This window comes from Phocoena phocoena, chromosome 15 (genome assembly GCF_963924675.1).
Source record: "Phocoena phocoena chromosome 15, mPhoPho1.1, whole genome shotgun sequence".
Lineage (NCBI taxonomy): Eukaryota > Metazoa > Chordata > Mammalia > Artiodactyla > Phocoenidae > Phocoena > Phocoena phocoena.
This window is the reverse complement of record NC_089233.1, coordinates 71,806,475-71,927,004: the sequence shown is the minus strand read 5'-3', so window position 1 is coordinate 71,927,004 and position 120,530 is coordinate 71,806,475. Positions and strand designations below refer to the sequence as shown.

General features: G+C 47.4%; 4 protein-coding genes across 7 annotated transcripts in view; 2 read left to right on the top strand and 2 right to left on the bottom strand.

The window, feature by feature from the left end:
- Positions 1–41,781: 41,781 nt before the first annotated feature.
- Positions 41,782–50,386, bottom strand: R3HDML (R3H domain containing like). The gene is made up of 5 exons (XM_065893524.1): positions 50,129–50,386; positions 47,054–47,172; positions 46,821–46,953; positions 45,558–45,673; positions 41,782–41,881 (listed from the first exon to the last, which is right to left on the bottom strand). Exons 1-5 carry the CDS (start codon positions 50,384–50,386, stop codon positions 41,782–41,784), a joined length of 726 nt encoding a protein of 241 aa, XP_065749596.1.
- A 17,476-nt stretch (positions 50,387–67,862) lies between these two features.
- FITM2 (fat storage inducing transmembrane protein 2) lies at positions 67,863–70,693 on the top strand. The gene is made up of 2 exons (XM_065893073.1): positions 67,863–68,038; positions 70,059–70,693. The coding sequence occupies exons 1-2, from the start codon at positions 67,866–67,868 to the stop codon at positions 70,672–70,674; spliced, it is 789 nt and encodes a 262-aa protein (XP_065749145.1). The 5' UTR covers positions 67,863–67,865; the 3' UTR covers positions 70,675–70,693.
- An 11,201-nt stretch (positions 70,694–81,894) lies between these two features.
- On the bottom strand, positions 81,895–102,543 carry GDAP1L1 (ganglioside induced differentiation associated protein 1 like 1). 4 transcript variants are annotated; one of them, XM_065892263.1, is made up of 6 exons: positions 102,296–102,543; positions 96,667–96,859; positions 95,460–95,633; positions 92,607–92,704; positions 91,686–91,800; positions 81,895–82,265 (listed from the first exon to the last, which is right to left on the bottom strand). In XM_065892263.1, the coding sequence occupies exons 1-6, from the start codon at positions 102,473–102,475 to the stop codon at positions 81,922–81,924; spliced, it is 1,104 nt and encodes a 367-aa protein (XP_065748335.1). In that variant the 5' UTR covers positions 102,476–102,543; the 3' UTR covers positions 81,895–81,921. The 4 variants fall into 4 exon arrangements, with proteins under 4 accessions (XP_065748335.1, XP_065748334.1, XP_065748336.1 ...); XM_065892262.1 differs by having other exon boundaries at positions 96,667–96,869; positions 102,297–102,475; XM_065892264.1 differs by lacking the exon at positions 95,460–95,633 and having other exon boundaries at positions 102,296–102,475.
- A 15,878-nt stretch (positions 102,544–118,421) lies between these two features.
- OSER1 (oxidative stress responsive serine rich 1) overlaps positions 118,422–120,530 on the top strand; it is a 10,488-nt gene continuing 8,379 nt past the window's right edge. Inside the window, exon 1 of the mRNA XM_065892742.1 lies at positions 118,422–118,551. The gene's annotated coding sequence lies outside the window, so the exon portion shown is untranslated. The remainder of the gene's footprint in view (positions 118,552–120,530) is intronic.

The window sequence follows — 120,530 nt, the reverse complement described above, 5'->3', positions numbered from 1 at the left end:
CTGGGAGCAGGAAGGACTGAGAGGCCCACACTGTTGTCTGGGTCCCCTGCCCTGCTCCCCAGGACCCCGCCCTGGCCACCACCAGCCCTCATAGGGGGCTGCTCAGTCTGTCACAGCTGCTCAGGCCCAGACAGACTCCATCTCCCAGGTCCCCGTCACCTCCTTCTGTCGCCCTTCCGCCGTGCCTCCCCCTCCCATTGGGGAACAGGCGGAGACAAGGCTTACAGCCCCACAGACCTGGATTAACATTCAGGCGCCTACCACCTACTAATCGTGACTTTGGGTAAATGATTCTCCTCTTTGAGCCTCAGTTTCCTCCTCTAGAAAATACACAATCAACTTCAAAGGGTGGTCTGAGTATTAAATGAGATGGCATTAGGAAAACACCAAGCGGTGCCCAGCAAGCGTCCATCCCCTCTCCTCCTGCCCCCCTTGGCCTCCCTTTCGTATCTCCTTTGTTTCTCTCCACCCACCTCCTCCCTCTAGAGTGGGCTTCACGGGTGAGCCACCTGAGCAGTGCACAGAGCTCCACTCTCAGGCTCCCGTGCTTGGTTTAATGCTCGGCTGTTCTGAACAAGGGGCCCTGCATTTTCGTTTGGGACCAGGCCCGCCTGCCTTCAACTCATGGCTTACTCTTTTCTTCTGCACCCTCCAGCCCACATTGCCCACCGCGCAGACACTTTCATGAGCTCCCAGACTACCTGGGGTGGTGGAGCTGGAAAGTGCAGGCCGACGTAGAAAGATCTGGGACTCTGGAGGCATGAGAACCTGTCCTCCTTTGCTGGCGGGAAGGGCCGGGCACAGGGATTTGGTAACAAGGGCGTGAGTGGGTGAACTAGTGAGAGAGTGCATGAATGAGTGAGTGGGTGGGTGAATTAATGAATGAGTGAATTAGAGAGTGGGTGAATTAGAGACAGGGTGAATTAATATGTGAGTGGGTGAATTACTGAAAGAGTGAAAGAATAAGTGAGTGAATGGGTGAATTAATGAGTGGGTGAATCAGTGGGGGAAGCAGCATGTACTTGAGGGGTGTGTGGAGGCACCCTGCTCGTATTCTTCCAACTATTAGAAGCCCTTTCTCTGCCCCGTGTAGCTGTGTTCTCCTCCCTCCATCTTCCCCCTGGAGCTGAGATAACTGGGGTGGGAGTTGGAGGGGCGGGCAATTGTTCTGGAGGAGAAGAGAAGCTGGATTTGGTGTCAGGAGACCTGGGTTTAGGAACTAGCTCTCTCACTATTTGGATAACTTTCCTTAAATCACATCTCTCTAAGGACTTCAACTTTCCCATCTGTAAAATGGGGTGAAGATACTGGCCCAGTTGTTTATTGATCAGGACAAGACTGCAAGGGAGGGAGGGAGGGAGAGAAATTCCATAAGGGCTGATGGAGAAGACTTCAACTCCTGGTGGGCTCCTCCCGTGCTCTGCCAGGACATCTGAGCCTGGCTCCAACAGCCTTGGGGCCAAGGCTGAGCCGGGCAGGAGACCCAACTAAGGCATAAACACAGAGGAGAAGGAGGGACAGCTCTGGGAGGGGACTTCAAGGGCCGACTCCGGGTCCTGCCACCTGTCTGGCACCTGTGACAGGCCACACACCGCTACTCCTCTCACAAGCCTAAACGTAAGGCATCTCATCGAGCCTAAGAGGCGCCGTTCCCTATTTCTAAAAGTGGGCTGGGATCGCTGGCATGTCAAAGTGTAACGGTAACAAAAATAACAATTTTCAACCTCTACAGATGGCATCTTAGATTGAATTGAATAAGGTCTATGATCAACTAAGGTCAACCATGCCACACACATGCCTGTTACGTGCAAGAACTATCAGGTGGGCAGCCTGCACATGACAGGCTACTCTGTACACAAACGGTGGCATACGTGCTTTACCAAACGCACGACACGGGTGACCCACTGCCTATGAGGCACATTCCAGAAACCTATTTCATACCCCATGTCCCACCAATCACAACCCACCCCATAAGTAAATCTACCCACCCATGAACTAGGACTTGCATAATCTGTTACATACACAAATCACCCCACCGTTAGCTGACCCCAAACAATACCTTCTAGATACACGTCCCTCATATAAATGACTGGCCACCTCTAAGATCTACTGGCTCTGTGGTCTCAGGCAAGTTATTATTTCAAAGCCTCAGTTTCCCCTTCTGTAAAATGGGCCTAACTTGAAGTTTGTTGTGAAGATGACACACATCCGCCCCCACCCCCACCCCCACCCCACCCTTAAAGGATAAACCATGGACCTTGAAATCAGAAAGACCTGGGTCAAAAGTCAGGCACTGCCAACTTCCCAAACTCTGTGACCTCAGGTTCCAGCTTTCTCAGCCCTCATTTTGGCATCAGACAGCTTGATAGCTTTTCCGCGGGGACAGTGCGAGCATTAGATGACCAGGCGTAAGCACAGGGTGCAACAGCAGTGATCACTGTCATCAGTGGCTGACTCCTTGACCTTGGCCACATAATCAGCTGGAATCGGGACCCCCTGCACAGGAGAACTCCAGGGACGGCTTGCCCAGGCCTGAACAAACCCTGGCCTCTACGCCATCAACTCAGCAGTCCTTCTTTATCTCTGGCCCGGCCCCTGGGGCAGTCAGACCCCAGCTCAACACGCCCCAGTTCCCAGGGGAAAACAGAGAGGTCTCAGAGCTCAGCTGGAGGTCCCACTCCTTTTCGTTGTAGCTGGAGAAACGGGGGCCTCAGGAAGGGAAGGAGGGGTGTTTTGAGACCACTGTCCTGGGCAGCCGGGGGTCGGGGAGGGGCGGCAGTGGGCAGGGTGCTGAGGCCCCTGGCGCGGATAGTGGTTAAGGGAGGCACCGCTCTGGACCACAATATTTTTCTTTTAAATGACAATAATGGCTAATGTTTCTGGAGAGAATCTGTGCTAGGCCCAGTGCTAAGAGCCTTCCACTCTTCTCTGTTTATCTGTCCCACTTTGTAGGTGACAAAACTGAGGCTCAAAGAGGGGAAGTCACTTGCCTAAGGCCATAATGATGTAACAGGAGGGGGTGTAATTGGAACCCGAGTCTGACTCCGGAGCTTGAGGGCTTTACCCACTCCACGCTGCCTCCCTCCTGGATCCCTGGAAAGCACCCTGGAATTCTGGAGCGCTGGTGGCTAGTGGTTCCATTGTCACGTTACTGCCAGGGAGCTCAGGGGTCTGAGAAGTGAAGGAGCTTGTCCCGGGGCACATGCAAGTGCAGAGGCATCCTCCAGACACCAGCCACCACGGGCCGCCTGGCGTCTTCATGTCCCCTGGGCGCTCAAGTCCCCACTATCTCCTGTCTCCCCTCCCCCGCCCACAACCCAGGGAGTGGTGCAGGGAACCCGGGACTTATCAAGACAGAGAACAAAAGTCGTGGGGGAAAGAAGCCAAGAGCCATCTCCACTCCTGGGTAGGGCCCTTCAGTTTTGCCCCTTTGAAATTTCAAATTCCAGTTTGTGGACAAAGTCCTAACTTTCTCACAATATAGGTCCCCAACAACTGACCAAACTCCAGTCCAGGCAGCCAGCAGGCCTAGGGCTGGTGTGGCCTTGCTGCTTCCTTTGGCAGCTCTCGAGGTCTAGGGGGAGGGGTCCTGGACCAACTGGGGTCTGTCAGGTCATCCCTGCAGCCACAGCCCACCCCACAGGGACCCCTGCCTTCCACCAGAGAGGACAGCCCTCTTCCTGGAGCTGGGATCTGACACTGGCTGGTGCCGACAGCACATACCAGGTAGGCCCCCTCCCTCCTCCGGGCATCTCTTCTCCCTCCTAGCACTCCTAAAACATGGCTCATCCCACCCTCCTTGTCCTGGGTACAGGCCATGTTGGCTTAATCCAACCACAGAACTTCAAGACTGGACAGGGTGTCTCAGCCAATCCACCCATTTGGCAGATGGGGACACCGAGGCCCCCAGGAGAGTGGCAGCCGGCTGTAGGCTGAACCTGGGACAGAGACCCAGGGCCCCTCATGGAGCCCTGAGGAGGGAGGACCCATGCTCCAGGCCATGCAGAGGCAGCAGGGGGAGCTTGGCCTTAACAAGAAGACCAGGAGCTTGGTGAGGTCCCCTTTGCTTCATCCCAGCCCTCAAGAGCCCTGGCAGTGCCTCCTACAGACCCCAGAGGGTGGAGTGTCTGTTCACTCAGTGACTGATGGCCATTCGCTGGGGTGCCACGGAAGTACTTCCAAGAGGAAGAGGAGGAAGCTCAGGGCTGAAGGCCAGGGTTTGGTAGGAAACATTTATGTGGTTAACTGATAACTAAGCCCCATCCTTGGGCCCCTGGAAGCCTCCTTCCTCCCTCTCCTCAGCACGATTAAGACGAACTTACCCGCCTGCTAATCATTGCTGAGCCTGTTGATTTTGCCTTAAAAAATTAACTGGGCATGAGTTTGCGGTTTGCCTCACCCCTAACCCTGCAAAGCAAAGGCCTGGGTGGGCAGGAGGCCGCCGGGTTATGCAAGAGGCCTTCAGCCACCCCATGCACAGCGAGTGCCTCCTCTGCTGCTCTCCAAAGGGTAGGTTTTGCTCAAGAGTCAACAGTCTGCTTGTTTCCCCTGCTCTGGGTCCTGAGCAAATTTGCTGTGTTACCAAAGAGAGATAAAAGCAGCTGGGGGGTAGGGGGGGCAGGGAGAGCTTTCCAAACAGGGATGCGAAGCGGCCGCTTTGAGCTGGGGATTCTAGAATCCTGCAGTGTCAGAGCCAAGAGGGCCCTCAGGAGGATGCGGCCTAAGGCCTTTCAAACTGGGTTCTCAGGTCCCAGGAGCCAAGGGAGTGTAGGCAGAGGCCCCACTTCACCCAGTGCCTGCCTCTTAGGGACACTGTCCCTCCATATTTCATTTGAGAGTGGAGCCAGCTGTTGTCAATGAGAATCAGAAAACTACTGGTCCAGCCTCATCCCCTCACTCATCGCACAGATGGGGAGACGGAGGCCAGAGCGGGGAAGTGACTCGTCCAGGGACAGAAGGTCACCCGGGTGTCCTGAGTCTCCAGCTACGCTGGGGCAGACAGGAGCTCTCTCTGGTACTCAGTGATGTATTCTGGATGGTAGTGAACAAGATGGCACTGAAAGGCCCTTCTTTGCTTTTTACCCTCCCTCCTGGGGCTGGCTGGAAGCAGAGTGGTGCCTGAGAGCCACCGGAAGCCCCAAGTCAGGGGGATCTCACCTGGCCCTGTGCCCTGCGGGCCCTCTGAGAAGCAGCCATGAGCTGCAAATCGGAGGCTCAGAGTTATAACCCATCTCAGCCACATCCTCTCTCTGGAGGCATCAGGCCACAGAAAAGGATGCAGAGCCCTGCCCTGATTCTCAAGACCTCTCTGAGTCTCAGTTTTCTCACCTGTAAATTGGGAATAATAATACCTAACTCATAGGGCTGTTGTGAGGATAAAATGGAGTGGGATATATGCAGTGATAACCATGGCCAATGTTTATAAAGCTGTTTTGAGGGTTTTCCATGTATTAACTCATTGATCCTCACAACCAGTCTGTGAAGGAAGGCGATGTTTTGATCACTGTCTTATAAACCTGGAGCACAGAGAGGTTGAGTCATATGCCGGAGCTCACACAGCTTCTAAGAAGCTGGGATTCCAACCTGAGCAGAATCTGTGCTCCAGAGTCTGTGCTCCTAACCTCCAGGCCACCCTGCCCTTCCAGGGCTGGCACATAGTAAGTAGTCAATGAAAAGTGGCCAGTATGATGATAAAATAAGCTCCATCCCAAGGCACAATTGGGCTGTGTGTATGGACTGTGAGGGCTGGAAGGTGGCAGAAAGAAGACATATCTCTGGGGTGGAGTGGTCAGGGAGGGTTTCCTGGAGGAGGTGGCATCCTGGGCAGAGGGAACATCCAGAAGTGGAGAACATGGTGAGTGAGGGTGAAAGGGCATGGAAGCTACTCTGGCTGGAAAGCAGGGTATTATGGGAGATGCTGACTGCAAGGCTCAATAGGTAGTGTAGAGAGTGTGGTCGAGAGAATGATCAGGAAGGAAGCCAGGAGGACTTGGGTCTGTGTGGGCGGGGCCTCCCCATAGGCTGCCTTCTGCCAGGTGGCTTGTGACTTCTGGGCTGAGGCTGTTGCTGTCCTCCTGTGTGTATGTTCCTCCCTCCTGGTTATGTTCCTGACTTTATCTGCTGGATGTGACTTTGGGAGTTAGATGGGGCCTTGCCCAGACCCTCTCGGGTCTGAAGGGTGCAGGCCCTGGTCTTCAGGTGAGGAATGAACCCACATCCCAGGAACTACCCTTGGGCTCCCCACATCCTTGTTCTGAAGGGTTCTAGGGATGTGCCTGGAGGTCACTGAGATGAAGTGTTTGGGATCCCGAGACTCAGGCCACGGTCACCTCGTACAGTTGTACAGGTTGCTCACTGCACAAAGGTTCTCTGGCTAAGGGGGCAAGTGGAGGTGGAAATCCAGCCTTTGTTCCACTTACCAAGCCAACTGCTCATGGAGATTTGCCCTCTCAGAGGGGGGCACCATTCACTTATTTTCACAAAGGCTCCATGTGAGCCCTGTTCCAGCTCTGCTTCCAGCCACTGTGTGACCTTGGGCAAGGTCATTTCCCTCCTGGGCCTTGGTTTCCCATCTGAAAAGTTGTCTAGCATAAAGCAGAAATTCAACCCTGATGGTGAATTAGAATCACCTGGGACCTTTAAAAACTACTGATGCCCAGGCCGCACCACAGTACAATGATCAAATCTTGGGGTGGGGGTGAGTGGGTGCTGGCTATGAGTATTTTTTAAAGTTCTCTGGTGATCCTGATATGCAACTAAGATTGAGACCTACCACAGGAGGGCTTAAAATTTTGGATCTGGAAAGGCCTAGATGTGCATCCAAGTTCTCCAACTTCCTAGTTGCAACTTCAATGAGGCTCCATTTCCCCATCTGTAGAATGGGAACATAATAGCTTCCTCATAAAGTCAGAATGCTAATTCAACGGGATGCTACTCAGACAGTGCTTGGCACTGTGGTGGGCATGTAGGGAGCTCCTGATTCTTGGTACCGATGACTATCATTTTGCTATTGGCAAAATGAAATCGGCTTAAAATAAAGGGCCCTTCTAGGTCAAGGATGCAGAGACTCGGGGCCAGGCTTTCTCGGTTCCTGAGTCAAGTCCTAGTACATGCACACCTGGCACATTATTGAGGTCTGAGTGATTATTCTGATGGTTTGATATTTTACCCAATCTATTAAAACACTTAAATTTCTTTTGGAATCGGTACTACGTGCACATGATTCAAAAGTCAAAACAATATAAAAGGTGCACTTTGAGAAGTCTGGCTTCCACCCCCAATTCCTGCCCACCAGTCCACTGCCCTCTTCACTGTAGCTAATCACTTCCCTTAACTTTCCCTGTACAGACCAGGCAGCGTATGAGATCGTACGATATCATCCCCCATCTCTTAAACTGTTCTGCATCTCACTTTGTTCATTTAATAGCCTAACCTGGAGATTTTTTCCATAGCAAATGAGAACAAGCTTTGAGGAAGGATGGGTTATTGCCCCCCTTCACAGGTGGGGAAACTGAGGCTCACACTGCTAAGTCAAGAGCATTTGAACTATCGCTACTTGGCTCCAGAGCCAGTGTTTGCTCCCCTGCCCCAGTGTGGCCTTCCAGGAAGCCTGACCCAGGAGTGCTTTGGAACTGGGCCTAAATCTCTCCAATGCAGGCCTGGCAGGAAGAGGTGGGGTGGGGATGGGTTCTCAGGGCCCCCACCATATCCAGGCCCTGAAGTCACAGAGGGGCTGAAGCGTGGAACAAAAAATGTCCAAAGTCATCCTGATAGTGACCCAGTGAGGGGATGTCCCCTGGATGGGACAGTTAGGGCCCGGTGGCCATGCCCTCCAGTGGACTGGAGCCTGCCAGGGACATTCTGGCAGGCTCAGACTATGCAGGTAGCAGGGGAGGGCAGGAGGAGGGGGAGAGGTGGGGAGGGAAGGGAAGCATGGCTGATGGGACAGGCCCAGGGGAGAGAAGGCTGAGGGGACCCCATTCTTGGAGATCAGGAAGGAGGATGTGGGATTCATGGCAGAGGGGGCAATGACATTTTAACCAAACATTTTCTGCTCAGGCAACCCCAGGGCTCCCTCTGGATTCCTGACCTGCTTCAGTTCACTGACTCACTGACTGGGGACAAGTCACTTTCCTGTTCCGTGCCTCAGTTTCCCCAAAGCAAAATGAAGCAGATTAGGAAGCTGGTCTTTAGGTAGCCTTGAAACACCCCTAAAAGACTCTGTGAGGCTCCCCTCGCCTTGTTGACAGAATCTGAATCTTGCCTTGATCAGAATGGGGTCCCGCCATCAAGACCCTGGGCCTTCCTGGGTTGGGGGCTGGGGTGACAACATCTCTACACTGATCCAAAATCTGGACTCCTCCCCTAGGTCCTGTGTCTCTCTCCCACCACCTCGTCCTCCTTTCCAGGTAGATGTGGAGTCAGGATCATACCTGGGGTGTCCCGGGGGAAGCCCTGGCCCCAGTCTGACATCCTCCTCCTGGTGTCATGGGGTCTCACACAGTGGGCAACCTCTTCATCCTTAAGGGAGCTCCCACAGCCACTCTGGCACCCAAGACCCTGCGAGGGCTGCCGGGCAGAGTTAATCTCTTAATACTAGTCACAATGAGATTTCAGGGATGGAGGGAGGCGGTCTCCATGGAAACTGCAGACCAGCCCAAGACCCATGCAAGGAATTAGCCTCAGGGCTCAGTAAGGGACTCCTAGAGACCCAACCCAAACGGGAACAGGAGACACAGCGGCCTGAACTCCTGTGTCCTGCTCCAGCCCTCCTGCTGTCTCTCTGGAGGGCCCGAGACAACCCATACCCCTCGTACTGCCTCAGTGCTCTCCTGTTAAACTGGACGGAGCCTCCTTCACAGGGAGAGCCCTGTCACCTTTCTGGGCCTCAGTTTCTTCATTCTCCAGTTGGGGGTTATAATCCTTAACCCAGAGCCTTTTCAGAAGAGCTCAGTCTTCAGAATCTGCTTCAGCTAGGCCTTTTCCGCTCAGACTGTCAACCTAGGCCAGGCATTTCACTTCTCCCAGCCTCAGTTTCCTCATCTATACAATGGGCACAATCACTGTAGCACCTGACTGGTGGGCACTGATGCTCAGCGACGGAGTCTCCTTCTCACCTCTTTCTGACTGCCCCATCCGCACTGTACATCTGCTCTCCGCCCCAACCACTTGCAGCTTTCAGAATCCCGTAGCCCCTGCCTTGTCTCTGGCCTTTGCACATGCCATACCTTCTGCCCAGAGCAGCTGTCACACCTCTCTCTTTGCCTCCTCATCCTCCAAGTCTCATCTTCATCTTCCTCCAGGCAGTCCTGCTGGCTTGGACAGGTCAGGGCTCCCCCTCAGTGCTCCCACAGCCCCTAATACTTTATATCATCAAAGTTAAATCACATGGTGGTTACTGGTTGTCTGCCTCTTCCATTGGACTATGTCTCATTTTACCCTTATAGCCCCACGACCCAGCTGGCAGGTAATATAACGGGTTGGATGAATAAATGAGCGAAGGAATGAAGGAATTTGCCCAGCCAGTCATTCGACATTTATTCAGCACATGCCATGCGCACTACTGTGGGTGCTGGAGATGAAGCAGTGAATAGGTAAGATCCCTCCCCAACAGGGTTGCTGTTTTAGCAAATAAAAACACAGGATGCCCAATTACATCTGAATTTCAGATAAACAATGAATAATTCTTTTAGTACAAGTATGTACCAAATAACACACGGGACATCACTTATATCTTTTAAAACTTCTGTTGTTTATCTCAAATTCAAATGTAACTGGGCATTCTGTATTGGATCTGGCCACCCTCTTCTCTCCCTCACAGAGCTTACATCCTGGTGGAGAGGTGCGGTGGTAACAGACAGGAGGAAGTAAATAAATAAAAAAGAAGAGAATTTCAAATAGTGGTTAAGTGCAGGGAAGACAATGAAACAGTACAATGTGATAGCGCCTTGGGATGGTAGGGGGTAACCGTGGATATGGTGATCTCCGAGCTAGTGACCTTGACCTTCATGAGACAATTCTAAGCTCCAGTGAGATGCTGCTTTGGAAGAGTTCTTTGAAAATCTTAAAGGGAGTGTAGGCTGTAAACACTGGCGGCTGTTAGTTGAGAGGAGGGCTACGAGGCGAGCAGAGGGCGCAGCCGGGGGTCGCTGCTGAGTCTCACCCGACAGACTCCACAATTTTGCAATTTGGATCTGGGCCTTCACAAACCTTCGCGAACCCGCAGCCGTCGGTCAGCCAATGCCCTCTGCGGGGGCTGAGAGCCAGAGGAAGGGGCCAAAAGGGCTGTGCAGAGAAGCGTGGCCACCCGGGCCGGAGCTGTGAGCTCTGACGCCGTCCCCCCACGCCCAACCGTCTCTCGGTGGCCCTAGGACGCAGGGGGAGGAAGCGGCCCAGATGCGCCCCAGCGACGTGTTTTGCGTGTCCTGGGCTCCGCCTAGTGGCCAAAGCAGGAACTGGCGTACAGAAACCTTTAAACAACCGAGCAGGCTTCACCAATCACAGCGGAGGTCGTATTACAATCCCACCAATCACAGGCCCAGACGGACTACGACTCTCCAAACTCAGCAGAAGACAGCTCGACATGTCTTCTGGGTTTAGCTACGGGGCATGCTAACTTTCCTCCTATCACACATCACTACGTGGTCACTGCACCAATCAGAACGCAATGTTTTAAAACTGGTTTCCTAAGGGGGGCACCGCGCTGCCATTACACCATCTAGGGAATTTATATTCTGAACTTTCGGTCCCAATGTACAATCGCCTTTAATGAGGGTCCCAGGTTTTGTGCGGGTTCTATGTGGAAGCCCATGGTTGCATTCAGGGGCATTCATATATCAATATTTAATGATATATCATTAAATATCCTCCCCCATTATGAAAATTAATGTGTGGGTCCAGGAGAGTGGGTAAAGCACGACCTTTGGAGTTGAACACAGCTGAATTGGAGTCCATTTACTAACTTTGTGAAGTAGGACAATTCACTTCCCCTTCCTCAGTTTTAAAAAAGAACGATAATAATACTTACGTTAATTGTCACAGTCCATCACCCCACCCCCAACTCAGTTATTCAGGCCAAAATCCTGGGAGTCATCTTTGTGTCCTTCCTCCCACCCCTGCCAGCTCTTCATAAAATCTAGTTCTTGGTACCTCCAACAGTATCTCAACTTTTCATCATCTTTTCATCTCCACCACAGCCAACCGTGTCCCCATCCCCCATCATCTCTCCAGGTCTGCAAAAGCTCTTTTCAATTCTCTTGTTTATCCGCTCTGGGTCTTCTACCACCCACTCTATACCCAGGGGCCAGGGATGATTTTCTACAAGCAGATTGGAACAGGTCCCTCCCTTAAACAGTTAAAACTTTTAATGTATTTATACTAAAACTCATAGAATTCAAAACTCCCATGAACTGTGAGGCCTGCATGACCTTGCTTCTATAGCCCTGCATTTATATGCCATTCAATCCCATCCCAGTGGCTGCAGCCACACTGGCCTGAAAAAAAAAAAGGTCTTTCAGATCCTGATTTAATTGTCACCTTGTCTGGGAGGGCTCTCCTACATATTTATGTAGGTTCTTCCCATCCTTCACCCTTTATTCTCTGTCCCTGTACCTGATTTTTCTTCATACCGCCTATCACAATTTGGAATTACACATATGTTGTGTTACTTGTATATCTATCTCTATCTCTTCCACCGCCGTGAAGGAGATGGACCTTGTCTGATGTGTTCCCCAGGGTACACCCCACATCTCGTACAGTTTAAAATTAAACGCATAATAAACACTTAATAGATATTTGTTGGATAAATGACTGAAAAGACTTGGGGGGGAGAAACTGATACAATGTACATGAAGTGCTTCGTACATAGCATGTATTCAATGAAAAGGATTCCATGTTTTCAGGGAAGTAAAATTTTAAAAAGAGATTAAAACTCATATGTGCTCGTATGTTTGGAAGGGTTTAAACTCTCGTTTACCAGAATTTCTTGACCTTAGCACTGCTGACATTTGGGGCTGGATGATTGTAATGGGTGGCTGTTCTACGTACTGTAGGATGCTTGGCAGCAACTCTGACCTCTACCCACCAGATACCAGTAGCACATGCCCCCCTCCCAACCTATGACAATGAAAAATATCTCCAGACATTGCCAAATGCCCCTTTGGGGGTCTCAAATCACCCCCAATTGAGAACCACTGTGTTAGGCCTCTAGACTTATAGTAAATTTTCTCCCTATAATTCAGTGTTTCTCAAATCTCAGTGTCCATAAGAATCATCTGGGGTCATTAACAAAAATTCAGATGACTCATGTCCCACCTCCAGGTTCCAGGGTCAACAGCTGGCCCAGGCATCGCATGTTTAATGAGTTTCCAGGTGCTTCTGATTCAGAGGTCCTGCAGGAAAACTCCTCCAGGAAGCCTCCCTGATAACCTGATAACCAAACACTGTGTGAGGCTCCCTATCCACTTGGACCCTGTCCTTGAATTCCTTTCCTTTCTGATTACACTTCCCTGGATATAGTTTCAAAGTAGTGACAGAACCAAATCCTAGCTCAGGCAAAGCCCAAACTGCCACATCTAACTTCAGGGAATAAACAAAAGCTGACCATAGGGTTCAGCGAAAACCGCTTACGAAAGGAAGGCACCCCCAACCAAAGGAATCGTGGGTCGCTGCTTGGGAGAAGTATCAGCGTAACAGAATGGTACTGTCAGACTGTCTTTTCCCTGGTGGACTCCCTTCTCTGAGAACAGGTGTTGAAGACCACTTGGTGGGGCTGGTCTTAGTGGTCTAAGACTGGTCATAACTCAGTCTGCCTTTCCAGAGCCATCTTTCAGGCTCCTTTACTCATAGCCTACCCGTGGGTTGACTATTCCACGTCCCTCTTCTGAGGCACGTGGCAAAATCACACTTTCTTGCTGCCTTTAAAGTTAGACGTGCCCACGTGACTGGTCTTAGCCAATGAAATGTGAGCAGAAACAATCTGCGTCACACCTGGGCGGGAGCTTTAAAGAGTCAGTGCTGTGGTTGTTCGGAAGTGAGTGTACGTATGGAGTCACCAGGACGAGGAGAGCGACCCGCCGGTTCATGGCAGGCAGTGCAGTAAGCGAGCGATAACTATCCATAGAGTTACGCCAGTGAGGCCTGAGGCTTTCTTTCTTTCATAATCGCAGCGTGACCTCATCTAACGTGACTGAGTGCGGTCTTTTCAAAGCTTCACTGATTTTCCTATGACCGTTATGATGTTTATCATATCTGAAAACCACCTATGCTATTACTTAACATTTGGCTTACATCAACTCACTTATTTTTACTTAGATTTATTTTAGAAGGAAACGTTATTACTTCCAAATCAAGCACCAATATCATAAGTAGAAAGCAATGGGAAAATAAGCAGAATAAAATAAACCATTATATTACGTCCTGAATTAATACTGTTGCCTTTCAAAGCCTCTGGGTCCCGGGTCTGTTCTCTCTTTGTTAAAAAAAAAAAAGACAGTCACTGTGTGTCAATCTTTTGGCCTCAAAAAGCTGGCTGAGAGGGACTTCCCTGGTGGCGCAGTGGTTGGGAATCTGCTTGCCAGTGCAGGCGACGCGGGTTCAAGCCCTGGTCTGGGAAGACCCCCACGTGCCGCGGAGCAATTGAACCCGTGTGCCACAGCTACTGGGCCTGTGCTCTAGAGCCTGTGCTCTGCAGCAAGGGAGGCCACCGCAGTGGGGGGCCCGCGCACAGCAAAGAGGAGTGGCCCCGGCTCTCTGCAACTAGAGAGGGCCCGTGCTCAGCAATGGGGACTGAACGCAGCCAAAAATAAATAAAATTTAAAAATTTAAAAAAAAAAAAAAAAAGCTGAGATTGTCAGATGTTTGGAGGAAGCCCATTATGGAGGCTGAGAGCACAAATTCTGTAGCCTGACTTTCTGGGCTTGAATTCTGGTTCTGCCCTGGACTAGCTGTGTGATCTTCGCTGAGCTCCTTAACTGTTCTGTGACTGTTTTCTCATTTGCAAAACAGGGGGGATAATGATGTGTGTGTCATTGGGTTGCTGTGGGGATTATTTGTGTTAATGTAGAGAAAAGGCTTAGAACTGTGCCTGGCACACAGTACTTACACAGGTGTTAGCCATAAAATAACGGCAGGCGCAAGGTCAGGTGGGTTTGGAGAAATGTTTGAACTCAAGGAAGAGGAAAGAAAAATCCTCCACACTGGCCAAAAATAAATCACCTGGACACTGTGGACGGGGGGGCGGGGGGGAAGCTGCCTTAACAGCTAGTGACCTTGACCTTCATGAGACAATTCTAAGCTCCAGTGAGACCTGACCAAGTTCTAGAGGTTTTACTTGGCAGCGGCTGCCCAAACCTCTAACCCCGGTCTCATGTGTCATTAGTGAAGATGTAGTGCTCGGGGACTTCCCTGGTGGTCCAGCCGGTAAGGCTCGGCGCTCCCAGTGCAGGGGGCCCGGGGTCGATGTAAGCTAAGTCTTGTATATAAAAGAATTAGCACAAAATGGGTTAAAGACCTAAGTGTAAGAGTTAAAACTATAAAACGTTTAGAAGAAAACATGAGGGAAATATTCATGATGCTGGATTTAGCAATGATTTCTTGGAGATGACACCCAAAGCACAGGTGACGAAAGAAAAAATAGATAAATTGGACTACATTGAAATGAAAAATTTTGTGCACCAAAGGACATTATTAACAGAGTGAAAAGGCAACCCGTGGAATGGGAGAAAATATTTGCAAATCACGTCTGATACGGGGTTAATATTCAGAATATATAAAGAATTCCTACAACGCAACAACAAAAACCCTGATTTTAAAATGGGCGATGGATTTGAATAGACATTACTCCAGAGAAGATATAGAAATGACCGAGAAACACATGAAAATATGCTCAACGTCAGTAATCAGTAGTGAAATGCAAATTAAGACCAGAATGAGATAACCACTTCACCCTATTAGGATGGATAATTAAAAAAAAAAAAAAAGATAATAAGCATCGGTAAGGATGTGGAGAAATTGGAACACTTTCTCACTGCTGGTGAGAATGTAAAATAATGCAGCCACTATGGAAAGCAGTATAACACTTCCTTAAAAAATTAAAAATAGAATTACCATATGATGCAGCGATACAACTTCTGGGTATATACCCAAAATAATTGAAAGCAGTCTGGAAGAGATATTTTTACACCATTTCATAGCAACATTATTCACGGTAGCCCAAAGGCAGAAGCAAGTGTCAATTAAGAGATGAACCGAAAAACAAAATGTTATGTATACATACAACAGAATAATATAAAAATGTTATGTATACATACAACAGCCCTAAAGATGAAGGAAATTCTGATACATGCTGCAACATGAATGAACCCCGAGGACTCTTTGCTAAGTGAAGTAAGCCAATCACAAAAGGACAAATGCTGTATAATCCCATTTATAGTGGTACTTTGAGTAGTCAAATTCGTAGAATAGAATGGCGGTTGCTGGGGGCTGGGGGCAGAGAAGCTTGGAGAGTTATTTTCTAATGGAAACAGATAAAAAATTTCAAGAGTTGGGAGGTGGTGGAGGTTGTATAACAATGTGAATGTACTTGATGCCTCTGAATAATACATTTTAAAATGGCTAAAATGGTAAATTTTATGTATATTTTACCACAATTTTTAAAAATTTCATCAATGTATAAAATATATGTATTTCATCCTGACAAATTTAGGTTTAATTCCAAGAATGCAAGGATGGTTTAACATTAGAATATTACTAAATCAGCAGACTAAAAGAGAAAAAAATGTGTTTATCTTAGTAGATGTACAAAAAGCAATTAAGACAATTCAACACTGTGATTAAAAAGCAAACAAGCAAAACTTCTAGCTTCCTTAGAAGAAACTTTTTAAAGCCCAGTAAAAGTCACCTACCAAAAACCTAAAGCAGATATCTTACTCAAAAAGGCCAAAGTCCCTTTAAAATCAAGAATAAAACAAGGTTGCCCACTGTGGCAGAGGCTGCAAGTTGTCTGTTCTGTATTATATAGTCTCCTTGTCTTCCTTTGTAATAGAACCTCCAGTTTTCACTTGAACTCATGAATGCCCCCTCAAAAAACTTATCTCAAGCATTCCTTAAAGCTAGGGGAGGCCATGTGAATATGTTCTGGCCAATGAAGTATAATCAGAAATGTAATGTGGCAGCTTCCAGGAACTTTTTAAAAAAGACAGCTGGAACATGACTTTTACTCCTTTTTCTTCTTTGTCTCTTGCTCCTTCTTTCTGCCTGTAACCTGGCTGTATGGTTGGAGCTCTGGCAGCCATCTTGGACCATAAGGATGAAGACCTCATGGGGATGAAAGGAACCTGGGTTCCTGAGGACTGTTATGGGGAAGAACCACCATACTAACCTTAGATTGCCTCCCTCTGGACTTCTATAATCTGAGGAGTTATCTTCTATTTTGTATAAACTACTGCTATTTTGTGTCTCAGCTACTCATAGACAAACAAAGCCCTATTTGAAATACCCATTATTACTGCTTCTCTTTGATATTTTACTAGAGACCCAAGCGATACAATAAGATAGGAAATTAAAAACAGATCTAGTAAGAGAATTTAACAAAATTGCTGGGTACATTTTCAGTATGTCAAAAGCAGTTGGTTTCTATACACTAATATCAACAAATGAGAAGATTCAATTAAAAAAATTATTTATGATAGCAATAGCGATTATTGCTAGGATTAATATAACAGAAGACCTTTATGTATTAAAATTATTGAACTTTATTTAAAAAACATAAAAGCAAACCTATATAAATGTATCATGGTCAGAAGGATTTTTGAAAATTATAAAGGGAAACCTCATTAAAACAAAGGCAGAAGGCCAGAAGGGGGAGCTCTCATGCACATACTACTTAATCTCAATACGGATCCCAACAGGAAGAGATGTACCTTACATCTCTGGAAGAAAGTGACACTACTTTACTACTGGCAGCAGGAGGAAGAAAGATTTTCTCCGGGCCTGGCAACAGCTCAGTCAATGAGAGACTGTCACAACTCAGCCAATGAAAAGCCACTATACTTCCAACTCCCAGTTTCCTCTAGAGGACTGTTTGTTTATACCAGCCCATCCCAACTTCGTCTTTTCCTCTGTAGAAGAGTTTCCTCTCCCTTAGTTTACCATACTTGCATATAGTTCACCATAGTTGCATGTCCCAAATTGCATTTCTTTGTTACTCCCAAATAAACCCATTTTGCTGGTAAAAATAGCTGGCTCCTTTATTTTCTTAGGTTAACAGCTTCATTATGCAAAGATGTCAATTCTTCCCAAATTAGTCAATAAATTCAATGTAATTTCAATTAGAAGCCCAACAGGACAAAGCTACTTAGCACGGTAGTTGGCAAATTGCAAGCACTCAAAATATGTTAGTTGCCTTTATTGAAATCCAGTGGAGACAAATAGGCTGTTGGTCTCCAAACTTTGTTCTGTCCTGTTTAGTCTCATCTTAAAATTTACGTGAATGAGCAAAGAGAATAAAGATAATTTTTAAAAAAAACAACTGTAGGGGCTTCCCTGGTGGCGCAGTGGTTGGGAGTCCGCCTGCCAATGCAGGGGACACGGGTTCGTGCCCCGGTCCGGGAAGATCCCACATGCCGCGGAGGGGCTGGGCCTGTGAGCCATGGCCGCTGAGCCTGCGCGTCCGGAGCCTGTGCTCCGCAATGGGAGAGGCCACAAGAGTGAGCGGCCCGCGTACCGCAAAAAAAAAAAAAAAAAAAAAACACTGTAATATGAAGAGGACATGCTCTATGATACATGAAGCTATAGTTTCACTCTCCAATATGGTAACCACTAGCCACATGTGGCCATTGAGCATTTGAAATGTGGCTAGTTCAAACTGAGATGTGCTGTAAGTGTAAAATACACATTGTATTTTGAAGCCCTAGTATATAAAAGAAGAAAAAAATCTCATTAATTATTTTTGATTGATTAAATGTTGAAATAATATTTTAGCTATTTTGGGTTGAATAAAATATTAAATAACTTTATTTCTTTTTTGAACTTAAAAAAATTAAATGTTTTATTTTTTTATAATTGTATCAATAGATTCACTTACCTGGGTTATTTTTTATTTCATTGTTTAAATGTGGCTACTAGAGATAAGTGGAACAGTACAGAGAGCCTAGAAACAGATCTACACATGTCTGAAAATGAGGGACAAAAGCAATGGCATTGCATATCAGTCAAGAAAGGACATCCTAGTCAATAATTGTCTGGGTCAATTGGTTATCCATATGAAGAAAAATATAATGGCATCTCTATTTCATATCGCACGCAAAAATCAATTCCTATGGAATAACGACCTATGTATGAGAAATAAAACTTTAAAATATAGAAAACGTTTAGCATAATATCTTAATGATTTCAGGGCACTGCAAAAAACAAAAAGCACACACCATAAAGGAAAAGATTATTAAATTTAATGATCTTATTTATAATTTAACCAAAACTTAACTACATTACAATTGTAAACTTCTGTACAACAGAAGGTACTCTAAAGAGAGCGAAAAGACGAGCTACAGACTGATTAAAGGTATTTTCCACTAATACAACTGAAAAAAGGATCTGTACTGAGAATAAATAATTCCTTCAAATTGTTAAGAAAAGATAAATAAGGCAATAGAAAAATGGGCAAAGGCTATGAACACACACACTCACAGAGGAAATTCAAATGGCAAAAGGGGCCTTTCCCTCTCTAGAAATATGGGAAATGCAAATTCTCATTTTACATTCATCATCTTTCAGAGTCAAGTGTGGAGGAAGGTGTGCAGCAACCAGAGCTCCTAGATGCTACTGACCAAAGTGACAGTTGGTGGACAAGATTGAGCAATTTGCCAACATCTCATCAAAGTGAAGATGCCCACCGCCTGAAATCCAGAAATCCCGCTCCTCCACATTATCCTCGAGAAACTCTCACCCACAGGTATAAGAATGTTCTTTGTAGCATTGTTTAAAATAGTGAAAAGCTGGAAACAACTCCATTGTCAAAAACTGGAATAAATATACTTTGGGATGTGCATTCACAGCATTTTCAATGAGTGCCCTAGTGCTACTTGTAGCTGCATGGGAAGATCCAAAAATAAAAGGAAGTTGCTGAAGGACACATACAACATTTGAATAAGTTTTCTAGATATGAAAAACAATGTTATATATAGTTTATGTAGCCATGTAGAGTGAAAGTATAAAAACATGTCTAGCAATGATGAACAGCAAATATTGACAGGGGTCACCTCTGAGAAGGGTGGCAAAGCAAGGGATTGAGGAGGAGTACAAGGTGGGGCTTCAAGTCTAAGTGGAATGTTTCATTTGTCATTAAAACAAACAAAACATGAATCAAATGAAAATATGGTCATGCATGTAGGGCTCGACAAAACTGAGTGATGGGTACATCAGTGTTCACAATATTGTTCTCTCTACTTTTCTGCAATATTAGGGAATAATTACAGATTTTTTAGAAAGGAGAAAGATAGTGAAAAAAATTGTCTTTCTACATACCAGCAGCAATCTGTAATGTAACTGTTAAATCATACTATTTAAAATATCTCTACAATTTTTTTTTCTTAAATCTAGGAATGTATTAAGCTAGAGAATTTCTCTGTTGGGGGGTAGGGAGAGCTTTCATGTGTGTTGTTTTCAAGGAGCTCTGTGATGAGCTAATGTGAACACACTGGAGGCTTCTCTTGGAGTGCCTGAGGCATTCATTGTCCTGTGTTAAGGTCTCTGAGAAGTTCTCTGATAATGAAATTTGTACAGCTTTCTTTAATCCAACATTTTTCAGACATCTCAGGATAGAATCCTCCTTGTCTGAGCGGTCTCACCTTGGGAAAGGCTGACCTAGTCACCTCCAAGTTTCCTTCCAATCCTCACCATCAGCGTTCTAGTTTTGGCTCTGCCACTAACGTGCCGTCTGACTTTGGCCAAATCATCTTTCTTCTTGGGGCCTCAGCTTATTAAGATATTAGACGGGTGTGTGAAATTTAGACTCTAAGATTCTCTTACCTGTTTCCAGCTCTGAAACCCCATGTTGGAGCCCAGCCTTAGGATGACATTTCCACTCCATTTTATTCCTCTTCACTCAACTAACTTTTTATGATTTAACTGAAGCAGGTTCATGGTAAAAGAATTACAAAAATGCACAGAAGTGAAATAAAAAAGAATTAAATTTACTCCACATGCCAGTGTATGCCTTTTTCGAAAGGTATGATGATTGCTAGCATTTACAGAATACTTATGTCCCAAGCACTGTGCTAGAATAGAACTATTTTTATCCTCATTTTATAGATGAGGAGACTGAGGGTCAGAGAGGTAAAGTCACCTGTCCAAGGTTATACAGCTTGCAAGGCTCTAACCCAAGTCTGCCTAACTCTGCACCACAAATTCTCAGCCACTACCATATAAGGCCTCCTCATCTGAAGGGGGTCTTCATCACTGTGAGATTCCTTTTCCTCCCAGCACCCTAAGTCCTTCAGGATTCTCTCATCTCAGAGGAGCTGTGGGTGGATACTACTACCTCCTCTGAAAACAAAGTCAGCACCTTCACTGTGGGAGGATCCGTGTCCCTCCCCCATACTCCGTCCACCTTATCTCTAGAAAAACTATGACTTGCCCTGGAGAAGGGGAAAAAAAATAATCCTCTCCCCTCCCCAACTCCACCCCCCAAATCACAGGATTTGGGGGTAAATTCACAGGCTGGAGACAGAAGAATGGGTGTGTAATTAAGATTCAGATTGACTATTGTTCTATGTGAATGTCTGATAAAGAGAAAACAATGGCAGCCATGGGGGCTGGGAGGTGAGATTTCCCAAGTGTAGAATTCTAGAAGACAAGCCTTGAGTTCTAGAGCCTGGGTCGTCACCCTGCCCCACCCCCACAAACCAGGGAAGCAACAAGGGTGAGGACACCAGAGAGAACTGTGGGCTGGGGAGAAGACCCAGCCAGGGATACCTGCCCAAGACATTTGGCTAGAACTGGTCTATTCAGAATGGGAAATGGAGACAGGATGAGTTAGCTGCTATAGAATCCTAGGTGCTAGAGCAGCTGTGTCCAACAGAAATATAACGTGGACCACATATATAATTTACAGTGTTCTAGTAGTCACATCAAAAAATAGTAAGTCTATGAAATAGGAAACTGCGCTCACAAATAATGAGCTTCCCCTTGGTCTTAGGAATCAGGGGACCGACACTCAAGTGCCCTCGGTGCCCAGATAGAGATATATGGAGCAGATAGAGTATAAGCAGGTTTCACACTTTCCTATAAGAAAACACAGCAAATATAATGGTTTACATTTATTAATATAACTTTAGTGTAGAGACACTAAGGAATGGTGGGGACTGTGGCAAATTAGAGAAAGCACGCCCAGCCTAAATAAGCTCCAGTGGGATTTTGTCTCATGGTTATGGGGAATCAGTGTTGCTACAGCAGCTTCCAGTTTTTTGAAAGAGGCTGGAAGTTGGGGTTTTGAAAGGTTAGAAGTCAATTGAAGTTTTATTTAAAAACAAAACTGGGTGGCCTGGATCTCAACCTCTCATGTCCTTTGAACCCTTGGTCATATTTTACAGAGGAGGAAACTGAGGTTCAGAGTGGTTAAATATTTTCCCCACTCACAGTAAAGGCAAAGAACTGGCCCTTCGGGTCATTTCTGCTGCTTCCGCTAATAACCAACATTGATTTTTCACTATTCTTATTGAGAATTTCCTAGGTCCCAGGTTCTGGGCTGAACATTTGACACCGTGAAGGAGGTACTGTTTACAATGCCAGATTTAGAGAGGGAAACCAAGGCTCAGAATGGTGGAGTCGATTACCTAAGATCCCACTGTGAGGCTTGAACCTGGGTCTAGTTTTAATTACAAGACTCTCGGTGAAGAACCTCGGAGACCAAGGAGCCTGGTGGTTTTCACCCTGGGGCTACTTTGAAGGGCCAGGGGCTACAGGGTGGGCAGCATCCTGCACCCCGACACTTCCTTTAACCCAGGTGCCTCCTTTGTATCATTCCCGCAAATTGGTTTCCGGTATGATTTTGTTTGAAGAAATAATGCCACTGCCATTTTTTTTTTTTTTTTTTAAGTTTGAAACCACTGACCAGCCCACGGTCTCTTGATTTACAGAAGAGGAAACTGAGGCCCAGAGGCGGCAAGTGTCTGAGGTCCCTCTGCAAGTCGGGACCAGAGCCAGGACCAGAACTGGGCACTGGAGGCCAGGCCCTGTCTGGGAAGCTGCCCACTGGGTGTGCTCCTCTGGGCTCTGCCCAGGGAAGGGCCAACGGCTCTCTCTGTGTCTCAGCACCTCCTCTGCCTTTCCTCATGCCTGTTTGGATAACTTTTTGACCTGTTCTTTCACAAGCTCTCCCTGAGGTGTGGCTGCCTCCGTTGCTTGTCCCAGGGAATCCTGGGGCCTTGGCTGTGTGACGGCCCAGGCTTGGCCAGTCCCGTGGCAGACAGTTGTTAAATAGTGGCTGTCTGGGCAGAGGGAGGACTATTTACCCAGGGCAGGGCCCAGGCAGAGGCTGCAGCTTCCTCCTCACGTCACCGGCCCATCCAGCCATTCAGCATACTGACTCAGCTGTCCCCTTCGGCATTTGCTCATTCCACAAATATTTATGGAGCGCCTACTGTGTGCCAAGCGCTGTTCTACATGCTGAGGATATAGCAAGACGGCCAGATTCCCCACTCTTATGGAACTGACATTGTAGTGGAGGAAACAGATGATAAACAGATCAGCGAATTCACAATTCCAGAGCTGTAGAGGATAAAGGGATTGATAGTGATGGCTGGAGGAGAGGCAGTCTTAGATGGGGTGGTCAAGGAAGGCCGCTCTGAGTGGGGACATTTGAGCTAAGAACCGAACTAGGAGAAGAAATCAGTTATGGGAAGATCTGGGTAAAGGGTGGTCCTGGCAAAAGGAACCCCAAGTACAAAGGCCCTGGGGCAGGAATGTGCTTGGTGTCATTGAAGGACAGTAGAAAGGCCCAAGTGGCTGAAGTGGAGTGAGCAAAAGGGAGAAAGACAGGAGAGGCCAACAGAAGGGCAGACAAGAGTCAGACCCCAGGGGTCCTTTTAGGTCAGGGAAAAGAGCTTAGCTTTTCTTTTCAGTGTGACACAAAGCAATTAGAAGGTATTCAGCAGGGATTTTAAATGCAATTGTATCTTGAATTTCTAACTTTAACTCCGCCCTTTCCCTTTGTGGCTTTCTGTCCCAGGACTCTAAGTACTGCTGAGGGTGTCTGAAGTAGTGTTTATTCCCTTTTCCTTTTTAATTTAAAAATTGTTTCAAAAATTTTATGAAAGCTCTATAGGTACACAATTGAAAAAATCAAATACTTCTACAAAGCTGATAATAAATTGCAGTAGGGCTTGCCTGGTGGCGCTGTGGTTGAGAATCCACCTGCCAATGCATGGGACACTGGTTTGAGCCCTGGTCTGGGAAGATCCCACATGCCGGGGAGCAACTAAGCCGGTGTGCCACGACTACTGAGTCTGTGCTCTAGAGCCCATGAGCCATAACTACTGAGCCCACGTGCTGCAACTACTGAAGCCTGCGTGCCTAGAGCCCATGCTCCACAACAAGAGAAGCCACCATGAGAAGCCCGAGCACCGCAACGAAGTGTAGCCCCCGCTCGCCACAACTAGAGAAAGTCCGTGCGCAGCAATGAAGACCCAACGCAGCCAAAAATAAATAAATAAAATAAACAAATACAAAATAAAATGAATAAATAAATTGCAGTAGTTGCCCACCCACTCTTTCTTTTTTTTTTAATTAATTTATTTTTTGGTGGTACATTACAATACCAGCTAGTATTGTCCTTTTATTTTTTTCCACCATCCTTATTATGGTATAATTGACAAATAAAATTGTAATGCACTTAAAGTGATGATTAGGTATATATGTGTATATATATATATATATATATATATATATATATATATATATAGAAATGATTCCTGCAACCAAGTTAATTAACACATCCATTGCCTCACATAGTTACTTTTTTTTTTTTTTTGGTGAGAATGCCTGCGATCTACTCTTAACGAATTTCAAGTATACAAGTATTATGAACCATAGTCACCATGCTGTACATTATATACTCAGAACTTCTTTAATCTTATAACTGAAAGTTTGTATCTTTTAACCAACATTTCCCCACTTCCCCCACCCCTAGCCCTGTCAACCACCATTCTACTGTCTGTTTTTTTGTTTTGTTTTTGTTAACATCTTTGTCCTTACTAATACAATGCCTGGGTTTGAATCCTAGCTCTGCCTCTTGTAGTCTGTGTGGGTAGGTTATTTGACCTCTCTGAGCCTTTGTTACCTCTACTGAGAAATGGGTATGGTGACAGTACCTACTCAATGGGCAGTTGTAAAGATTAAAAGAAGTAATTTTTTTAAATTGAAGTATAGTTGATTTACAATGTTGTGTTAGTTTCTGGTGTACAGCAAAGTGATTCGGAAATATATATATATATTCTTTTTCATTATAGGGTATTACAAGATATTGAATATAGTTCCCTGTGCTATACAGTAGGACCTTGTCATTCATCTATTTTATATATAGTAGTTTATATCCACTAATCCCAAACTCCTAATTTATCCCTCCTCCCTTTTCCCATTTGGTAACCATAAGTTTGTTTTCTGTGTCTTTGAGACTGCTTCTGTTTTGTATGTTCGTTTGTATCATAGTTTAGATTCCACATATAAGTGATATCTTTATGATATTTGTATTTGTCTGACTTCACTTAGTATGATTATCTCTAGGTCCATCCGTGTTGCTGCAAATAGCATTATTTCATTCTTTTTTATGGCTGAGTAGTATTTCATTGTATATATATACCACATCTTCTTTATCCATTCATCTGTTGATGGACATTTAGGTTACTCTAAAAGGAGGTAGTTTTTATGAAGTGTTTAAAACAGTGCCTGGCCCACTGTAAGTGCTATATAAGAGATAAAACAGGCTTCCCTCATGGCACAGTGGTTAAGAAACTGCCTGCCAATGCAGGGGACGTGGGTTTGAGCCCTGCTCCAGGAAGATCACACATGCCACGGAGCAACTAAGCCCGTGTGCCACAACTACTGAGCCTGCGCTCTAGAACCAACGAACCACAGCTACTGAGCCCGTGCACCACAACTGCTGAAGCCCACGTGCCTAGAGCCCGTGTTCCGCAACAAGAGAAGCCACTGCAATGAGAAGCTTGCGCACTGCAATGAAGAGTAGCCCCCGCTCACCGCAACTAGAGAAAGCCCGCGTGCAGCAACAAAGACCCAACGCAGCCAAAAATTAAATAAATAAATTTATTTTTTAAAAAAGAGATAAAATAATCAACCAGGACCTACTGTATAGCACAGGGAACTCTACTCAATACTCTGTGATAACCTAAAATGGAAAAGAATCTGAAAAAGAATAGATATATGTATAACTGGATCACTTTGCTGTACACCTGAAACTAACACGACATTGTAAATCAACTATACACATATAGCTGATTCACTTTGTTGTACAGGAGAAACTAACACAACATTGTGAAGCAATTATACTCCAATAAAGATATAAAAAAATAAATAAAAATAGTAAAAAAATAAATCAACCAACTATATTCCAATATAAAATAAAAAATTTTTTAAAGAGAGATAAAATAAACCAGAGCTAGGGAATGAATAGGCCAGGACCCAGATGTGGGCCTTCTGATGCCAAGTTCAGTATTTGCCCCCAAAGCCCCAGACATTTGCATTCCTCTTAATGATTTTAACCATATTTGCCCAGCACCTGTATTTTGTTTAGCTGTAATTATTTACTTGATAATTTTCTTTCTTTTGAGGACATACATTAATCTTTTAAAGGATATTTTATATTAGTGCTTCAATATGCTAGTTATAAATTTTTCTAACACAGAGTAAAATAAATTCAGTAAGATTTAAAAGTGTTTGTCGATGTACTACCGAAAATCAGCCCCTGTTCCCTGTGGGTACACTTAAGGAAAAGTATGCTATTTTTAGATCTATAAGGAACCTTTGGGAACATTCTGTCCAGTGACGTTTAAACCCTTTTGACTATGACCCTCAGTAAGTAACACATTTACATCCCATACTTTATATACAGTGGCAATAAAGGTGGTAGTCAAAACACAGACTCTGGAGCCTGACTGCCTGGGTTGGAACCTTAGCATCACCTCTTAAGGCATCTGTCACTTTCACTGAGTGACTCAACTTCTCTGTGGCTCCATTTCCTCATCTATAAAAGGGTAAAGTCAATTATAGCCCCTACCTCACAGGGTCATTGTGAAGGTAAGGAGTTACTATTTGTAAAGCCCTAGTATGTGATCTATAAATTGTTGGTATTATCACAACCCCACACACACATCCATAACCATATAGAAATGAACAAAATTTTCACACAAGAAATTTACTGTGACTACATGAGATGCACTAGGATGTTTTCTGTTCTATTTTACTTCCGTTTCAAAAAGTGGTCGTCTTTATAAAATTTCATTAATCTATTTGTGAGTTATGATTCATACTCTTTTATGTGTGAACAATATACCTCGATAAACGTATTTTTAAAATAGTACATTTTTATTCAAAGAAAACACAAGAAATGAAAATGAAAGAAATCAGTTGGTTATGTGAACAGCAGTGTGCTATTATTATTTTGTCCAGCACAGTGAGGGTACATGAACAGATTCGGGGTCCCTAACAGCTTGGAGACTGCTGATCCGTAATTTCTAATGAAAACTGTTGAATTGTACTCTAGGAATCACATATGTGCTTTAAAAAAAATATATTCAATATATTTTTCAGTTTGCAAGAGTCAGCAAATTACAACCTCTGAGCCAAATCTGGCCCAGTGCCTATATTTATAAATAAAGTTTTATTGGAACATGCCACACTCATTCATGTATTTATCGTTGATGGCTGCTTTTGTGCTACAAGAGCAGAGCTGAGTAGTTGCTACAGATCCCATCTGGCCTGCAAAAATATTTACTATCTGGCCTTTTACAGAAAAAGTTTGCCAACTCCTGTATTTTAGTTATAATTCAAAACCCTTAAGCCTAAATTAAATCTTACGCTATTTGCATTATATTTTATTCTGTTCATAAGTACAGCAAATTTTAACAATTACATGTCCCCTAACACTTAATTTGAACAATTTCAAACCTACAAAAGATTCAAAGAATAATACAGTGGGCACTAATGTATCCTTTACCTAGATTCGTCAACTGGTAGCATACTGTCACATTTGCTTTATCACTATCTATATATCTCTCTATGCTCTTATTTTATTAGAATGTTTAATGTAAAAAATTGTATATTCATATATGTTATACATATTTGACTGTGTGTGTTTGTGTGTGTATTTGTGAATGTGACCATGGTCCCATGGCAGAGGTGGTCAGCTGTGTACCAACAAATTCACTCCTTCTGTAGTTTAGAGCTATTCCTGGAGAAAAGCTGCCCATCTAGGGACCACATATCCCAGACTCCTTTGCATGTGGCCAAAGCCGGGTGACTAGTACTGACCAATAGAATGTGAATAGAAGTGATAAATGTCACTCTGAGCCAGGGTCACTTCTGGGGTCCCTGGATGACTATGTGACAGAAGTAAGTAAACTTCTAACTTACATTTTAGGTTTGTTTTTTTGTTCCAACAGGGAGCATTGCCGTAACTAATACAACCGATACATTGTATAACCCATTAATGGGTCAAGATTGCGGTTTGAAACACACTGGTCTGGTCCACGCATTTTTTAACCATGGAATCCTTTCATTAAACACTTCCATCAAAAGTCAAAATGCAGTGTCTCTGGTTAAACCAGAGGTTGTGGCGTGGGGGAACCTAAGAGCCTGGTCTGTTTGAACACCACCCCCAGACCCCCACTGGCCTCAAAGTGAACTCTGAGGCATCTTTCTTGACTCCTAGGGCTCCAGTGAATATTGTGTGATGACCACTGAGCCAGACACAGGGCTCCATTTCTCAGAAGAGGAGGCAGGGCACCAGTAGGAAAAGGACTCGAGTGAGGTCACAAACAGCTGCCTAGGCGCAGAGACATTTCTCAGGGCTGTGGCCAGGCCAGGTCTGTTCCCCCCATTTCCATGCCTTCAATTTGCTCTACACAGGCCCAGACTCACAAGCCAAGCCCCCGAGAGCCAACCTCAGGCCTCAGAGGGCATCTGAAGGCTCAGGACCGAGCTTTGTCCAGCCAAGGAACTGCAGCCCGGAACCAGTTACACAGCCCTCATTCATCTCTGTTTGTTCCACAGCAGCTAAAAGTTGTCTCGCACGTAAGAAGCATTCAGTCCCTCTCACATAGCAGGTATAATTATGACAACAACAATGCATAAAATTTACGTAGCCCTTTCTACATGCCAGACACTCGACGCTTTACAGGCATCAACCTCATTTAATTCTCACAACCCTACAAAGTAGATGCTGTTATTATCACACCATTTGACAGATCAAGAAACTGAGACACAGAAAATTAAGTAATTTACCCAAAGTCATATGGCTAGTAGGTGGCAATATGAACCCGGGCAGTCTGACTCCGGAGTCTGAGCCGCTAACCAAGGTGTTATGCAGCCTTTCAGATGCTATTATAAGAGGTAACAGCATAGCCGAAAGAATGAAGGTTTGACACCAGGCAGACTAGATCTCAATCCGTCACTGGGTGATACAGGGAAACTTACTTAAAAACACTGAATCTCAGTTTCCCTGTTTATGAAGTGGGAATAATATTTCCCACCTTGACAGGTATTACAAAGATTAAAAGGGAGAAAAACCTGTAAAGTAGCCGGCATCCTGCCCATTACATAGAAGGGGCTTATATGGAAATAAATTTCTTTCCTCTGCAGAGGTCCACCCTTATGCTAGAGGCATGTCAGTCAGAAAAAAAATGGAAGGCGTAGTTCCTGCCTTTAAGCATCTCATAATCTTCTTAGGGACAAGATAAATCCTTTATGGAACAATCAGAAAAGTCCCAAGATACTTTCAATTAAGGATGGAATTCACTGCAGTCAAATGTTAAATAAAATCAGTGCCTTTGCATCTGCTGGTCCCCCTCCCTCTCTCCTCCTGGCTGACTCCTGCTAAACCTTCAGGTTTCAGCTTAGATATCAGTTCACTCCTCCAGGGTCAAGAGGTCCCTGACCCCTTCCCCTCTTCCTAAGCCCCTTTGTCCTCCCACTGTGTCCTATTCACCCCTGTTATGGCACTCTGTCTTGATTACTGCTGGTTCATCTGTTTACCCCACCAGATTGGACGCTCTCCAAGATCTAAAGCCATACTTTATATTCTCCTACATTCCCCCAGAGCCTAGCAGAATGCTTTGCATACCATAAGCCCCCAGTGGTCATTTGTTGAAGAAATGAATGAGTGAACAATGAATTAACGAATGCAGGAGTTTTCCGGATGAGGACAGGATGCACTCTGGGTATCCACATCCTCCCTTTATAAAATGGGACAAAATAAGGCAATTGTTTCCAAACTCCAGCTGACCCAACACCCCAAATCACTTAAGGAACTTAATAAAAATTTAAAGATTCTTGGAACTCATCCCAGAAGATTCTGATTCAGGTCTGGAGTGGAGCCCCCAGAAGATGTCATCTTAAGAAAGTTCCCCATATGCAGCAAGATTCGTAAACCATTGAACCATAGAGGCTGAAATCAAATCGAGGTGTGATAGGAAGATAATATGGACAGGGAAGAAAGGCAGGAAGGGTGAGAGAGACTGTATTTTGAGAATGAACTGTGGGAACAGCCATGCCTGTTATCTGACATAGTCCCGTCGCTGGCCAGTATCTGGGACCCAATTTTGGGCTCATCAACCAACCATTCAGGGAGACAAAGCACTTTATAGTTTATGATACCTTTTCGCCTTCATGAGCTCATGGATCTTCACAACAACCAAGGTTCATTTAGTAGATGAAGAAATTGGTGATCAGAGAGCTAGGCAAAGTGTCCAGCCTCTCACAGCTTTAAGTGGGAGAGCCACTTAACTAAACCACCTCTGACGACCACTTCTGATCTGACCTAGTCAAAGGAACTAGTCCTATGTCCTCAGGAAAAATCCAGCTCATCTGACACTTAGATATACTGTCCTGAAGGAGGATTGTTGACCAGTGGCCAAGTCACCCCTTGTCTCTTTACTTGCATGTACTGATGTCCAAGACCAGCCCATCTTGTCCGTCCATCCATCCATCCATCCATGCATCTTTCCAGTTATTTATTCATCCGCTTGCCACATCCATTCACATATCTCTCCATCCATCCCATCCATCCATCATCCACCATACCCACTCGCCCATCCATCACATCTATTCATTATTCCATCCATCCATCTACCCACCTGCCCATATTCCCTGTTACTCATTCATTCATTCGTACCATTCGTTCATCTATCTCTCCATTTCATTCCCATCCATCCATCCATTCACCAGCCCATCACATTGATTCATCAAAGCAACTACCTATCTATCCACCCAGATATCCATTCATTCATTCATCCGTCTTCTCATTCATTCATTAAATAAACCTCCTTCAAGTTCTACGTGGGACCAGGTCCTACGGTAGCCCGGGGTATAACAAGAAGCATCAGACATGTACAGACCTTGCCCCCGAGGAGATTTGAGGTGCTTACAAAAATGGCAGAATGCTGAAGGGCAAAATAAATCATCATCAAGGGAAGCTTGCTAAAAGCAAAACAAGGGTGGGAAAATAACAAAGCCAGGAGTTAGGTTAGCACACAGATATGCACACCATAGCATCTTATCCTCACAGTTGCTAAGGACAGCCCCAAATCTGGCGCTGAGCTAGATGCTGGCTCCCAGAGCAAATACTGCAACATGAGTCACAGTACATGCACTGAGTTGTGGCAGATCCTACCCAGCAGCTATTCCTGCTTCCTTATAACACAGTGGTGTTTCGTGTGCCCAGGGCACATTTGGAAATGGCAGGAGACATTTTCGGTTGGCACGGCTGACAGGAGGTATGCTATAGCGTCTAGTGAGTCGAAGCCAGGAAAGTGCTAAACATCCTACAGTGCAGGATCCTACAGGCCAGTCCCTTTACAGCAAAGAATTATCCACACCAAAATATCAGTAGTGTCAGAGTTGAGAAACCCGTTAGAAGGGAACCCCAGTTTGGTTTGCAACAGCATTTTGCTCTACAAGAAAAGGCCATCATTGGTCTAAACCTTTGCTGTGTGTTCCCATTTCTTTCCATTAGACACTTCCCAGCTTTCCTCGAACTAAGGCAGTCTGCTGGGAGGTTTCTGGGAAATGTTTGCTTTGGGGGAAAAGAAACAAGTGCTTGGAGGAAAAACCCTTCCAGCTTCAGATACTTAACTGCAAACGTGATACCTGATACTGTGACAGCCACCTGGGGTCTGTAATGGGGCAAATCCAGAACCAAAAGCCAACACGGTGAGGATGGCAGGGAGGAAGGAAGGGAAGAGTACAGACCTGGTGGACATCGCTGACCATTGTCACAGGGCTGTTTCTTTAAAACTGACCTCAATTCATTCATCCAACAAATGCTTACTGAGCACTTATTCTGTGCCAGTCGCCATGTGAGACGTGCAAGGCTGAACAAAGCACTGAAGTCCATGGCCTCATGGAGTCTATAGTCTAGCGGGGGAGACAGATGCGACAAGACGCACAATTATTTATTTATTTTTTTTTGCTGTACGCGGGCCTCTCACTGTTGTGGCCCCTCCCGCTGCGGAGCACAGGCTCCGGACGCGCAGGCTCAGCGGCCATGGCTCACGGACCCAGCCGCCCCGCGGCATGTGGGATCTTCCCAGACCGGGGCACGAACCCGCGTCCCCTGCATCGGCAGGCGGACTCTCAACCAGTGCGCCACCAGGGAAGCCCCCCACACAATGATTTAATCAGAGCAGTGATGAGAACTCTAAAGCCGAATCCAGTGTGTAGTGGAGGCACTGCAAGACCAGGGAAAGGTCAAGTTTGCCCAGTACCACCACACCAAAGCTCATTAAAGACTATCCCACTAAGGTTCAAGAGCGTGAGACAGCAGTTGGGATTTATTTCGTGCTTGCTTTGTGTCAGGCACTGTTCTAAGCACGTGTGTGTATATATATATATATATATATATATTTTTTTTTGAAGTATAGTTGATTTACAATGTTGGGTTAATTTCTGCTGTACAGCAAAGTGACTCAGTTATACATACACATACTCTTTTTCATATTCTTTTCCATTATGGTTTACTGAATATAATTCCCTGTGCTCTGCACTAGGACCTTGCGGTTTATCCATCCTATATATAATAGTTTGCATCTTAAGCACTTGTACATTAATTCTTGAGATCCTAACCACAGCCTTGCCCTCCATTGCCTCTCCCAGGGCTCTGCCATGAACCATGTTCCTCACCCAGCAACTCACCTCTGTGATTGCAATCTTCAGAGGTTATTATTATCCTCAGCTGAGAATCCCAGAAAGGGTTTTACTCAAAGCACTTGTTTTTTTAATCAGAAAGTTCATCTTTCCAGAGCCTCCCAGCAGACTGCCCTAGTTTATTTTACAGATGAAACATCTGAGACTCAGAGAAGGGTAGGTTATACAGCTTTAAAAAAAAAAAAAAAGGCAGATCCAGAATGCTAACCCAGATTTATTTTATCTGAAAAGCAAGGTCTTTTAGCCAATGTCTCTCTCTCTCTCTCTCTCTCTCTCACATACACACACACACACACACACACACACACACACACACACACACACCAGCAAATACCCAGCTGTTCCAGGATGGCAATGTTCTCTTGTTGTTATTGATGCATGCTGCGAATCTGGGCGTGGGAGCCCTTCTTTCTCTCCTCAGCCATATCTGTAGCTGAGCCAAGAGGGTCAGCACAGATGGACAATGTCAGGTCTGGAGTCAGATGGGTTTTTTTTTAACAATCCTAAACTTTAGTTTTCTCTTCTATCCTTGGAGATGATAATGTTATTTATCTGAGACAACTATTTTGAGAATTAAATGCAGTAATAGGCATAGAACACCCATCCATCCATCCATCATCCATCCGTCCCTATCTGACCCATTGGGAGATGATGAGTATTCCTCTGGACACAGGGTCAGCCAAGTCTCACAATTGTGTTTTAACCTTGGATGAAGCCCCCCAGGCATGCCCAGCCCTTTAGCTATGCTATCTCCTCTAACCACCGCCCCCTGTGAGATAGGTCCTGTTGTTCTCTCCATTTTACAGATGAGGAAATAGATTTAAAGATGGGAAGTGACTTGCCCAAGGTCACACAGCTGGTGTGGGGGATAGGTCCCCAGGCTGTTTTTGGCTCCACAGCCTCTGCCATTTCCACTGCCTCACATACTCCTACTTGATGGTGAAAGAAAGAAGATCCCCTGGACCAGTCGAGAGACCAGCCCCTGATTCCTGGAGGCCATCCGCCCTTTGCTAATGATGATATCGAGTAATATTTACTGAGTCCTTACAACATGCCTGGTGCCGAGGGCTTACACCCTCGCTTTCCTTTAGTCCTGCCTGCAAGAAGCCCCTAAGACACCCTCTGTCCACTTCAGAGAGACGGCAACCAAGACCCAGAAGTGATGAGTAATTTATCTAAAGTCACAGAACAAGAGCCGAGATCTACTGGATTCCGGAGGCCAAGCTCTGCGCATGCATGTGACTGAAATCAGTTTATAAAACGCACCAAATTTTTGAAAATCCAAAATGTGCAAAAAAGTAAAACGAACATTCTCTTGAACTTCCCTCCTTAGAAACAAAGCTCTGTTACCGGTCTCTTTGTGTCCTTCCACTAATTTTCTATGCAAATACAAAGGTGTGTACATACATATGAATGTATCTGTTCTGTTATCAGAAATGTAATATGCTATACTCTCTTCAGATTACTTTTTTCCATAATTACTTGGAGGTCCTTTTCTCTATCTGCAAACAGATCTGCATTTTTTTTTCTTCAGCAACGGGATAGCATTCCATCCTAAAGAGGCATCATGCTTTATTTACCCATCCTCTATCGTTGGTCATTGGGGTTACTTCCAATTCTGGAGTTACCCCAAGCAGCAGAGCCCCAGTCCTTCACCGAAACACCCTCTTCCCTTACCCTGCATCGAAGTTACACACTTACAGCAAAGATCATTCTCATTTTCCAATGCCCCAGGCTGTGCGTTTCCTTCTACGGCTTCCCCTTGCTGAATTATCCAGAGCTGATGGTCCTTGTTGGAGGGGCTGGCTGGCTCTCCCCTTGGGTCCCATCCCACCTAGACCAGGAGCTAGTTCCGTGACCGAGACCCAGCAAGCTTCTCTGCAGGCTTCAAAAGGAGGATGGTGCTTCCGGTTCCACGCTCTGTGAAATTTCCTACAGACCCCCCGGGATGTATCTCCACAAAGGCTGTCTCTGTGGGCGGGCAAAGTGAGCCAAGCCCCTACCCTGGGGCTCCTGCAGCCCCTCCAAGTACTTCCCATATCGGCTCCACCAGGGCCTCAGTTTAGGAGTTTAGTGAAGCAAATCACATGCCTCCCTCGGGTTTCCTGCCATTCTAGAGAAGCCCTTAGAGGGTCTTTGGGGTGCTAGGAAACATGTAGAGGGCCATCCCATGGTCTCCCAAACTTAACGGTGGTCCCACCATGTCCAGTCTTCCCCCGAAGCCCAACTGCCGACCCCACTCACCATAGGGACTCTCCACCGGAGCCCCGAGGGGCGCGTTCACACTGACCATGGCCAAGCCCGCCCAGCCGGAGACCTGGGGGCATGGAGGAGCCTGGGGCTCACACACAACAGCGGGATCTAGTCCACCAGGAAGGCGGTGAGTGCAGCCAGCTGCCACTGCCCGGTTATCTTATTGATTCTTCTAATCACCCAAGGTGGGTGGATACGTTAAAGAGTAACCAGTCACTTAGGGAACCTGTGGCTGGGGACTGTCACTGTTACCATGGCAACGACAAGCTGGCCAGACCAGAGGTCCACTAGGGCCCCAGTCCTGCATTCTGGGGTTGGGGGCTCTTGGAGCCAGAATGTGGGGGACACCAGCCCCCTCACCCCTCACTTGAGGGAAAGGACTGGCCAGGAGATGATGAGGAGGTGAGAGTCCAACCTGGGTTGGGTTTTATGACTCCAAACAATGGGTGTGGCAGGAGGCAACAGGGAGAGGTAGAGGAGAAAAGGAGGAAGCTGGGGGATTGTATTTATTGAGCGCCTACTGGATGCTGGGAGTTGCAACAGGCATTGCCACGTTTAAATTAAAACTTGAGATGAGGAAATTGAGGCACAGAAAGAAGTTGCTTGCCTGGAGTCTCCCAGCTGCTACAAAGAGGAGTTAGAATTACAACCCACGATTTCCCTTTATCTAACGTATATTTATTGAGCACCTACTGTATACCAGGCTCTGTGCTAGACTCCAGTGATATAGAAATGAGCAAAGAGACATCATCTCTGCACCCATGGAATTGTGGACTAATGGAGGAGATGGGCATTCATTAGATAACATTAAAGATATTATTGCAAAGACATAATTACAGATGGTGAGTGCTTCGAGGAATGGAGAAACACAAGTATGCCTCCAGGCCCGTGGGTCAGAGGCACTCTACCTGCTCCCTCCACCGGTCCGTTGGTCTCCTTCGCCACACAAAACACAGCCTACTGCCGAAATCTGCATCCTGGCCTCGGAATGCAGAGCCATCTTGCACCTTAGCTGTCCTGCATACTGGGCTACCACCTGGCTTTGGGGGGAACAGTCCCATTTCTTTTATCCCAATGTTGGGTCTCACAGCCTGAGCTCAAGGTCTTCATCACGATGCGGAGGCTCAAATGAGAAGTAGGAAAACCTGGGACTCAGAAAAGCCAGAAAACCCCAGCTCCGCCATCATCTTGCTGTATAGTTTTGGGTACATTATTTCATTTTCCCATAGTAACACCTGCCTCACGTGTTGCTTCACTTCTAAACTAGCTAATTGATCTATTCCTCTCTGTCCACAGTCTCTTCTTCCCAGTGTGCTTGCCCAGCAGCCTCAAGGGGACCTCTCATCCCCTACTGATGGACACTGGGGTGTCTCCAGTCCTTTGTTCCTTCTGTTTCCTCCCTACCTGTTGCACCTTCCTGTCTTAGTTTCCTCCTGTCCAGTTTGAAGCCCACAGCCCATCATCTTAGTTTCTCTCTTGCTTCTGTCTCAGTTCCTTTCCTTCCAGCCACCTGACAAAAACCCAAGCCTGGAAGAGCCTAAGTATCTTGCTTTCTTCTTGCTTACAAACCAGCAGCCAATCACTGTTGAAAAAAAAAAAAAATCACTTAGCGAGACAGATGAGGGCCACCAGAGATTAATGATCAAGAATTTCGACAGGTCCCTCCACACTGCCTGGAACTTCTACTCTGTTTCTCTTCTCCTTGCTTTTCTATTTTCTGCCTCTATTTCAGATCTTTTCTCTCCTCAAAACTTTTCCATCTCATTCTCAGCAGGCTGAGAGTTTACCTTCTTCACAGAGGAAATAGAAGCCTTCAACCTGGACCAGCCTCAACTCCCCACAAAAATTCCCCTGCAGCTGCACCTTGTTCACCTCCTTCCCTCCAGATCCACGTGGGGCCACACCCTCCCTCCTCCCACTGCTCAGGAGCCCCACGTGACCATGTGTGAGTTCTCCTATATATTCAACCTCTCCCTCTTTAAACTTTAAAAATCAACTTTACTGAGGTATAATATACATATAATAAAATGTACCCTTTTTTTGGTGTATAGTTTTATGACTTTTGGCAAATGTATACACCTATGTAACTATAACCTTAAGATACAGAACATTTCCATTGCCCCCAGAAGTTTCCTTTATTCCTCCGCAATTAATCCCCCCAGCACCTCCCACTCCAGGTGACTGCTGATCTGCTGCTTGTCACGCTAGAGTAGATTTGTCTTTTCTAGAATGTCATAGAATCAGACAGGATTTACTCTTGTGTCTGGCTTTTTTGTTCGGCACATTCGTGAGTCTCACCTGTGTTAGTGTCCTTTTTTCTTGCTGAGTATTATTCCATTGAATGGATGTACTGCAACTTGTTCAGCCATTCACCTTGTAACGGACATTGATTGGGGTTATCTCCAGTGTGGGACAATTATGAATTAAGCAGCGATGTACATTCATGGACAAGTCTTCTTGCAGGCATATGTTTTCATTTCCCTTGGTTAAATTTCTAGGAAAGGAATTGATGGCTGATATGGTATGTATATGTTTAATTTATAAGAAACTCCAAAACTATTGTCCAAAGTGGCCGTACCATTTTGCATCCCCACCAGCAAGGTAAGGGAGCTCCTATTTACCCCACATCCTTATCACTGTTTGTTGCTGTCAGTCTTTTTAACTTTAACCATGCGATGTGATCTTTCCTTTTGCTCCCATTTAATTTAAACTAGTTTTATAAATGAAGCCAGTAGTAAGTTCATGTGTTAAAAATGAAAATTGTACTAACAGCATAAAATGGAAAATAAGACTTTCTCCTACTTTAGTTCCCACATCTCACTCTATTGAACTTTTAAACAAATTCTTGTACGTATTTCCAGAAATTACACACCTATACACTGCTATGGACTGAACTGCATCCTCCCAAAATTATTATGTTGAAGATCTAACTCCCAACGTGGTTGTATTTGAAGACAGGGCCTTTATGGAACTAAATAAGATTAAATTAGGTCATAAGGGTGGCGTCCTGGTCCAATAGGATTAGTGCCCTTATAGGAAGAGACATGAGAGCGCCCTCTCTCTCTCTCTCCTGCCCCCACCATATGCAGACATAGTAAGAAGTAGTTGTCTGCAAGCCAGGAAGGGAGATCGCACGAGAACCCAACTATACTGGTACCTTGAGCTCAGACTTTCAGCCTGCAGGATGGGAAAAAATTTTCTCTTGGTTAAGCCACCCATCTATGGTATTTTATTATGGCAGCCCAAGCTGACTCAGACATACACACATGTAAATACATATAAATACACGGGAACATATTAAACACACTCTTCTGTCACTTACTTTTCCCTCCTTAGTGTCTAAGGGCTATCTCCATGCCAACATACCTGCCTCATTCTTTGAGTGGCTACGTATTGTGTGAATGTCCTATAGGTGATTTTTCTAGTCTCCTATTGCTGGACACTAAGGTTGTCTCCAGGCTTTTGCCACTACATAAAGTGAATGTCTTCATAAACTTCAAAAATGTCCTGACCCAGATGTGGGGAGTATATCTGTAGGACAAATTTCTAGAGACAGAATCCTATCAATATTTAAATATGCTACAATATCTCTTTTATTAAAAAAGCAACTTCTGGGACTTTCTTCACAGTCCAGTGGTTAAGACTCCATGCTTTCACTGCAGGGGATGTGGGTTTGATCCCTGGTGGGCGAAATAAGATCCTGCACGGCCAAAAAAAAGCAACTTCCCTCCATAGCTTCCTCTTCCATTTCAGTGACTACGTCACCTCTCTCCTCCCTCTTGATGTTGAACTTTTATTTATTTATTTTTGGCTGTGTTGGGTCTTTGTTGCTGCGCGCGGGCTTTCTCCAGTTGCAGCGAGCAGGGGCTACTCTTCGTTGCGGTGTGCAGGCTTCTCGTTGTGGTGGCTTCTCTTTTGCGGAGCAAGGGCTCTAGGCGTGCAGGTTTCAGTAGTTGTGGCATGCGGGCTCAGTAGTTGTGGCTCACAGGCTCTAGAGCACAGGCTCAGTAGTTGTGGTGCACGGGCTTAGTTGCTCCATGGTATGTGGGATCTTCCTGGACCAGGGATCAAACCCGTGTGCCCTGCATTGGCAGGCGGATTCTTAACCACTGTGCAAACAGGGAATCCCAATATTGAACTTTTAAAATAGCTATCTACACTAGCGCCAGGTGCTGTTCCAAGTGCTTTCCATGTATTCATTCAATTAATGTTTTGAAGGACTAATGAGGCAGATGTGATTAGTGTCCCCATTTATAGGTGAGACTGAGGCACTAAGATCTCGACTTACGCAAGCACACTTGGCCACTGAGTTAAATTTGTGCCGAGGCAGTCTGGCTCCAGAGTCCATGCTCTTATCCCTCTTGGTTGGTGAATGTATGAGCAAATGAGAAATCAGATGGGACGGGGGGATGAAGATCTTCAAAACACATAAAATATTACATAAGTTTGAAAGCTGTTTCAGATTTCTTGCAGCAAAAGTCTCCTGGTGGACTTTCCTGGTGGCACAGTGGTTAAGAATCTGCCTGTCAATGCAGGGGACACGGGTTCGATCCCTGGTCCGGGAAGATGCCACATGCTGTGAGCAACTAAGTCCATGCACCACAACTACTGAGCCTGTGTGCCACAACTACTGAAGCCCGTGCACCTAGAGCCCGTGCTCCACAACTAGAGAAGCCACCGCAGTGAGAAGCCCGTACACCGCAACGAAGAGTAGCCCCTGCTCGCCTCAACTACAGAAAGCCATGCACAGCAATGAAGACCCATGCAGCCAAAAAAAAAAAAAAAAAAAAAATTCCCGACTTCAGTTGGAACAGCAGCTTAACCAAGCCAGGAAACTACCTGAGTCCTCGCCCCTGGGTCTGCAGGGTCCAAGGCAGGGCAAACACAAGCCTCCCCACCTGGCTCATTTCTCCTTGACCTGGGCTCTTCTCAGAGGCAGTTTCGGAAATGGGGGAAACTGGGAGGTCATCTGGAATTCCCAATGGCACTTTTTGCTTCATTGTCTCTACCGTTGTCCAATCCCTGGGTTTCTCCCTTCTTAGATGAGAGGCAGGAGAGTGAACGGGTTATGACATTGGGCATTGGAGTCATACAGAGCATATTTAAACCCAGCTTCTATGGCCTCAGTTTTTATGTCTGTAAAATGGGGATGGGATCAGTACCTATCACCTGAGATAGCAGTGATAATTCAATGAGATTAAGAGTGTTCTCAGCAGCTCTAAATGCCAGTGGTCATTATTCTCGTCATCCTGATACTCAGGACACAGGAAGGTAACGTGGGACCCTCAAAACAGCACAGGCATTGAGGCTGGATGGAGCTGAAATCAGATCCCATGTCTGCTCCTCACTAGCTATGTGACCCTATACATGCCATTGAATCCAGAGGGTCACATGCCACTTAAATTTCCTGAACACTTTGGGAATTTTACATAGGGTTGGCAAGCCGTTTCCCACCCCCACCCCCCCACCACCGCCCCGTCCAATATAAGTACGTTAATAATTTTTTAGGAAATCTAACATTTATTATCACCATTGTGTAATAAATGAAAGGACATTTTAATACCCCCCCCCAAAAAAAATGCAGGCGGGATATAATCTAAGAATAATGAACTCAGAACAGCGTCCTTGTTTTTATTTCACTACCGGGCACTTCTGCTAAGCCTCATTTTTCTTAGTTGTAAAAATGGAGTGATAATACAGACACATGCACGTGTGATCTAGCTGAGGTACCTGGTGCAAAGGAGGGGCTGAGGGGCTGTTAGCCCCTCCCCTGGCCTTCCTCTTGAGCTGGCTTCCCCTCACTCCATCTCCCCTACTCCATTTCCCTCTCTCCTCTTTTGACCCTCCTGAGAGCTGAGACAGGGACCAGAAAAAGCCATTGCACGGGATCTCAAAGGACTTTATTGAGGGCGAAGGGAGGTGGTGTTGATATGCACAAGACATAGCGCAGGTGGGAATGACCAAGAGGGAAGAAAGCCCACTCCGTTGACAATGTAGGGACTCTGGGGGAAGGGGGCCTGTTTTCCATCCAGGTCTTTGAATGGAGCTCTCTCCAGCCAGGCAGGGAGTGGGCCGCAGCTGCAGGGCAAGGTCTGAGAGAGATTTTACTATCTCTAAAGACAAAAGGACTTCTGTGTGTAGATAACTGGGTGGGGTGGGGTGGGGAGAGGGGAAGTGGTTTCTGGGAATGAGAATGAGATTCCATGGGAGAAATAAGGAGGGTGAGAGAAAGAGAGACAATAGGTGAAAGAGAGACACCAAGGCAGAGAGAGTGACAGGAAGAAAAAAAATGCTGAAAGAGGGTGTTCCCTCAGGCCGGCTTTGGCTTTAGCCTCTCAGTTCTGACATTCAGAGAGGTGTCTGGAACAGCCTGAAGGGATTGTCAGAGCCTGAGCTTAAACCTGGGGGCTTTCGTGGACAAGGACAAGCCGTGCAGCTCTCAGTAAGTCACACCCCTTCACTAAGCCTCAGTATGCCCATCCGAAAAAGGGGTACCTGGACCCTGCGGTGGCTCCAGTAACATACACTGTGGATGGGGTGTCCATATGCTAATTTCAGTTATTTTTTAAAAGCTTGGAGCTGAAATGGTCCCATCTTAGAGAGGGAGACCACACAGGTCCTCAAAGGCTGCCCAGAAGCTGGTTGGCTACTATTGGATGAATGAAGGTAGGTTTCAGGATAAAGATTATTTAATAAATACCTTTTATGGGATGGACAAAGGCTTGTGGATTTGAGGCCTGAGAGTCACAAAACTGCTGTCACTTCTCCTTCCAGCCCTGGCTCTGGGAGAACTGAGTCAATTAAAGATGGAGGCCTCTTTCCCGGAGGCCGGAGGAAAAAAAAAGATGTAACAGGCAAGAAGGAAGGCAAGCAGTTGTTTTCTTCCGGCACATGCTGGACATTTAGGAAATGGGATCAGCAGGGAAAATTCAGACTGGTGAAGTTAGCCCAACTCATGTCCTTTAAAAAAAAGTCGAAAAAAAAAAAAATATCGCTTGACCCGGTCTTTGGGAAGGGACTCTTGGAGGGTCAGGCTCAGCTGGAGCCCTGCCAGAGACCAGGGAAAATTCAGAACCACAGGAGCCTGTTGGATTTGAGCCCCTAGAAGCACATGTTGCTGTTGCAGCTGCCTTGGTAGCTGGGAGGGCAGGCAGAACATGGCCTCCCCTTCTTGTATGGCGCCTCGCCGATCCAGTTGCCCCTGGAAGAGAAGAGGTCCCAGGGAGGCGGGGTCGGGGGACAGTTACATGGAGCCACCTTCACAGAGGTTTCCAAATCTCAGCACTGCCACTGTCTGGCCCTGTGACCAAGTCACACCTGCAAGCCTCAGTGTCTTCATCTGTAAAACCAATAGAAGACTTCCCTCCCACACAGGGATGCAGCAGCAGACCAAATAATGGAGCTATGTGCACATGCCTCTAGCACCTCACCTGGCAGATAAGTGACTCCCCAGGACGTGCTGATTTTCTTATTCCTTCCACCCCACCCTCACCTCCCAGCACAAACACCCCCCTCCCCTCCCCAATGGGCAGATCTGAGTTCTGGTCCTGGATTCTGCCACCTGCCAGTTGGTGACAGAATAAGCGACCTCATTTCTTGAGCCTTGATTTTGTCCTCTGAATAAAATAAATAAATGAAATGGTGCCCATAAAAATTATGTGAAAACACTTTGTAACTTATAAGGTGGTATGCAAATGAGAACTAGAATAATTAGATACTGAGTATAATTCCCTCATGGGGGACATGCCCATGAAGCCTCTTTGTGGCCACTGCTGTACATTTATTTCTTCAATGGCCTTATCCCAAATCCATCCTACCTGCTCCGGAGTTAATCCTCTCAATGAACCACAGCCTTTAGGGAGGAGGAGGGTAGAGAGCCATTGCTTTAAGGTTACAAATTTTCTCTTTGGAGTGATGAAAACATTTTGGAAATAGTGATTAATGCCACTGAGTTGTATACTTAAAAATGGTTAAAATGGCAAATTTTGTGTTACATATATTTTACCACGATTGAAAAAATGAATAACGTAATATACCCAAAACCCACTGAGTTGTACACTTCAAATGGGTAAGTTATATGGTATGTAAATTATATCTCAGTAAAGCTGTTTAAAAAAAGAGAACAAACCTTCATCGTAATCATTCTCCTGCTCAAGAACTTTTAGTGGCTCCCCATTGCCTGTGCAGGGGTTGGCAATGTAAAGGGACAGAGAGTAAATATTTTAGGCTTTGGAGGCCAAATGTCTTTATTGCATGAAAGCAGCCCTAGACGGTACGTAAACAAATATCGTAGCTGTGTTTCAATAAAACTTTATTTATGAAAATAGGCAGGAGGCCAGATTTGGGCTGTGGGCTGTAGTTTGCTGGCCCCTAGCTTATGAATCACGTCTACAGCTTTCAGTCAGGCCTTCCAGACCTGCTTATGAATCACGTCTACAGCTTTCAGTCAGGCCTTCCAGACTGCTCTAGCAGCAAGTGGATCCAGCTTACACACCTCATCTTTCCACAACTCGCTTCTCCATCCCAGCCCACAGACTTCTCTTTTCCCCCCCTCTTTGTCTTCTCAAAGCCTAAAATCACTCCCCCAGTTCTTGCTAAGAGCTACCTAATAATCTCACCACTGGCCTGTAGTGTTAGTTACCTTTCAAGTCCCAGTGCCTTATTTTCTCACACAATAAACAAAACACTCCTTGTGGACAGAAATGGAATCTTTTTCCTCCAAAAGTGATTGTTGAATGACTGTAAGTAAAGTCAGCCAAAGTGCTTAGGAAAGTACGCATTTCTGGTTTCATATGGGTTCATTCATTCATTCATTCAACAAACACTTCCAGAACATCTAGTGGGAATCAGGACTTGTGCCAGATGCTGTGAGTCCACCATTTTCAAAAGGTTCCCGGAGTGAAAACATATGCATGTTTGTAAGTACATAAAAGATCTCCAGAAGGTTATGCAAGAAACTTACAGAGGGGAAGTGTGGGCAGGGGAGGGAGACAACATTCTGTGTTTACCTGTTTTCATACCCACTGAATTTTATAGCATGTACATCAGTATAAAATGTAATAAAATTTTAAACAATAATAAATAAATGTATCAAACGCTACCAGTTTTTCCAACAGGAGAAAAAAAAGGTGTTCCTGGAAGTTTGGGGGCAGGGAACGTGGGTGGTGGAGACACCAGGGGTGATGGAATAAAAGTCATTCTTTTTTTGTTTAATTTAACCACTTAGAAAAGAGTTCTGCTTAAAAGAACAAAGGTTTGAAATCACTGTAGTAAAAGGATACCAAAATGAATCAGGTCTATTTTTGCCCTCAAAGAGTTTATAACCTAGTTATAATCCTGGCCACTATTTATTTAACATGTACTATGGGCAACTATGTACCAAGATCCTCTGTGAGCCAGGTAGCATTAGCCCTATTTTAAAAGAGGAGACTGAGATCCAAGGAGATGAAATGACTTATCCAAAGTCCTCAGTGTGTACACGGTAGAGCTGAGAACCAAACCCAGGTCTAGTAATAAGAGTAAGAACCAACATGTATTCCAAAATTATTATGAGCCTGGGGACATTACCTGGCTCAGCTCACTTAATTCTCTCAACAATTCTATAAGTAGAAAGCATTTTACTCCCATTTTGTAGATGAAAAACAGGCATGGAGAAGTTGAATCACAAATCTGAACTCTGACAGTCTTGACTCCAGAGCCTAAAAATCTCAACAACTATATGGTTAATAGTCAATGTTTCAAAAATTCAATATGTCAGCAAACAAATTGGAACAGTTCCTTAAGCTCTGTGTGTTGGAATTTGTTTTGTTGCATTTTTCCATATCTGATAAAGCTGGGCTGAATTATGACACTTTGTCAATAGATGTCTCCATCTAACAAATATCTTGACTTGAGAATCTGAGTTTGGGCTACCAATAACTTCCAGAACATCAGGATAGTACAGTAGATAGAATATGAAATCAAAAGACTTGTGTTTCAAACAGCTCTGCTACTTATTGGCTTTGTGACTTTTGGTAAATTACTTAACCTCTCTGATCCTCAATGTCTTAATCTGTAAAAAGGGTAAATATTTTCCCAGTGTCCTTCCCTTTTTCCTTCTTTCTCTCTTTCATCTCTTCAATGAGATAATAAGGGAAAAGTGTATTGTAAATGATCAAGAGCTACACGAGAGCAAAAGGCAGTTATGACTATGTAATCTTGAAACTCTGGATATCACGTTTACTTAGAATTTGTTCCCATTTGTGTATGAGAGTCTGTAATCTGTTTTGTATGAGAGTCTGTTGCAAGTTTGTATACTATACATTGGATGGGAACTCCCATCCCCCTTTCTCTGTGTTTCCAGGAGACTAGCATATGAAGAGCACTCTTGACCTCTCTCCCACCAAGCTGACTGGAGAGTCTGGAAAAAGCAGTTGAGCATGTTCATTGCATCCTTCCTTTCTTTCCTATGGGACCTGCCTGCCTGTAGGGAGCATGTATTCTTGGTTGCTCTATTTCTTGTGGGACGCTTACAGGGGCTGGCACTGCACTTAGAAGAGGCCTATGGTTGGCCAATGTTGCCTGTCAATGGATACGAAGGTCTAATTCAACAGTGAGATATTTGCAAGCCCACTTGGCTGGCAGACCTAAGCCACACTCTCCACTGCTGGCTTCATCAGGGACACTGCTTATGCACCTGCCTTGGTCCACCGTCTATCTCCCAATCGATTCTGAAACTTGGGTAAAGAAAAAGGATTCTTGATTGACTCTAAAACCTGGTGTTCAGGTTATTTAGAACGGAGGAAAGCAGGGTGTCCTGTGTGTGTTCCATTTCTGAGAATCCTGCCCACTCCACCTCAGGGTCCACCCTCCTGCCCCAGAGCCCCCTCTGCACTCACTTAATGGCATAGTTGCAGACCAGGTACACAGCCTGGTGCCAGGTGCTGCCCAAGACATGGATGCTGCCACAGGTGTGGATGGCACAGCCCAGCCGATTGGAAGATGCCCACACCATCTGAGGAGGGACAAAGACAAAGGAGGCTGTGAGAAGGACTTGGGGCTGAAACGTTCTTGGGCTTGCTCTGTCAGGGTGGATGCATTAGATAAGGTTTTCCTGGGGGAGACACGTGTCTCACGGTGAGGGGACTAGAGGCATATTGTACTATAATGTTTCTCAAAATTTGTTCCACTATAACCAACAGTAAAGACTACAGTTATATATTGTTACCCAGTGTACCAACACACACACACACATACACACACACACACACACACACCCTTACCCCTCCTCAAACAATTTGAACAAAAGTTTTACGAACCAATATTTAATCTTATCATACAGAATGATATATGCTAATATGTTCTATACCTTTCAATTAGATTTCTTTCTTTCTTTTTTTTTCCCCCTAGTGACCAATGTTTGAAAATCATTGTCATGTTGGAAGTTAAAACACAAACTTTGGAGTTAAACAGCCTTGGATCAGAATCTCAATATCACTAGCTGTGTGACTTTGACCAAGTCACTTAACCACTCTGTGCCTGGTTTCTCCTTTGGTAAAATGGAGGTAATAATATTTCAGGGATGTCAGGAAGGACATTTGGTTTAGGCCTCACATTTCCTAGGGGGTCTCAAATTTCAGTTTTTGACATTTACTGCAAATGAGTCACAGAGAGCTTGGCAGGCCTGAAAGCAGACATTTTTCCTACCGTTGAAAACTTCTGGTCCTATTTCTTGCAACAATATACTGCATTGTATTTTTATGTATAATAAGTGGTAACAACTTCAATATTAGCACCCAAAATATACTACAATCTTTTGTAATCTTATTTGGCGTTTCTTTTTTTAAGATACAGGAGCCTTAGAAAATAAAAAAATACTAGAAAATGTTTGGACCTATTGAAATCAAAGTCAGTCTTGAACTTCTCAGACCACACATCTCCATTTTGGGGTCAAACAATATGGTCTGCCGACCTAAGACCCTCAAAACAAGATCCAGTTCAGCTCAATTCAATGTACTCACAACTTTCCAGGAACAGGCTTGTTAGGAAAAAGGAAGTCTGTTAAGGGCCTCTGTTTTATTTCTAATTGCTGTCCCACCACATTCGCTTTCTTCTAAGAGGATTTGTTCTCTCATCAGCCCTACATCCCAACAAAGGTGTACCTGGGTATAGTGAGAGCACACAGGGCCACTGCAGCGCCAGGGGCAGCGCGGGGTACAGTCCTTAGGGGCCGGAAACAAGTAATGCCGCTTCTCCTCAGACCAAGACTTCACGAGATCCACCACGGAGTGGTACCTGCAGAGGCGGAGAAGATAGAAGAAAAGTCACTCTGCCATCAGCGTGCTCAGTGACCTTGTTGAGTGATGGAGTGAAGGAAGGGCAGAGGTTCACTCACCGGCCAGAATGGATGGAGAGGTTCTGGCCCACGTATCTCAACAGCTGTGAGGGCCCGTGGGCCCAAATGCACTGGGTGGCCCAGGCTTCAGCGGACCTGGCCAGCCGCTCATCCCAGACCTGGGAAAAAGAAAGGTCATGAAATTCCCCGGGGGAACAAACACCATCATTTCAACAGTGTCTAGAGATGCACGTATACATGGTACGTTGACTCCCCATCTCCTTTGGAACCCTGCAACAAATCCACTTGATAAGTTAGAACACTGAGGTTCAGAGAAGGCCTACGACTTCAAGGTCAACGGCAAGTCCATACCAGAGCCGAGATCCACACCTAGGTCTCTGACTCCTAGTCCAATGCCCTTTTTCCTTCACTGGACTTCAAGCTTGGGGCTCTCTGCTCCGAGCGGGGTCCCAGGGTATTGGCCTAGGAGTTCCCAGCAGTCCCTAGAAGTGACTCAGTCCAGAGTGGTGGGAAGAGAATGGATTTTTAATTTTATTTATTATATTTTTTTCAATGTGTTTATTTATTTATTTTTTTAAAGATTTAATTTTATTTATTTTTGGCTGCATTGGGTCTTTGTTGCTGCGTGCGAGCTTTCTATAGTCGCATCGAGTGGGAGCTACTCTTCCTTGCAGTGCACAGGCTTCTCATTGCGGTGGCTTCTCTTGTTGCGGAGCACGGGCTCTAGGCGCGGGGGCTTCAGTAGTTGTGGCGCTCGGGCTCAGTAGTTGTGGTCCACGAGATTAGTTGCTCCGCGGCATGTGGGATCTTAGTCCCCAGACCAGGGCTCGAACCCGTGTCCCTGCATTGGCAGGGAAGTCCCCAATGTGTTTATTTAAACATTAAAATTTTTTAATTCAAAAGGTTCTTTTTTTAATAGTGAAAACATGAACAAATTTAATATGTAAGATGTTTGAAGGAGGAAAAGTGGAGAGTCTTTCATCCCCATCCTACACTAGTCCCTCCAGCCACCCTGACCCTGGAGGCAACTGTCACTGTGAGTTTCTTGTGTCCTGTTCCAGAAATATTCTACACCTGTAAGTATATTATATATGCACGTATATATTTATATATGTAATTATATATCTTATATGGTATATACATGAAATAATTATATATTACATACATACAATAATTATATATATATGAATTTTTTTGACAAATGGCAAGACTCCAGACATTCTATTTGGCCCCTAGCTCTTTTCACTTAACCAGATGGGTTACCTTAATGATGATTCCACATCAGTACATAGAGAATACCGTCCTCATCCTTCGTAACAGCTTCTTAATTTTCCAATCTCTGAATGCTCCAACTTTTATAACTTGAAAACGCATCACTTCAAAAAAATATACTAGTTCCCTTCCACTCTGACTTCCTGGGATTCTGAGATATTATTCTTTTATTCGGTTCATCTGTTCATTCAGCAAATATTGAACAAGGACTCACAGTCTAACAAGGAAATGAGATGTGTTAAACAATCATTACAGTTGGCGGGTGTGAGAATGTGAAACGGGACCCGGTCTTTCTTGGAGCCAGAGGAGGGAAAGGGCTCATTAAGCAAGGGATGTTTAGCCAGATACTGGTCCTGTGGGCTGAAGATAGCTAGTGAAGCAATGGGGATCCCCAAAGAGGGGTCCAGACATCTGCCCAGAGATGTTGGACTCATCCATTTTTAGGGAAAGCAGAGGAATGTTTCCTTCGTGCCACAAAGGGGTGAACTGAGGTAGGGGCATGCAAACATCAAACCCACACTCACTGACACTCCTCGGGCCCCTAGTGAGCTGTCTAGCTCTCTCTGTCCTACAAAGCATGCAATAATTAAACACCTGTTGTGGGGAGGGCCTCGCACACAGGCTGGTGCTCAATAAATGTGCCATTGTTTGAAAACTAGAAGGCCTTCTACATGCCAGTCACCGTGTCAATCAATGGATGAGTCAGTTAATGAGCAAATAAATGGCTCCCCCGCCTCTAGCTGCCTGCCATTTGGGCTCCTATCCCCGCCCCTCCCAACACCTCATTGCGACCTGATGTCGTATTACACGTAAATTTCGTGGTTGATCTTTGTTTTCTATCATCCCCACTAAAATGGAAGCTCTGTGAGAGACGGGACCTTGTCCACCCTGTTCTCGGCAGCGTCCACGAGGCTTAGCGTGGTGCCTGGCTCCAAGCAGGAGCTGGTACGTAAGTGAGTGGACACGCTGCAAAGGTATAAACATTTGCAGGCTGTTGAGGGAGTAGGTATTTGTCTTAGAGGGGGCAGGCCAACAATCCCTTTGCCTAAAGAAATCTGCGGCTGGATTGGAAGCCTATCTCTCCAGGCTGGTTTGGGACAATGGTCCTGGGGGAGGGGCTGCGATAAAGAGAAAGGTTCCCTCCTCCCCTCCGGAGTCTGGCTTGTGGGGGGCTGGGGTGAGAGCCCCCCACCCTGCCTCTTTGAAGGAAGACATCCCAGCTGCCTCTGCTGGTCAGCTGCTGTTTCTCCTCAGCCTGAGACCCACCCCCCCACTCCCACCCCAGGTACCAGACCCCATCTCTCCAAATTCTACCTCCACAGGCTTGCTGAGGACAGTTTGGGTGTGTCCATCAAACCCCTGGGGCAAAGAGACAATGGCAGGGAAACTCCAGCCACCCGCCCCCTGCGGCTCCCTGGCTGGAAGCCAGAATTCTTGGAAAAGGTATTGTGTTAGTTAAGACAGCTTTAGTAGCTGGCAGACCTGGGATGCAATCCCACCTGGGTGACCTTCAGCAAACTAATTCTCTGCATCTTGATTTCTTTATTTGGAAAATGGAGATAATTCCCACCTTGAAGGAAGAGGGTTACACATAAGTGCCTGGCGCACAGGAGATGCTCCATAAGTCACAGTCCTCTGCTCCTGCCTGCAGAAAGGACTTATATAACCACCTTAGTTTTCTCATCTGTAAAATGGGCAGACGAATTCCTGCCCATTCCACAGGGCCCAGATGCCCAGATACTAGCTAGTGAGGCCAGGCTCGTGAATGGTCCAGTCTTTCCAGGACACACTAAGTGGACTGGCGTTTGCTGGGGGAGGCACTGGGAGGGCATGGGAACTCACCATATACTCCATGTTGGCGGCAGGTGGGTGCACACTGGCCCGGATGTGGTTGTGATAATCCAATAAGGCACTCATGTCCCGGGCAGAGATGTGGCGCTTCCGCCGGTACCGGGGCACTCCCAGGCCAGTCAGGGGTCGCACAGCTGTGCCCTCGGTCTGGGCCAGTGCCAGGGTGGCATTGGGCATCAAGGTATTCATTGTCTGGCCTGCCCAGAAGAGCAGGCCTGCCAGGCCCACGGTGCCAGGCAGCAGGGGCATAGCTGGCTGGAAGGGTCACACGTCTGGCCTTGTGCAGTCAGAGCCGGCTGCCTGGAGGGGGTGGTCATGAGGGCACAAAACCCTGAGTGCTCTCCAGCATTACCACCCCAGATGACGCTATCTACTGGGAACTTGGCAAAGACCTCCTGACTCGGCTCTCATACAGGGGCGCAACACCCCATTCTTCCCACCCCAGTGGACTAAGTGGATGGGGCAATGGGAAGAAATGCCCAGATAGTGGCTATATCTGGACCAGGCCCTGGGGTGAGATGACGCTGCCACTTCAAAGCCAGGGTTTTGTTCCACCAGCCCAGGAGGCAGACCCCAGTCCTCCCCAGCATGGACACCCTCTTCACCAATCTTACTGGAAGTGGGCTCCGTTGGTGCCCTCAGAGGGGCAGCGCCCACCTTTCCCAAGGTACAGTGCAGGGCACTCTTGTCCCTGGGTTGCTGCAATTTCGGGATTGAGAGCAAGACAGAAAGGAGCAGAAAGAAAGTAAAATGAGAAACAGAAAAGAAAATGAGGGAGAAGAAAAGGTGATTGACAAAAAGAGATACAGAGAAAAGGCATGGAAGAAAGAAAAAGGTAGATACAAGAGAGAATGAGAGACAATGACGGGGGCAAAAAGAGAAAAAACATGGGAGAGACAGAAAGAGAGGTAAAACGAGAGAAAGGGGAAAAACAGAACAGAAAAAAATGGAGAGAAAAGAGAAGAGAGCCAGAGAGAGGCATCTGGAGACGAGGCACCAGGCTCTCCAGGGGCGCGTACCCAGGATGGGCAGCCCAGGCGGGTGGCAGGAGGCGGCTGAGGAGGCAGAGAACCGCTGCAGACACCCTGGCCCGCCTGGCAGCACAGCGACTTTAAAGGTCCCCCAGGAGGTGATGGCATCTGACGTTCCAGCTCCACAGCCCCCTCCCCTTCCAGCCGGGCCAGACTTGGCCAGGAGGCTCCGCCTGCCGGTCTGTGGGCTTTTCTCTCCCGCCCTCTCTCCTCTGCTGTTCCACCTGGAATGCACAGGGCTGGGGCTGAACCGCTGGTCAGGACCGGGATGCAGTCATGGCAGGGATTCCAGGACAAAATACCACCTCCCCTCCGGAGACCCCAGATCCAGAGGCTACTCTCTGCCTTCCAGACCCCAACATATTACGGCCATCTTGCACCCAGAGAGTATTTTCTGACTGTTTTCCCCACAAAGCCCTCCAGCCCCAGAGGTGGCAGTTTTCGTATGGCCTCATCTAACGAGCCTGGCCGAGCTTGACACACGTGCTCAGCCAACCCTCAGAAGCAGATACGATCGCTCTCCATTTTACAGATGAAGAACTGGTCCCCAAAGAGGTGAAGGAGCAGCCCAAAGTCAAGCCAGCCCGTCTGCAGTGGAGCCAGGATTCAAATCCAAGTCTGACCCCAGGGTCCTGCTAGTATGTAAAAAGGACGGCATTTCTCTAACCAAACCAAATTTAGATGCATAGGGAAAAAAACCCTATGGGAATATTCCCCGTGATGCCACTCAAACAGCGCCATGCAGCCTAATTAATTAGGCCCATGGATCTGGGTTCGAATCTCCATTATTTTGTTTTTGGGGTTTTTTTTTTTGTTGTTCTTTTTTAAAAAATGCTTTCTAAAATTTCTTTTTATGCTCACTAACTGGGTGTCCTTGGGCAGATTACTTAACCATTTGTACCCTGTCTGTAAACTGGGAGAAGTAATGGTACCTACCTTATAGCACTGGTGCCGGGATTAGATGAACTCACATTGGTGGAGCACTGAGTGTTGCTCTTTAAGTGTGTGTGCACGCGCACGTGCTTGTGTGTACATGTGTACTTATGAGAGTGTGTTTGTTATAGGTGTGCAAGCACACGTGGACATACACATAAACATGAGGGCTCGTGTGTCACATGTAGGCGTACAGATACATACATGACCATGCAGATGCCTGTACCTGTGTGTACTCACACGAGTATGCATGTGCTTGTGTGTTATAAGTGTGCAAGCACACACGTGCAAGGGCATGCTTTTGGTGGTTTCTATGTCCCATGCATGTGTGCATAGATACATGCATGAACATGCAGGGGTGTGTGTGTGTGTGTGTGTGTGTGTGTGTGTGTTGACAGAGCCCCTTTGGTCTCTGAATTGCTGTACTTCGGTGTTGAGAGTTTCATTTTCTCTTCTCTGATTACTTGTATTCTCCACAAATAACAAGTGACGCTTTTGCGATGGGAATGGACAGATTTACAAGAAAGATGTTACATAAAAAAACCCAAAGTTGAAGCATTGTAATCCTTCAGCCTCCTCTTCAGAGACCTTGGAGAATTCCCAGGCAGACCCCAGTCTCCGGGTGCCAAGCAGAGCCCTGGCCCAGGTGGCGATGCAGGGCTGGGGGCTGGGACTGCGCTACTGCTGTGGGGTCCTCCCCAGACACATGGAACTCCTGCCTCAGGCAGCTGCCCGACCTCAGCCTTGGCGGCCCAGACAGTGCCTGCTGCCAAAGCACACACCTTCACGCTGGAGCAGCTTCCCCCGGCCCAGGCTGACTGCTGGATGCTGGGAAAGTGGGGCAGACAGAGGCAGTGGGGGCTGGGAACTGCTGACCCTGACCTCTACACAGCTTTCTCATCACCCCAGAAGGACAAAGAGGCACCGGCTCCAATCTAGCCCTTCTCTGCCTCCAGTATGCTGGGCGTCCTGGGGCAAGTCCCTATCCTTCTCTGGGCCATTGAAGTAACTGGACTGAGGGCTTTTCTGCCTGTGGTGGGCTGGGATCCACGACCTACCAGAGGGAGCTCTGTAGCCCAGAGGAGGCAGAAACAAACGGCTTTGGCACTAACGACCCAGGAGCGTCCCGATGATGCCCCGCTTTCTCAGAACACTTCGTACGGACCTCTCCCATGTCCCCGGCACTTGCAATGGTCCAGAGCATTACATCCATGACTCACTTGGTCCTCACAGCTGCCTGTGAGGCCGCAATCCCGCCCGTGGACAGATGGGGACACAGAGCCTCAGTGATTTGTCCTAGGGCCTGGAGTTTGTCTGGTAAATAGGGTTCTGGCAGTGAACACTCTCGCCCACTTACAGCATGCACACGCATCCACCGTGCACACACCACACACACATGTACACACTCACACACGCATACCCTCCTCCCACGAATCACAGAGACAGCTGGCTTCCCTAGCCCCTCAGATCCTTTCTGATAGATGCCCTCAGGTGCCCTTGCATAAATATACAGAAACCCACCCTTTACACATTTAATCTTATTAACATATATAAGCTGTATTTGTTCTTATCTCGGTGCTCTGAACCGTTTCAGGCACTTTACCTGGAATGAGGCCATTCAATCTTCAGAACAACACCATCAGGTCGGTACTATCATTGTCATCATAACCATTTTTCTATACTTGAGGAAACAGGCACACAGAGGTGAGTTGTTGGCCGCAGTGGGTGGCAGAAGTGGGGTGGGCCAAGCTGGTCCCATTGCCTCTCCACAGAGACAGACAGACAGACAGCTGAGGAAGGCACAGCCTCACAGTCCAACCACATATACAAAATCACCATCTCTTACCCCATGCGTTCACACATCCAGGGAAACCCAGAAAATCGCACTGGTGGCAAACACACAGCGACACCCCTGGCCGCTCCACCAGGTAGGACCTTCCCTGCTGTCCTCTTTGACTAAGCCTGTTCCCAGGTTCACTTCGGCAGGCTGCCTGTGGATAAAAATGTTAGGGGTGGAGGCGGGAAATAATCTGGGATGGCCCAGATTAATGCCCTGGGCTGGGATCTCATTTCGGGGTAAGAACTTTTCTCACCCCTGGAGAATCTCACACTGGATTCAGCTATTGCTTCATCCTTACCTCTACTGGAATTCTCTCTGGTCTTGGGCAAGTGAAGAGGAAATTCTTCTAGATAGCAGTAGTATTTGAGGCAGTATATCTCAGTGACTAACACTGCTGGCTTTGGATCCAGACAGCCTAGGTTCATGGCTTACTAGCTGTGTGACCGTGAGCAAGTTACTTAACCTTTCTGTGCCTTGTTTTCTCATCTATAAAATAGGGCTGCCTCGTGGCATTGTTTTGAGGATTCAGTGAATTAATACACTTAACACAAAGCCTGAGTAAGCAGTCAATAAATGTTAGTTATAATAATAGCTAAAAATAATGACAATAACAATAGCAGTTAACATTTATTTAGCACATACTATGTGCCAGGCACTAAATATTGTAAGGGTATGATCTCATATAAGTTTTGCTCCAGTTTTATGGATTAGGTATCAGGATCTCCATTCAACAGATGAGGAAGTAGAAACTCAGAGAGGTTAAGTACCTCACCCAAGTTCCCACAGCTAGTTCCAGTGGAAACTGGATTCCAATGCCAGGTCTCTGATTCTTATCCCAGTATTCTTTTCACCCAGTAAAGTTGCTTTTAAGAACAACCTGTGCTGTTCTTATCAGAACAGCACAGGGAATATAGCCAATATTTTATAATAACTATAAATGGAGTATAACCTTTATAAATTGTGAATCACTATATTGTACACCTGTAACTTATATAATATTGTACATCAAATATAATTTAAAAAGAGAGATTAAAAAAAAAGAAGAAACTGTGGGGCAGGAGCCTGGTGCTTGAGCAAGGAGGCTGAGAAAGTTGGAAGGCCCGTAGAGATCTTCAGGGTCACCCCTTCATTTGCCAGTTGAGAAAGAGGTTCAGAGTGGGTGAGTGACTTGTCCAAGGTCAAACAGCAACTGGCAGACTCAGAACTGCAACCCAGATCTATGTCACTCCAAATACAAACAAGGGAGTGAAGGAGCTGGAGGGAGGAGTACACACGTGAAAAATAATAGTGGTGATCCAGACTCTTCAAAGCTCTTCAGGACTTCTCTGGTGGTGCAGTGGTTAAGAATCCGCCTGCCAATGCAGGGGACACGGGTTCGAGCCCTGGTCCAGGAAGATCCCACATGCCGCGGCGCAACTAAGCCTGTGTTCCACAACTACTGAGCCTGTGTTCTAGAGCCCGCAAGCCACAACTACTGAACCCGCGTGCCACAACTACTGAAGCCTGCGTGCCTAGAGCCCGTGCTTCGCAACAAGAGAAGCCACCGCAATGAGAAGCCCGCGCACCGCAACGAAGAGTAGCCCCCGCTCACCGCAACTAGAGAAAGCCCGCGAGCAGCAACGAAGACCCAATGCAGCCCAAAATAAATAAACGTATTAAAAAAACCAAAAAAAAAAAAAAAAACTCTTCAGTCAAATGCTCCAGACCCTTCCAAAACATAATGGAGGAGGAAATCAGTAGAGACTCAAAAGATATACATTTTTTATATATGGGCAAATTTTTTTATGGACTTGACTGTTTAGAGATGCACACTTGGGTGATAAAACTAAAAAGAGACACAGAAATACTATAAAAGTCAAGCTGTGGTTGGGGTGGAACATTTAAGGGGCTTCTATTTCTTGATCTAACTGGTGGTTACAAGTGGTTTGCCTTATTGGGTCCCACGTTTGTTTTATGTGACTTTCTGTATTTATGCTTTATTTTGCAATAAGAAGGCTTTTAAAAAAATAACAGCTGTGGTAATTTATACCGTCGTACCTTCCATCTGTTACCACCATAACCCTGCATGAGGATTTTAACCTTCTTTCAACAGTTAAGGATGTGAGGTTCAAAAAAGGAGGCAACTTCCTCACAGTCACCCAGCAAATAACTCTCGGAGCCAGCCCTGCGGTTGGTGTGTCTCTGCAGCACTGCAGTGGCTGGGCTGCGGGTGGTGAGTGGTTCCTGATCCAGCAATGGGGAGTTGGAGAGATCTCACAACAGATTCAGAGACACCGACTCCTCGGAAGATAAATAAAGCACACCCAGAAGCACTTTTGAGCTCCCAGGTCTGACTCCTGCTCTCTCTGCATCCAATAAGCCATGTCACCTCTTTGGCAGGTTACCCAGAAGGAGGCAGGATGGTCTAGTAGTGGGCAAGGACCAGAGCTATGGCATTGGACCCTGCTCTGGGTGACCCAAGGCAAGTCGTGAGCCCTCCCTGAGCCTCAGTTTCCTCATCTGTATAATGGGAACAATAAACAGGCGCTACATTATGTGGCTGTTATGATAAATTCGGTGAGATATGGGAAGTGTCAGCACACAAAGCAGGTTTGTTTAGTGTTAGCTACTAACCTCCCCAAGCAAACACTGTGTGACTCCATTGACAAGGTACTCAGGAGCAGGCAAAACTAATTTACAGTGGTGAAAGTCAGAGCAGTGGCTACTTTGAGGGGTGCTGACTGAGGGAGGGGCATGAGGAAGTTCTAACTGAGGGTGCTATATCTTTTATATTTTGATCCAAGTGGTGATTACATGGGTGCATGTATATAAAAATTCATCTAGCTGTACACTTAAGATTTGGGCACTTTAAGTTATACCTTAATAAAAATTTAGAGTTATAGATGGTTTTAAAAGTCTTGGTTTAATTTAAAAGAGTTCTTTCAACAAGTATCAAATTAAAGTCTTACATAAGAAAAAACACACACGCCAACAGAAATATCCCATTTTTTGTCTCCCTGACACACACTTTCTACCCAATACACATAAATATTCTCCCCAGTACACCCACTAAAACCCCCAACACTGTACACACATAGCCAAAGACCCCAACGTCAACACAAACAGAAGTCACAGCCCAATAGAGCAGACATGACTGCACTCCCACTCAACCCACAGCACCTCCATCTATAAATATAGATGCTCTTCCACTCTGGGTGCGTGGAAACATACCTTACATGCAAACACACAGAGGCACACATAAACCAAACCCATAAACCAAACTGACTTGGGGAGATTCGTGAATCTTGGCCCACCACTTCCTCACCATAGGACCTAGGGCACGTCATGTACTTTCTCTGAGCCTCAGTTTCCTGATCTGTGAAATGAGCCCAATAAGATCTTCTCACACGAAATGAAATAAAATAAAAAAGAAGACCATGAGCAGACAAGCTTATTGAGGGAAGGAGCTGTGTGACTGGTCTCTGTAACCTCGATGACTCACATCATGTCATTATTAGTAAACTTGCATGTGTTGTCAATTCTCACCAGATTAATCTTAGATTTGATACAATCCCAAAGAAAATTCCAGCCAAGTTTTTAGAGGAAATTGGCAAGCTGATTCTAACCTTCATGTGGGAGAGCCATGGCCCAAGAATTTTCAAGATACTCCATTAGTCACAGTATTAGTAATATGTGATGATTAAGCAGAAAACAGAACAATGGAGGGAGGGTGAAGCTGGGACATAGGGGAGAGTCGAGAGGGACGGCAGTACACGGAGAGGGGACAGCATGGGCAAAGGCTCTGAGGCTGGAGGGCATTTGGTTCATTTGCAGAACTGAGAAATGACAGGTTAGGGAAGACTAGAAGGGACAGAAGTGTAAGAGGTGGTCCAGAGATGGGAGCAGAGGTGCGCAGAAACCATTTTTGCAGCCTGGAGGCCTTGAACGCCACACCAGCTACAGAGCTGGTGAGGACCTCAGATTCTCCTTTGCTTTGCCCTGTGCCCAGTCCTGTTGCCCTACTGGGGGTAGGGGATGGCAGATGGGAGGGAGCAAGGAAAGTAGACCATGGCTGAGCCCTTCAGGGAGATGAAAGCGCCTCACCCCAGGGTGACCTCCTAGGAGCTGATTTCCCATGGACCCCCAGAACCCCAAAACCAGAGGGATGTTCCTGAGGGGTCCCTCTCCGTCCTCTGCCCCCCAGTAAGCATTCTGACCCAGGGAGCCCCTCATCCTCCTGGGTGTCAGAGAGGACTAGCCCCCTTCCAAAAAGGCCAGGTGAAGGGGAGTACCTGGAGGGTGGGGCTGACCCGGTGCGCTTAACCCCGAGGGGGCGCCCGGTGCTCCTGTGACCTGGCCCAGCCATCCGGGCCCAAGGCCGCCCGGGGTCAAGGCCGTACCCTCCGGGGCCGGCGGCCCGAGGACTGGGAAATCCACCTCTCCGTCCAGCCCGGACAGCAGCAAGGCCAGGTGTGGCCACGGAATTTGCTGTGTCGCCGGTCTGCGCAGCTGGAGCGGAAAAGCCTCAGCGTCAGCGCCCCATCTTCGCCACCGTTCAGGCCCCGCATTCCTGCCCCGGGCGCCAAGTGAGGGCTGGCGGCCACATCCAGAGGCCCAACCCGAAGAATTCGACAGGGCGGGGGCGGCTAGGGACCCGTGGACCCTCTGGAAATCCTCACTGCTCGGAGGCATGAGAACTGAGCCAGACGTCCCATCTGTTCAGTGGGGATGGTGACACTAGGCCTTGTCTATTTCGTAAGCTATGAGCCGCCAAAGATTAGCATCTTTATTCTAGAGGTGATCATCTATTGTGTGCCTACTGTGTGCCTGATACCCGGCAAATAATGTTTCCCTTACTTGTCTGGGCAACAAAGCTGGCCGGGTACCATTCTCATTTTTCAGGGGAGAGAGAAATGACTAGTTATACAGGCAATAAACTCTGAGTTTAGAGTTGAACCCATATCTGTCTGACTGTATTCTTCACCAACATACTACATGACCTCTACACCCTGTCAACTGTAAACTTTGCAGAGCGTTGTGACTAGGTGGCCGTTATTTCAGCAGGCAGGTGAGGTCAGATCTGGGAGGCAGTATGGGCCAGTGATTAAGGTTTTTGCCCCTGGGGTACACCGACCCTAGTTTGAATCCAAGCTCTGCTGGATTGCTAGCTGTGTGACCTTGGCTAAGTTTCTTAGCCTCTCTGTGCCTCAGCGTTTCCATCTGTAGACTGGAGTGATCACAGTACCTACCTGTGTGGTTGTTGTGAGAAGCAAGAGAGTCAAGTACAGTAAAGCACTTAGCACAGTGCCTGGCACCTGGTGAAGGCTCAGTATGTTATAAATCAATGCTACTTCCATAAAAAAACAAAAACAAACAAAACAACTAGCTAAATGTTTAAACTAGAAAAAGAAAATTCATGTTTAACTCTGGTTTAAGAATAGGGGCATTAAATTATTATGTAGGTGCATCTGGATTCTGTGTTATGCTTTGGTGAGAAAGACTGCAAAAACAAAAACAACTTGCTCTTCCCAGAACCTAGACATTTTATTCACAGTTTGGTGTTCCTTTTTTAAAAAAAATACCATTTCTTAAATTGTGAAATATAACAAATGTACAAGATTTATAAAATACAAATTATAGTTTAATGAATTTTTTTTTTTTTTGCGGTACGCGGGCCTCTCACCGCTGTGGCCTCTCCCGTTGTGGAGCACAGGCTCCGGACGCACAGGCTCAGCGGCCATGGCTCACGGGCCCAGCCACTCCGCGGCATGTGAGCTCCTCCCGGAACCGGGGCACAAACCCGTGTCCCCTGCATCAGCAGGCGGACTCTCAACCACGGCGCCACCAGGGAAGCCCCTAACGAATATTTTTAAAGCAAACATCTCTGTGACTATCCCCAGATAAAGAACACTGCCTAACACCTGCAAAACCCTCTGATCCCATGCCCTCTAAACCCTATCAACTGTTAGGGTTAGAGTTACCCTCTGTCCTACAGGTAACTGCTGTACTGACACTGGGGTATTCATTTCCTTGCTTTTTTCTTCTTCTAACTTTACCAATGCTCGTTCGGGGAAAAAAAAATAAAAAAGCCAGCCCCCTCCTTCCAAGCCTCAGCCCTGTGACTGCTTCAGAGAGGAGGGTCTGGGGTTTGTAGCACTCAGTGGCCAGAGGAGAAAGCAGGAAGGTACTCGGGGTCCCTGGCCCCTCCTGCCACTCTCCCTGTGGCCTGAAGATGAGCAAAGCCAAATCCCTGCCCTGCTGCACCAGCCCTTCTGACCCTGTACCCAAATGGGCCCAGAGGATGGGCAGCCTGGGCTTGTGTGTGCTGGGGGCACAGCCAGTGGATATAACCCCCTCCCAGTTTGGCAGGCGGGCAGCCTGGCCTCTGGCAGCTGCTGGCTTTGCTCTGTTGCCTCACCCTAGGGAGTGGCTAGCCATCCCCTCCGGCCGGCAAGAGAGGTGGCCAGAGGTTCAGAATGGGGGAGGCATTGCAGAGGGGAGCTCAGAGAGAAGGAATTTGTGCTGGAGATGAATACTTCTGCTCTCTGGCTAGGAAATGTGGCCAAAGAGGGCTGCCTGCTGGGAGGATTATTGGGCTGCGATGGCCCTTCCCGCCAAAGCGGGAATGAATTATTTCATGCACACCAGCCAACAAAAAAGCACCTGCTGGTTGCCTTTCCTGGAATGACTGCTTCCCACTGTTCCTCTGGCCACTCTCTAGCCAGTCCTTCCAATCTCAGCTTAGACAGAAATCATCTCTTCCACGAACTCTTCTCTGACCCTTCCCTGATCCTACGGGGTCCTCTTCTCATGGCCCCATACATCTTCTCCTTAACCCGTTATCATTCTACCGCGGCATCTTGCAAGGCCTTATGGACCAGAAACCCCTTTCACAGCGATTTAAAATCTTGGGAACCCCTTACTAGTAAAAAAAAATTTTTTTAATTCCATAATTATTATTTTCTGCTCTTTCTCTTCTGTTTATAAGGAAGCAATTTAAATTTTAAAATCATTTTCTTTCATCAGCATATTAATAATTATTCTTTTTTTTTTTTTTTTTTGCGGTATGCGGGGTCTCTCACTCTTGTGGCCTCTTCTGTTGCGGAGCACAGGGTCTGGACGTGCAGGCTCAGCGGCCATGGCTCACGGGCCCAGCCGCTCCGCGGCATGTAGGATCTTCCCGGACCGGGGCACGAACCCGTGTCCCCTGCATCAGCAGGCAGACTCTCAACCATTGCGCCACCAGGGAAGCCCTATTCTTTAATTTATTTAACAAAATAAATATTTTTTGAATGTCTAGTAGGCACCAGATATGGTTCTAACGCTTGGGATTCCTTAGCGAACAAAACAGGCAATGTTCCCTATCCTCTAGAGCTGATATTCAAGTAAGGGAGACAGAAAATAAACAAATAAGTACATATGTTTTTAAAAGAATCTTTGATGATACTCCTAATCCATAAAGGCCTTCTGCTTTTTGCATTTAATCAAGTGATACAGGCCAATTGACCCTCAAAACAGACCAAGATCACTGTCAAAATAAAGATCTCTTTTCCAGTGGAAACACTCACATTTTTTTTGGTATTCTACCCTAGTAGAATTTTTTTTTAAACATCTTTATTGGAGTATAATTGCTTTACAATGGTGTGTTAAGTTCTGCTGTATAACAAAGTGAATCAGCTATACATATACAAACATCCCCATATCTCCTCCCTCTTGCGTCTCCCTCTCACCCTCCCTATCCCACCCCTCTAGGTGGACACAAAGCACCGAGCTGATCTCCCTGTGCCATGCGGCTGCTTCCCACTAGCTATCTATTTACATTTGGAAGTGTATATATGTCCATGCCACTCTCTCACTTCGTCCCAGCTTACCCTTCCCCCTCCCTGTGTCCTCAAGTCCATTCTCTATGTCTGCATCTTTATTCCTGTCCTGCCCCTAGGTTCTTCAGAACCATTTTTTTTCTTTTTTTTTTTTAGATTCCATATATATGTGTTAACATACGGTATTTCTTTTTCTCTTTCTGACTCACTTCACTCTATATGACAGTCTCTAGGTCCATCCACCTCGCTACAAATAATTCAATTTCGTTTCTTTTTATGGCTGAGTAATATTCCATTGTATATATGTGCCACATCTTCTTTATCCATTCGTCTGTCGATGGACACTTAGGTTGCTTCCATGTCCTGGCTATTGTAAATAGAGCTGCAATGAACATTGTGGTACATGACTCTTTTTGAATTATGGTTTTCTCAGGGTATATGCCCAGTAGTGGGATTGTACCCCAGCAGAATTTAATCTTATGGATCAGTGGTATTATAATGTAATATGGTTATAAAGAAGAAAAATTATTTACAAGAAGGCAGTCAAAGCTTACATTTCCTTTTATTTAATCTTTAGTTTACATATATTCATATATTCATGTTCAACCTGGCCGAAGCCCAACTGTAGCCTCAGATGATTTCCAGGCAACCATTCACAAATTTAGTGAGTTTACATTTTTCAAAGAACTGAAACTGCCATAAAAATAAAAAGACAAGTGATTTTCAAAAAATTCAAAAAGCAGAGTGTTTATTTGTCCAAGAGAGACTCAGACTTCAAGATAAATTCTATCATCTCCAAACTGTTGCAACAAAAGCAACATACAGGGCTTCCCTGGTGGCGCAGTGGTTGAGGGTCTGCCTGCCGATGCAGGGGACGCGGGTTCGTGCCCCGGTCCGGGAGGATCCCACGTGCCGCGGAGCGGCTGGGCCCGTGAGCCGTGGCCGTTGAGCCTGCGCGTCTGGAGCCTGTGCTCTGCAATGGGAGGGGCCGCAGCGGTGAGAGGCCCGCGTACCGCAAAAAAAAAAAAAAAAAATGTAACATCCATGTGGAATTTGCTTATGAAAATACACTTAGCATTCAACAAGAAAATGCTACTTTTTTGTAGCAGACATATTTTTGCTTCTAGTTCTCCATTTGTGTAATAAACATGAAGCCATGTGCTTATAAAACCTGACCTTAAGAAACCTAAAATATAAAATTCTGAGCAAAGGTCACAGTTATGATAATCTGATTAAAAATTTTTAAACCTCATGAGATGGATCTGTAGAGATCTAGTTGACAGTGCTTCACAGTATCAAACTTTTCTTTTTATGGAGAGCTGCAAACTGACTCTGCTTTTGGATGAATCTGACTCACCCATATTTCAAACTAACATTTTAAACTTCCATGTCTAATTCTGTTGTTCCCTCTTCATTTACTCCTGGAGATATTTTCTTTAACAAGAAATTCATCTGCTCCTTGGTTATTCAGTGGTTCAGTTCCCATAGGAGTGGCAGGAAAAATGCTTGATTCTTTCCCTTTATTTACTAGTTGTCAAAATGATGAGTTGATTTCTCCAAAGGTAGCCATTAGTTTAAGTACATTATGAACGTCTGGATTTAAACATATGTGTGTATTTCCATCCATTGCAGTTAATACTCTTATTGAGGCTCAAACTGTCCCATCTTTGGCCTGTGAGCCTTTCTGATTGGCTTCTGTGTCCTCCTGAAATGACCTTAGCAGTGTTTGATAGCTTATGGTTTCCTTGCTTTCTGGTTTGACAAGATGGCCTGGCCTCATCTTGCCTCAAGCCTGAAAAATGGTGTGTGTGTGTGTGTGTGTGTGTGTGTGTGTGTGTGTGTGTGTTTTCTTTTCTTTCTGGCCGCACGGCTTGTGGGATGTCAGTTCCCCAACCAGGGGTTGAAGCCAGGCCATGGGAGTGAAAGCCCGGAATCCTAACCACTAGGCCACCAGGAAAATCCCCAAAATGGTGTTTATAAACAGCAATAAATCTACGGTTATTAAGGAAACTCATCTATCCAAAACACTGGAGGTCTTAACATCTAGCCCAATGCTTGGTGCATAGCAAATTATTAATAAGTGTTGGTTGGCTGGATAAATTAATGATGATCACCTTCACTAGATTTTAACTTGCTGGAAGTGAGAGGCCATATAATTCGAACAAGTATTTGTTGAATAAATAAATGAAGGAATGAAATCCAACAAATTAGGCGATACCACTGAAGTCTCAGGCAGGACAGAGCCTTGATATTTGTAGTCTTCTAGCACCCTCTGGTGGGGAAGGGCAGGTCATGGTTCTCCAATGCCTTCAAATCTAGTGAAGTGTTTTTCAAACTACAGGTCCCCACCCCTTAGTGAGTTGTAAAATCAATTCAATGGGTCATGACCAGCATGTTTAAAAAATTGAATTTATAATTGAATAGAAATTATTAGAATGCCTCACACATAGTAGAGGCAAACTCTGTCATGAACTGTCATGAAGCTATATTTATAGCTATACCTATATATTTATTAGCATATATATTCACTTATGAATGAATATATATATTTATATATATATACAATATATATATTTATATACATATTTATATGTGTACTGGATCACAACCAGTGATTTGTTGATACATGTTTAACAACTATCTCTCTAGCGGAAAATGTATAAGTATGTATGTACATAAGTGTATTATAAATTTCTCTTTTTTTTTCTTTTCTTTCTTTTTTTTTTTTGGCTGCATTGTGCGGCATGCAGGATCCTAGTTCCCCCACCAGGGATCGAACCCATGCCCCCTGCATTGGAAGCGCAGAGTCTTAACCACTGGATTGCCAGAGACGTCCCCAAATTTTATTTATTTACTATTTATTTGGCCACACTGCAGATCTTATTTCCCCAAGCAGGGATCGAACCTGTGCCCCCTGCAGTGGAAGCGTGGAGTCCTAACCACTGGACCATCAGGGATTCCCCAACTTTCTCTTAATATAAAGAATGTGTAGCCATAATTTAAAAATAATAAAATATACAAATTCTCTTTACTGTAAATTCCATATAGCGAACTGATTCTCCCAGAATGCTTTCATTGATGTTTGCTGGACTCTTGTATCCATTGCCAACCTATAGTTTCAGTTCAACCATGTTTGACAAATGGAGCTGCATACCAGTCTAGATAGTCGACAAACCAAATAAAGCCCTGATTTATAGCACCTGCCATTTCCCTTAGTGTAAATACTCCTACCAGGGCTGGTTTCAAGCTACAAATGTGAGACCAATGAACACACAGTTGGGAAAAGTTGCACGGTAACATACTATACAATAGATGTAAGCAACCTCAGGGGCATAGGTAATAGTGAAACAGAGTAAAATAATTTGGGAATGATGGGTTTTGAATATTTATTGTGCATTTAATTGTTCATTTATATAATGTGACTTTTAATACTGGCTTTAACAATCAGCTGGCAGAAGTCCGTAAAATTTAACAATCTGTTCTCACCATCCGAATGAGTTCGCTCCAGCAACCCACAGCATGAATATGTATTTCTTCACATGGGTTGAAGTTTTTAAAAAAGAAAAGAAAACTTCAGAGACCTACAAAATTTCAGGTCTGGGTGTAGCTCAGTCTTCAAAAATCTCCAGGGATTAAGCTGTAGAGTTTCAAATAGAACAAACCCGTTTCCTTTCTAGAGAAATACAAATCCTGAAACATACAGGAGGTATGTTTTAGCTGGTTCCTCTGGGTGATGTCTAGAGTTTCTGTCACCTAGAGCTCTTTCCCCTTTTCTTGGGGGTGGGGGATTAGCATCTGGATTTTCGTCAAGTGGGACCACTTAGCTAATAATGTCCAGTGTATCTCCCTGTTCTTTATTTTATTTATTTATTTATACATTTATAAATTTATTTATTTATTTATTTAGGCTGCATTGTGTCTTTGTTGCTGTGTGCGGGCTTTCTCCAGTTGCGGCGAGCAGGGGTTAATTTTCATTGAGGTGTGCAGTCTTCTCATTGCGGTGGCTTCTCTTGTTGTGGAGCACGGGCTCTAGGCGCGTGGGCTTCAGTAGTTGTGGCATGCGGGCTCAGTAGTTGTGGCTCGCGGGCTCTAGAGCGCAGGCTCAGTAGTTGTGGTGCACGGGCTTAGTTGCTCCGCAGCATGTGGCATCTTCCCGGACCAGGGATCGAACCCGTGTCCCCTGCATTGGCAGGCGTATTCTTAACCACTGCACAACCTGGGAAGTCCTACCTCCCTGTTCTTAACCATTATGCAGCTTGCTATGGAAAGTAACAATAATTCAGCACCTGACAATCTTCAGGAGATACAGACGGTTTCAGATACTATTTACAAGCTGCCTTCACAATTAACATCTTGCCAGCTGTGTGGTTTTTATCTCCAATCATGAAAAGGCAAATTAGTATAATCACCAGTACATTGCTTTTTTCAACCTAGCTTTTTGAAGACCCAGAGACGTCTTGCTACGTAAAAACTATGATCAGATAAATGCAATTTACTGATCACCTTGAGACAGTTTTAAGGCATTAATACTTTTACTCCTATTAGTTTATTGATTCCCGGCATGAGAGATTTTAAACAACATTGTATTATACGTGTAAATCAGGCCAGTGTTTCCCAAAGTGCAGTAGCTATCCTTGGTTTAGGGACACGAGATTATTTTAGGCAGCTAGAGATGATGCATATTTCAATAGAAATGTTTTTTTTGTAATAGAAAAAACATAACTGGCACACAGAATCTATTACTCCATGGATATTTCTGCTTGGGAGGCTATTGAATAAGTATTTCAGTTTTAAATGTGTGTTGTTTAAAGAAAAATGTTAAGCAAATAATAGTATTGGTGGTATACGGACATAGCAAAAACAGTTAAGGTGGACGTAATGTGTTGAATGGTGACACCACCACCACCACCACCCCCCAAAAAAAGATATGTCAAAGTCTTGATCCCTGGTACTTAGGAATGTGACCTTATTTGGAAATAGGGCCGTTGCACATATAATTAAGGATCTCAAAATGAGATTATCCTGGATTTAGAGTGGACCCTAATCCAATAACTAGTGTCCTTATAAGGGACAGAAGGAGAGAGGACACACAGAGACATAGAAGGGAGAAGCCCACATGAAGACGGACGCAAAGATTGGAGTGATGCAGCCACAAGCCAAGGAATGCCAAGACTGCCAGCAGTCACAGAAGCTAGGAGAGAGCTATGGAAAGGGTCCTCCCTCAGAGCCTCCAGAAGGAACCAATCCTGTCAGCAGCTTCATTTCAGACTCTGGCCTCCAGAACTGTCAGAGAATAAATTTCTGTTCGTTTAAGCCAACATAGTTGTGGTAATTTGTATGGCAGCACTAGGAAACTAATACAATGGCAAAGAAACGCCGCAAGGTTGGGAAACAATTAGACACCCAGCCATGACAGGGGATGAGTGGGTTTAACTCTGTGATAAACGAGTGACTGAGTCATCAACACCCTCATCTGATGGCCGTTAACCCCCAGCGTCCAGCATTTTCTCTCAATACCAATCACAGTTGTTTTAAAAGTGAAAATAAAGCTAATAATTTAAAATGCAAATCTAATGGTTATTTTATGCATTTATTTTCTCATGTCCGTATGTCTGGACCACCATAATGAACCTCGAGTTCATAAACTAACTTGGGAAAGGTTGATCTCCTCTTGGCTCCCCATGTTACAGATGAGAAAACTAAGGCTCAGATGGAGGAAGCATCTCCAAGAGAGACTAAATGATGCTGGGACCACTGCTCCAATTCCTACAACTCTACGTTTATTCTTCCCCACCTCCAGCAAATATTTCCACAAGCGCTTTTTCCTCCGATCAGAGCAAGGCACAGAGGATGTGTGCCTTTCCTTACCGGGAGCATGTTACCCTGGCGGCGGGATTTCGAGAAGGCAAGGAGGCATGCGAGGATTTTGGAAACAGGAGCGCTGCAGGGGCCGCCGGTGGCCAGGAGGGGGAGCGCGCGGGCTCCGGAGCGCTCACGCTCCTCGGGGGCGGGGCCTGCGAGCGGCGCGCGTGCGCTCAAAGGGAGGCGGTGGCGCCGGCCAAGACGAAGGGCCAGACGGTGGCCGAGAGGGCACGGGGACGCTGACGGAGGCCGACAGGTCGGGCATGGAGCACCTGGAGCGCTGCGCATGGGCCCTCAGGGGGACGCTGGTGCGGGCGGCCGTACGGCGCTACCTGCCCTGGGCCCTGGTGGCCTCCATGCTGGCGGGCTCCCTCCTGAAGGAGCTTTCCCCTCTGCCCGAGAGCTATCTCAGCAACAAGCGCAACGTCTTCAACGTGTGAGTGCGCCCCGGGTCCTCTCCTGTCCCTGCCGTAGCTGTCGCCTTGCCCAGAGAGCCGGGGGTTAGCTGCCCTGATGGACGAGTCATTGGAAGGGGAGATCCTTCTCCCCTTCGTGATAGCAGCGTCTGCACGCGTGTCGCGATGGAGGGACCCCAGAATAGCTAGTGTCACTAGCAGGTCGCGTTTGCACACACAAACCAGACAGTCTGAACTTGACTGGGCAGGGTGGTGTGTGTGTCTGTGTGTGTGTAGGGGTGGGGGGTGGGAAGGGGGTTGAACCGGCCTGTGTCGCTGCTCCCCCTGCCTCCCTTTGGGGGGTTAGGAGTTGGCCCCTGCCCTGGGGGAGATGCCACCTCCCTCCTGCCTGCCAATGTCAGACCCTGCGCCTCCGCCCTAAATCTGATACCCCCCAGCTGGTGACAGAATCCCATCACACCTGGGTGGGGCAAGCAGACCTGCCTTCTTTCGCCAGCACCCCCCGCCCCCCACCTTTGAGAGCCTGTCCTAGCCCATGCCAACCCCCGTTCTAAGACAGTCGCCCCGGAGTGGAACCCTCCAGTCCGTGACCTTACCCCTGGATCTGCTTGGATTTTCTCAGTCACTCAAAGTTCATGGCAGTGGCCTAGGGACACCATCCCAGCCGGGCCCTTTGAGACTTCTCCTTAAGTCCACCCACCCCCTCCTTTTTTTTTTTTTTTTTTTAAATCTCTTGGATTTTAAGTTTATCGACGCAAACACCGTTGCAATAGTAAAGGGAAACTCTGAAAGATAAAACTCCTCCCCTGACGTGAGCTTCGACTCTCCTTGGGAGGTGCAGTGTCTGTAGCATCTCTCAAAAGCCAGTCCAACTTTGGTTATCTACTTAAAACCCTGGTTCCTCTCTCCAGCAGCTTCATCAAATACCTGACAGGTCTTGGCTGTGGCCAGATCCTTGCATATCAGTCCCAGGGAAGATTTTAGCGACAGGCCCTTGGGTAGTGTCTGAAGAACCTTTGGAACCCAGGAAGAGTCCTTCTGTCCTTTGCGCACCTTCCTTCCTCACCCACCCACGGAGGCTGGGCTGAGAATAGATTATGAGAGTGGTCATGGCCCCAAGCCTCTCGCATATGTGTTTACCGCACCTGGTCCCTAGCTCAGCCACCTTTGATGAGGGCAGGGGAGGCAGACAAGACAGCTGCTGCTTGATCTGGCCTGGGTGAGCGGGGAGCCGAAGAGCCTAGCAGACAAGTCCCTGTCTTTGGCGAGTTGCCGTGGATTCTGGTGTTTTGCTCCACACCTCTATGCTGGTTAATTATTGAAAGGGAACTAGTGAATCTAGTTCTGGATTTAAATCTCTGGACTTAAAAATCGTTGGATCCCCTCAGTTCTATTTAACAGTTGAGGAAACGGAGGCCTGGAGGTGTGGTAATAAGTCGGAGTCAGGATTTGAACCTGGGTCTTCTAGCGTGAAGTCAAGCTCTGTCTGTTCATTTCTACCACGTAGGAAAAAGCCTTGGTGTAGAAAAAGCATGGGCTTTGGGGCTGGCCAAACCTTGGTTTAACCTGGGCTTGCTGGTCATGTGAGTGTGATCCTGGCAAGTTACTGAACTATTCTTTACCTATAATATGGGGCTAGTGACATCTTCCCCCCGAGGTAACTGTGAGTATTCTATGGGAAAGTGGATGTATGTGAGAGCTCTGTAATTACATTCCTCAGCAAATGGCGTAGTGCTTAAGATCACAGAGCCTGGGTTTAAATCCCGGCTCCACCACTGATGACCTCTGCTTTGGGCACGATGGTTCTCTGTGCCTCTGTTTTCTTCTCTGTAAAATAGGGATGATAGCAGTACGTACCTCATAGAGTTGTGTAAGGATTCAATAGTTAATACACGTAAGGTACTTAGTGAAGTTGTGGTCTATAGCTTTTATCACCTATTTCTCCTCTTTCCCTCCCTCGAGAGTCCAGAGTCCTGAGTGATGACATTGTTCCCTCTCCGCCATGTCCCCGTCTTCACTTCCACTTTCTTCCTCTGCCAGGTATTTTGTCAAAGTGGCCTGGGCCTGGACCTTCTGCCTCCTCCTGCCTTTCATCACCCTCACCAACTACCACCTGACGGGCAAGGCCGGCCTGGTCCTGCGGCGGCTGAGCACACTGCTTGTGGGCACGGCCATCTGGTACGTGGGCACAGCCGTCTTCGCCAACATTGAGCACTACACAGGCAGCTGCTACCAGTCGCCAGCCCTGGAGGGGGTGAGAAAGGAGCACCAGAGTAAGCAGCAGTGCCACGGGGAAGGAGGCTTTTGGCATGGCTTTGACATCTCAGGCCACTCCTTCCTGCTCACCTTCTGTGTCCTTATGATTGTGGAGGAGATGGCTGTACTGCACGAGCTGAGGACGGACCGAAGCCACTGGCTTCACGCGGCCGTCACCACCCTGGGGGTCGCCCTGGGCCTCCTGACCCTCATCTGGGTGTGGATGTTTCTGTGCACGGCCGTGTACTTTCACAACTTGTCCCAGAAAGTGTTTGGCACCCTGTTCGGTCTGCTGGGCTGGTACGGGACGTACGGGTGTTGGTATCTGAAATCCTTCTCTCCAGGACTTCCTCCCCAGAGCTCTAGTTTGAATCTGAAGCAAGACGGTTACAAGAAATAAAAGAGAAGCAAAACGGCTGACAGCAGGACAGTGGCTAATAGATTTTCCACTTATCTTTCTTAGTTATCGACTAAATTGTTGATCCCGCTTCCGGGAGGAAGCTTACCGGGCAGTGTGTGGGGTGGAGGTGGGGTGGAGTCTGGGGGGCGAGCAAGGTCAGGCCCCAGACTGTCCCTGGTGGCATTGCCCTGTGTCACAAGCACCGCCACTCCCAGTCAGGCACTTTGCGTTCCTGGCAAGACTTGACCTTAATCTGGAACATCCCTTTTGGCTGAAGAGGGCCAAGCTCTGGCTCAGCGAGAGGGCGGGATCGGGAAAGCCTCTGTTGTGTGGCTGAAGTGGGGCCGGGGCCTCAGGACTCTCTTCTGCTGCCATCAGATGCTCCCTGATTCTTCCTTGTCTTCTGGGTCCGTGGCTATTAATGGTGTTATTTAACAGTAGTTCCCTCTGGTCAGTTTTGCAGAAGCCTTTATTTCCAGCAGGGTTCTTTATAAAACAACCAACTGCCTGAAAGGCAGTTCTGGCTGTAGTATTTTTTTCATCCGTGGAGTGTCAAATATTGCAAGTGGCTTGTGATTAGCTACCAAAACAGTTAAACTGGAGTGCCTCTGCGACAGAGTATTGGATGACTTTTAGGTAACGAACATTGATACTTTTCTGTCCATGTTGTCTGTTATATATTGGTTTTCGGAGCAATAAGGTTACTTCCCCGCCCCCCCCGCATTGTGAGTGAATGCTTTATAGTTTTTGATAACAATCATGGCGTTTGTTCTTTGTTGACAGAACTCCTGAAAGTAACTCACGACTCTGCACTTCCGCACGTGTGTAGATTGCTTTGAGGGTTTTTTAGAACACTCTTGGCTTACGGTATTAAATTCAAGCACACGGGACTCTTTTCTCTGTTAAGAATAAAACCCGGAGAGCAGACGTTTTAATAACCTGTTGAATTTTAAGCTGAGTCAGGGTAATTTTGCAAAATGCATATTTGCATTGAACCTCCCCTGACCACCCGTCCGTGGTGCAGACTGAGTGGCGCTTCAGGGTTGTGTGATAAGCCTTCTGTTCATCGCTGTGGCCCAAGGCACTTTTACCCTTTTGGACACGGTTATGCTAAGTCAGAAGTGGACGAAAATATCTTCCCTTGCTTCTGATGGCAAGAAGCCAACCTGTCTGCAAAAATGTCCCTGATAAATGGCGGCTTGACTTTGGCCCACCCTCCTCTTACTTGGACCACCACCCAAACCAGACCAAACGGGCCTGTGCATCTGCCCTTGAACTCAACCTTTTATTTCCCCTTGGCAGCACTTCTCAATTTCTAGCCTTGTTCTTGTGTGGCCCTCACCTTGGGAGTGCTGGGAGTGGTGAGATGCCCTGTCCCCTCTGCCCCACAAAGGCACAGTTACCGTTCTGTGATGAGATACCCCTTCCCTCTCTCAGGGTGTCTCCTTAAGCCTTTCGAACCAAGCCCCTTGTGTTTTGGATAATCATCCTGGAAGCTTCTTTGACGTCCCCACCCCCACCCCAGTCAAGCCTGGTAATAGCATTAACTGGTAAGCACTGCAGTCGCCTGGCTTAACTCAAGCTTGGTAGGAGTTTGAGGTCTGGAAAATCTTCAGTGTAAAATGTATTGCGTATAAATATGTACTTAAAATATGTAGTTCGTATCTCATCCGGCCACAGGTTAACCTATATCGATCAAAATGTGGGGTGTGGGGCTTCCCTGCTGGCACAGTGGTTGAGAGTCCGCCTGCCAATGCAGGGGACACGGGTTCGTGACCCGGTCCGGGAAGATCCCACATGCCACGGAGCGGCTGGGCCCGTGAGCCATGGCCACTGAGCCTGCGCATCCGGAGCCTGTGCTCCGCAACGGGAGAGGCCACAACAGTGAGAGGCCCGCGTACCACCAAAAAAAAAAAAAAAAAAAAAAATGTGGGGTGTGATACATTGTACCCAAAGGGGGCAGAGACACCTGACAGTGAGATTTCGAAGGTGTCACCATGGTGCTTTGGGAGCATTGGCAAGCTATGATGGGCCCCGGGAGGATTGTTTTGCCCCCCGGAGCTTACATCTGAAAACGGGGGTGGTGGAAGTGGGGCTGGGGTAGGTGGCAGGGGCTTGCTGAAGGGATTGACATCTCTCCTACGTTTCACGTTCAGCACCAAAAGGCAGCAGGCACAAGGTGACGCCAGAAGTTCACTTGTCTCACTTAAATGTCCAGACATCTCTCTCCTGCATGTCTGATTCAGGCTCAGCCTTACACTGACTCCGCGGAAAGCGTCCATTACCGAATCTCGTATATTGAGGAGTCTTCCGCCACTTCCCGTTCAGTCTAGCACCTTTGCCTGTCTCTAGGGAACATGCTCTCAATCCCTGTGTGACACAGCGTGGCAAGGCTGAAAGTGTAGGCACATGTGAGATGTGGGTCCAAATCGTGTCAGACCCTGGTCAAGCCTCAATTTCCCCATCTGTAAAATGGAGGTGGTGCTGTCAGGATGAAGGGAATATGTATGTAAAATGCCCAGCACATGTGCATAGCAGGTGATAATCCCCCTGCCTCCTCTTTCTTGATTAAGCCTTTAGAACTTTATGGCTCCTCTGGAGAAGGCAGGGAAACTAATATGTTCTTTGGAGTGCCGTTTGGGGTCTGGGTGTCCTGTTGAAGTAGCCTTGTATTGTCTTTTGAAAAGTGTCTCTTCCCCAGGTGCTGAACAAGAGGGTTTTGAGGGCATCTGTGCTCACAGAATACCACCGTGCTTGGTTTGTCTCTCCGTGTTGAGGTTCATTCACTGGCGCCTCATTTTCCACATGCATCTGTCATAGTCTGAGTACCAGATTGTATTTAGAGAATGGCTCTTACCACTGTTATGTACACATACAGATCGTGTGTGTAAACAGGCAAATTAAACTAGAGATAATGAAATCCCACATTCCTGCATTTTGTGTGTTCTTTTCCAAAACCCTCAATCCCAGAACCAGGAGAGCTCAGCCCATTTTATGAAAGGAGAGTAATTCTTACTGGAGCTACTCGTTGTGTATAGGGGAATTTCAAGGCTGTAGTCACTCTTATTTTTTTTCTCCTCAATTCTGTGACCTAAGGATATGTTATCATGTATTTCTCAGCCTGGTTTACTCCTTCCCTTTGTGCCACATCTACGTCTCAGAGTCCTGATGCCTGGATCGGCCGGATTTGGGAGCAGTTTTCTTGGCAGTAAGAGGAAGGTTACACAAGAGCAGTTACAAAGTTCACTCAGATGAGGTCATCTGTGAAAATGCCCTGGAGGCCTATACGCCTGTGAGGACTTTTTGTACCTTTTAGCGCCCTCTCCCGTCGTCAGCCTGACCTGCTTGGCCCCTCCAGGTAGTATCTGTCAAAAGCCCAATGGCTCCAGGATTTGAAGCTCCTCCTTTGGCAGAACTTCCCTGTTCAGATTCAGTTGGCAGCACCAAACCCTTCTTGAGTTTATCCTGTGAGCCAGGAGCTAGGACAGGATAATGAACTCCCTCCCTCCTGGAGCTTGTGGTCCAAAGTCTATCCCTTCAGAGCTTAAGGTGTGAGTGGGGTTGCAAAGTTTGATTTTGCTACCTCTGTGCGTTTTTTTGTTTTGTTTTGTTTTGTTTTGTGGTACGTGGGCCTCTCACTGTTGTGGCCTCTCCCGTTGCGGAGCACAGGCTCCGGACGTGCAGGCCCAGCGGCCATGGCTCACGGGCCCAGCCCCTCCGCGGCATGTGGGATCCTCCCGGACCAGGGCACGAACCCGTGTCCCCTGCATCGGCAGGCGGACTCTCAACCACTGCGCCACCAGGGAAGCCCACCTCTGTGTGTTTGAGGAATTTTCACTCCTGGAGAAGATGCATAAGGAGTCAACAACCACCATAGACTGTTCCGAGTGCTGGCCAAGGTCAGGGCCTGGGAACATAGAGCAGGGGACAACCAGGTGCCCTGGGGAATCACGGGATATTTTCACAGAACATAGTTCTTTTGGGTCTTGAAGGATGAGAAGGAGTTCAAGCAGTTAGGCAGAGAACAGACTCCAAGGACGTGAGAACAGCATGCACAAAGGCACGGAGATGAGCTGCCACGATTTTCATCCAGAGATCCCTTTTCAAGAAACCTAACTTTCCCCTCATGTTCAAGAGCAACAGAGATTGAAGAAAGGCAGACTGAAAGGACTGTCAATGGAGGTCCTGGATGCGCCCTGCTATGTTATAAGGAGCACTCAGCTAGAAGTGTGAATGCCCGGCTTTGAGCTGGCTTCCACCACTGCTTTTTCTGCTCTTCTGTGTGACCTTGGCCAAGTCACTCAACATCTGTGGTTCTCAACTTCCTTATCTGATAAATGATGGGCACAGACTGGTTAACCTCATCAACTCTTCTGCTCTATTCTATTTCTTTGCTCCGCTTGATGAAAAGTTCTTCCCAAGCTGGTTATGACTTTTATTTAAGGAAACAACGTGAAAAGAAGCTCCCACTCAGCTGAGGTGGCAGCTGGCTTCCCGGTGAGTGATCGGGGAGCTGATCTCTGGGTGCACTTTATCATACCCCTGCTTTTCTCTGCATCGACAGCCTAATGCAATTTAGACCTGATTGCTTGGCTTCATAGGGACTTTCTGGACATGGGGAGCTGGACCTAGCTCCCAGAGGGATGAACCGCAGAAGTCTTTTTAAAAAGGTCTCCAAAATCAAACCAATTTCGATATCAAGGAGAGGGTAGATTCTGTTAAGGGAAACTCCATGCAGTATAGTCACCTTCAGAAATTGTCCCAGAAATCCCTAACACAGCCTCTGGGGAGTTTTAAAATTGAACACACACAGCGTAGAAAACAGGCCCTCCCATACCTTAGGGAGAGGGGAGATGGTAAATTGGGCCCACATGATTAGATGGTAACCTTGTCGTATCCAAACTTAAAATGTGCAGACCCGGGAGTTCCCTGGTGGCCTGTGGTTAGGATTACAGGCTTTCACTTCCGTGGCCCGGGTTTAGTCCCTGGTCAGGGAGCTGAGATCCCACAAGCCGTGTGGCCCAGCCAAAAACAAAAACAAACCAAAAAAATGTGCAGACCTAACAATCTCAGTCTAGGGACTTAGGCTATGGGAATGTTCATAGAGGTGGGCAAAGATGAACACAAAGATAGAGGTGGGCAAAGATGAACACAAAGATTAGAGGTGGGCAAAGATGAACACAAAGATTAGAGGTGGGCAAAGATGAACACAAAGATAGAGGTGGGCAAAGATGAACACAAAGATAGAGGTGGGCAAAGATGAACACAAAGATTAGAGGTGGGCAAAGATGAACACAAAGATAGAGGTGGGCAAAGATGAACACAAAGATTAGAGGTGGGCAAAGATGAACACAAAGATTAGAGGTGGGCAAAGATGAACACAAAGATTAGAGGTGGGCAAAGATGAACACAAAGATAGAGGTGGGCAAAGATGAACACAAAGATAGAGGTGGGCAAAGATGAACACAAAGATTAGAGGTGGGCAAAGATGAACACAAAGATTAGAGGTGGGCAAAGATGAACACAAAGATAGAGGTGGGCAAAGATGAACACAAAGATCAGAGGTGGGCAAAGATGAACACAAAGATTAGAGGTGGGCAAAGATGAACACAAAGATTAGAGGTGGGCAAAGATAAACACAAAGATTAGAGGTGGGCAAAGATGAACACAAAGATTAGAGGTGGGCAAAGATGAACACAAAGATAGAGGTGGGCAAAGATGAACACAAAGATTAGAGGTGGGCAAAGATAAACACAAAGATTAGAGGTGGGCAAAGATGAACACAAAGATTACAGGTGGGCAAAGATGAACACAAAGAGGTGCGCAAAGATGAACACAAAGATTAGAGGTGGGCAAAGATGAACACAAAGATTAGAGGTGGGCAAAGATGAACACAAAGATTAGAGGTGGGCAAAGATGAACACAAAGATTAGAGGTGGGCAAAGATGAACACAAAGATTAGAGGTGGGCAAAGATGAACACAAAGATTAGAGGTGGGCAAAGATGAACACAAAGATTAGAGGTGGGCAAAGATAAACACAAAGATTAGAGGTGGGCAAAGATAAACACAAAGATTAGAGGTGGGCAAAGATGAACACAAAGATTAGAGGTGGGCAAAGATGAACACAAAGATTAGAGGTGGGCAAAGATGAACACAAAGATTTTATTGCAGCTATTTGTGGTAGTGCAAAGTTGTCAAGATTTATCTAACTGTTGCCAGTTGGTTAAATAAATTATGGTAACCATATCAGGAATATAATGCAGTCACGACAAAGAATAAATGGTGTTATATTTAGCACAGAATCTGGTGGCAGAAAGACTCTGCGTTTGTGCTGACTAGAACTTACAGCTGTGTGCCCTCGGTCAGGTCAGAATCTCTGAGCCTCTTTGTGAAGGGTAAGGTGGGGATAATGCCTCACCTCATTCGACATCCATTGCCCCGCTAGGTGAGGGGCACTATGCTGGACACGGTGTTAATTCAGAGACACGGTTCTGCCCTCAGTCTAGCCAGGCACAGGCAATGAAATGAGCACATCCAAACAGGGTGCTAAGCGTCAAAAGCGGAGTGTTCCCCTACGCTACCCCAACATTGTCCCAGCTCAGGCAGAGATGATTTACATAACACACTCAGAAAAGCAAAGGATGGAGGCGATTATTCTGCCTCTGCCATACACACTGGCTGTGTGACCTTGAACAAGTTCCTCAGTTTCTTCATCTGTAAAATGGGGATAATAGAAGTACCTACCTTGTAGAGTTGTTGTGAGGATTAAATGAATTGATACTTGAAAAGGGCTTACTTAGGACAGGACCTAGTCTATGGGAGGCACTATATAAAAGTCTTTCAAGTGCACAATAAGTCCCTAATGTGCCATCTATACTATAACTACTTTAAAATCAGGAAAAAGAGGGACTTCCCTGGCGGTCCAGTGGTTAAGACTCCACGCTTCCACTGCAGGGGGCACGGGTTCAGTCCCTGGTTGGGGAACTAAGATTCTGCATGCCGCATGGTGTGGCCAAAAAAAAAAAAAAAAATTCAGGAAAAAGAAACCCCATACATGTCAGTGTTTTAATTTTTATTGACTCAGAGGTAGTTAAAACATACAGTCAAATGTGGAAGGCCATGTCCCAGGACCTCTAGAATGAATGGAGTCTCCAAGACTATAGTCTGGTTTCAGGGCTAACTAGGAGGTGGGGGAGAGTGAGAGAAGCGTTTTCCGGGAGAGCTGAGGGGAAAGGACATCCGTGTACCTGTGGGGTCCTTTGCATCAAGGTAAAGTAGGTGTTTGAGGTGCTGTCCACTTGCAGGTAAGCTAAGGGCTGCCTGACCCTGGTTTCCAGACTGCGTATTTGAGGGACTGAGTTGGGAGACTTATCACTTCTCCTGTCTTCTCTGCCAGGGCATGGCTCCCCAAGGGTGTGTCTGAGTGCCTAGGAGGTGAGTAGGTGGGGGAGCCTGGGAGCCACCCCTGATTGACATCTTAATTTCTGGAGCAAAGGTATTCAGGCCCTGTCTGATCAAGCTGCTGTCACCCTTTCCCAGCTCCACTCCTTTCATGCCTTCTTGCCTTCCATTTGCATTTCCTGAGCATGTTTCATCTGCCACGGGCCCCATGCTGCTGGGGAGTGATGCAGGGCTGAACAGGTCAGGGTGGAAGCTGAGTTATCTAGAGTTATTAGAAGCCTTGGACTGGAGCAAGCAGACTGTATTCAAATCCTGCCTATCATTCCCTCAGCTGTGTGATCTTAGGCAAGTCACTTAACCTCTCTGGGCTTGTTACTCATCTATGAAATGGGGGTGATTCTTTCTACGTCATTGGTCTTTGACTGATTTAATGAAATGATGGGTAGGAAAATAAGTTCTAAACTTTAAAATATTGGGTGCCTATGAGGACTGCTTTTTACTGAAGAGATTTACTTTGCTTGGTGAATGTCTCTCTCAGAAGCCTGGGCACTGTAACTTCTACATGTCCCCAATAACCTGAACTGGCTCAGTGTCTTTAATATAATTTTTTAAATATAGCATTGACTAAAATCAATAACAACTAGCAGCATTTGTTCTGAATTTTTAAATCTGCTGCCTGACATTTTTTTTTTTTTTTTTTGCGGTACGCGGGCCTCTCACTGCTGTGACCTCTCCCGTCGCGGAGCACAGGCTCCGGACGCGCAGACTCAGCGGCCATGGCTCATGGGCCCAGCCACTCCACGGCATGTGGGATCTTCCCGGACTGGGGCACGAACCCGTGTCCCCTGCATCGGCAGGTGGACTCTCAACCACTGCGCCACCAGGGAATCCCGCTGCCTGACATTTTTACTGAATTATCTCAGCTGTAGTTCCCAACAGCCTAGGCCATAGAGAAAACAGGAAGGGCTTTGGCTTCATCCCAGCTCTGCTACTGTATTAGTCAGCTATTGCAGTAATAACCCCCAAACCTGATGGTTTATGACAGCAAATGCTCACAGGTAGCTGCAGCTCTGCAGAGATGGGCTGGCCTCAGCTGGTGAGCTCTGCTTCAGGCAGTGGGCCAGCTGGCCTTGGTTCGAGGCCACAAGCTGGGCTCAGGTCTGTTCTGCTTTCATTCTAAGGTCCAGATGAAAAGGGCAGCAACTACCTGGGGCCTGCTCTTCTTGTGATGAACACTGAGGCACCCACATGGTACATTTAAAGCCTCTACTCCCATCACATCCTTCCACTAACAGTCCACTGGCCCAAGCTGGTCACATGGACAGTACCCTGATGGGGCAGGGAATAAACTCCACCCACGGTGGGAGGTGCTACAAAGTCACATGGCAAGGGTTGTGGATGTATAACCCTATTAGGGAATCCAAAAATCCAATCTACCACTTGTACCTTGGGTGCTAACTCTCTGAGCCTCTGTTTCCTCATCAGTGAGACATAAAAAGCTATGCTTTGCAGACTTAGAAATAATTTCTGTGAATTTCCTAGTACCTGGTTAGTACTCAAAGGACGGCTGCCATTATTATTATTAGCTCCATTTAGAGATGAGAAAACTGAGGGTTTTAGGCAATGTGGGCCCAGGTTGCTAGGGAAGGACCAAACAGGTCTTTGGAGATAACGTTGGAATGGCCCGGGCAGATGATTCTGTGACTTTGGCAGTGAGCAGCCAATGAGCTGAAGGAGATATGACCTTCAGCAGCCCTTACCGTCCTCCCCAACAGGCATCCTTCTGTGAATGTGGGATAGACCTTCTTAGCATTGTAAACACTGGGGGCGCCCATTACCGCAGTCCTGGCGGTGGTGGTGTCTGTCTTCCCAACTAGACTGAACTCAGCCCCACACCCTGTCCATCTCTGCAACCCTCCATGGCACCTGGTAGAAGGCTCAGCTGCTGATGGATCCTGAGTAAACGTACGCATGTTGATGCTTTTCCACACCCGAGCTGCTCTCCATGACATTCCGAGACAGAAAGGGACCAGGGAAAGGACACTTAGCCCTAGCTCACTTGTTGTGCGATCCTGACCAAACCAGACACATGCCCATTCCCAGGCCTCAGTTTCTGCACATGTGGAACTGGCAGGTGGGGCCTGTGGAGTCTTTGAGTCTATGGTTCTCTCCAGCAGTCTACCTGGGCCTCTTCCCATTCAGTGCTTCCTTATGTCAGAGGCTGCTGGCTGTCCACCAGGATCTGTTCTCTCCTTCCTTAGCAATAGGCTGCCCAATCACAGACTACATTTCCCAGCCTCCTTTGCAGCTGGGTGAAGCCTGGTAATTAAATTCTCACCCATGGACCGCGTGTGGAAGTCACATGACCCTCTTCAACAGCCGGGCCTTAAAGTACTGGACATGTGCTCTAACATCCTGTCTATCCTTTCCTATTGGATAAAACCTGGCTGTGGGAATTCCCTGGTAGTCCAGTGGTTAGGACTCAGAGCTTCATTGCCTTGGGCCCGGGTTTGATCCCTGGTTGGGGAACTAAGATTCCTCAAGCCATGCGGTACAGCCAAAAAACAAACAAAAGACCCGGCCTCCCCAGATCCAGCCTTGGGCCCCCCAAGCAGCCATCAGTCATCTCTTCCTTCTCACCAGAAGTGAAATGGTCAAAACGTTGGTGAGAGTCAGACTCACTGAGTCTCAACGTCGTACCTCCACCCCTCTGGCCCCAAACTCTGGAAACGAGAACTAGATGGGCAACACAGATTTAGAAATGAAAAGCAGCTGCTCCTCCTTGATGCTTTTATTGGGGGCTTTCAGTGGTTTCTAAGCATGAGCGGCAGTGACACCCAGACCCTCTCCCAACATGCAAAAGGCACAGGGAAGTGAGACGCCGCAAGGACGGGCAGCGTGGACGCGGAAACCCCCCTGCGTGGCATGGTAGGGCGTGGGGGGAGCCCCGAGAGTGAAGGGGAAGGCAGACGTTAACAGATGGCTTTGGCAGAGGCTGGAGGAGGGACATCCACCTCCAGACCCACCCCTGCTCTCCGGCCAGGGCTGAACTTCGAGAGAAGATCAATGTGGCTTTTCCTGAAAGTCCACCTCACATGGTGGGAGAACTCAGCTCCGGGTGGGAAGAGGAGGATGGACACTGCCTTCAGGGACTTCCAGTAAAGTGCCCGACCAGAGCACACTGGCCAAATCAAGAGGGGAATGGGAGGGTGTGCTCATGGCGTCGGCCCCAGACATGGCCTGTGGCTGGAAGTCACTGCCTTGGCTCGGCCAGTGCTGTCTCAGTTCACTTCCAAGAGGAGAATGAAGCCCCTTCCAGTCTTCAGGGGCCTCCCGTGGGGTCTCCAGATCTCCAGCCCCACCTGGAGGTAGCGCTTAGAAGAGTCAAGTCTTGATGTTGGCTTTGTCCTGTGGAAGAGTTCCCTGGGCAAGAGGGAAGGGGAGGTGAGGGGTCAGGCCCTCCGAGCCCCCAGCACCTCCCAGAATCTGGGCCCTGGTGAATGAAATGACCTGGGACTCACCTTGGATCCTAACCAGTCCCCACAGTTCCATCTTGAGACCTTGAATCGAAAAAAAAAAGGCATTCGTGTTTTTGTTTCTCTCTCTTTCTCTCTCTCTCCCACTCACTCTTTCTCTCCTTCAGTAGAACCGTGGCCTCAACTCACGGCACTGGCAACATCTACTCCTAAACTATGGAATGTTTTCAGACTGACGATAGAATTGCTCCAAACAAGGGGTGGGAGGGGCTGTCCAAGTGTGCATGAGACGGTGCGTTACTGAGAGCTCACTGGGAATCACACAGGACAGAGACACCAACAGTCAGACACCAAGCCCGGGGCCTGGCTTTAGATGTATTTTTTCTTGAGGTACCAGTAGGCAAAGTAGCCCATCCCACCCAGGGAGCCCATGAGGAAGGATGCCCCAAAGAAAGATGGGGGTTTCCGCTTGACCAGCCGGAACGCATTGGGGATGACTGCTGACAGCAGAGTGGTGTGGATGTCGCCCAGAACTTTCCGGAAGGCAAAGCGTTTCTGGACCCTCTCAAAGAAGGACTGCAGGTTGGGCCGGCTGCCATCTTCCCAGTATTTCTTGGACAGTCCCAGGAATTTGAGGCGGTGCAGGGTGGCTCCCAGGAGGACATCAGCAAGGGTGAAAGCACAGCCGCAGAGCCACAGCTCACATTTCTGCCCTAGAATGGAAGTGACAGGAGATGGGGGAGGGGAGGGGTCAGCTCTTCTTCCGCCATACACGCCCTCCTCTCTCAGTGACGCCTCTGGCTTCTGTCTGCCCGCTATAGTGTTCCCCCAAGGTCACCCACTCCTGCACTTCTTTCATGATTTTTGCCAGATGCATATACTACCTCTATTATTTGTTTTCTTTAAATCAACTGACTTATTAAATGCAAATATATGTATTTAAACTCTGGACTCGTATGCCCCACTGCCCATTTTCCAGCTCTACTTGTGAGTCCGCTGTGCATCTTAAACGCGACATGTCCAAAACTGACCGTCACCCCCAAACCCACCACATTCATCCCCACGTCAGTAACAGCACCTCCATCCTTCCAGCCCCTCAGGCCAAAAGCACGCGGGCCATTTTGAATCCTTCTCTTTCTTTCACACCCCGCATACACTTTGTCAGCAGTTCCCATCAGCTTTATTTTCAAAATACATCCGAAGTTAGATGTTACCTCCGATGTGACCATCCTGGTCCTAACGACCATTATCATTTGCCTTTGACTCCCTAGAGTCTATTCTCAGCACAGCAGAGAGAGGATTCCTGTTAAATCTTAAGTCAGATCATGTCCTTCTCTCTGATCAAAGCCCTTTAATGACCCCCTGTCGTAGTCAAAGCTGAAGCCCTTCTAATGGTCTAAAGGTCCTACGTGATCTGGCCCCCAGGTACCTTTCAGACCTAGGAGTCTACCTTTTCCCCCTTGACTCACTCTTTTTTTTTTTTTTTGCTTCATGTCTTGCGGGATCTTAGTTCCCCAACCAGGGATTGAACCCAGGGCCACAGCAGTGAAAGTGCTGAGTCCTAACCACTGGACCGCCAGGGAAGTCCCCCCCCTTGACTCACCCTTCTTCAACCACACTGGCCTCCTTGCAGTTCCTCATTCTAGGCACGTTCCCACCCCAGGGCCTTTGCACTTGCTGTTCGCTCTGCCTGGAACACTCTTCCCCCACAGAGCTACAGGGCTTACTCCTCCACCTCTTTCAGGTCTTGGCTCAGTGCCGTCTTCTCGGGGGGCTTCACTGACCACCCAGTTAAAATTGAAACCCCAATCCCAGCAGTCACTGTCCTCCTCCCCTGCTCTGTTTTCTTCCATACAACTTTTCCCCAGTGTTCCACCATATACTGTACATGCTCATTTTGTTTATTGGCTGCCACCCTCTACCAGAATGGAAGCTCCATGAGGGCAGGAATTTGGGTCTGTCTTGTTCACAGCTGTATCCCCTGCACCTAGAACAGTGCCTGGCTCACTAAATCTTTACTTAATGAGTGTTGAATGAGAAAAGAAACTATCACTAAGAGTATCATTTGCCATAACCTATGTGCAATGATGAAAGTACATTTAACAAGAAACAAAACAAACGCTATTAAATTCCAGCTGGATACTACTGCCTGCCCAAAATCCCTGAGCCCAAGACTTATTTATTTGTTTGAAGAAAAGGGCAGGTATTAATACATAACCCCTCTATGGGAATTAAATGCTAGCATCATACTAACACCCTTTCTTTAATACAATCAACAGAATTAAGAGAATAATTCTCATCGTGTGGTTTTATATCATGTATCGCCATGGTCACGTGACATCTAAAATTAGCCTGTGTATTTAGGAAACACTAGACTTGAAATTCTGGAGCCCCTTTGGTCTCCTTCATCACTGCTTGGCTCAACAACCTGAAATTCTCCCCAGTGACTACACATTAATGTCCAGATTCCTCTGCGTGGCTTTTAAGCCCTTTCAGTAGTTGGATGAGCTCCAATGTATTGGGTTGGCCAAAAAGTTCGTTTGCTTTTTTCTAGAACATCTTACGAAAAACCCAAACGAACTTTTTGGCCCACCCAGTACTTCTCTGATCTTCACTTCTCACAAATTGCCCACTTGCCCACTGTTCCTCTCAAGCAAGCCACGCCCATTTTGGCCTCTGGGCCGTTGCCCCTGCTGCACCCCATGCCTGGAATGCTCTCCCCTTCCTCTCCACTTCCGGTGAGGTCTGCTTTCTTGGGAAGCTTGCTTCTGCCCTTTTGTAGAGGTGTTCCTTTCAGCTCAGAAATTCCATGAGTCTAATACCCTTCACCCTCACTGCCTGAGCCTGCCCCTTTCACTGTGTCCTCATGTTCATTCATTCATCCAACAAATGTTTATCTGGTAGTATGTGCTGGGCATGAAGACTTGACAAGACACAAATGTCTTCCCTCCAGAGGCTCACGGTCTCAGGGGAGGAGGAGCTAAAGTGTAATGAAGGCACTGATCAGAAGTTTATTCTTGAATACGGAATCTTCCAGATGCCTGTTAGACTTCTGAGGGGAGAGGATGTGTCTGCAGTTAGAGGTACAGGTGCACAGCATCATCAAGGGCGTGAGTGGAGACAGAGCTGAGAACAGAACCAAGGACTGAGCTTCGGGGCCTCAAGATTTAGATATTGGGCAACAAGAAGCAACCAGTGAAGGAGTGGGCGAAGGAGTAGCCGGTGAGGTGGGAGACGACCCAGGTGAGTGTGGTGTCCCAGAAGCCAAGATAAGAAAGTGTTCCAAGGACATAGTGCTCAGCTGACCTCAGACGCTGCCGGGAAGTCACAGAAAAGGAGCTGAGAATTGGCAATTGCATTTGGCGACTGGTGACCTTGACAAGAACAGTGGGAGTAGATGCTGACGCTGAAAGCCTGGTTGGGAGGGAGTCTAAGAAAGAAAGGGAGGAGAGGAATCAGAGACGGTGAGCAAAGGTCACCCTTTCAAGGAGTTTTGCTGTCATGGGAGGGATATGCCGATAATGTGAGATGGGTCAAGAGTGTTTGGGGGACTTCCCTGGTGGTGCAGTGGTTAAGAATCTGCCTGCCAATGCAGGGGACACGAGTTCAAGCCCTGGTCCAGGAAGATCCCACATGCTGTGGAGCAGCTAAGCCCGTGCACCACAACTACTGAGCCTGCACTCTAGAGCCCAGGAGCCACAACTACTGAGCCCACACGCCACAACTACTGAGCCCGCGCGCCTAGAGCCCGTGCTCTGCAACAAGAGAAGCCACCGCAATGAGAAGCCCACGCACCGCAACGAAGAGTAGCCCCCGCTCGCCGCAACTAGAGAAAGCCCGTGCGCAGCAACAAAGACCCAACACAGCCAAAAATGAAAAGATAAATTAATTAATTATTTTTTTAAAAGAGTGCCTTTGTAAGTTGGGAAGAAGAAAACAGCACGTTGATGGGAATGATCGAGCCGAGAGGAGGTGATGCTACAGGAGAGAGTGGAGAGAATTACTGATGTGGTGTCCTTGAAGGGATGAGCGTGGGTGGCATCAAGTACACAAGGGAAGGGACTAGTCTTAGCTAGTTCAAGAACAGTTTATCCTTGGTAACAAGAGGGAGTACAGGGCACCGTCTCTCAACAAATCTAAGCTGCTGTCAAATGTAAGACATCTACCTGAGAGAGTACTTCATCATACATATGTATGTATCTCCACTGACACGTAGGCCTCTTTCAATGGGTACATTTTTATTTGGGTATGTGTGGGGACCTATGTGTCTGCATCCAGCATGGTGTGTATGTTTACCCATGTGAATGCCTGCTCAAATCCATGAAACTGGTTGTGTATTAGCATGTAGACAGCTGCACACATGGGCATCTGTGTCCATGCAGTGGGGCGATTACCACATGCATAAGTGAAGTGTATGCCCACGTGCACTTGGTGGTTGCCTGCAGACAGATGTTCATGAGTGTGTAAGTGTACATCGCTATTTAAGTACGTCCATTCCTGTGTTTCTGTTTGTAGGCAAATACTGCTAGCCATGACTGCATAACGTCCACGGGCACGGGTAGCTAGCTATCTGGCATGTCAACAGAAGGTCTTCGGTTTCCCCCGCTCCTGCAGCTGTGGGTTCCCTTTGCCAAGTCGCAGCCCTGGATGAACCCTGTCTTGTGCCTTCTCCAAGTCTGCCAGCTGAGTGTGCCGGAGACAGTTACCCTTACCAGTTACACTTTAAATCCTGACCACAAAGCCCGGGAGGGCCGGCAGCCCTGCCCGGGTCCTGTAGCAGTCCTGTAGCAGCCCTGGGGGATGCTCGCTTCACCGCCCCCTGCAGAGAGATGCACATCTTTCATCTTCTCTCCTCGCACCCGGTGGTTTTCTCTGTTGATGACGTCACCTCATGCTTCATTCAGAAAACAGGAACCTTCAGACATGAAAGCCCTTACCCCCCACCATGAAACCCACAACGCCAGGCCCCTGCATTTACCACCTGCTGACACAAGGGAGGGTGTGAGCCACCTACGCTCAAGGTCAGGCCCTGCGTGGTCCTCTGCACCCACCCAACGCTGCACATGCTCCCTTTCCCTTTCTAGAGCCACTCTCCTCCCCTCCCCACGCTGCTCTGCGCCCCCCAGGAGGCCAACTTGACGGGTACACTGATGGGACTCCGTGCCCTCTGGCTCCAGGGGTGTTTGGCCAATGGGGAGCAGAGGTGGGAGATAGGATGGTGGGCGAGGGTGAGGTCAGAGTCTTACTTCCCTCAGTTTTTTCTCTGCAGGTTGCCACGGGCTGGCTTATTTGTTTGTTTTTGGCCTCACCAGGCAGCAGGCAGGATCTTAGTTCCCCGACCAGGGATCGAACCCAGAAAGTCACAGCTCCTGTCAGGTGGCCCTCTTTGTCCTGGTTCCTGAAACTGCCCCCATCGCTCACAACCCCAGGTCCAGGTACTGCACTTTTCCTTGTGGTTTCCCTGTGTCCCGCCCACACATCTGTAAACAGTCCCTTTATGAAGGCCTCTTTGATTTACCCAATTTGAGGGTGCCCTGTGTGTCCCCTGGGGACCCTGCCTGAAGCACACCTTCTCAATCCTCATTGGTCCTGCATCACTGATTTCTCCTTTCCACTGAGGCATTTCTACCGGCCTGAAAACACGCTGTTGTATCTCCTATCTTGAAAACATTCCTCCCTTTGCCCCACAGCCTTCTTCAGACACCACCCCATTTCTCTATTCCCTCTACAGCGAAACTTCTCAAAAGGGTTGTCTACACTGGCCATCTTCACGCCTCACCTCCCATTCACTCTTCAGCCATTGCCCTCACATTCCAGTGAAACTGCTCTTGGCAAGGTCACCACCAACAGCCATGGGACAAAACCCAAGGGACGCTTTCCTATCCTTGGTTTATTCAGCCTCTCAGCTGCATTTGACACTGTTCTCCCTCCTTAAAACACAATCCTTTCTGGGTTCTATGACACAGGAGTCCTCACGCCTCACTGGCCACTGTGTCCCATCAGCTTTGCCAGCTCGTCTGTCTTTACCCTTCTCTCAATGAGGGGGAGCCTCGGGGCAGATGTGGTAGTTTTAAAATACGAAACAGTGCTTGTCTTTCTCTGTGGAATCTAAAAAATAATGTAAACACATGTATATGCAAAACAGAAACAGAGTCACAGATATAGAAAATAAACTAGTGAATATTGCTCAGCCACTAAAAAGAATGAAATAATGCTATTTGCAGCAACATGGATGGACCTGGAGATTATCATACTAAGTGAAGTGAGTCAGAGAAAGACAAATATCATATGATATCGCTTATATGCGGAATCTAAAACAAAAATGATACAAATGAACTTATTTACAAAACAGAAACAGACTCACAGACTTAGAGACGGGGGAAGGGTTGGGGGGAGGGATAGACTGGGTGTTTGGGATTGACATGTATACACTGCTATATTTAAAATAAAATGCCTTTCCATAAAAAAAAGAGAGAGAGAGGGAGAGAAAATAAACTAGTGGTTACCAAAAGGGAGAAGGAAGGGGGAGGGGCAAATTAGGGGTATGGGATTAAGAGATACAAACTACTATGTGTAACATAGATAAGCAACAAGGATACACTGTATATATAGCCCAGGGAATTATGGCCATTATCTTGTAATGACTTTTGATGGAGTACAATCTAAAAATACTGAATTACTACACTGTACACTCGAAACTAATAAAACGTTGTAGGGAATTGCCTGGCAGTCCAGTGGTTAGGACTCCACACTTTCACTGCCCAGGGCCCGGTTCAACCTCTGGTGGGGGAAATAAGATCCCACAAGCCATGCAGCACAGCCATAAATAAATAAATATAAAGTTGTAAATCAACTATACTTCAATTTAGAAAAAGAAAAAAATACGCTCACATATTACTTGATACTTATCTCTTTGATGGAGCCCAATTTTTCTCCCCTTGAATATGGGCTGTATTTAATGCCTTGCTTCAAATGAATAGAATGTAGCAGAAATGACAGAATGACTTCCAAGGGTAGGTCATAAGAGATCATGTGGCTTCCGCTGCTTCTGTCTCTCTGGGATCACTTGCTCAGGGGAAAGCCGGCTGCCGTGTTGTGAAGAAACTCAAGCAGCCCTAACAAGATGCCCGTGTAGCGAGAAGCTGAGGTCTCCGGCCAGCAGCAGTGGGGAACTGACACCTCTAGTGAAGACCCACGTGAATGAGCCATCGTGGACCCTTCAGCTCAGGGGGTTGCAGCCCCAGCTAACGGCTTGACTTAGAGACGGGGGAAGAGTTGGGGGGAGGGATAGATGCATCTATCCCTGCATCATGCAACCCTGAATTAGAAACACTCAGCCAAGCTGCTCTGGAATTTCTGATTCACAGAAAATGTGTGATATGAAAAATGCTTTTTTTTTTCGTTTTTTTTTAAACTATGGCCCTCAGCTCAAACCTAGCCTGCTGCCTGTTTTTATTTATTTATTTATTTATTTATTTATTTATTTATTTATTTATTTTTGGCTGTGTTGGGTCTTCGTTGCTGCACACGGGCTTTCTCTAGTTGCGGCGAGTGGGGGCTACTCTTCGTTGCAGTGCTCGGGCTTCTCATTGCGTGGCTTCTATTGTTGTGGAGCATGGGCTCCAGGAGCACGGGCTTCAGTAGTTGTGGCACGCGGGCTCAGTAGTTGTGGCTTGCAGGCTCTGGAGCACAGGCTCAGTAGTCGTGGCGCATGGACTTAGTTGCTCCACGGCATGTGGGATCTTCCCGGAGCAGGGCTCGAACCCGTGTCCCCTGCATTGGCAGGTGGATTCTTAACCACTGCGCCACCAGGGAAGCCCGACAAATGCTTTTTTTTTTGTTTGTTTAAGCCGCTGAGTTTGGGAGCAGTTTGTTATAAGCAATAAATAACTAATAAGCAGGTCTTGATTCCTCTTTCTGTCTCTCTCCACTGCCCTCTAGGTGACATCATCCAATTCTACGGCTTTAATCACCGTGTATATGCTGAAGACTTGCAAATCTCCATCTCCAAATTCTGACCTCTCCTTTGAAAGTCAGACTAGAATACCTAATGGCTTATGTGACATCCCCTCTTGGGGATGACACTTAACATGCGGAATCTAAAAAAAACCTGAACTCTTGGGTCCCCCTTGCCCATGTCAGGAAATGGTACCACTCAGTAGCTCAGACCAAAACCTCAGGAGTCATCTTTGATTCCTTTATCCCCTCTTACTCCACTCCCTCCAATACCCTCGACCTTTCAGCAAGTTCCTGCCCATTTTATCTCCAAAATACCTCTCAAGCCTTTCATGCCTCCCCATCTCCACTGCCACCACCTCAGTCCAAGCCACCACCATCTCATCTGGGCTTCTGTCTCCCTTGAAATCCATTTTCACAGCAACCAGAGTACTTTTAAAAGTAAAATCAGAACACCTCACCCCTGAGTAGATTGCAAAAATGGCTGCAAATTCCTCCCATTCCTGCACGCTTGCCCCTTTGCAAAGGCTGTACTGCTTCTGCCATCAAGAGGCAGAGTCCAACCCTCTACCCTTTTAATACTGGCTCTGCCATGTCACTTGCTTTAGCCAATGGGGCTTTCGTAAATGTGACACAAGTAGAGGCTTAAAACATATTTGCACCTTGGGGCTTTGCTCTCTTGCTGCTCTCAGTATCCCTGTGACCACCATCATATGAAGAGCCTGGCTTAACCTGCTGGATGATGGGCAACATGTGGTCCAGCTACTTCCATTGGCCCCTGAACACTCTTCTGTAATGGCCCCTTCCCAGCACCCTCTCTGATAGAAATGAGAAAGTTCCTTCTTGAGGTATGCATTGTTTTTACTCATTTAGCCATACTCCGCTTTTTTCTAGAAAGGATTTACGGCAGCTGGCTTCAGCATGCGTGACAGTGTTCCTGTTTAGGACCTTAGGTATCTGTGTGTGCCATTTGCTTGAGGCCTCAGCTGTGAAATGCTGGAAGAACATTATACCCATTGAGAGGGAACCTGTTCTTATGCCAACTATGCTGTTTAAGAGCTGTGTGACCTTGAGCGAGTCACTTTATCTCTCTGAGCCTTAGTTTTCTCACCTGGAGAATGCATGTGCCTTTAGCTGTCATATGTAATTAACTAGTATGTTCCAGGCCCTGTGCTGAGTGTTTTTCATTTTTTAAAGAGTTCAACAAGATGGAGTTTAGGTTTTAAATTCTACTATTACCATCCTGTTTCACAGATGTTGAAACTGAGGCCCCAATAAGGAAAGGAACTTGCCCAAGTCACGTGGTATAGGCAGCAAAGCTAGGACCCTAACTCATATCTGTCTCACTCTAAACCCATCTTTTAGAACACTGTGCTCCACAACCTTCCCACATACACAGACATCTGTGCGTGTGTGTGAAGCTATGAGCGTAGCAGTGCATGTTGAATGGGTTCCACAAATTTGCATTGTTGAGGAGACCAGACTAACAGGGTACCTAAAATAGAGCAAAATGGGAAGGTCCCGAATGAAATTTGAAGAAGGGTGGCGGCAAGGATGGTGTATAGATGCAAAAAGGAGCAGAGTGGTAAGGAGAGGGCGCTCCAGGCTGGAAGAGCTGCAGGAGCTAAGGTGTGGAGGTGGAAATGTAGCTGGCGTGCTCAGCGTCCAGAGAAGAGAGGCACTTGAGAACAGAAAGAGTCCAGGTCAGAGAGTCCGGGTGAGCCTAGATGTCTGGCTCCTACAGCATGAAGGAGCCATAATCCGTCCTTCAGTCGGGGAAAGGGGAGATGGTGTAGTGGATAGCGATCGCCACCACCATTACCATCATCATCTTCAATAGCCTTTATTAAATACTGTGTGCTAAGCGCTGATCTAAGCATCCTACATATATTATCTCATGCGGTGTCTCAACATCTCTCTGAGGTCGGTCTTTTTATTATCTCCATCTTATGGATGGGGAACTGAGGTCCAGGGAGGTGAAGCACGTGGCCCAGGGTCATTCAACTAGCAAGTGGCCAACCTAGGACTTAAACTTAGGTCTTTCTGACTCCATGGCCCATGATCCTAACCACCTGGATGGTCCTCTAAGACCTTTGGGGGAAAAGATGCTGGGACGTTCATGGACAGAGTGGGCTGGATGGGCTCCAGCACTCACCTACCCCAGAACTGGCACCCACCCTCGTTCTCAAGCTTCCTCTTCTCCAGCTCAGCCTCGATCTGGTCCAGCACCATGGCCAGCTCCCCCAGGATCTTCTTCAGGTAGCTCACATCATCGTGCTCCAGGATCTTGGCCTGGGGGCAGGACAGGCAGGTGCTAGAGGAGCTGAGTTGGCCTCAATAGAGCAAGGATGACCAGGGATGGAAGACTCTTGGCCCAAATCCCCTTCTGCAAACCCAGTCTCCTTATATCCCCTTAAGTGTGTAGGATACCCCCACTGTTACAAAGGATCCTCATCTGGTGTTCACAATAGTCCTGTGAGCTTGACTGTCCTGGCCAGATCCCTTTCATGGGGCTGGTACTCTCGTACACCAGCTGCCATGAGAGTTGGTTGACAGTGGCTCACAGCTTTCCCCTTCTCCAGAGAATTGTTCTCAGCCAATGAGGAGTTTCCTGGAGATACTTGGGAAATAAATAGGTCAATGATTGGCTGATATAAGGGTATAAAAGTCTGTCCCTTTGTCTCAAGGTGGATCGACTTTGTGGCACCGTTTATCCTCCGGGGTTCCCTGTGGGATCAGGTGAACTTAGCCCCTTCTTCATCCTATCTCATCCTTACTGGGTTCTCCTTAGAGCGCTCCCTCAATACCTCGCAGAGCACTCCCTCAATACCTCGCTTACCCCAGAACCTCTGTCCAATGCTCTGCTCTTAGGGACACAACCTAAGACATTAGGAAAGTGAGGCTCCAGGGCAACAGTGACTTGCTCAAGGTCAAAGAGTCAGTAAATGACAGAGGAGACAGGATTGGGAAAGCAAACCAGTGGTTTTCCCATTTCATGTCATCAGCTGACTCTCTACTTAGAACCAGCTTCTTCCAGTTCTTCTTTTCCATGGAAAAGATGGTGGGAAAGGGGAATGAGCAGGTCTGGGGTCACTCACCATGAGCTTCTTCTGTTTAGAAAGGTAGGGCTCAGAGAGCTGGGGCTCCTCTTCATGGTCCAATTTCATGAAGTCCATGGTGGCGTTGGCTAAATGTCCTGGGGAGAGAATAGGAAAGGTCCCGTTCTTCTGATACCTGGTACTCTTCCTTTCCCTTCCCCCCAACAACTTGGAATAGGTCCCATTCAAACACTAGTCCAGGAGGTAACAATATCAACAGGCATAACTAGGAGACACTATGTCATTACAGGCTGGGACATAGGGATGGATGAGATGCCATCCTGCCCTAGACCATAAAAGAGATACCTACGACATAGCATGATCAATCTCTAATGAAGAGTGAACAGAATGCTGTGGGACCCAGAGGGCCACCTGCCTGGGGCACAAGGGGTCAAGAAACCTCACTGAGGAGGAGACTCTAGGGGATGAGTAGGAGTTTGCCGGAAATGAATATCACCCTAAATGTGGACAAGCTCATGCTTCAGTGAACGTCTCCCTCACCCCTTTCTGTAGTGAAGAAACGGATTCAGAGAGGCTAGTAAATTCCACACCAGTAAACGACAAGCAGATTTTGAATCAGGATCTGTCCAATTCTCAGTCTAGAGCTCACTCACTGTAATCCACAGGGAAAAACTTGTTTTAAAAAAACTATAAGAGAGCTTGGTGTCTTGAAACTTCCACTTCTGGTGAGGCAACTTTCCTGAATATTTAGGGATGTATTGACCACCTTTCCTGGGAAATTGGCCTTTTAAAGATGCTGAAAAGGCCTGGGTGATGGAATGTGGATCAATGATGGAACTCAAGGCAGCACCTTGAGAATTATACTTAATGGGAGAGACAAAGTGTCCTATAATCTGACATTAAAAGTCTAGCTGTAAGCTGCGGGTTTTACAAGAGGAGGTGGAAGCATTACGTGGGATAAGATCCTAAGGTCTGTTCCATGATTGGGGCAGGATTTCTCTGGAACTCTTAGCCAGTAAGTATGGGACATGGTGGGCCAGGTGTGTTGTGGGTTCCAAACCTGGCCTGCCCTCTCCCCGGGGTCCCAGTCCCCCTTGGACATCTCTTGGACTGGGATGGGCATCTTCTCTGGCCCCACTGCCTCTATGTTCCCCTTATCATAACACTGATTGGTACTAGGTTAGAAAAATTTTAATCAGTATGGGTTGTTTGTTTGTTGTTTTTTTGCCACACTGTGGTGGCACGCGGAATCTAAGTTCTCTGACCAGGGATCAAACCCATGCTCCCTGCAATGGAAGCACGGTGTTTTAACGACTGGACCACCAGGGAAGTCCCAAAATCAATTAGTTTTGAATAGATTATACATGCATGCTTGTTTAAAAATTCAAACAATATTAAGGAACGTACAGTGAAAAGTAAATCTCTCTCCTCTCAATCTGCAGTCCCTTAGTTCTGCTCTCCCAATCTTCTCATGCGTCCTTCCAGAAGTACTCCTTGTGTTTGCAAGCACCTGTGTATCCATTCGACCCCCCTTTTACATATATCAATGATAGTACACTAGATGCATTTTTTTGCCCTTCACTTTCTTCCTACTTACTAATATATCTTAGAGCGCATTCCACATGCCTGTTATTTTTTTAACAGCCGCACAGTATTTCATTGTTTGTATGTACCAGAATTTATCTACCCAGTCCCCAAATCACGGTCAACTGGGTTATTATTTCCAGCCTCTTGCTATTACCCCTTATGCTGCAATGCATATCCTTGTACGTACTTCTTTGGCGCACACATCCCAGTGTCATTGCAGGACAGTCTCCAAAGTGTGGGCCTTTTAATACTCGATATAGAGGGCCAGACTGCCCTCCTGAGAGGTTGTTCAAATTTACTTAGTCCTGCATTGTAATCATCTGGTCATTTGTCTTTCTGCTTCCATGAAACTGTGACCCTGGGAGGGTAGAAGCTGTGACAGTCCCCTTCTGTCCCCAGCCCCCTGCCCAGGGCCTGGGTCATAGGAGACTTCATAAATGTTGTTAAATATTGTTGACTCAATGGGGACAGGACAACATAAATATGTCCTGAGTCCTGTTCAAGGGCACTCTAAAGAGACAAAATCGAGTGCCGCAACCTGGCCCACCTTTGGACGTGAGCCTCATTCCTTTGAGAGAGAGGAAGTGACCATTTACTGAGCACCTATTATCTACTTGGAATCATCATGCTTCATCTGTGTATTGGACCCCATGGTGGCTGCATAGAGCCTGGACCAAAGTCTGTAAACAGTTGTTGATGGATGATCTGATTTAATCCAACACTTATTTACTGAGTACTGAAAAAAATGAAAGGATAAAGTAGGCTGTGGGCACAATCAGGCTGGCAGTTAGGACAGTATATGAGGATGCTTGAATCAGAACTCAGAGACCCGGGGCCTTGCCATATCTGGGCAATCTTCCTTGGTGATGCCAGCCCTGATGTCACTCAGTACCCTGGGCTGCCAACCCCAGGTGTCTGGGGCTGAGATGCCTGTGGGGAGGTGTCCCAGCTCCCATGGACAGGCAAGCCTCTAGGGGGACAGATAGCCCTATGGCCTCTGTATGGGATGGCAGGACAAGAGGAGGGGGCAGGAGAAGGGAATGAGAGAGAGAGACTGCCAGAGAGGGAGAGAGACATATTCAGCTCGTAACAGGGTGAGTGAGATGGAGAGCCAGAGAGAGAGAGAGACAGAGACAGACACAGGGATGGAGAGAGAGGCAGAGGCAGAGGGATATCCATGGGGAAGAGGAGAGTTAAAGGGAAGAAAGTGAGTAAGAGATACAGGAATGGGAGGAAGAGGGAGGAGGTGGGCGAAGACCGGGTTACCCTAGGGTTCTGCGCCCCGACCCCGACCCCGGGACTCACTGCGGATCTCGGCCGTGGCGTACTTGGGGATCATGGAGTCGGCGGTGAGTTCGGGGTGCAGGATGCAGCCGTGCGTGTAGGCGTCCATGGGCAGCGCGTCCAGCAGCTCACGGTACTGCAGCACCCGTGCGTGCTGGGGGCTGCCCGCCTCGGGCATCAGCGCCACCACGTGCTCTGCGGGGCACGGCCGGGGGCTGGGCGGCGCCACGCAGGGCCCTGTGTCGGGCCTCCCGCCCCCCCTGATTCAGAGAGGCCAGCCTCTGGCATCCCATCCCCCAACCTCAGCATCCCGGAACCGCGACATGTCCAGAAGTTTGGGGCCCATCCCCTTTCCTTGACTCTTGAGAGAAAGTCTCCACCAGGCTGACAGGGGACCCTAGTGATCCTGCTCGCCTACCTCTCCTCACTGGAGCCCTGCCGAGCCGTCCCCTGAGGGGCAACTCCTCACCTGCCCGGGCTTGTTGCCAGGTGGGTCTCTAGGCCTAGTGTTGCCAGACTTGGAGAGAAGCTGGAAACCTGGATGTTTGAAATTGCACTCTCCTTGGTTTTTAAATGTTCGCAACTAATTCATATTCTTTTAAAACAGTGCATGTCCGGGCCCTGACCTTTCAGCTGCATCGGCAGCCTCTGCCATGGGCACTGAGCTTCTGGACTTGAGCGAGGCCAGAGGGAGGGAAGGAGGGATGGAGGACATAGGGTTCTGTGGGGTTCTGGGGTGCTGGGCCCTGCTCATGTCTGCAAAGTTCTCGGGTATCCGGGCCCATGTCTGTGGGGTTCCGGAAGAGCCTGTGGCCCTGACTATGCTTACAGGGTTTCAGGGGGCTGGGTCCTGGCTGAGCCCTGGCATCCCCGGGAGATCTGGATCCTGTCTGTGGGGACTTAGAAGGGGGTTTGGGTCCCGTTCATGCCTGATGGGCTCCAGAGTGTCTGTGGCCAAGCCTGTGACTCCAGAGGCCCCTGGCAAGGAGGCTATAGCCCTAGCTGCTCCAAGGGGGGTGTCTGGGCCATGCCCTTTCCCTCAGTACCGGGGAGGGGGGGTCAGATCTGTGGGGTCCCCGGGGACCTGTGGCCATGCTCTGTGGTTCCTGGGGGGCATCTGAGCCCTGCCTGTAGCCCGTGGTTCCTTGTGGGGGAGCCCGGGCCCGCGGGGTTTGCCCAGGCTTCCCAAGGTTCTGGGGCGCTGTCTGGGCCCATGCGGCCGCCGTACCTCCCGTGAACGTGCGCTCCACGTAGTCGATGATCTGGTCGTAGTCGCTGATGATATTGTCGCGATGGATGATGACGGGCACCTCCTCGCCCAGGTTGAGCCGCATGAACCAGGGCTCCTTGTGCTCGCTCTGCGGCAGGCTCACGTCCCGCTCCTCACATGCCAGGCCCTTCTCGGCGATCACCAGCCGCACCTGCAGGCGCCAGGGTCAGAGCAGGGAAGGCGGGCGGACACACGGGGACACTCTGCCCAGGTGGGGCGGGGCGCGCGGGGAGGGAGGTCAGAGGTCCCACACTGGAGGGGACCGTGTTGCTTCCAGCCCACTCTTGGGCCCCTGGGGTACGGGATGGGGGGATACATCCCCGGGGTCTGGTGGTGGGAGGAACAGAGCTCTGCCCTGGGGACAAGGGGCAGAGCTGCCTGGTGGTTACGGGGCTGGGTGTCACTGCTGGACGTACCTGGGATAGGATTTCTGGCTCTTCTGTGTGAGTTTGGGCGGATTCGTTACACTTTCTGGGCTTCATGGTTTTTTTATTTGCAGAATTGAAGTATTAATAGTAGCACCAACACAGTGTCTGGTATATAGAGAGTGCTTAGTTCATAATTCTCATTATCAGGATTGGGCTCTCAGCCTGTCCTCCAAACGTGAATCTGGCCATGAAATTTGCAGAAATTCTTATCATCACCATGATCAGTAGCAAAATTTCTCAAATTATTTGAGAAACAAAGTGAAGTGAAAAATAATTTGCCAACATCAGCCTAGCCCTTTATCGTCCCCAGACACCTTCCCATCTGGTTGTTGGATGCTCACAGTAGCCTTCCAGAGGAGGGCAGAGCAGAGACTATCTCCCGTTTTTGCTGATGAGAAGACGAAAGTCCAGAGAGGGCAACTAACTGACCCAGAGCCACACAGCCAATTTAGCAGTAGATCTAAAACTAGAAGCAACGGTTCCTGACTCTCAGACCAGTGTTCTCTGCCCTGGGGGATCCTTCCAGGGAGTCCTGGGCCTGGCCCCTCCTGAGTCTTTCCCTAATCTCCAGGAGGTCCCAGACAAACATATGGCCTGGTAGATGCGAACGGAGAGCCTCCTGACCCAGCCCAACAGTTCTGAGCTGGCAGGTGGTTAACAATCACCTAGCCCAACTATCCCCTGCCTGTGGACTGAGGCGCAGAAAGTAGGCTAGACTTGTCTAAGGTCCCCCAGCAAAAGGATGGCAAGCTCCACTCCCACGTGCTCCTCCCTACTTCTAGCTCCAGCCCAGGAGAAAGAGAGGGCACCCCTGAGAGAGGCAAAGGTCTATTCCTGTTAAGCATCGATGACCCCTGTACATACCTAGGTGGCAGTTCCTATTCCCTTCCTGCCTGCCCTGGCATCCTCCTGGCAGGTTCTGCCCAGCCACCCAGCGTCTGGGTCAAGCTGGGATCTCTGAACGGACGGAAACAGAAACTAAATCAGGCCTTTGCCGTTGGTGGGTCCAGACGTTTGGCCTTCCATCCTGGCAGGGCATCTGCTCCCAGGGACCACTCCCTGGGCACTGCCCTTGAACTCCAGTGAGGGTGCCTGGTGGGGCTCCTGCCTGGGGAGGGGACTGTCTTTAGAGGAACAACAGTCCTGCTTGGAGCTGCCTCAGGATCACACCAGCAAGCAGCCAAGGAGACTTTCTCCTTTAGCTGAGCTGCAGGCCAGAGCCATGCGCCATCCTGCAGGGGAGGGGGCGGGGGAGGAAGCCAGGCCCAGGGGGAGGGCGTGCAGCCACCAAGGCCATCTGCCTTCTTTGCCTCCTGGAACTGCGCCAGACTTAGGTGGTCACCACTCAGTGTGACCAGACATCAGCCAACTCTGGGCAAACTATCCCCCCTGTGGGTGCCTGAAAGTCACCCACTGGTGCTTCATTGTCATGGCTAGGTACTGTCCCCCCTCACCCGGGCCCTTGTTTATGAGAAAACTGTGATGGGCTGGGTTGGCGTCTCTGCCCAGCCACTTAGTTGCAGTGTGACTTTGTAAAAGACACTTAGAGTCTCTGAGTCTTAGTTTATTTATCACAAATACTTTAAAAAAATTAATAAGCTTTATTTCTTACACCAGTTTTAGGCCTACAGAATCAAATGCCTTTTTTATGTAACATCTTATGGCTTACAAATGCGCCACTTTTCAACACTTATTTATTGAGTGCCTACTCTGTGCCAGGTCTTGTTCTAAGTGCTCAAGACTCAGCCGTGAACAAAACAAAGATCCCTGCCCTCAGGGAGCTGACATTCTGGTGGAGGCAGACAGATGAGAAGCAGTTAAAATGAGATGGTGTGTCAAAAGATAGTGAGTTCATCGGAAAAAAGAAAAAATAGAGCAAGGTAAGGGAAATTGGGGGTGCCAGGGCATCAGGGCAATTTTAAGTAGGGCGACCCATCAGGGCAGGCCTCTCTGAGAAGGTGACATTTGAGCAAAGAACAAAGAGAGAGTAGTCCACACAGGGATCCAGGCAGAGGGGACAGCCAGTGCAAAGGCCCTGAGGTGGGAGCATGTCTGACATGTTTGAAAAATGGTGAGGTGGCCATCCTGCTGGAGCAGGATGGATGGAGGTGACAAAAGGAGAGGAGGTCAGAAAGGGTCATGCACAGGGACATTTAATTGAGACTCCTAGACCCAGGGGTCTATGAATAAATTCAGGGAGTCCTCAAACTAGGATGGGAAAATTACAGGTTTATTTTCAGTCATGTCAAGCTGACACTTAGCATTCTCTTCAATTATGAGTGTAGGCAACAAAGCTTGGTGGTGTTAGCAGTGCCTGTAATATTGTCACCACTAGGAAGCAGATATTTTCATCACTTCACAGTTGCTGCAATTACATCCGTCACGACTTCAGCATTACAGCAGTTATTAGTCCTGCCACTAGGTCATGTGATACTATGGGTTAATGCAGAAACACATATTATTATGTAACAAATTTGTTTTGAAAATATGTCAATAGCTTTACTTCAGTAGGATTGGTTTTCCTTCTAATCTAATACTCCTATGTATTTGATGTTATTCAATTAAAAGTACTATTCTGAGAAAAGTCCATAGGCTTCCCCCGAATGATGAGTGGGTCCATGACCCAGGCAAGGTTAGATCCTGCAGTAGGGCCTGAGGCCATTATGAGGACTCCGGCTTTTTCCTGGAAGGACTTGTGAGCCACTGTAGGCTTCTGAGCAGAGGAGTAGTGAGATGTGCAGTTCTCGCCTGTGGACCTCCTGGGAGTGGGAGAGGGGGTGGTAAATGGTCAAGGGCAGCATGGACAGGGCTGGGGCGCCAGTGCCCAAGAGCTGGAAAAGTAAGGCCAGGGTGGCAGGTAGAGGTCATTTACTTCCCTTCTGCCATGTCTGGGAGGGCCCTCTGCATGCAGGCAAGGCCCTCTAGGACTGATGCAAAAGAAGGAAATGCACCTGCCAAGCCCATACTGTGTGCCAGACACTTAACACGTGTCCCTGTCCTTTCAGTCCCCCAGGAATCCTACAGGGTCGGATGTAAACGTCCCCTTTTCCAGATGAGGATGTTGAGGCACAGAGGAGGTGAAGTGACTTGTCCAAGGTCACACAGCCAGTAAGCACTCAAGATGAGACTGGAACCAGGACCATCTGACTGCAGAGCCCATGTGTTTTCCATCAGGCTACACTGCCTCTAGAACCCACCACAGGCCCCTGGGCAAGGGGAAGGCCCTGGCAGGAGAGGCAGGAGAATGCTAGGCTGCCTTGGTCAGAGGTTTGGTCACAAATGGGATTGCAGTGGGTGGTCCCATCCCTGACTAAGGGGCCACCTTAGCCCTGAGCTCATGCTGAATAAGGAATATTCAGGAGGCTCCCTCAGGAAATGGTGATGGGAAGGGCCACCCTCCTACCTCCTGGTCACTGGGGGGGGCCTGGCTCCTGAGGTTCTGGGGAGGAGGACATCCTGGCATCTGGAGGTCAGTCTGATTCATTCCCAAACCCCCCAGCAACTTGTATAGAGCCTGGCATGCAGTAGGTGTTCAGCATGCAGGTACAGAAGAGTCCCAGCGTGACCTTGGTTAACTCCAACCCCTCCTTTACCTAGCACTTTAGTGATATCGTAACACCCGTTATGAACAGAGCCTTGACACCACGCCAGGCACTGCGATCAGCACTTTTTGTGCGTCATCTCATTTCACCATTACAATAGCCTTCTGAAGAAGGTACTGCCACTAGCTCCATTTTACAGAATATAAAACTGAGACTTTAGGGAAGCAAAGCGACCTGCCAAAAACTCCATGGTGAATTATTGGAGAAGATGGCTCTCCTGCTGGGGACTTTCTGGCCTCATAGTCTGTACTTTAAACTAGGAACTACTCAAAGGGGGATCAGTGGACCAGCTTCATCAGCCTCACCTGGTAGCCTGTTAGAATGCAGCATCTTGGGCCCTACTCCAGATCTGCTGAATCAAAATCTCTGGGGTGGGACCCAGTATTCTGTGCTTGAACCAGTAATGTATGCTCAAGTTTGACCAGTGCCAGTGTAGAACACTAAGCAGTACCACCTGTTCAACAACCCTCAGCAATCCTGAGAGGGGGTTGCAATTAGAAGAAGTTGCTATTATTGTTATTATTATCCCATTTTCCAGATGATGGAACTGAGCCTAGACCAAGAATCAAACCAAAGAGCCTGGTTCCAAGGCCATTTCTCTTTAAGGAATCTGTTTCTCCATCTGGAAAATGAGTGAATGGAACAAAAGGATCTTCCAGGGAGAAGAGAAGTCGAAGGGTCAGGCAATGGGTGACCCTTAGGCTCCAGCAGGACCGGCTGCTGGGACCTGGCCATGGTGCTGAATTCGTACCCCACAGAGAGGACAGCCCAGGGTGAGAGACTGCGCTCCTAGAGGCCCCTGGTCTTGCAGGCTCAGTGCTTGGACCTCACCCCCAGGAAGCGGGAACCTCGATAACTCAACACCAGGCTGCATTCCCAACCACCTTCTAGCTCCCCTGAGTCTGAGATGGGACCGTGTGGCCGTCTGTGCCTTTAAGAGCGAAAAGCACAGACCTTACGGGCCTGCTGAGCTGGTTTGAGGAGATGGGTTAACTCCTTCCTTGTCAGCTCAAGATTGGGGGTGAAGTGGGGGGAGGGCTAGGGTCAGACCCTTCAAGCCCCAATCAGAAGGCCCCCAGCCGGGCAGAAGGGCAGAGGAGCTTTGACCCGCAGGCCTGTGGCATGGGGACAGCAGCGGGGGGTGGGGGGGAGGGTCTGCGATGGGACTACTGGGGCCGGAGGCTGGACCCCAGGAAGCGCCCCTCCCCCCTCCCCGCAGCAGCAGCCCCCTCCAACAGGCCGCCTTCCCAGCAGTGCCCATTCCCTTCCCCTTGCCTTTGTCTCTCTTCTCAGCTCTTCAACAGACCGGGTCTTTCTGGGAGGGAAAGAGGCAGAACGGGTGTTCCTAGAATTAGGGACGGTGCTCCTGGGGCCCAAGACAGGGCCAGTCACCTCCCGGGAGGGCAGCCCAGCTTCCCCCATCCTCCGGGCCCCGAAGCCCCCGATTCTACCCTCCAGTCTCTCACCAGGTCTTCAGACCCCTTAAGCCCTCCCGGATCCCCTCCCCCACGCCTCCTGGTGCATCGGTCGGGTTCTCCTGCTCCCTCCGGGCTCTACCTTCTGCGAGCTGAAGGACTGGGTCCAGTGGTACAGAACCAGGCTCTCCTTGGGCCAATGGGCGTGGCTGGCCGCTTCGGGTGCTTCGGGGGCCTCCACCGGCTTGGCCGCATCGCTCTCCAGCGCCGAGATGGGCCACCAGCTGCAGTTGGTGGGGGTCAGGTTATTGGGGGTCGCCATGACAGCCCGAAATCAGAGGGAAGAAAGAAGGAGGCTCCGGCGCTGGCGGCTCTCTCTCGCCCAGCATCACATGGCCTCGCCGAGCCTGCCCCTCTCCTTCGCTCCCTCCCTCCCATCCCCGTGAATGTCATTACTCACTGGGTGGGGGAGGGGCGAGGGGGATCCCGGGAGCTCCTTTCCTCCTCCTCCCCTTGGCCCACCCCTGGCCCGTGCCAGAAAAGCCACCAGTCCAAGGTCAGGCTCGGTGGAAGGGCACCAGAAGTGGGCCATGCCCCCAGATAGCTCGAATCTGGCCAGCCACCTGCCGAAGATTCCACCATTATAAACGCATTCTGCCTCTCAAATCTTCTAAAAGGCAAATAGGACAACTGGTGTTATAGAAATACATTCCTTTTATAAATCAGTGTCTGGAAATAGCTCGTCTCTCTTTGAAGCTGTTATTTTCTAACTTTTCTCCAGAAGGACCTCTAAGGGCAGAAGGGAACACATTATGATTTATTGAACAAACACTTACATAGCACTCCTGTGTGTCCAGGCACCATCAATTCATTTAACCCTCACAATAATCCTATTAGCCTCACTTAACAGAGGAGGAAACTGAGGCACGGAGAGGCTAAGTGACCTTGCCCAAGGTCATCTAGCTAGAAAGTGGTGGAGCTGAGATTCGAATCCAGGCTGACCAGCTCCAGAGTCTCTGTTTTTAGCCATAAGGTCATAACATGACAATAATGTAAACAACAGCACAGCAAGCACTTATCAACCCAAGCACTCTACATGCATCACCTCATTTCACCTGCACAGTAATCATTTTTTCCAGATGAGGGAGGTGAGGCTCAGCGATGTCAAGTCATTCATTGGTCCAAGGTCACACTTTCACCCCAGGAGACTGAGGCATGACTAGAGGAGCCCCATAATGCCTTTGCTGACACATAGTTTATCCTAAACATTCATGGGAACTTTACATAAATTCCTTAATATATCCTTGCTTACCTTGCTATAATGTTTTATTTATCATTGAGCAACTAGATGCACCAGGAAAATAAGCTTCTCAGTTTGCCCTCCATTGGCAACTTTGATCTTGGACATTCAGCTTCCAGAACTGTGAGAAAATACATCTCTGTTGTTTAAGCCACCGAATTTCCAGTATTTTGTTATGGCAGCCAGAGCAGATTAATATACCTACAATAGAAGCGCATTATTTGTATCTTTTCAAAAGAATTCAAGTTGGGGCTTCCCTAGTGGCGCAGTGGTTAATAATCCACCTCCCAATGCAGGGGACACGGGTTCGAGCCCTGGTCTGGGAAGATCCCACATGCCGCGGAGCGACTAAGCCCGTGCACCACAACTATTGAGCCTGCACTCTACAGCCCGCGTGCCACAACTACTGAAGCCCGCATGCCACAACTACTGAAGACCGCGGGCCTAGAGCCCGTGCTCTGAGACAAAAGAAGCCACTGCAATGAGAAGCCCGCGCACTGCAACAGAGCAGCCCCCGCTCGCCGCAACTAGAGAAAGCCCGCGCACAGCAACAAAGACCCAACGCAGCCAAAAATAAATTAAAAAAAAAAAAGAATTCAAAGTTGATAAAAAAAAGAGATACTACTGGATTTCCCCTTACTACTGGGGGCAAAGCCGGTCTTGGTCCCCACACTACAGGAAAAGAGGGAGGAATTAACATGGTCATCTCAGTGTCCTTTAGCCAGGTGGTTTACAGAAATCCCACAAGAAGAGTATTAATGTCCACACTTGACAGAGGGGAAAACAGGCTCGGCAAACAGAAAATGTCTCACCTCGTATCACCACCTAGGAACCAGCAGAGCTGGAGCTGGGATCCGCGTCTACCTGATCCCCAGATACACCTGAGGTTTTGTTGCTGTTTTTTCTTAAAGATTTTTTTTTTTTGGATTTGGACCACTTTTAAAGTCTTTATCGAATCTGTGACCATATTGCTTCTGTTTTATGTTTGGGTTTTTTGGCCACGAGGCATGTGGGATCCTACCTCCCCGACCAGGGATCGAACCCGCACCCCCTGCATTGGAAGGTGAAGTCCTAACCCCTGGGCCACCAGGGAAGTCCCAGCACCTGAGTTCTTTTCTCCTCCTCCTGCTACCTCCATAGAACAGATGCTGAAATGGTCACAGGGTGGGGTGGGACTGGACGACAACCTTCAGCCAGTAAGGATCACTCAGGAGATTTTGCTTCCAAATTCTGGGCAGGATGAATGGTTCTCCTGGGAATTAAAAGTCACCTAAAGGAATTCACTGTGAAAAATCCTAACAGCGGATACATCTAACTTCTACATCTCTGTTGTTTAAGCCACCGAATTTCCAGTATTTTGTTATGGCAGCCAGAGCAGATTAATATACCTACAATAGAAGCGCATTATTTGTATCTTTTCAAAAGAATTCAAGTTGGGGCTTCCCTAGTGGCGCAGTGGTTAAGAATCCACCTCCCATCAGGGCCCGCTGACTCAGGAAGCCACAGAGATCAGAGAAATGCCATAAATGCTGTAGATATGAGGCTGGCCAGGTATGATCCCACAGGGTGTGGTGGGGATTGTGGCGACTCATAGACCCCAAGTTGGTCTTGTAACAAACATACTTGTGAGCCAGAGCTAAGCCCTCGTGTGGTTTGTTTGCAGCCTCTGCTTTTGATAACTTAGTTTTTGCCACAATCCTCGAGGCAGTGTGTTAGTTAATATAGCACTAGCTACTGTAACAGCTAAACTGCCAAATCCCAGTGACTTTCTTTCCCCAGTTGAAGTTTTTTTTTCACTCACATTAAGTCCAATTAGCAGCCGGTGGGGGGAGGGGCAGGGGGTTCTGTCAACCTGCCTTTGTGGCTTCCAAGATCATCCAGGCATTGATATCCAATGGGCATTGATCTTTATGGGCAGATAGTAAAGAGAGAGCAGAACACCAGGTGAGCACTCCTCACATTCCATTGGACAGAACCCTGTGGCTGCCCCACTCAAATGCAAAGCAGAGCCGGGTATGTGAGTCCCTGGCCTGTAGCAGCCACTTTCCAACAACTGTCCTATGGATGGGTAAACAGATCTTATCCATGCCTGCCTCAGGCAGTTATTATCATCCCTGGTTTATCAATGGAGATACAAATCTCAGGCTAAGTGACCTGTGAGAAGTCACACGGCCAGGAGCACTGTCTTTCTGACTCCAAGCCAAGGATCTTTTTTCTACCTTAACGTTTCCCAAACTTGCCATCTCATGAGCATCTGTTGTTAAACATACAGGTTCCTGGCCCTCACCCCAGACCTTGAACTGAATGTTCGGGAGAGGGTGTGGTAACTTGTACTTCCACTGAGAATCCCAAGATGATTTTTATATCAGTCTCTACCCTAGGGGCTGCACCCTGGGGAACTTTGTGAAACGCTAATCACTTGGCTTCAGCCCCTAGAAATTCTCAATCAATTGGTCTTCGGGGAGGGGCCCTGATATCAACATGTTGTAAAGCTCTCCGGTGACTCTGATGTGCAGCCAGGACTAAGAAACACTGCCTCAGGTCCCCAAGCAAGCTGGGCTGGTCATCAGAGTCACCTGCGGGAGACTTTCAAACTAAAGCTGCAAGAGAGAGAGGGAGGCAGGGAGGGAAGGAGGAAGGGAGGCTATCATGTGATTCTTGACCCTGGGAATTGGCTTTTTAAAAAACCGTTCAAATGATTCAAACATGCAGTCCAGGTTGAGAACTACTGAATAAATGGACCAGAAGATTCTGAATCAGTAGGTTTGGGGGAAAACAAACTTTCCATATTTTTTTTTTCTTTTTTTCTTTGCGGTACGCGGGCCTCTCAGTTTTGTCCTCTCCCATTGCGGAGAACAGGCTCCAGACGCGCAGGCTCAGCGGCCATGGCTCACGGGCCTAGCCGCTCCGTGGCATGTGGGATCTTCCCGCACCGGGGCACGAAGCCGGATCCCCTGCATAGGCAGGCTGACTCTCAACCACTGCACCACCAGGGAAGCCCCAAACTTTCCATATTTTTAAAGTTCTTCCAGGAGACTGTGATTCCACTGCCCTAGGGCTTTGCTACTCAAAGTCTGGTCTGAAGTATCAGCACATCACTGGGAACTAGTAAGACATGCAGAATCTCAGGCCCAACCCTAGACCTGCTAAATCGAAATCCACAATTAACAAGACCCCCAGGAGATCAACACGCACGAGTGGGAAAGCACTGCTCTCAGGCACACGGGCTTTTTGCAGGGAGGACAGCAGTTTATATCCTCCAGTCAGGGCTGACTCAGCTTCTCTCCATCCCCACTCATCCCCTCTTGAGGCTGCAGAACCTTTTCTAGCGTCACCAGCATAGTCTGTCCTCAAAGGTCTGGGCCTTGCTGCCCCCATGCCGTGGCCATCTGTTCACGGATACTTTGTTGGAAGGTCTGGGCATGCTCACAGGTCAATGACTCAACAGAGAGCTGGCAGGCCCTTCCTGCCAGGGCAGGACATCACAGATGCTGGGCATTGACCTGAGGACCAGACCGTGGGATTGGTTGCTTCACCTGAAGAAGATCTCTTCTTCAGGTGGGAAGCACCTGGCACAGGGTCTGGCATGTAATAGCATCTGCCCGGTAAATATTTGTTGACCTAAATGTAAATGGATGAAAATGAGCACTAATCCTTTGTCTCTGAATGGTAACTTTTGTGCACTCCTTTTGTGCCCTTTAAAGCATTTTGGTCAGGTGTTCAGATTGTGTTTTTCTTCTTGTTTTCTCATTAAGTTCGAATTCTTTTTCATCTGGCTTCTCTCTGCACGGCATTCTTTGTAATGGTAAAATAATGGAAATATCCTAAATGGCTCATGAGAGGGGGTTTGTTAAATCATTTAGGGGCTCTCTTCCCCCAAAGCCTATCCACCAATACACGTTAAGAACCTCTTTTCTGGAAGGATCCCAACAAGACACCAACAAGCACGGTCTCTGGATCGGTGGAATTCTGGGTGTTCTCTATGAATTCTCTGTGAACTACTTTTCGCTTGGCTGTATCTTCTATTTTTTTTTTTTTTCCTGTTCTGAGCACCTATTACTTTTGAATAAGAAAAACTAACCAACAGGAACTGGACTGGTTCTAAACTTCATTTAAAATCTCTCATTTATTTTAGCCAGCTTTATCTAGACAATGTTTTTATTTAAGAAAATTGCAAATTGGAAAAGAGTTAGTGCTATCCATAACCGATTAGCAAGAAAGCTGAGGCCCAAAGAAGTAAAGTGGTTTATGTGTCCCAGAGAAAGAGCCAGGCAGGAGCAGAACTCAGGCCCTGACTTGTGGGTGGGTGTTCTTTCCCTCACATCACTCCCTTCCCTTCCCTCTGGGAGCCTCTTAACAGCGCGCGCTCTCTCTCTCTCTCTCTCTCTCTCTCTCTCTCTCTCTCTCTCTCTCGCTCTCTCTCTCTCTCTCTCTCTCTCTCTCTCTCTTTCTAAGTCTCTCTTTCTCTTCTCTCTCTCTTTCTAAGTCAACAATGCAGGGGTGTCTCAGGCATCCATGGCCTCACAGGGTGGACATTCCATCCCACTGTGTGAATGGATCTGTGTGGATTCCAGAGAGTGGACAGAGCCATTAGACGAGGCAGCCTCACATCTGCCCTTACTTCCTGTAAAACCACAGTGAGATGCACATCAAATGCGTAGAACCACTGGCAGAAGTTCTGCCTGCCTGGCCCTGGGCCAGGAGGAGCTGCCTGCCCACTTTGAAAGTCTGCTACTGGGCCATGTGCAAAGGCTTCAGGCAAGCCTATGCCATTTCTGCCATGTGGGACATTTTCTCAGGAGGATCCAGGTAATACCAACAAGTCCTCCATGGACACTTCCTTCAGGCTGGCTATGGCTTGCTCTGGGCCAAGTAAAAGGAGTGGGACCCTTCTCTAGGGGTCCTTGCCATGCTGGGCTGGGCTTGGGGCAGGGCTCTAGCCCTTTTCCATTTGGACAGGACCCAGAGGAGGGAAATGTGAGCACATCCTTGACGCACCAGAGCTGATACCAGCAGCCCCAGGTTCTGGCTGCAGAACCCTTGACTGGCTGTAATGCCTGGGAGGTGCACAGGGTGAATGGATCTCAGGTTTCACAGCTAAGAAAGGAGCCTGAGGATTTTATTTTTCCTGGCGTCTGGGCAGCTGAGTCCATGGCAGGTGTTCGGGTGCCCTAAGGTCAGCCTGGGAAAGCTTTTGTCTTGGAGCCCTGGTCTGTGGTGAGGAATGTCTCTGGCTAAAATGATTCTCAGAGGAGGCTCCTGGGCCTGGGTGTCTGCTGGAAGAAGGTACTTTGGAAGAGAAATGGAGAAATTCTGAAGCCAGAGGATGGGGTACTTGAACCTGAAATATTGACAGCTTCTCAAGGCCCACATTGAGGATTTCTTGCTACATCTTATCAGGGAAAAACAAGCAGGCACTTACACGATCAAATCTTAAGAATAGACTGCATACAAACCAGCAAAGAGATATAGCTTTTTAAAAAGCCTTTAATGGCTTTTCAAAAAAATACAAAAATATTACATGTTCATTATAACAAGTGCAAGGAATTCCCTGGCGGTCCAGTGGTTAGGACTCGGCGCTTTCACTGCTGGGGCCTGGGTTCAATCCCTGGTTGGGGAACTAAAATTCTGCAAGCCGTGAGCCTCGGCCAAAAAACAAACAAGCAAATCAAATAATATATTAAGGAGGAAGTAAAAATAACTCCATTCTCCTGAAGAGGTACAAAGTAAAATAAGGTATCATTTTTAGAACTACCAGATTGGCAAGATTAAAAAGAATGGCAATATCCAGCACTGGCAAAGGTGTAGGTCAGGGTTTTTCAACCTCAGCACAATTGACATGGCTTAAGGGATTTCTTTGTGCCCCACACTTTAAAATTCCCAAGGCGGTGGGACTTCCCTGGTGGCGCAGTGGTTGAGAATCTGCCTGCCAATGCAGGGGACACAGGTTCGAGCCCTGGTCTGGGAAGATCCCACACGCCGCGGAGCAACTAAGCCCGTGCGCCACAACTACTGAGCCTGCGCTCTAGAGCCCGCGAGCCACAACTACTGAGCCAGCGTGCCACAACTACTGAAGCTCGCGTGCCTAGAGGCTGTGCTCCACAATGAGAGAAGTCACCGCAACAGAGCAGCCCCTGCTCGCCGCAACTAGAGAAAGCCTGCATGCAGCAAAGAAGACCCAAAGCAGCCAAAAACAAATAAATAATAAAATAAAATTCCCAGGGCAGCATCATATGCCCCATCTCACCAGATCCTCAAAGTACTTCCTCTAAATTGGCAGAGAGAGGTAGTTATATCCATTTTGCAGGTGGAGAAACTGAGACTCAGAGTACAGTGACTTGCCCAAGGGCTGAGCAGCAGGAAGCGGTAGAAATGGGGGCCCTGGAGAGAGCAAGAGGGAGCCCTGGTCTCTGGAGTCCCAGAGACCTACCCCCACCCCCGGGCCCCATAATAACGAGAGCAGGTCCAGCCACAGGCTCTCATAACCACAGGCCTAACGTGCTTGCACTCCTTCTGTGGCCTCTAATCCTCCACTCCTCTTCAGCAATTATTCCTTCAACCAAAGCGGGTTCTCCTCTCCCTGAAGTAATTCTCAGCCTTCTGGCTCTCCTTTGCTGAAGGCACCATGCTTTAGGAAGAGCAGGGATTTAAGATCTGACCTTGACAATCTCCAGCTGGACAAGTGGCTTCACCTCTCTGGGCCTCAACTGTAAAATGGAGATAAACATACCTACCTCCCAGAATTGTTTTGGGGATTCAAGCTGTCGTGTGTGAATGCATTTTGTAAAATATAAAGGACTTAGAAACAGTAGTTCATTTTAACAAAGTTCCCTTTCTGTGAGGTTAGAATAACACTGCTAGGGTAACTGCAAGTGAGAGCAGTACATTGAATGGAAATCTGAATTTGAAATATGGACAAAGATTGGCCAGGTGTATTGAGAAGAGACGGCCACATGCAGAGTTCAGATTAATGGGTCTGTCCATCTAAGCTTGTAACTTACCTGAGCCAGGTTCCTTTAGAGCCTATTACTGGGATTGGGGAACTGTGCTGTCCCCAGGAAGAGATGCCATATGCTAAACATCTTAGGGCAGGGGGAACAGGGAAACAAGAAAACCCAATGTACTACCAGTACCATGGGTTATATTTCCACACACGGGAAAATGGTCCTGGCAGGAAGCAAGTTAATATGTCTATCCAGGGTTTATGGGACTCCTCAGTTAATTTATTAACATTATAAAAGGTAACGTACGCAGAAGCACCTTGGGCAGGGAACCATCTCCTACCATCTCAGTGAAATGTGGTAAATAAAAGTGACCTTATAAAAGAATGACAGCTACAACAGGCAGACTTAAACAAGATCATCTCACTGCTGGAGAGGGTGTAGAGAGGTGGACCGTGAGTGTGTGAATGGCTGATAACCTTTCTTTTAGGCAATTTATCAGTGCGTTACTGGCGACTTTAAACAGCTCATTCCTTCTCACTCAGGTGTTCCAGGTGTAAAATTCTACTCTAAGTAAATAATCATTCTTAGATATATATACACACACGTTTTTATGTGTATATATACACACAAACAAGGATTTTTCAGCTCAGAGTTCTTTTCATTTTTATTTTTGTTTTTATTGAAGTATAATATACATACAGAAAATGCACATGTCCTAAGAGTACAGCTTGATGAATTTTCACAACTAGAACGGGCCCATGGGCCCAGCGCCCAGATAAAGAAACTGTATGTTATCAGCATCACTGCCCTCTCCTGCACTCTTCCAGTGACTTCTGCCCCCCCGCACCATATAACCTCAATACTGACTTTTAACAGCATAGATTACTTCTATTTTTGCACTTTATATAAATGGAATCACACAGTATGTGCTGTTTTTCAGAGTTCTTTATTATAGCAAACACACACATATACAACACACACAGACACAACTGTCCAAAAATAAAGGAATGGTTAACTCCAGAAGAAATTATGAATATAAGTAATGGACTAGAATTCGGTCACTAAAATTATGTTTTGGGGACTTCCCTGGCAGTCCAGTGGTTAAGACTCTGTGCTTCCTGGACTTCCCTGGTGGTGCAGTGGTTAGGAACATGGCTGCCAATGCAGGGGACATGGGTTCGAGCCCTGGTCTGGAAGATCGCACATGCCATGGAGCAACTAAGCCCGTGCACCACAACTACTGAGCCTGCGCTCTAGAGCCCGCGAGCCACAGCTACTGAGCCCATGTGCCTAGAGCCCATGCTCCGCAAGAAGAGAAGCCAACGCAATGAGAAGCCCACGCACCGCAAAGAAGAGTAGCCCCCACTCGCTGCAACCAGAGAAAGCCCGCATGCAGCAACAAAGACCCAACGCAGCCAAAACCAATTTATTTATTATAAATAATAATATTTATAATAAATAATTTGTTTATTATTTATAATAAATAAATAAATTTAAAGAAAAAAAAAGACTCTGCAATTCCACTACAGGGGGCAGGGGTTTGATCCCTAGTTGGGGAACTAAGATCCCGCATCGTGCACAGCATGGCCAAAAAAAAAAAAAAAAAAATGTTTTTGAGGAATATTTTGTGCCATGGAAGATGCTTACAATAGTTAATGAAAAAAAAGCAGAATATAAAACTGTATACATAGTTTATCAGCAATAAAAATACATACATTTAGGGAATTCCCTGGCAGTCCAGTGGTTAAGACTTCACAATTCCACTGCAGGGGTTGCGGGTTCGATCCCTGGTCGGGGAACTAAGATCCCACATGCTGCACGATGCAGCCAAAAAAAAAAAAAAAAAATTAAAAAAATAGATACATTTAAAATAATAATAATAATAGCAGCTAACATTTGTTGGACACTCACCAGGAACCTGGCAGTGTCCTATCAAATCACTCACTCGATCCTCTCCAAGCCCTCTGAGGTGGGTCTTATCATTACCCCCATTTTTCAGAGCAGTAAATGGAGGCACAGGGGCTTGGGCAGCATGTCCAAGGCCACACAGAGGGGTGGGTGTGGTGAAGCCGGACTTCTAACAGAGCCAGCCTGGCTCCTAGGCACATCACAGCTCTACGACAAAATGCTGACAGTGGTCATCCCCGGGGTACTGGTAGTGGGGGACAAAGGCGGACGGCTGCTGCAGGGCCACCCAGGGCTTCTCCCCTCAGAACCTGAATCCTGTGCAGAGCGGCATGGCGGGATCACAAACGCATGGCACCTGATGGTGACGCCCCAGAGAGGCTGCCTGCGAATTCCTGGCCCCTGGGAAAGGCTGTGTCCCCAGTCTGATGAGGCCTGGCTGTTCAGCATTCCCTTTTGTTGAGTGAGCTTTCTGATATCCTTCCAGTAAATTCCTTTTCCACTCAAGCTAGTCAGAGTGGATTTCTCTATTCTCTGACACAGGCTCACCCAGGGAGTGAATGAGGTGAGAAGCATGGTGCAGCGAGGCCTGAGGACCGCAGACGAGCAGAAGAGGAGCCTGGGGAGGAGACGGAGCAGGACAGGCGGCGAGGATGGCCCTGGGCACAGGGACCACAGAAGCTGGAAGGGGAGTGAGTTGAGGAGGAGGCCACGACCAGCGTCAGACAGTGCTCAGAACTCAAGCAACGTGAGAGCTGAGAAAGGGGCCGCTGGACTCAGCAGCAAGGAAGCCACTCCTGCCCTTGGCCAGAAGCGTTTCAGCGAGGATGGAAGTCTGGTTGCAGCAGACTGAACAATGAGAATCAAAGGAGAGACACTGACTATGGTCTAATGGGGAGAAAAAGGATGGGAACTTAGGGGGAATCCAGCTAGAAAGGGGCTTTGTGGGTTTGGGTTTTGTGGGGGTGTTTTGTTTATTTTTTCTTTTTTTAAATACAGGAGAAGACATGATGTATGTTAGCACGTACAGAAAAAATGGTGTGAGTTTCCAGAGAAGGTGCAAGAGACAGGAACCAAAGTGACGTTACAGTGGGGGCTGGTCTTGGAGGGAAGACACTTTAAGGAGGTGGGAAGGGAAAAGAATGGCGGTAGAGACAGGCAAAGGTGAACGGACGAAGACCAAGGTCTCAGATGGCATCTGAGGGCACAGGAGCACTCTTTTGGTGAAACCTTTTCCTTTTCCCTCAGGCATAATAAGATGCTCATGAATTATAGGTAGATGTCAACCCTTGAGAGGGCGGCAGACTGGTTTAGAGCACAGGCAGGGCAAGGAAAGAATTCTTGGGAGTTGAGGCTGAGCCGGGAAACCGTGACACAGCAGCTCAAATGCAGAATAAGTTGAAGACTCTCATCAAGACACAGCTTCATTCAAAGTTAAAAAACCAAACCCAGCCATTGTGCAGTTGGCAGATATAATAAGTATGAGAGCCTAGAAGCTTAGCTCAACAGCTTCAGAACAGGGCTCTTTAAATCTGCCGCGGCTGATGTCTGGCATAGGTAAGATACTTCAGGATTCAAAAATCAGAACCCAAGGTCCACGGTACAAAGTCTGGCTCCCCCCCTCCCCATTCTCTGACCTGCTTCTCTTGCTGTCCTGTATACCTTTTCAGTGTTTCTTTATTCACACACAAGTAATACAAATATATATTCTTAGCTCACATCTTGGTTTTTTGTTTGTTTGTTGTTTACTTACTGTATCTTGGAGAGCTTTCCTCAGTCCACAAAGAGCTTCCTCTGTTTCCAGCCACCTAGCGCTTCTGCATGGAGCCGCACCACGGTTTCTGTGCCCGGTCCTGTACAGATGGACATCTGGGTTGTTTCCAATCTTTTCGCTCTTACAACCAATGCTGCAGTGGCTAACCCTTTACATAAGTCATTGCATGGATCTACAAATGTCATCTACAGGGTGGATTCCTAGACTTGTCATTTCACAATCCCTCCAGTAATATCTGAGCGAGCCTGCTGCCTACTGCCCACCCCCTACCTCCAACCCCACCGAATGTGCTCTCAAACTTTGGAATTGTTGCCAACCAGATAGGTTACAATTGGTATCTCTGTGCACTTTTAACAAGCATTCGTTTTTTTGAAGACTGAAAGTAAGCATCTTTTCATGTTTGTATTTCTTTTTTCGGTGAACTCTCTGTTCACATGCTTAGCTCCTTTTCTCCATTTTGCTGCTGCAAAAGTTCTTAGGTCTTTTTCAGAGGGTCTTGTGACTCCGATAAGGTCTTTTTCAGAGGGTCTTGTGACTCCGATAAGGTTAAGATTTATGGGGTAAAAAGAACAGTCACCCTAATCCAATACATATCTTGTGTTATAGAGGTTTTGTTTTTAGTTTTTAAAACATTTTAATGAAATTAATACATATACAGAAAAATGTACCTATACTATGTGTTATAGCTTGATGAATTTTCACAAACTCAACACATTCCTATAACCAACATCAGATCAAGAAACAGTATTACCAGCACCCCAGTAGCTCTTCTCGATAATCCCTTCCTGTCCTCACCATTTACAGATTCTTTTCTTCTGTAGCTTTACTGGTTGATTCTAATTCTTGGCCTTAATACCTTCCTGATGTCATCATACAGTTTAAGTTGCAAAGTTGAATGAAAATTTGAGCTAGAAGGCAAGTGATCCATAACTATCAGTCTTCAACAGTTTTGAAAACCCACTCTACTCTCTAAAGGGTTTTAATCGCACTTAAGAGAATCTGCGATCCTCGCGCTCCCCCTGCTGGTGATCGATAGTTACCAGGAAAAGCTTCCCATCCCCGCTCCAGGCTCTGAGGATTGAGTCCTGGGACTCAAGCTGCTGCAGATTTAACCAGAACCAGTGCCTAGAGGGACAGAGTGAGGTCACTTATCAAGGCATCCCGAAATTCCCATTCCCTCCCCTTTCTGTGAGCCAATATTTGAGGAAGGCAACTATCAACTAACAGATCATAATAGCTTTGGGGGATATGAATAGAATGACAGGAAAACACAGTTAATCTCCACTTCCCCACCTCTCGCCTATTCCTCCCCAAACAAGAGACTGCTGTGAAGGGCCGTGCTGCTAAAATCAACTGTCAAAGGAGCCAAAAGCCCCCAGTTACAGGTCTCAAAAGCCAGTGGGGAGCTTCCCTGGTGGCGCAGTGGTTGAAAGTCCGCCTGCCGATGCGGGGGACACGGGTTCCCTGCGCGTCCGGAGCCTGTGCTCCGCAACGGGAGAGGCCACAACAGTGAGAGGCCCGCGTACCGCAAAAAAAAAAAAAAAAAGTTACCTTCCTATATAAATTGATTGCTTTTGAGTATAATTTGATGGAACTAGGTTTCCTCTGTTCAATCACTTATAAGGTTCATGTACCAAGAAGGAAGTATACTGTTAAAGGAATTTTACAGCTACCATAGCTTTCTGGTTAGATGGCATTACTATGTGCATTAAGTTCCTGAATATAGTCTCCACATAAGTTCAGAGCTTTTTCTTTGGCTGGAAAGATCCTGTGTCACTGATGTAGGAGTGCAGATCGGGCTTTTTGTTCCCTCAGGTCACATTTTGTGGCTTCTCTCTCTCATTCTGTCACGAGGTACCACACAGTGAATCAGGCCTATATCTAATGACTTGAAATTTCTGGCCACATCAGGTAGTGTGAGTTAACAGACTTTATTCCCGAGAGGTTCTCGCCTTCCAGATACTCCCCGATCAATGAGCCACATCCTCAGAAAGCACCCAACTTTATGATGGAGACATGCTTACCTAAAACAAAGTATTTTAAGACGTTTCAGTTTTTAGGATTTTAACGCTGTATGGGTGGAAATAAGGTAAAATGAAGAATTCACCAAAACTGTACGTACCTAGGAACTAACTAACCAGGAACTGTGTTGGGCTTTGGGAATTCAACTGATCTAGATACAGTCCTTGCCCTCAAGGATGTGTGGTTTTACCCGAAGGAATATTTTCAAATGACAGCTTAAAAACATGTATTTGGTCTTGATGAAATTCCTTTGGCATCTTCTGATGGAAAAAATGCACATTTTCCCTTTTTTTTGGCACACCACACAGCTTGTGGGATCTCAGTTCCCTGACCTAGGATTGAACCCCGGCCACGGCAGTGAAGGTACCAAATCCTAACCACCAGACCACCAGGGAAATCCCAATACTTTCCTGTTGCTTATTCTTTTATAAGAGATGTTGAGAGATGGGCAGCAGTGGGTGACCAGGCTTTTGAGACTGTTTAAATCCTGACTCAGTCACTTCCTAGCACTGTGTGACATAGAACGGGAGCTAGAACAAGATATCTAATATCTGAGTCCCAGTCATCCTCATCTGTAAAATGTGTAAAACCACAGGAATATTGAATGTGTGAACATGTGCATGGCTGCTGCATAGTGCAGGGTGGTCATTATTAACATCATTAGGTTTGATGTTGGAACTTCACAATTAACAGGACTTTTTCTTTCTTTTTTTTAGAAAATAAATTTATTTACTTTTGGCTGTGTTGCGTCTTCATTGCTGCACGCAGGCTTTCTCTAGCGGCAAGCAGGGGCTACTCTACGTTGCAGTGGCTTCTCTTGCTGTGGAGCACAGGCTCTAGGCACCGCGGGCTTCAGTGGTTGTGGCTCACGGGCTCTAGAGCACAGGCTCAGTAGTTGTGGTGCATGGGCTTAGCTGCTCCGCGGCATGTGGGAGCTTCCCGGACCAGGGCTCCAACCCCTGTCTCCTGCATTGGCAGGCGGATTCTTAACCACTGCGCCACCGGGTAAGTCCCAATAGGTTTTTTTCATCCCTTGTCAGTTACTGAGCCTCTCCTATGAACAAGAAGGATTTAAAATGTTTTACCCGCGACATGCTTTAACAACCTTATCCAATGACCTGTAGATTCCATTCCCAGGCATGGGCCAGGCATTCCAAGATCTGGCTGTAGTTAAGTTGAATATACTAAGCTATTTTCAGCAGCCTATCTAGTTAGGTGATTACAGCTAAGGTATTGGGGAGTGGGAGGGTCAAGTTTTGGTTCAGGTGACAACCTCACACAAAGGTTGGGCCGTAACCAACTCTAGCCCATTCTACTGAGGAAAGCCATCTATTCCTATAAAGCTCTGAGAAGTGCAGACGTGGAGCTGGGGCGTGGTGAGTGAGGAGGGGCACAGCTAGCGCAGCAGAACCAGTCTTGGTGTTGGAGGGAGTGGCAGCTTGTTGCTCAGCCCACCCCTTCTCTGCCTGCCATCTGAGCAACCGTCAGAGTCATACAAATGGAAAAGATCCCTAAAAATAACCTACTTAGGTGAACTGTCCAAAACTTTTTGCAAAATTTAGTATGCATGTGCGTTTCTCTGTCGAGGTGTTCTACAGTTCTCACCAGATTCTCAAAGGAGTCCATGCCTGAAAAAAACGAGATTCGCTGAAACAGTCCAAGGTCCTCACTTAACGGAAGGGAGAAAATGAGGCCCAGAGAGGGAAACGCAGTTGCCTCAAGTCAAACAACAGGCGTATTAAAGCGAAGGCATTTCAGTTCCAATTCCGGCGTCACGTTCACGGTCCTGACCGTGTCCAATACTTCCTTGCTTCTCTGCAGCCCTGGAAGATCCCCGGGAGTCCAGGGCTGGTGTCGGAGCCCTGGAGATGTCGCAGGCCGTCCAGATTCGAGCATCGAGGAGGCTTGGGCCAAGCGCTCAGACGGGCTCCGTCGCTGTGAAAATCCCCCCACTCCGGCCTCACCCCAAAGAATTCCGCAGCCTCGCTGACTCCAGGTGGAGCACCAAGCACAGGGAGACGCGGGTAAGTGGAGGCAGCTCGACAACGAAGAACAACGCCCACTCACTCACCTGACCGAGAGGAGGAAGCAGGCACACCCCAAAACCCGTTCCAAAGCGAATCCTTTGCGGAGGGCGGGACTAATGAAGAGAATAACAGGAAATGACGTCAGGAACACGTGCTTCGCGAGGGGCGGGCGTCAGGCGTTTGAGAGGCGCGGCCATCGCCCCGCGCCGGCGCAGCCACCGCCTGCCGCGTTGCCCAGTCACTGGGGTGGGAGGAGCACGAACAGGGGGCGGGGAGCGTGTCTGAGTGACGCAGGCGCAGTGCGACTCCGGAGGCGCGGGTCGCCCCCTCCGTGGATTTAGATCCGGGTCAGTCAGGCGCCGCGATCGGGGAGAGACGAGCTGAAGTGACCGGACTGGCTCACCGGAGCGCCCCTGGCGCGAGGAGGTGCGTGCCCAGACGTGACGGGGAGGCGCTGCGGCACCGCGTCTCGGCCTCCAGGCCCGGTCTGGCCACGGGCGGCTTCCTCTGGGCCGTCCAGCCTCGCGTCGCGTTGTTCCCCCGGCGCTGGCTGCCTGGGCCGGGCAGGGCCTGCGCTTCTCCGCGCCCCCTCCGCTGCTGCGGCCTGGCCCTGCCCGAGCTCCGCTCTCTCGCCCCTTCCCGCCTCCGCTGCTCCCGCCCCGTCCCTCGCCTCCGCCCTCTCCCTCTCGTCCGTAGCTTCCCCTTTTCGCTTTTCTCGGCCGCCCTTTGCCCTTTCCCGCCCTTTCCCGCTAGTTCCTGAGCCCCAGTCTCGTTGTGTGCCTCTTCGGCTATGCCCCCGCCTCCTCCTGCGCCCTTTGCCTATTGGCCTGACCCAAGTCTCTCATTCTGGCCCGGGGAGTATCCTCAAGGAGCAGCTTTCCAGCGGGAGACCCCGGGCGGGCACAGCTAGGGCCCTGGACAGCTCCCCTTTCTCCGAACCCCCCATGTTTAAGCACGACCGATCCAGTTTCTGGGTAAAAAGAATTAACATAGTGCTCTTGCACCTAGAGTGTAGGGGTTGAGTGAGTAGAGAGAAGCGTGAACGTGTTTTGTCTCGGGGGCAGATTGTTGCAAGTTAGTCTTGTTTGCGTCTTCCAGAGTTGCTGGACGCGATTTTCTTCCCCGGATTCCACGCTTCCTGGTGGGCAGAGAAATTTTCGAAATCTTTAACGTTGTGATGACACGCTTGCGCGCAGCTCCTTTATTGATCGTTCTCAGCTCTTTTCAGGGTCCTGGAAATTTGGACCTAGGCTTGAGGTTCAAAGAGGTATTGGTTAAAACTGCAAGATGTAAATAAGATTGTGAGACATACTCTTCGTTGAAAGTCAGAGAAAATCCGGAATTTGCCCTTTTGTTGGAGGAACTTAAAAGAATTTTGTGTTTTCTGAAAGGTTAGGGAAAATCCGAGGCCCCTTGTGATTTGACTTAAAACAAAGTAGAAGTTTGATCTTTGGGGGGATTGTTCAATTTCAAGAAGTTAGAGCAGTAAAAACTGCAAGAATGCCTCCCACAAATTTAATATTAATGAAGAAGGGCAAATCATGTACATGTTTCCCGGAGTTAGTTGTACAGCTCTTGAGTTGAGTGAATGGGAAGCTGGGAAGAGGGAGGAGCATAATAAGCCTTTTTGTAATTACAGACATGCTCTGATTTAGCTCTTACGGTCATGCCTAAGATTCACCTTTGCCCTGGGTTAATATAACTGAGGGAAAAGGTGAGTAATCAAAATGCTGCAAGTCTGAGACTAGTTTAGTTGGAACTTCATTCCTAAAGTTTTACTCTGTAGCCAGTTTTATTTTGGTCTGTTTTGGTTTTTAACTGATGGATCTTTTAGTGTGTCAACAAGAATGTTAGCTAAGTTTGTATTAACATCTAGAGGTCACCTACAGTAATGTTAACTTAACACTGTGTAATTAAAAGTTCCATGTTTGGGTGCAGAGCATCTTAGCATAGTGTTAGGGCAGGAATGAGATTCCAGTCCTTACAGGAATAGGGTTCACAGTCCTGGTGTCAGGTTCTCCCTTGTATCTCCCTTGTATCCCCGTATTCTTCAGCAGGAAGAATTTGTTTATAGACTACAGAAGCACCCTTTTAGATGCTGTGGAGCTTCAAAAATAATAGAATATGTGATCTTTGCTCACCCCTCTCCCCAAGTATATAGGACATTATTGTGTATCTGGGAGAGGGTCCTCCTCTGAATCCTGAAGAATTAGGAACCAGTGAAATGTGGAACTGATAATGTTTCCTCAAATTGATGTACTGGTTAAGTAAACCAAAATACATATGGGGAGTGTATTTAAATTTTTTGTCTTAAGAAGTTGAGGTGAAAGCTAGCTGAATTCTTTTGAGACTGTTTTCAGTGCTCCCCAGAGAGATCTGCCTAAAATACCTTCTACACATTAATA

Bases quoted from the DNA above. Each gene is read 5' to 3' on its own strand.
- R3HDML (XM_065893524.1), bottom strand. From the start codon at position 50,386: ATGCCCCTGCTGCCTGGCACCGTGGGCCTGGCAGGCCTGCTCTTCTGG. The intron at 47,173-50,128 runs GTGAGTTCCCAT...TCTTTTTCCCAG, and splicing joins CCGCCAACATGGAGTATATG to GTCTGGGATGAGCGGCTGGC. The intron at 46,954-47,053 runs GTGAGTGAACCT...CCGCCTCTGCAG, and splicing joins CTCTCCATCCATTCTGGCCG to GTACCACTCCGTGGTGGATC.
- GDAP1L1 (XM_065892262.1), bottom strand. From the start codon at position 102,475: ATGGCGACCCCCAATAACCTGACCCCCACCAACTGCAGCTGGTGGCCC. The intron at 96,870-102,296 runs GGTAGAGCCCGG...GCTCTGACCCTG, and splicing joins CAGTCCTTCAGCTCGCAGAA to GCGCCTGCAGGTGCGGCTGG. The intron at 92,705-95,459 runs GTGAGTCCCGGG...TTCTCTCCCCAG, and splicing joins CGCCACGGCCGAGATCCGCA to GACATTTAGCCAACGCCACC.
- FITM2 (XM_065893073.1), top strand. From the start codon at position 67,866: ATGGAGCACCTGGAGCGCTGCGCATGGGCCCTCAGGGGGACGCTGGTG. The intron at 68,039-70,058 runs GTGAGTGCGCCC...TTCCTCTGCCAG, and splicing joins AAGCGCAACGTCTTCAACGT to GTATTTTGTCAAAGTGGCCT.